Source organism: Squalius cephalus (assembly GCF_949319135.1).
Source record: "Squalius cephalus genome assembly, chromosome: 11".
NCBI classification, from domain to species: Eukaryota; Metazoa; Chordata; class Actinopteri; order Cypriniformes; family Leuciscidae; genus Squalius; species Squalius cephalus.
Window position 1 is genome coordinate 17,291,890 of NC_137132.1, and position 144,179 is coordinate 17,436,068.

Genomic DNA, 144,179 nt, shown 5'->3' on the forward strand with positions numbered 1-144,179 from the left:
GGGGTGCAGGTATATAAATATGGAGCCCTGTAGTGTAGCCTACATGCTATAAATGACACTGACAGCCTTACATTCCATGTGATTTTTTTTTTTACTAAGCAATTTTTTTTTTCTTCCTGGCTATAAGACCGAACAGTCACCATGAATCACCCTCAAGTCTCTTGAGGCCATTGTACAGTACTGAATTACACATTGTGTCGCTTGCCAGTCAGACAGGTTACATGACACCCGCTGTGCAACAGGCAGACTGCGGTACATTGACCCGGTAATAGGAAAAAGGCACCGGCGTGCCACAAGCTTAAGGGCAAAGGCCAGGCAGGATTGCGGGATCCTGGAACAGTTTTGCGACACGGATGTTTCGTCAGGTGAATGATCTCCTGCTTGCCTGGAACTCAAGGTAATCTGGTTAAGCAGCTTTAACCCTGCGGACGGGGGGAATTTAGACTAGTTGTAAAACCCCTTTGCACCAAGTGTGGATCAGTTCTCCTGGCTCTGTGTCCAAGCCGTCCATGTGGAGATAAATGTTTCATCAGTCCACACAAACAGGCTTCTGTTTTGTGAACAGATTTGGTGTGAATGAGTGTGGAACATGGTGTGTAAAACATGGTGTACCAATGAATCTTAGAAATTCATGTTCATTCCAATTTAAATTGAGTTAAAATCAACCCAACAAGTTGTTCCAGATGCAACTGCGTACCCTCTACAAAAATAAACTAACCATAAGACAAAAAAATGAATAATAACAACTTCATTTGTAAAACACATGTACACTCAGGTTTGATCCTAAATTCCCTGGATTTTAACTTCTGTTAAAAGTAAGGAACAAACCAGGATTTATAAAGACAGAAACTGCTGTGAAAACGTTCTTACACCAACTGAAGAGCATTTGTGATCAAACTTTTTGCCTCTCATTTACCAGTAATTCAATTATAAAAACGTAAAGATGTCTAGGCAATCACATTATGCTGTGATATAATTATATCTGCAAATGAACAACATTTTAATGGCTTTGTGATAATAACATCCCTGATTTTAAAATGGCCTGCAATTTAAAAAAAAAAAGGGATGCATTTTTTTTGCAAACACACATTATATAATCATTCAACATTCTGGAAACCGGTCGTACATTCACATTTGGGATCATTATACGCAAGTCTTTATAAATGAATCCCTATATTGTCCCATGTGCTTTTTGGCTTGATGAACCTATTCGGTTTGAACATTATCTGAAGTGAGGAAAGTTCATTGACGATCCCTGACGGGTGACCCGAGCACCCTTCACCCTGGTGCAAAGGAACTGTGAGGTATCTGACCTTTGCCATTTGGGATTATTTTGCACTTGTGGGGCCCTTTCAAGCTCAAGCTAATTCAACAAAAAAGGGCCCTGTGACCCATCTCACATTCAAGGAATGTTCCAGTTCAACACGAGCGCTCTAGAAAAAATATTTCTACTTGTCCCTCATATGAGAGCCAACAACCAAACAAAAAAAACAAAAAACACACAGCATATCTAGTAACAACCTCTACTTACAAGTCTATAGAGAATAGTAGTATGCAACCGATGTTGCCAACAGGCCTGTTCCTTTAAAGAACACTTTGAGAGGCACTAATCAATGGTAAATAATACACAGAGAAATTATATTTGTTTCACAATTAGCAGTTAAATCAATTAGTACCACTTAAGTGGTGGGACAAAGGCTCGAAAGTGACCTTTCCGAAGACAAGGTCATCAGCCTTGCTGTAAAACGGCTCCAACATAAGAAGATTATCCCTAACCTACCACACTAAATTGAATCTTGGCCTTGCAAAGTTCTCAAAAAAAGCTAGGATGTATAAATCGTGTTCACATTCATAGAGAATTTAGAACCACAACAAAATATAAATCACATATTTCATTGAGATAAACAAGATAAACAAGGCATGTTTTCCCAATTTTTTATTTCTTTACTTGAGCAGCACATCATTGAAATCACATTTTGATCATACTGAAAGCCTGTTCATTTGATATTCATAGTAATCTAATCTAAATGTAGCTGGTAACTTCACCGTCTGACTCTAAAGAGGGTTAGTGCGGGAGGTTCTGCCACAAGCGCACCTGCAACACAGCCTGGCCGAGCTTCTTATGTGTGTGCCGTTTCTTTAAGAGCAGATGAGACGACGACCCTCAACAATCTTTTAATGCACTTGTGGGGAGATTGGCATTAGACTAGAGCGGATCACGTAGGCAATCTTTGTCCATGACCTGAAGAAGCCCTTGGGTAGGGGGAGGTCAGAACTATAGGTACGGTTACATGTGCAAAACAGTGTGACGTATAAGAGCTTGATGAGAGAGTGGCATGTTCTTGTACACTTCGGAGGGAGAAAAACAGAGAGCACTTTTCTGGCATGTGGCATCTGGTTCTGCTAAATGCCGAGAATTTTCTCAGTTTTCATCTGGCTGGGAGGATTTAGAGGGACGAATTTTCATATCCTGTTTTCTGTCCTGAAGAAGTTGGCCTTGAGGAGTTTACGGCTTGCGTAAGGTCAGTTGACGTGACAAGGGTGTGTATATATGTCGACCTGTGCTCGTGACCAAGGTCAGATTTGTACATGGTGTGCACAAGCACATAAACACACACTCAAATTTACGCCATAGAATGACCTCGGAAAGAAAAGAGGAAGTTACATACACTCTGCAGTCTTTCATCAGTCATTCCCTAGAGGATCTCTGAGCCTTTCAACGCGTCAAAAGGCTGGGCACGTCTCCAGAATACACGAAAACATCTATAAGAACCCTGGAACTCGTCTGTCAGTGGTACTCAAGGTTGCCACCACTACACACCACCATTTGCTACAGCAGAAGAGCAAGATGGCCACCTCTGTCAGCTCTGTAGAGAGTACAGAATGCCCACTCCCTGCCTGCTCCACACCCAAATAAGGGCAAGGGGACCTCACCGGCCCAGGAATGTGGCTGAGTCAGCATGGACCCGTACGGTAGCTTTTGTTTATGCCTGAGAAGTACGAATAGCCAAGCTCAGGCAGTTCACGTGAGCAGGCTGCTGGAGGGACAAAAATGGGATCCGTCTGGTGCAAGATTGGTTGAGACGGCCTCATCAACTGTCTAGAAGAACTAAAGACCTGAACCTTGACGCTGTTACCTCCACATCGGCATCTCTCTGTGCTGACGTGCCAGGAAAGAGCCAACCACAACAGTTCTTCAGCTGGCAGCTTTAGTTGGTACACAAGGACATAAAGCTTGCCAGTGAAGAACTGCTGCAGGTCAGCCAGTAGGCTTCCCGGAATCGGTTCCTGATTCTCCTCAGAAAATGTGGGAACAGGGCGTGGCAGGATCTGTAGGGATGAAGAAAGAAAGGCATGTTTGAGATGAATCAAGATGGGCAATAAGACTTAAGTTTAATGTTAGTTATTATAATAGTAATAAATGTCACAGCATAACATTTCAGTTCATTAAAATTCATCATTAGGTCGATAAGGTAAAATTCAGCCATCAATACCAAAAACCAGTGAAACTTAACGAGTCTCGATACCAATTTTGATACCAAAGCAAAAAACGAATATGCTATTGAACACACACACCTTCCTAAATGTTGATTTAAACATTTATCTAAAAATTTTTTTTTAAATGTTATAAATCAAATTAATTAAATGATTAAAAATATTGTTAAAACAAATATTATTTTTTATATTATCAGTTAATCAAGCAAAAAATAATAAACTTAATTATTAAAAAAAAAAGTATTCATTCAATAAGCAAAGAAATAATTCAGCAGCTTAAATAAAGATCAGCTGGCATTCTGTTTTATAGTTCTATTTTCTCTATTTGTAGTTTGATAAATATTAATGACAAGACATTATTATCAAAAAGGTCATATGATCATTCACATGCACAGCCGCAACACCACAAGCCACAGCAATCTTTACAGGGTACACACGAAAATAGACATATTGGCACTAGGAATACTGTAGAAAGAGAGGAATATCCTTACATTCTGTAACATTAGAATATTTATGGGACATGACAACGAGAGATGTCAAAAGTAGTAGGGGGGGGGGGGGGGGAGTTATAGTTTAAACAATGGATTTCTTCTATTTTCACTGCCACAGCCATGCAAGAAAGAGAAAGAGAAAACGCGAGAGGCCAAGTCATGTGCTCTTTGCCTCAGAGGTATTCCAGGCCTGATACTGCTTCAGCATTCATTCACTCTGATCAACTCCTGCCTTTAATTGAGTACAGATAGATCCGCTGCCTGTGCGTTTGATCAAACTGTTCTGCAGGGAGAGCATCAACCACTCAACACCGCATTAAAAGTTTCTCTTTATCCAATTGACTTAGAGGTTTAGTTTCATTTCCAAACACGTCTGCTTCATTTAACCAAAGAATCTCCTGTATGCAGCCAAAAATCAGGCCATTCATTCTTCTCTCATGAAGTATGGTTTCATTTCCTGATTAAGTTTTTTTTCTCTCACAGACAGACTGTCTCTGGGCCTCACTATCCCATTGATCTGCACAGCATTAAAGGTGGCTGTAAAGCTCTGCGCTTTTGCTGCAGTTCAAGGACGAGCGCTGGACGGGTATGGCCTCTATGAACCCATTGACCTCGCTGAACCACGGAAAAAGGTCCAGTTTGCAGAGCAACGACTCGCCCTGGACTGGCACCCCCACACACATTCAGCTTTGCTCCCTCTGTCTCTTTCACACACACACACACTCTCTCACCCACGACTCGGAAATGCCAGCTCCTGCCAAATAGCACGGATGATCTGCCCATACTCATTGAGCTGCCCAGTGGAGAAACAAACACAGTGGAGTGACAAAGACGGAGTTCAAACTGCACACAAATATTTTTTTGTGTTGAGACATTTCGTGCGCATTTTATTCATTTCATGTGTCCAAATCAGCTGTCTTGTTCACTCTTTCACTATATACTGTGTAGAGAATGTGACAATTCACTATATGAGGAAAGAGTGAGTAAAATTTTATGTATTCAGACAACATTTCAAAAACTACCAATCGCATTCAAAATAAATAAAAGTAATAATAAAATAATTTGTCATATATAATAATATAATACAATATGAATATAATCATAATAACTAGGGCTGTCAATTTTTCATTGCGATTAATCGCATACTTTATCAAAATTAGGCATACACCATTTATCTTGTTTAACGCGTGTTTTTTCCCATTTGCTTTATCCATCAAAGTAAACAATCAGATTGAACAATATCAGTCATTTCCTTTGATTTCCAAAACTAAGACACAACACAACTTATTCTGAAGTGTATAGTCAGCTTACTTTCCTATTAAACATTTAACCAGCTGCTAAGGCATGCAAGTTTGTTAACATTTTCAGGTGACAGAGCAGCCCTCTTCTTGCGCACACTGTGTCCAGTGAGTGAAAATATTCTCTCACACGCCAAGCTAATTCTGTGCTAGAGATGACAAGGTATGAAAATTTCATATCACGATTATAGTGACCAAAATGATCACCGTTATCAAAATTATCAAGATATTGTTAGAATGTGCTGAAAATGTTCACAAAGTACTGACAGGCTAAATGAAAATGTAAATCCACTCTCTGACAGTAGGTGGCGCTTATGCCGTTTCCCTGGTAAACGCTGGACATAAAGCAGCGCTGCACTTACAAAAATGACTTTATTAGTCATTACACAGATGTAAGATAAAGAAAATGCCATCGAAATTCCCTTCAGAGATACATTCATATTCATATAGTAAATTCATATTCATATAATTCCCCTCAGCACTTGATTGTAAAGGTTGTAAAACCTCTCGCTGCTTTTTGCCAAGTTTTCAACTGTTGCTAACTTTGTTTAATGCTGGACAGTATTTAGCTTTTCAGATCCCAGTAATCAAATAAATATTAAATTGAAAATAGTTTTAAATTATAAGATGTTGTGTGTTAGATGATGGCAAAGATAATCTAAATGTAAAAGTAGAGGAAATGTTCATGCTCATTAAAATATCCAATATCGACTGATACAATACTTACAATTAAAAAAAAGAAGATCAGATAAACAAAAAGCTATAGATATATTGCGCATCAACAGATGCAAGAAAAAACGTATTGTCTGAACAAAGCCAGAGAAGAAATGGATGCTCACTGCATCTGTGCTGTTTTCAGTGAAGGAAAATCACATTTGGTTGTAGCTTCCCCCTTCTGCGGAGTCTTTAGCCTGTTGTTATCAGACACCAGGGCGGTTGAATCGTCCTTTGTCTAAAGGCGGAGATAAGATCCTTCTATGTCCAGGACACTGCAGGCAGGGAGGGCTGACAGCTTCGGTTACAAGACTTAAAAACAATCACACACCACTGTCCAGTATCATACTATAATGTGCTCTCTAAAGTTGTAACACCCATGGATTTACCCAAAGAATGGGTGGCACAGACAAAACGGAGCTGAATAACATGCGGTTATGGAAAAGCCAGAGACTTCTCTTCAACCCACTCTCAGAAAAAAAGAAAAAAATTCACTAGTCCGTCGCATGGTGTTTGATGTCTCCACCCAGTCAAGCCGCTCAGAGAGCCACAGGCTAACAAGTGGTCAGCACCGGACACAATGGAGCATGTTTAAACTCTTGCTGTCTCTCTCATACACATACTCTGACTCACCGACATATACAAACACACAATTCCAACGAATCCTGTCGCATAGAACACAGTGTTCCCAAGGAGTGATTTATTGTAAAGTCGTGGAAGCTTCCCAAACAATTACAGTCAGGCTGCTCCACAAGGCAAAGGGAAATGGTAAAGTATGTGTCTGCTCACATTTTCCACCCTAAAGCTCTTCCTACCTCCCAGAAACCATTTCAAATGAACCAATTAATCAATAGCCCAAAGATGACTCAAGATGGGAGTCTGGGTGGTGTCAAAAACACCTTTTTACCTCCATTTATATTGCACCCAAACTGTTGCATCAGCTGTCTAGTGACGCTGTCCAAGAGTGACAGCTTGCTCACATCACCAGGAGACACCGAACAGCTTGAGCGGCAGGTGAAAGACAAAGGTGCGCTTCAGTCCAACTGGCAAAAAGGGTGGTTTTAGGTTTAACAGGCTTGCCCAACATCTGGAAGACAGTGGGAAGAGATCACAAGTCAGATTTTCAAAGCAAGCACTGCTACACCCTCTGTCTAAACAGATATGTTCACCGACATTTGTTACATCATTCAAAGCCCCACATTAATTGTGAGTTACGGATCAATGCATTAGTTATTCCCTTCAGCTTTCAGATTAATAATCGGGAAGTGACCAAATGGGTTGGGTGAAAGGGGGATTTTTAATTAAAGTGACATTTTGTGAATCTGAACAAAAGAAGAGCATGGCCATTCCTGAGCCGAGATAAAGATTATTAAGGAAAATCGGTTTTAAAAGGTGAAAGCTCACCCCTCAGAGACATGGCCAACGGTGGGGATGTTACATTCCTGTCATGCTTGTCAGGGACTTTCAGAGGGAGTACAGTACAGAAAATGAGAAATGAGAGCGTGCAAGAGAGAGAGAGAGCGAGGGAGAGCCACACCCAGAGGTTGAAAGTCTCTTGTCTTTCTGCTACTGTGGAAAAATGCGAGGTTGGAGCCATAAACTGGCAGAATGCAGTAAGAATCTCTGGAAGGAAACCACTAAATCCCTGAGGGATATGAGAATCCATTTTGGTTATGAAATGCCACATGACACAGCATGCAAGCAAATCATCTGCATGCGGGGGGAAAAACAGCCGTTTCTTTACAACCGGAAGTCGGTGGCGACAGAACTTTTGAAACAAATGCCTCCACATTTTACAGATGCCAGTTTGCCACATTAAGCCACTTCTTGAGACATTCTGAAAGAGAAAAATCCAGAGTGTCCAAAGATATTTTTTTATGTGACTTTAGGGCAGATGCCTGAGTCTGAGCTTGTCCCGTCCACTCCATTACCCATTCTCCTCCGTGTCACGCAGGTCCTGTGCATTATTCACCATCCTTTACATATGCACAGAGTGGCATGTACACTTGCATCTCGACTTCATGCTTAATCAAGCATCGTTGTGCCTGCATCGGGCCCTCTAAAGAGTCCAGGCAATCACCATTCCTACAGCTATGCTTCAAATGCTGAGGCGGCTCCAGTAATTCTGCCATGAATCACAGCATGAGTCAACCGGCGGGCAGGCAACAGTGAGAAATGGAGAAGTGCAGACATTGAGAAATGGATGCCATTCACAAATGCACAGATGAAAAGAATAAAAAACCGGCAGATGCCAGGAAGGGGAAGAGATCGTAACAAACCGTTATAAAGAAAAACGCACCTGTACCCAAAGAGCTTTTTAATGACGTTCATTTGTTTGTGACGACGACGAGGTAAACAGGAAGACTTACCAAGGGCTCGTCCGGGACACAGACGTCACGCATACATCCTGCTCCCTTCTTTTGGCTCCCAGACTTTGTCTTGGTTCAGGCGTGCTCGCCCTGCTGACCAAAAATTGATGAAATGAGGATGGTAGTGCATGTGCCGTACAGGGCAGGACACATGAATGTCTATATAAAGCTCAGATGAACACAAATCCAAACATGTCACAGCCAAGTCATGGCCACAGAATGTTTAACAAGCTCAAGGAAAGTAATCTTAGCCTTAATCTGAAATGTCTAGCCAAAGCCTGAGCTTAGCAGGAAGACCAAGTGAATTTTTCAGAGGAACCGAGAAGGAAAGGAAAAGGGGTGCAGCGTATTAGCATCCCAGCACCCCATCACTGCTTCACCAGAACTAAGATGACAGTTGCGAAAGGTCTCTGAAACTAACAAGAACCACCACTTATTTGTCTAAACCGCTATTCTACTTCCTCCAGCCACTTGACAAACAGAAAAACATGCAGGCAAAACAGTTTGATATAAAAGAGGAAATTCCAGCTGGGTTATACAATGGAAATGACTGTGGGGCAACGCGGAAGAAGCAAAGTCATTTCAGGAATTCATGTAATCTCCTGCTAATATCAGGGCTGAGGATTCTATAAATCTCAAACGAGAGCTCCAGGGACACACACATAGCCAGAGGAAGCGGTTGGAGCCTTTAAGAGTGTGATGAGCATACCACTCATTTACACTGCTGTTGGTTGGTTGGGGAACGAGCCCACTTATACAGCACAAAGATCACAGACGCATGCATACGTGAACTGCAATGAATGCTGCAGGGTCCTGCCTTGAGAAAAATAGGGAAGTTTAGTACTTGGAGGTAATTTTGCGTTCTTGAGCTCGTTCTTCTGAAATGCAGTTTGCAGCACCAAAGAATGCAGAACATCTGGCCAAGATTAAAAACAAGGCTTCAGCTTCTTCTCGTTATTTTTTAAAACACAGCTTGTGGCAAAGCCAAAGACCCATTTAAACCCTGTACTGTGAACCTGACGAATCAGGCATATTTCTGGTATATCATTGCTTTAAGGAGTGCTACAGCCATGCTGCTAGTATACGTGTGTGCACTGTGCATGAGTATATAGCTTTAGCAAGTCCATACCTCCTCCCTGCTCTTCTCCAATGCAGTTACACTGGACTACATTTTGTATTAGCAGCAAATGCAAAAGGAAGCTGATGCAGCTGGAAAACCATGAATAAGCAAGTAAATCAAATGAATCTTCTTTCATAATGTTGGTTGTTATAATGACAAAGCATGGCCTGTTCTCCCCTTCCCCACCCGTCGAACTCTGAATCATTGCTCGCAATGTTAGCAGCGATCAGAGTGGCAGCTGCCTCTCCCAGCACAGCAAAGGAAGCAAAAGCTTTGATTTGACTCAATCATGCTTTTAATACTATGCCATGGGCAAATCGGAATGAATCGGAATCTCTCGGTTCAATTAAATTCAGTTTCATTAAAATAATGAAATATCTACACTGCAATTATTCTGACACAGCAAACGACTCAACCAAAATTAGTAACTTATTGACTGAGTGCAACTGATCTGGCAAGACTCTGTAACATTGCAACTAAAAAAATTAATATATATATATATATATATATATATATTATTAAAAATGTCATTTATTCCTGTGATGTCAAAGCCGAATTTTCAACGAAATGTCACCATGACCTAGACATTCACATGTCCCAATAATTGTTAAAATCAATTATGCTTTTCAGCAGACACCACTCCATCACACAATCTAGTTAATAAAGCAGGGGTTCTCAACTCTGGCCTTTGAGGTCCACTACTTTCCAATAGCAAAGTCCAAACCATAACTACAACGATAACTGCACAGAGAAACAATATTGCTGGGATCACTTTCAGAATGTTTTTTTCCAACTGATTAATGCTAAAAACATTGACAGCCAATCATAATCCATTCTGCTTTTAAGAGCACAAGTGTTTAAAGTGGCAGACGACATATTACAAGCACCCGTTTATAATAAACAGAACGATATCATCCGCTGATGTAAATGCTAATAAAGTTATCGTTATAGATAAGGTTCTTAGTATGAACGGGCCTTAAGGCGCACCTTGTCTTCCTTTACATTCAATTTATTCTATTCTTCTTTAAATTTCATCTACTGAGAAAGAAATACTATCAATAGTCTCACATCAGAGTACCTTGGACAAATATGTTCTTGTTTTATTTCAACACTTATTTATTCTCAATACTTTTATTTGATTCTTTTATCATTCTTTATAGATTGTTAGACATTGCAATACATTTATCTTTTACTTATTAATCTTTGTTATTCCTTATAGTTGAATTCTGTTTGGACATCATTTTTCATCTGCCTGGATTACACTGAATCATGCTAATTAATATTTTTGTGGAAATCGTGATATGTCTTATTTTTTAGGATACTTCCAGACCAGCTTTTATTTGAAATAGAAATCTTTTGAAACCTTATAAAAATGTCTTTACTGTCACTTTTGATCAATTTAATGCATCCTGGCACAAATGGGGTTTTTTTCTACTGTATATTTCATAGTTAAATGTTTTATATATATATATATATATATATATATATATATATATATATATATATATATATATATATATATATATACTTTAATTTCACTATACGAAATCTAATCCATCAGCACTTTCTTAAAGACTAAATATTTCTTTAGAAAACTGATGGAATTATACTCAACAGGTTCATTTCTGCACCCTCTCCCTCTCTCTCTCTCTCTCTCTCTCTCTCTCTCACCCTTTCCACTGCGCTTTCTACAGTTCTTTCCGTTGGTCAAGTCTCTGTGCCATGCATTCTTGGGATGCCTGGTACATATGGTATAAATTCCATTCTGTCTGCAGAGGCCCTTCATGCTGTCTGAGATACGCCGAGCTGGACTGACTCCACCCTCCCACCGAGCTGGGCCAGCTCACAGTCTGTACTGTTGAGGTGAACTAGCTTGGCTGCCTTAAAAGAGAGAAAGAGACAGAAAAAGTCCACGACTGAAGTCAACAGAATTTTAACAAGCCCATTTTCTTCGTATAGAATGAATGAGCTCGTTATTTAAGAGTTTGGGGCATCTCTGCGACGTACATGCGCCGCCTTGTATGTCGAGGACAGAAATTCAATGAAGAACAATAGCACAAAACCCTAAACTGGGTCACTTACATGGCGGTGTGGAGCACAAAGCCTGCAGCCCATTTAATCAAAGGGAGATTATACAGGTCCCTCTGGGTAGACAGCAAAGGCAAACTCACTCTAAAAGTCTAAGTCACAGACAGTGCCGAATCATCTCCTTACTAAGACAATGAAACGCTATTGCTAGGAAGTTAACTTAATGTTACTGTGGGTGAAAATGTGGACAGAAGCTCCGCAGGCTCACTTCTTGAGACCTCGTGGCACAAACCGCCCGAGCGGCCAGCATTTGGTCCCACAGGACTGCACAGACGGGAAGCTCCACTGTCCTTGAGACAACAGCAGACCTTCTTCTGAGATCCTCCCCTCCCACACTCAAGACAACCACAGCCACCTGCCAAACAGGCAAATCACTGTCACAGCCGAGCTTCATCTGCAAAAAAAAAGCCCACTCACAGTCTGTGCGGCACGATACCGCACCAATTACTGAGGCAATGGAGGAATGTATGCCAAGACTTCAGAAAAACCACTTAAAACTCTAAAAACTCCACAAATGTAGGAGTGTAAAAAAAAATCTAAATGTCAAAGAGTCCTGCAGAAACAGCGAAACTGTGTAACGCTAAGGGTGTGGCTCCAAAAGTCTCCATGCTATGACATTTCTCCTCATCTGTCCACGCATGCAGATGTCTGAGCTCCATGCTGTGGTCCATTCGTCCGCACAGATCTACTCGCGCAACGCAAAGCTTAAAGTAAATTTTGAAAATTTCAATGTTTCATAAAGGTCTCACAGTAAAGCCAATAAATGTCAAAAACTAAACAGAAAAAGTATTTAAACAGCAGAGACCTCGAATAGTAATCAAACAACCTGTGACTTCAACTACATTGATATATTTTGGTATCTTTCCAGCCACGCATGAATGAAGAATAAACTAATGTAGAAGCGAACGCAACTGCAAGGTCATACAATGGATTCACAAAACAAACATTTCCCTGAAAAAAATAATAAAACGCTGCCGCCTTTAGATGCTCAGACACTGGAATCAGGAAATAAGAGTCGCTCTTACTAAATTCACTGAATTTAAAAGATAGCAAGAAAATTAGACCTTCACGCATTGAGTCAAGATGGCTAACTTTCCTACGGATGGCGATTACCCTGGGCAGGAGAACAGATGTTCCTTTTTTCCCCCATAAACTACACTGTGCTGCTTCTTTAATGAGCTACTTCAATCTGAACTTGCTTATTTAAAGGTGTATACGACTGACATGTAGTACATCATTTTACAGCCCTTAGGCTACTTAATTTATTCAGGCATTTTGACATTCATTCAAGGTAGACGGCATTTCATTTTTTGCAAATTTACAGATTTATAAAAATGACATTTTAAAATGCCAATGCCAAATTCCATTGAAGTTTAAATGTAGTTCAACTAATGTATTAAAAACCTGATGCAGAAAAGCAAAGATCATGTTCAGTCATGTGACAATTTCCTGCTTATCAATAAGATCTCAAAATCAACTCTTAGCACAAAAGCAACAAAAACAAGGAAAAAAATATTCTTAACCTAACATTAAAAAGCCAAAGACATTCTTTGACATTTTTTTCTAAATACTTCTTCATTCGGTTAATTATGTTAATTATGTAGATTAAAGATGATTAATACATGAAAAATGGCTTCAACTCGACAACTTTAATCATTAGCATAATTCTGGTAAGAGTAATACAGAGATAAAATGGTAGGTCATAGCTTAAAATGTTGCATTTTACTCGAAACTATTACTGGAGCTATGAAACCCATTAAAGCAGTTGCGTAAACTTGAGTTAAGGATGTTTGTCAACACTTATTTGCGTAATCCCATCCACAAATTCAAAAAGTGCAAAAGAAGAATCATCTGGTGATATGATGGTACTGATTTGGAAAATACCTAGCTTGCTTAGTCACTCATTTGATTTATAATGGCCTGCATGACTGTGTAAAAAAAATGCACAACATCTTAATAGTCAATTACATTTTATCAGTTAATTTATAATAAAATTGTAGAAGCTGAAAAGATGATTTGCTATTAGTTGCTATCAGTTCTGACACATCACCCTCACCACTTGTCACCTCTAGAAGTCATATTTCATAACTTACCTTCAACAGGCGGACGTCATTTCAGACTTAAGAAGAAATCCATTTAATGACATAGTGTTGACACTGGTATTAAACTGAGGTCTTCACTCCAGATGTTAGGCTGTGTGTGAAAAGAGAAAAGTGAGAGAAAGCAGACACAAAAAAATTAAACAAGTAACCTAGAGGGGGAAAAAAAGAGGACAAAACTCGTATATATCGCACCGTAAAGGGTGGGGTCTTGAGGAATTTGCCATGCTCTCGCCTCACAGGAATCAATGTAGGATAGGCGTTCTTTCATTACCAAATCCATGTTTTATGTACTACTATCCAACTACACAAACTAATATTTTGATATTCGCCATTTGTCGTATAGCACAATATCATGGTGCTCCTGTGACCTAGTCATATTTAAAGAGACGTAGACTAAAAACACTGAGCTTTATCTTAAAGTGACAGTTCATTCAAAAATAAAATAAAAATTGTCCTTTCTTACACTGTTTTTCCTTCAGTAAAACACAAAAGGAGGCGTTAGGCAGAATTTGAGGGTCTGACAGCCTCAGTCACCATTTACTTTTATTCCATCTTTTTCCATTCAATGAAAGTGAAATCTCTTGAATATGTACGGGTTTAAAACCATCATGACGGTGAGTAAACAATTACTAAATATTAATTTAGGTTAACTGTCCCTAAGGCCTATTCAATGTCATCTGACGTAAGTTAAAACGAAGCATAAATATAATACAACTAAGAAAAACAAGTAAGCAAAATAAAAATCATGAAAGAAAATAGGCCTACGTCAGGCGATACGAGTTTAAGATATTATAAGTGAAAGCAGATCAACGCCCACTGTTATATCAGTACGTTAGTTCGTCTTAACATTGTGTTAATTTTTAGCGCCTTCTCTGACATATGTAAATTTACTGGAGTTGATAATAAATAGCGTCAAATCGATATCGGTGCAGTATTGAGTTTTTCGACAAACACCCTCTGAGCGAAAACTTCTGAATGAGGAATGTTTAACACCTACCTACTTCAACTGGTAGAATTCTCGATCTCTGTCGTCGATCGATTCGTATGTCAGGCTGGTAAACTGTTCGACTCCCAGATATAACATATTATTAGATATCAATATTCGCTCAACATCCTTTAATTTCGCAATGGTTTTCCCCTCATACAGTCTACTAGCGGACGGCTCACGCCCTGTACGGCTCAACTCTGAACCGAGAGCGCTCTCGCGATCTCCTCCAATGGAATGTAACAGATTCCATTCGTTCTGAAGTGGTTTCACATACTTCCGAAAAGTTATATAGAGAATGTTGCAACGGTCATTGAACGATTAGACTCCGTTCTGTAATCGAATGCTTCCTGGATTTTAAATAGCTCACCAGTGACACGCGCATCAAATTCTCGCGAAATCCTCATGATTCAATTCAGCCGAAGCTCTGGCGTACAAAGGTAGCGCACATTCGACATTTAAAAGCGGTTGGCTCACTGGGAACCCAAGTTAGAATCGACCAGGGTCATGTCCTGATCCCATTTCCCGTCTCTCTCGCCCACTTTAATGCCTTACTCTAACTGTAAACCAAGGCAAAAAATCCAAGAAATAAATGCAAGTTCTGATACAGTTTAAATAGCCTAATTCGCCCTTTTGCTGAAAGCCACACCTTAATCTCAAATCACTCTTGAATCAAAGAGCTAAAGCGCGATCTCAGCTAAAATATCGAATCCTAACCCACTCAGACAGCAAGAGTGCTATAGAAATCATTTACAATATAATTACTCAACTTCAACACGACACCATTTGTCTACCGTCCCAAATTTCACAATCTAGCCCACATATCGCTGCGTCCTGAGTCTCCGCTTCAACTCCCCTCATACCGGCTTCTCCTCCCGATCAGCTGGCAGCGCAGTGACGCCAAGAGCAACAGCTGACCAATCAAACACTAACGTCAAAGACCAGAAGTAACGCCCACTTTATGACCGAACATGAATGTCAGGCCTGCACACCAATGCCATGCTCTGAGTCAGAAGGGTGTAAAGCACACTGACCAATGACGCTATCTCTCTCCGACAGGCGTTTCACGGTTCTTCTAAAGAGCAAATGACTGAGCACCTCTGTGAGCAGGACTGGATAACTGTTTTCAGACTCCTATTAAATCTTACTTCACTTTGATACATTTCAGACTCCTTCGTAATGTCTTCAACATTTCCACAGACGTTGTTTTATTCTTGTTTTTGGGACTCAAGCTGTGAGCAAATGCCTTTTATAGGTTCATATTCACATCCACATTATTTTCTGGCTTATTAAGGGTGCACTGCACTCAGTAATCTTTCCTCATTAAAAGGGTTTTACATAAAGAAACAAACAGTACTTGTGCAAAATATCTTTAAGATGATGTACACTTACATAAGATGAATAGGCCTTATATCAGTATAGCTGTTTTAATTTAAATGGAGGGTCCATTCATGGTGGCCGCCATGTTGAGGTCACATGACCAGCAAAAACCCACTTTATTTCTGTAATCCTCCTATTATTGGATACTTGCACTTGAAATGAATTCAACATGAATATATGGCAGGTGTGCATTTCTAATGGTATTAGAGTAGACTGAATAGAATGAATCAGAATTAATTCAGGTTATGCAGAACTGGCAACTGGAGTCAGGTGAAAAACTCAGCAAGGAAAAATGCTGCATTTCATTTTCTATAAAAATGATTCTTGAGGTTTCTGGGGAAATATAAAGCTGACTGCCATTTATGCTATTGCTCATTTTGTGGACGGAAACCTTAATTGGTGGCTTGCTGAGTCTAGAGGGAATTTTGAACAAAAATGCAAATTCCTGCCACTGAAGGAGAGAAAACCATTGAAAAATACAGGCTTTTATTCAACAATCAGAATTTTAGACCTTGCCATTCTTTGTCTTTGGCTCCAAAAATGGCCAAATAGAGAAGAACATTGTGTTGAATGGAATTCAGGAGGAGGATCATTAATCTTATTATTTAGTGTTATTGTAGATGTAAAGAATAAAGAAATACTTAAAAATAACTTTACTGTATCCTCAGTAAATTATTACAGCAAGTGAACTTAGATGATTGCTTGTGTGTAGCCAAAAATGTTGTTTCTTCGTGTGCAAATGTCATTCCATTCATATTTCTTCATGTACTGCACAGTCAGGTCAATAAATGCTAATAAGTGCATGTCTTTTAATCAAACTGATATACTCCATAACTGAAGGCTGCAAGAGAGTGTCTTTTGGTCTTTTCCTGCATGACAACAGGCCAACTGCCTGGTCACAGTTGAAAGGACAGCATTTCCTTCAACTTCTTTCCACATTCCCACGCCACCAACTCTGGAACTGTCAAGTCCAGCAACAACATTTTATATCACATAAATTTAAAGGCATTAATATATATGATTAACTGAATGAACACAGGGAGCTATAACTGTAGAGGATACCAGTAGTTGTAGTGAAGTTAATGCTTTCAGATCTAATTGGAGACGCCCTGGTTGGATACTGAGCTGGAGGTGGTGAAGCAGTTGACGAAGCAGTTTCCTGTCCTGTTCCCACGTGGATAACATTTCCTTAAAATCTAGGCTATTGGTTATTTATATAAACAAAGTGTTACCAGCTTTGGGAAAAAAGGTCATTACAACCCAGTCACTACATTCCAAATTTAAATGTCATACAAATTTGCTTCATCTCCACGAGTGGTATCTGTGAGACATCCTACATCCTGTTACTTAAAAAAAAGACTGCAGACATTAAGACTATCTGGTGTAAGTCCTGGAGGGCACTTTCTCTGTCTGATCCTGATTAAGTCAAATACACTAATGCGAGGTCCGGCCCACTGTCTGGGCATGTTCTCAGACACATCACATTGTTAAGAGACTTAAAACAAACCTCTTCAATTTAGTTATTAAATGTCACTCAGTTTGTCCCCATGTGAACACAAACAGTTTGAGAACATGTTATGGTTATGGTTAATGTTGTGTTTATATACCTGATGCACAGAACCGGTCCCTCCTAGGACATTAATCCAGCGCTTAAATGGATTCCAGGAATCTATCGGCCCACTCCCAGGCAAGTGCCTTCCTGCATGAGTACAGCAATACACGTCCATGATAGAACATTTTATGTAAATGATCTCCTCTTGAAGAGGATCTTATTTCTCTCAGTGAGGCATAATTTTTTTTTTCATATAATATCAGTTTGTCAAATTCAATCTAATAATAGGAATGTGGCAGTACGTTTCCTATGAAAATGTTTTAATTGTGCATTGATCATGAGACCATTTTAACAATAATTCAGACTTTACATGTAGCTCTTATATTATTCCCCGTACTGTTGTAAAATGAACCCTGTAATGTACCCATTAATTGGCTTCCCATTGGTGTGATTGACTTGTAAAATGCTATGATCAAACCGTTCCCACTAACACATCAAACTTGCATTTCTCCATCCATAATACTCGTATAATCAACTACAATCCAATATTTGCTGTATTTCTTGGCTATATTTGAACCTTTTTGAATTATTTGCCAGTGTCATGTTTTACTGTTATCTTACCCCAACTTTTGACTAACCCCACCCTGTCTTCTGTGAAACAGCATCCAGAAGAATCAGAGTGAAGCCGCTGTAACTTTAAGAGCTGCCTTTTGCAAAAGAGAACTGATTAGTGGTCCTGGCAGCCAACCACACAAGCGGCTGAGTGAAGACTCAAGCCAATGAGAAGTCCTGCTGGGCGGAGGTTACAAAACCAGCCTGAACCCAATGACTCAGCACAGGCAAGTGCGTGCGAGATGACACTTAACAGCAATTTAAAGAGCCAGTGCTCACCATGCAAAAGTAGGTAAGGGTAAAATACGCACTCATGAATCTCAGCAGCTGTTCCCCTCCCTGCGAGGAGGACTGTGAATGTTGTTCAAAGTGACACGGCTGAGCACAACATTCAGTTTTTGGCCATTTTCTCAAAGGACCACACCTACACACTCATGGTAGACGCAGCATGACTCAGCATTGGCCATCGTGTCACATAACCGTACATGACTGACAATGATGAACGCTGGCTAAACAAAAATAATGGTTTGTGACAGAGCCGCACAAAGATGACAGTTATGCGTCACTAAGCAAAATATAAATCCTGTTTGTTTTACATCAACATAAATATTCAAACAATCACAGGATATGCATACGAAAATGCTCTGTAATTTCAGATGAGTGAATATGTGGGGATCTGAGCCACATCCTGGATGTTGTTCTAAACTGGATAGCTGCAACAAGCCAGAAAGGCAATACCTCAGTGACAAGGCACTAGCTATATTTACATCATGTGCTGTTAACTTCAGAGTACATATTTCTCAAGCTGACGGCAGGGGTTCTAGAACAGCCTCTTTGTTTAATGTAGGTAGGGCTGGACTTTACAGGTTCCTGAAACCGTAGGATGTTATGAAAAGACATTAAAAGCGCTATTCAAGTTAGTTATTTGTATGACCCACACATTGCACCATCTATTATGAAGAGATTCAACAAGCTCATATTAGTTTACAGTGTGAAATATGTAGGCTATTCATTTAACATCCAAGCATGAAAAGCAGGACCATTAATAAGATCCTTGTGTAATGCAAACTTGCATTATCATGTTTTACACGGTAAAATTATGTTTACAGAAAACCTCTTTAACAGCAGGGAACTGTAAGAGTGAAAATTCTTCGGGATGGGAGGTCTGATGAATCATGAAAGCATTTTACAGTGGTAGTTTTGGTATGTGAGCTTATGATTGAGCCACAGCTAAAGAAATGAACAGTGTGACCTGATTAAGTTTAAACTGAATTATTCAGCATTCTGTCAGTCGCCCTTACCGTGAAACACAGCAAGACCTATAGCGCAGCGCAGGGTCAGAACTACACGGGAGAGAAAATATCAAGAGGAATGTTGACCCACCGCATTCAAAGGGCAAACTGTATTAGTCTCTAGGGTTTGCAGAGAACCAAACTGAAATCATCATAAAAATGATTCGTTAATCAAAAGGATTATGTACGCAGCGTTAATTCCATTACACATTTTCATACAACTGCTTGCTAAAAATAATTCATTCTAAAAGCATTTTTTAATGCATACATCTAATAATGAAAGTATCTAATGTCTTGTGATGTATAAACATATCCCTACAAATGGGTCAATGACATATAAGAGTGTACACATTTTTAAAAAAAAACTTAAAATGCATTTATGCTTAGGTTGGACCACATAAAAAAAATAATGGGTAATTTTATATATATATATATATATATATATGTTACTGGTTAGTGTAGTGTTTTACTCTCTTTGACCCCTTAAACATGTTGTCTGTGTCTCTGATATTATCAAATATTATCGTATTTGCCCCACTTATGTTCCATTGACCATGCCTTGTGGACTCTGGTCTTGTGCATGTTAACAGGCCTGTGAAAGTTTGAGAGGAATTTATCTCCCTTTCCACATGCAAGGCCAAGGCCTACTTACAGATATGATTAGCCTTGTTCATACAACGTAACTTGCTCTCCTTGACCAGATTCAAAGCAGCCAAACTCCGTTTGAGTTAGCAAATGTATATACTCCCAAACCTTTTGCCTTGATCTCTTTATCAGAGTATGTTCAGGCTTAATGTTAACTAATCAAGACAACCCAGACAACAAAGGAATGTAACCAACACAAAATCTGACAACACGCAGTAGAAACCGGGGTGCAGCCTTGCAAGAGAGGAGTCGAATTTGACGTGCCAAGCCAGGCGAAGTTAAAGCCCGCCATTGCATCACTAGTCTACCGAGTACAGTGATTAATCTATCCTGAATAAAAATATACAGTATATGAATGCATAGCAACACACTTAGAGATTAGAGTCTGTTGAAAGAGCTGTGATCATTTTATAACTTGGACCCTTGGAGTTGTTGCATCACTGCAGTGCTGGTAATTAGTGTTTTCGAGAGTACCATGGAATCAGCAGCAGGTTATGTAATGGCCCTGATGGCTGGAGGTGCGATATGAGCTAGTTAAGCATGTGACAGTGATTTGGGTGTGCGTGACCCACATTCACATCCCAGCAGCCTTTGCCCATTAGGTCACCCATGTCATGCTGTGCACAATGTTTCTCCTTCTGAACTTCAAAACAAATTGTCCTTAATAATCCTCGTTATTTAACGTGAGCAAAAAAAACATCGCTTACGACAGACTCTAAGATCCTAGATGACCTTGGAAACACGTCACAAGCGATTGTGTCAACTGACAACACTGTTTTTGTTGTCTCGAGTGAGGTCAGTCTATATTCAAGTAAGGCTTCCCTCCCAGAAGGGTAAAGAGCTCAGCCTGTCCCTATAACACACACAAGCACCTGTCTAAAAAAGCAGCCGTCCTCCCACCACACCTGCCAATCTTACAGTCTGACACAGATCCAGAAGTTCGCCCAGCTGATTTTCCACAAATAGAGCCCGGTGTTCCAACTATAGCACAGCTCTCCGCTTAGCACCACACATTTACATAACCTGGCAGGCTGGGAGGGAAGTGCCACATCGCCAAGCGGTGACACTGCACCGCCCCACTGTACCCGGAGCGGCTACACCCTCATCCTGAAAACAGCACAGACACCTGAGAATATCCATGTGCCCCGTCAGCCAAGTGCAATCCTTTTAATCTTCATAGTAGTAACCTGTGATATCTGCTGCAGTGCACCTCTGTTGTAAGGGTGGGTGTAATACACCTCTTCCTGGATGGTGTGGGATTATCATTGCTGGTCTCATTTGAACTGTCGTGAGTGTCACATCCTGTTCTTTCCATTTTTGTCTTGCATGACTATTTGCTTAGTCATGTCATGTGAGTTAGTTGAAACACATTATACTGACTGGTTTAATCTGTAACACTGCGGTCAGGATTGGAGAATAGACCTCAAGGAATGTCATTGAGACATATTTGGTTCCAGGCCCTCTCAAAGATGAATGCAGGCTTTTACATGAACGCATCTGGCCCGGCTAAGATTCTGTATGGAATATAGGAATGAAATTCGCTCTCGTGTGTGTATGAATGGAACTAATTTTATGAAAGCAATGGCTCAGTTGTTTCATCGAAAGTGTTTACTTCAAAAGCTTACTTCACTCTCATATGGACATGAATGGAAGTACTGTTTTTATATATGTAGATGAAAGGGTCCACTAATGCTTGTAAGTAGTGTGTGAATTACAGTAGGTCAAAGGTCAATATTCTATTAGCTACAGTTATCCATTGGTTATCTGATGAGGTTAATCTCTAGGGCCCTCTTTACACCTGCTATTAATGCGTTTTGGTAGATCGGATCACAAGTAGACGAGGGAGACACATTCCCGTTTACATCTGGTCTTTTAATTTGTCTCTTTTCATCACTTTCAACAACTTTTGTCCAGATTTTTTCAAGGAGAGGGTCTATGGGTGGGTAAATGTATGCTTTTTCAGATAATTCGATCTAATGGACGAAACATATGAACAGTGAACACAACAGGAGAAAATAGAAAAACATACCGAGAGCATTAGCTTTCGTCTCTGCTCTGACAGCCTCAAGAACGCTGAGAGTGCGTTTTAGAATTCAGGAATGGTGAGAGAACACTTTTACACTACGAAAGCAGTCAAGTCAAATGCGTTTTCGAATTATTTAATGCATTATTTTATTATTAACATTTTAAACTTTTATTATTATTATTATTATTAACATTTTAAACTATAATTTTATTATTAACATTATTTTAAATAATATAAATTAATTTTAAATATTTTACATAAATAAATAATTTTAAATATAATTTTTTTTCATTGTCTATTTATTCGTCAAAAAAAAAGTATACGTGATTTATTAATGTATTTCATGTGTTCCAATTCACTGCATTTTTAAAATAAGCATCTTTAATATGTCTACTTATTTTTCTAACAAAAAAGTGATTTCTTTATTTGAATGAATGCATAGGAAACTGATTCCCTAATTTTATTTTTAAGTGGCACTTGTCCTCCATACATCTCAGAAACCCAAATTTACCATACTCAAGATTTTACTTAAAGAGATAAATAATAACAAATCACCCACCAACTTTCTGCCTTCAACTCCTAAAGGTTCAGGCGCCTTAAAACATCTCTGTAATTCACATCATATTTCCCTCTTCTTTCTACATATAGTATAGGCTGATATACAGGCTAAAAATATATATATTAGCCTGATAAAATAAAAAATAAATTGCAAGGGCATCTTCTAACCTCTGTGCCAAAAGCATCTTTTTTTTCTGAAGGATTCTTGGTTGCACTTTATTTTACAGTACGTGCACTTACATGAACTTACAGTGCACTAAGAAAGTACTGGGTAATTTAAGGCGAGGTTACACTTTATTTTAAGGTGTTATCAAGTTGTTACACTGTAATTATACATTTAAGTACTGAGTAATAAATTCCATTTAAGTACTGAGTAATAAATTCCACTAGAAACAAACCTTGTTGTATTATTTTAATTTAATACTGTGAAGCTGCTTTGATACAATCTGTATTGTGAAAAGCGCTATACAAATATACTTGACTTGACTTGACTACTGAGTAAAATTAATTAACTATATGTACTTACGATAGGGTTAGGATTAGGGTTTGGTTTGGTTTAGGGTTAGTTGCATGTAATTATGCAAAATTTATAATTACTATAGTAAGTACATGTAACATATGTAACAATGACACTGTAAAATAAAGTGTTACCGCGACTACATGGGTTAAGGTTAGGTTTAGGGGTAGGTTCAGGGTTGGTAGTTATTACCCTGTTATTAGGTGGACAGTAACAAAGTACATTTACTTGAGTACTGTACTTAAATACACTTTTTGAGCATTATGTACTTTACTTGAGTATTATTTTTCCTATAGAAACGTTTTACGTTACCTTCACTACATTTGAAAGACAAATATCGTACTTTTCTGTCAAGGTCCTTGAGTGGAAAGTAGTAACTTTTGGTTGCAGGGGGTGCATTCTGGTTGGAAATGAAAGTCGGCTTGACGTCAACATCTGACGTTGGACAGACGTTGTATTGTGGTTGGATATGAAAGTTGTATTGATATGAGGGAAGGTAGGCAGGCATAGATTCAGAGGCATAAGGTACTGTATTACATACAACAATGTAACAATAATAAAACAATGCATTGACATTTGCTTTTTACTTTTGATACTTAAGTACTTTTAAAAACGAGTACTTCTGTACTTTTACTTAAGTAAAAATCGGTCTTCAGTAATATTTGACCAGTAGTCTTTGTACTTTTACTCAAGTAAGGAAGTTGTGTACTTTGTTCACCTCTGGTTATTGCAATTACTATAATAAGTTCATCGTATGTATGGGGAACCGGACTGTAAAATAAAGTGCAACCGGATTCTTCCTAAGATGTGAAAGAGTCAGGATTTGTACAGTGAGATATTCGGGCCAAGGCTATTTCATGTGGAGGTAATGAAATACAACATCCAATAAGCTGGGAGACAAGCGCTGTACTTTTCCAGGACCAATGCACCGATGTCCATGTGAGCGAGGGGCCAGGCCCACCCCAGCCCACTTCACCGCTTTGTTATGAGGAAGAGAAGCGGAAAGGTGCTGCCCTGCGGACAGAAGACACAGATGTCTGATGTACCCAGGGTACCCAGCCACCCTCCCCCATATCCTCTACTGCCAGAGGCTGACATCCCAAGGACGGGAGCCAGGAGCTGTGCAGTCCCTGCATGTTTCCAATAAATCAGACAGATTAATTACGGAGCCAGGCATGCGAGTGCTTCAGGTCCACATCTAAAAAGAGGACAGCACTATAATTGGCAGTGTGTGTTAACACGGTGCAATATCTTCCATTCAAAAGCATGATTTACATTCACTGAAGGATAAAGAAGGGATAATGTACAGGGATAATATCATCCCGTTTATTACAATGCTACTCACCAAACAAATAAATAGGCTAAATTTGAGATTTATTAAAAAACATAATTGAGTGCAAAAGAATCCATCATCCAATAATGTCTTTGTTTTATTCATATATCATAAAAGTTATGATAATTACATATTTTAGAGTTGTTGGGATGTATTTTGCGGGAAACTGCAAACATACGCCATGCGTTCCGGCTATGGGGGTAGTATGAAGATAATTGTCTTTTTGTCATAACGAAGGAGAAAAAATGACCATGGATCATTCAAAACACAAAAGTTATTTATTTGTTCAACCGCTGATAAGATGTTGCGTATCCATGCATGTGTAGCTACACCGATGCCTAGAACCATATTCATTTTCGGAGCCGAAGCGCAACCAAAACAATGTTCTTCCGCAAGACCATTCAGCTTTAACAACCGCTAGACGGCCAACAAAACAGCTTTACATTATTTTATCATTTTACTTGTATTGTCTTAAAGCTAAATACAGGCAACCCGGGGTGTCGAAACATTATTGGATAATTTGACAGTGGGCGGGATCACACAGACCAAAACAACAACAGATATTCTGACCTGGAACGTACATTTCAAAGTAGAATAACTGGCTGTAACAGCATTGTTTTTCAGAGAAACAAGTATGTGAACTTTGTATGTTTACTAAATATCTGCAAACATATTGTGGTATTTTTATGCTTTACTACAGTCAAAAAATTAAATATAATTAAATATTAATACTGATTGTTTTTTTAATACAATCAACTGAGACACTAGATGGCGTCTTGTTTGAATGAAATTAGAGTAATGGCTCTCAACTTTCTTTACTTCAAGGCCCCAATTATCAACAAAAGTTATCTTGAGGCCCCCTTGGAAATTTGTTGAGGCCCCCTAGTGGCCCCCAGCCCACTGGTTGAGAATCATTGAACTAGAGGGCGAGTTAGCGAATGATCCGTCAGCATCGAGGAAAGCCGTGTAAATAAGATGAAAAAGGGTTGAAATTTTGTTTGATTGCCTGATATGCGAAATGCATTAAATAACCATGCGTAATGCGTTTAAATCTGTTGTGTTTTAGTTATTTAATCCCTCCTCATTGCAACGACCCTTGACTGTAACAGTGGAAACTAATGTCCCTGCTCTTTTGGCCTGTGCCTGGTATATCTGATGGCAGTCAGCAGTTAAGTGCCCACAGATCATGCTACACAGACGTGAAGTTGCACAATGGAAAAAAAAAAGAAAAAAAAAAACCTGGTGCAAGTCTCCACCAGAGAGGGCAATACCACTGGTAAACGTGGCCAGCTTCTCCTTCCTTCTCAACCAGCCGTAAAGATTGCAAAGAATGCGATTCAACCGCGGTGAAATCAAAGTTGGAAGAATGCAAGGTTCTGATCTGGCCCTCTTCAGACAAGCCAGGCAACCTGTCACCTCACATTACTACATCTGCCATCAGTCCTCCTCATGTCTTTGCCCAGGGGACAGGCGTTAACCTGCTCTTCTCCGAGTCACAGCTATTCAGAGTGATTAAAGCAGATTTAGGTAGAGAGAAAGAGAGAGAGAGAGACATAATGTCTGTTAGAGAGAGATATCAACCCACCTAGTACATCTGCGTTATGCACATGCAAAGAATTTGCTGAAGGCTTTTACAAATATTTGCTGCTTGGGTTGGGAAATGGTCACACCTGGGTAGCAGCAACAAAGGTCAAGTCAAATAACACAGGTGTTGCACATCTGCAGAGTCCAGATTACATCAACAAAACACACAAAACATGCGGTCAAACTCTTTAGTTCAAACTTCAGTTTGAAGCTCATTGGGAAAAAATCTATCCAAAAACGTAAGGTATTCAATGCATTTCATTAATGCGGAACATGGTGTGCGGAAGTGGCCTTTCTTACATCTGCCAATGACGGGTCAATATATCCCACTGATGACCCACTAATGATGTGCATCCCGACCGCGCTGCTAATTCACCCCTGTAATGCTGTTGGAGAACTTTTCTGAACTATGACATTCCCATTTGGTGAAACCCTATCCTTTCATGCACAGCAGGACAAAGGCATTGATTGTATGAAATTCAAAGCGGAATTTATTTAGGCTACATGTGTCATGTTTCGGCTTAAAAATAGGTGCTAAATATAAACTCGCTTTCCGAGCCAAAATGAGAGAGCTCTGCGTCATGGTAACTGTCACTCATGGCTGCGCTGCTTTTCCATAGTCTCAGGCTGTTTCCCATACTGCCATCTGCTGCTGGAAAACACTTGTGCATGAGTATGCATAGATTTAGAACATGATCTACAGACATTACTAAAGGCGCAAAAAAAGGTTGTTAGATTAAGCCTTAATGCATATTAATAATGGATAAAACTGCAAACAGAGATAAATATTCACTCAAATTCACATTTTGAGATCATTACAACTGATGTGTTGATTAATGTGGCACTATCTAAATTTGACATGAGACTGTTAGCTAATTTATTGACATGCCAGTGGTTATTGTTAATTAAAAACTAAAACTATTAAAAGCTGTTTTCGTTAAATGAAATAAATCAGAAATAAATCAATGGAAAATGTAGACTTAAAAAACTAATGAAAATTAGGATTGTCTTGGCAACTAACTGAAATAAGTTTTAAGTTCTAAATGACTAAAACTAAAGTAAATTAAAGTAAAATAGAAAAAAAATCGAAATAAAGTTGAAACGACAAAAGCGCATAAACAAATTAAAATGAAAACTAAAAATATAAACATTTAAATAATTCAGAATAGATACTATAATAGTATCTAAATATACATCAAATAAATAGATAAAACTAAAATAACACTGTGACAAACACCACATGGCCAAAAGTATTTGGACACTCCCATCTAGCAGGTTTCAGCTACCCACATTACTAAGTGCATAAAATACACTTAGTGTGCATGTTAATATCTTAAAGGAATATATATCTTAAGGTACGAAGTACATTTTTTACACATTTTATATTCTGACATTGTATGGTCACATAATGTGCCTATGCATAAAGTGAGCTCCATAAAAAGTCACAAATATTCAGGATTGAAAAAAGGCCCTGTTGTAGTAGTTTAAGAACCTGCCAATAAACACCCATATTGATGGTGGACCACTAATGGAAATGCAGTCCTGGTTACAGACCTGTTCTCAACTATTATCCACTAGATGGCCCCATAAGGCAGTTCTGTAAGGATTCTTGAATTTATCAATCAATGCATTAAATAGAGCAGCAGATTTTGACTATCACTTTAGTAAACAACAATCTTGCTATTGTATGTAGCAAAATAGAGTTTGCAGTTTCAAACCATGGCAAAATTGACTGTTCTCAACATTGATAATATGAAGTGTTTCTTGAGCATCAAATCAGCATATTAGAATGATTTCTGAAGGATCATGTGACTGATTAATGATGCTGAAAAATCAGCTTTGCAGGAATAAATTATATTTTAAAATATATTCAAATAGAAAACAGTTATTTTAAATTGTAATAATATTTCACAATATTACGTATTTTGAAAAATCATGAAAAAAATCTAACCAACCCAAAACTTTAGAACAGTTCTGTAGATGCCCATAAATATCCACAGTCATATTACTATAATACACATTCATTAACAGAACATATACGAACAATGCATATTAAAATATTTCCAGGATGATACTAACTGAAAAATGTACATGTACAATGTAAATGTACAAAAAGATAGTCAAACCAAAAATCTTCAGAAACCAGATATCATTTCTAGTAGTGGGTGCAGGACACTATAGTTAATTTGTGTAAGTGAATCATTTTTGGTTTGACTGTATATAGGTTAATTATGAAGAGTAAAGCCATTTTAAACTGCCGTAGAGCTGGAGTCTGTAGAGACTGTCTCTTCTTATCATACCTCCTCTCTCTAAGCTCAGGCTCCAGGCTGAAGTTATATTTGGGGCTGCCCAGTAAAAGCCTGATCATGCATCCAATGAACTGTGTGATTCCAGGATCAGATAGCGTAGAGCTATGTGACTAAATGCATTAAATGCAAACAAATGCTTCAGTTTGGCATTCACTTTTCTGAGTCCGCTCTCAGGAACAGCTGTGGGAGTAAATTAAATCCCATTTCTGTTCCATGCAGTCTGTTGCATAACCTCTAATTGTGACGTACTGTTTACTAACAAAAACCTGATCCGCATACATAAACGTGTTTAGCTGAAACCCTTTAATGAAAGCTCCCATGTTCACAGATAATTTAAACAAGAGGTTTGACACCATAGACATTACACATTTTTTAAATGGAGACAGAAAAGGCAGAAAACAAAAACAGTGAGGAAAAAAAAAAAAAATCAGTGTCGGAGTTGTGAAAATCTGCAAAGCTAGCTCCACCCTTGTCAGCTTTCCCTGAAACCTCAGAATGACGTCATAAGAAACCCCAGCAGTGCCGACTGACATTTTACTCCGATTCCACAGGCTTCTCTAACGGCAGACTGTCAGTTTTCATTATTGTGTGCACAGAATGTGCTAATGCAAAACATTACTGACGTCAGGGAGAGGCCACCATGTAGATGGTTTTAATATTCTCTAAATTTTGTAATGAAGTACTGAAACATTCATTAGGGACAGAAAAATCCCTTTGAAAAAGAGAAACACAACTTCAAGGCTTATTTATATATACTGTCATTCAAAAAATATATATTAATAATAATAATAATAAATATATTAAATAAATTAATAATAATAGTATAGTTTTTAATGATAGTGAGATTATCATATAAACATCTTAGATAAATGGATATTACAGCTTGTTTTCAGAGAAAATATCTTGAATTAAGTTTATTTTCTGTTATTTTCATTTTTAATTTGGTTTGGCAAACTTCTTTTTAACCATCAATCCTTCCAAATTTAGTGAGCCAAAATGGAATAAGAAATGTATTTCAGGATATCTAACTAAGTCTTATTATCTAAAACAAAAAAATACCCTGTTATAAGGATGTTAAAACATTTTTTAGCAATTTTCTGGACAAAAATCGAATGTTTCAACACTCTCAAAGATTGTTCAACTGTTGACAATAATAGTCCAATTCTAAATAGTCCTGAATGTAAATGAGATATTTTGACTCGACTGCTGGTTTTCTTGGCTGTGATGAACAGCAAGTCAGACAAATGGTTCTATCTTTTTCTGGCAGTGTTCTTTGCTTTTTCAGTCTTTCCCAAATCCCAAACAAAGCAGGGGACCCTCTGAGCACATCATCATCTGGTGTAGGACCTCTGCCAGTTGTAAATGGCGTGAATGTTATGTGAGCAGACAGGCAGCCTTTTGCATGTGCTGACGCTGCGATGGCGGAAAGTCTTGCCAGCCCCGCTCACACCCCTCCGCCGGGCCGCCAGCTTGGCACGCTCCTCCGCGGCGAAGAAATCGGTGGTGGCGCGAAAGAACTCCAGTAAGGCCTGGTGGCTCCAGACGATCGGGCCCTCGTCTGATGTGGAGAAGCCGCAGTGGCCTCCGTGGGCAGTCAAAAGCAGGAAGAAATGTGGATTGCTCTCAAAAAGCTCTAATGGTAGCGTGGCCTGGTCATCCCCTCGGATGGGGTCGTCCTGGCTGCACACGCACAGCACAGGAATGGCTACTTCATCTATGTCCCTCAGAGGGTCGTTCCGCTCCCAGTACGCCTCCCAGCTACCTGCTCCCTCCGCCAGCGCCCCTTTTGAGCCAGAATGGCAGAACAGCGCCTCCTCCATCGCCTTCAAAGAGCAGCTGGAGAATAAGTTGTCCGTGTGGACAAGCTCCCCGAGCACAGTTTTATACCTGCAGTTTAATCATAATAGAGAAGAGCAGCAAAGGAAGAGTTTTGTTATCATCATCGATTCGAGCAGGCAAACCTATTTAGACAGATCACAGAAATCAATAGCACTGGATACGCATCGCCAGTCGTTATTATGGCAACAGCATTGTATTTTAATTTGGATCACCCTGAGCGGATTTATTTTAGAAATACCTAAGTGATTAATTTACTTAGTGCTTTCATTTATATACTGCCATTCAACGCTCCAAAAAGAAAATGGAATTGGTATTTTTATCATTAAACTGCCAAAACATATAAAGAATATATTTTTAATTACGTTTTCCTTTACTTCCTCTTTTTTTATATTTATATGTATTCTTATTTTCTCTTTTTCATAAATTTCTTTATCCCACTTTTTAACTGTTCTTGTTTTTTTTTAACCATAATTCATACGAAAGATTTTGTGAGCCAAAAAGGATGTGAATTTTTTTTTTAAACAAAAGTATTGCAGTGAAAAATTGCAGGCGACGTGACATTTTGAAAACAGGATTTTTTGGTATATTTGATAGTGTGTGTATTGTGTATTTTTGCTGTCTAAGCCACCGATGCCTTGAATTTCCTTCGGGATTAATAAAGTATAAATCAAATCAAATCTAATAAAAATCTTCTAAAATGTTTCAACATCCTTAAAGATAAGCTCAATTCTAAATAGTCTTGAATGTAAACTGAGATATTTTGTGGAAACAGAGGAGCAACCCTACCTGCTGAGGCAGATTTTTTGGTAAAGCAGGAGTGCCCAGTTGAACGGCCTGGCCGGCCCGCTCTCAAACCAGCTCTGGCAGCGGAAAACCGGAGACAGGCAGGCCGCGGCCGTCACATAGCTGGAGGAGCCGCACTCGCCCAAGTAGGACAGGAGGAGCCCTGAACCAGTGCTCTCACTCACGGCGTAGATCTGGCCCGCCGGCTGCCGGTACCGAATGTAGCGCACCGCTTCCCGCAGGTCGGTCGGGTCGCCGAACTGCTGCAGCTTGACGGTACAAAGCGGTGTCCCGTTCTGACTCCGACGGTTAAAGATCACAGGAAGGTAGCCGTGACTCAGAGCTGCCTCACAGAGCTGAGGAGAAAAAACAGAGACGGTCACAGGCCAGATACAGCCCACAGGGCTCATACATGTGCATATAAACAAAGATGTTTTGCTTGAGTCTTGTCCACACCTGTAATAAGTAGTCTTGGGTTAAATGAAAAATAAATATTCTAAACTATACACTTTTCAATTCATTTTGAAACAGAGCGTTGCCATAAACTGTCTGTTATAAAATACACAGTTATAAATGTTAGCAAATATACAGTATATGAGCATACTACTATAATATGGTCATTGCTACTCGGTTGCTGAATTGTTTTAACATCAGGGTTGTGTTAAATTCTGTTACTCAATGGAAGGACCAGGAACAATGACGCCAAATTCCTCAAGTTTCACAAGTCTGAAGAATCCTTATAAACAAACAATCCATCAGAGTGTAAAATATTTTCGCATTTTCATATAATCTTTGAGTGAGAAAAAGGTAAATATATTTAGCTTGAGCTCTAAATATCCCCCCCCCCACACACACACACACACACAATTCTATACCATATTTAATAAAAAATAAATAAAAAAACACTAAAAAATAAAATCAATCTTTTGAAATCCTTAGTTGAATTTAGGCATCACAACATTTGAATGTACAGTATGAAACCTTTTATATTAATTTTGAAATTTGTGGAAGATTACAATTAACTGGGTTATTAATTAAGTGTTTTTAAAACTAATTGAGCATTAAATGATGGTAAAAATAATTTAAATGTAAAAAATAAAGCAATTGAACATGCACAATTAAATACCCCACCTATACAAAAATGATAACAATATGTTGTGCATACTTTACCTAAAAATTAAGGATTCAAATCTAGCCAAGAGCAAGGGTTTTTCACAATGACTTGTAGTGCTCATATGCGACAAATCTGGACTTAAAAATCTCCATCCCATTCCTCTTTTTCCCTATTACCTCCTGTCATCCCGCCTTCTCTTACTTTGAGCAAAATTGCAAAAAGACTACAAACAAGCAACAGCAATTCCTCTATTCTATTCATGATGGCAAATTACGTATCGGGCCAAGATGCAAATGAATATGACTTAATGTAAAAACAGGATCTGCCCAAGTACACCACAGTATTTTCATGTCCCTTACTTGCGTCAATACCCTGAACAGCCAGGAAACACACTGCTTTGTGATGTGCAAACTTGGTCCAGCCTCTCGCCTAGTGTGCAATGATCACAGTGTATGTAACATTCCTCTGAATCACACGAAAACACACGAGGTGGACTACAATTCAACCCCAACCAAACCCTTCAAATGTTTCTATTTTAACATATAGACTTACATATAACCATAAAACAGACACTGCCATACCTATAAAACTAAAAAGGAACCATATGCATTACTTTATTGTTCTGTAAAAAAAGAAAGAAGCTGGGTCTGTACTAATTTAAATGTGGTTACTGTTTTCAGTTTTCAGTTTGTTTAAAGTGATTTATCCCACTGAGTACTGGCCATGCAGAAGTGCACTCTTAAAAATAAAGGTTTCAAAAGGTTTATTTGTGCAGGGATGCTATAGAACCATTTTTGGTTCCTTAAGAATGTTTCAGTGAGAACCTTTTTTTTTTTCGTAGTCTAAAAAAACATTTTAAAAATATAAAGAACCCTTTTCCACTATAAAGAACCTTTTGTGTAGAGGAAAGTTTCAATGGATGTTAAAGGAACCATTGATGCCAATAAAAAAACCATTATTTTTAAGAATGCAGCTATTTGACTTTTATATGGCTCTTATCTCTCTACAAAGATATCTTTACCATGACTGCTCTCAGTCATGCCCTACACAAAAAGGAGAAGTAGAAGAGCCTGCTAACACACTGATTATATTCACAATGCACAGCTAACAAAGTTCCGGTGAACACAGGGTACATTTCTCCAGGAATCATCCACGATGGAGTGTGAAATCTAATTAGTTTACTTTTAAGTTGCCTGGAGCTTTAGGTCTGGAACATGGAGTGAGCTCAAAATTGGCTGAGGAGGAATGACTCACTTCTGAATCTGCTACAAAGAGTCAGAGAGAAGCTCTATCATGCATGCTATAATTGCCATAAATAATGAAAAAGTCATGCAGCATCTTCACTTTAATGCAAAACAGTCAAGAGTATTCACGTCACCTTACTGTACCCCAGTTTCATACTGTATTCTCAAGACTAATTTGCTCCTTGCCTCTTTTATCGTTTCAAATTCAGACTGTGCATAATGCAGCCTCACTCAAAGTACATGTATTAACTCTTTCTGTACCGTATCAGTTTCACCTGTCCTGTTTGTTAAATATGACCCCACAGAATGCATTTATCCTGGACAATATGCAGATGATAATGGTTTCATATTGTTTAGCATCAAATGCACGTTAGCTGCCTGGAAAAGCCTGAGAAAAAATGTGTGTGTGTGTGTGTTTATAAGCACAATTTATAAAACCACTTTTCAGTCTTTCCCCATTCAAGTAGTCAGATAATTGGAATTTTCAAACTAAATAAGGACTACAACAAGAATGCGAGTTTACCATTTACCAGACATCCGGTAGTCTTTATGTAGCAACTTGATATAAACAATTTTGCACAACAAAAAATCTTCAAGTACTGTTAGCCACAGATTTGGAAAAAAGAAAAAGAAAAACATAGGCGAATTAGCCTTCTGGATTGGCCAACAAATCCACGTCACAACAGCAAAGATCTTTAAAAGTGTCTTTAGGAAACTGCTGCCAACATTTTTGTTGCCACATAGTGTGTTTTAGGTGAAAATTGCATCCAATGGGTCTTTAGCCTCATTATAATGGCAAAAATATAGAATACCCTTCAGCCATATTGGATTTAGGTATTCACTCAGCTGCATAGCACACTGAAAGGTCAAAGGTGAAAGAACATAATTGGTTCAATAACAATGGGCCAGAGTCAGAGAACACACACACACATAATATATATACATATATATATATATATATATACACACTCATTTGTGTTTTGCGATATTCTCAGAAATTGTTAGTCTGTTTTCAATATAAAATAATATAAAATTATCCAAAAAGGCAAGTAGCCTACCTTTAACACATTCCTGGTGATTTTCCCATAGGAGTTGGGAATGATAAGCAGAACGGGACTTGTGGAATTACTGGAAGTCCTGCGCCTTTTGTGATGTGCTGCACCAACAACAGCCCAGTCTAACGCCACGAGTCCATCATCACTCAACTGCAAATGATCTCGGATGAAATGCACGGGACAGTCAAACGGCCACAGAGCACCGTAGACAGTTTGTAAAGACGAACTCATTCGCCAGTTCCATTTTGGTATCGATAACGACTTGCAAAAAGTCATGCAGTGTTTGAGAAGGTAGTTTGCCAGTGCAGAGGGCTTGCATATCAAAGCGACTGTGGCTGATTCACCTTGTCCCTCGAGTTTCGAGTCGCATCTCTCCGCGGATCTTTTGCTCTCGCGCCGTGGAAGCAGCAGCGTGGAGTGACTCTCCGCTCCAAAACACTTCACCACTGGCCAGAGTATGGCCATTAAAATCATAAAACAAGCAGCACCAATCCATTCCAGCATTTGAACGGCTTTTGAGGCTGCACAAATAGCCTATACCTCGAAAAGCTTCCGATGTTGGCTTAAAAAAAAAACTATCAAATCACATAAGCTAGTCAGTTTACTGTTAATTGAGAGCACACTGCACAGGTAGCCTAAAAATGAATGCAACCTCTGGTAGCAAGAATTTAAACTTGAAAGTTTTGATGCAGGGTGTTTTTTATCCTCATACCCAACAATTCGCCGCTGTTCTCCAAGGTGGCACGTTTTCTCGTTATCAAAATTTATGTCAGAATAATGAGCTTTGTTGCCGCCATAGTTCAAAACGAAGCTCCCTCGCTGCCTCCTCTCTTTGTGCTCCGTCGGATTATGCAATAGATCCACTTTCGCAGTCAACTCTTCACCTGCATCCGCCTGTCAGACTCATGCAGCGCGTCTTCTGGCATTTTTTGTCCTCATTTCAGTGGTGTGCCACGGAACAACAGCTATTGTAATGAATGATTGTCAGATAGTTTTCTGTGCAGAGTCGCATCACACACTGGCTCGAATCCGTGAATCATCCCTGTTATAGAGAAGGAACGCCCTCTCCAGAAGATGTTATTCATCTGCAAGATACTTTTAGGCTGATGCTGTAATAAATGACTTACTTCTTTTAACCATGTTTCATGACATGTTGTCCTAAATGCTTGGATCAAACAAATTCAACTCTTCTAGGGTAGTTTAAAGTTTTACACATTAAAAAAAATGCTCTTTTTAAACATAAATATCAAAATTAAACTACTAAAACTAAAATATAACAACTTAAATTAATTGAAAACGAAATTTATAAGGTCTTCTAAAGTCGTTTTACTCTGCATGGAGTGGGTTGCCTCATGGCATGGGTGTCGCTTGACATCACATGATCAGCCGTTTCACGTAATTTAGTTAGGCTACTATTACTAATATAATGTTTATTTTATTTTTTAGCACTTTTAACCAATGTTAAAATGTTTTACAGAGCATACAAATTTTAAGAAAACAAGCTAATTTAACAATATAACAAACACGATATGCATACAGTCACAACACGGAGTGACAAAACAAACCGTCCACTTCACAAATCAAGGACAAAATGCTGTGACATCAAATGCTGAAAGCAAACGGTCACAGCCAGGTCACAGCTTAGCCAGTTAGTGAAAATGGGTCAAATTAATTACTAATTAACAAAAACATACAGAGTGTACCTTTAAAAAAATAACTGTTCCACTATGTTATCAGGAAAATCATAAACTGCACACAAGTTATCAGTACGCAGAAGAATACAGATATTTGAATTTTGTTACAACCATTGCTTACAGTTTTGCTAAGATGAAAATGCAGTAGTTTACGCTAGAGAGATAAAAAGGTTACACAAATTGAAAGAGGTGGTCAACTGCTCAAATGCATTTGATATCCACAGAAGCACCTTATATTCAAGCATATTAGCTTTATGTGACCCTTTAATGCATTTAAAGGTAGTCTGACTCTTAGTAGCAGAGAGTTCAGATTTTGTAACTGCATTATGGCTGAATGATTGGGGGGCACAACTCGCCTAGTCAGAGACTGCTGGCACCACTTGAGCTATTGTTCTCAGTTTATTCTTAATGCCTTCATAATAGACACTGAAATGGTCCATTAATGCAGCATGTTTTATATTTAGTGCTGCAAACCAAGCATCAAGATTACAGGGGGCATGTGACATTAAGCTTTGTTTCTTTGACATTAAGGCTTAAGCTGGATTTCTACATGCAACAAAATCTGTTTCCTCTCACATTTAACTTGGTCACTCCAGCGTGATTGCTGCTTTCATGTGGAACAGGATAAATATGGATTGGGGATTACACTGTATTGTGTGGTGAACTGTTATGAGATGGAGAGATTGGGTCAAGGTGCATATGTGGAGCTGTTTGCATTATTGTTGCCTAACATATCCTTCATTTTCATGCCTCTTCAAGGCCATATTATACCTTTTTAAAAGTCTTGATTGTGCTTTTGGGATCTAATAGAATAGATTTTGATGCTTGAATGTAGAAAACATTTTTTTTTCTCACGTTACATTGTTGCAGCACCTCTCTTCTCAGTCTGTCAGTAGCACTCTGTTTAGGTCTGGTCTCTTTGAAGCTCCTCCTTCTGAAAAGTGCAATGTGTTCCGATTGGTCGGCTGGACCAGTGTGTTGTGATTGGTCAACGGCTTTGAGCGTGTTTTGGAAATGTTATGCCTCTCATAACTGCTTTAGATCCAGGTTGGAAAAAAACAGCGTCTCTTGAACATGGAACAACACACTACTAACGCAACTTAACCAGGCCTCGCCCAGTATTTTTTGCATATGCTTTATTATTTAAATAGGGAATATTGTGACGTGTATGTTCCTGGAAGAAAACTTGAGACTAAAAGAGGTGTTTTAGGAAGTTAAGAGAATAACTCCGTGCTTTGTAACTTTGCAGATCTTTTTATGCGCAAACAGCAATATTACACACTAAAGAAAGTTGAAAATCAATGTATTGTTGTTGTCAAAGGCTGTGAGTCCAAACTAATTGTACTATTTTGGAATAAATTCCCCTGTCGCTTGGAAATATTTAACTCAGTGTTTGCTCCATCTGTACAAAATGTTTCAATTTTCAATTTCACGCTTATTTTGGACATGCACAATTCACAGTATTTCTAATAAATTCCACTGTTTGATTTTAAGGAAATTTGTATTAACCTTTTGTATAGTAACATTTTTTAATAGGGTGTATGTCCAATGTAAAAACTGGATCCAGAAGCAAAATTAGCCGAGAACCAATGGTGTAATATAGACCTCAAGGGAGTGTGGCAGGATGTATAAAAACATTGTATTTTGGGAATGCAGGTATATTATACAAGTTTTTCCACAAGTGTCACACCCACACAGGATTCAGTGACAATGAAAGTGTCCATTTGCTTGGCAGGAAGTTTCTCAGAATAATCTTTGAAAAAGAAAAGACCGCCTGTGATTGCCTTGGGTGGACAGTGAGGAAACAAAGGATCCAAATGACAAATGGGGGAAAGGTTTTTGAACAGCCATGACCTTCAGGGCACAAATCCAACAGTCTGATCCCTCTGCAGAGGCCTGACTGTATCACATTCTCCTTTGTGCCCGCTCGCCCTCCTTTATGATTCCGATCTCCCTTGTATGTGATTGCGATAACACACACCTGCACTCACTGGGCCATATAAATATGATGAAAGCCTTCTATACTAATGTTTTTCCACTGCCATTGCCCATTAAGGGAGCTGGGAAGGGCTCGTCTATAGTGCCTTGAGTGCTGATTCCAACTGAAATACTAAAATTGAATCTAAGCCTGCATAATGGCTTGAATTATAGAGAAAGTACAACCGCATTCATTATAAATGAGAAATGTCCTGCTCAGGCAGCTGATCGTTCAGCAAAGTCATGCAGATTTAATTCACACTGAGTTGAACCTGAACTGAAGAAGCATTTAATCTTTCCGCTTTAAAAAATGAAATTAAAACAAGCACTGAGTCAACAGAAATGTTTGCTTTAGTGCACAGAAATGAAAGAAGAGTGAAATAAAAAGGAAGGAATGAGGTTTAGTTTGGATTTAACCAAGCGGTGTACCAACTATTTGATTTGAGTTTATTATTTGATTTTAAAATCTATTGAAAATAAAGATACATTAGCAGATCAATTATTTATATATTTAATAAAACAGAATACAGTATAGGGTTAATTTAGAGGCAAGTAATATAAGTAATAAAAATAAGTAATAAATAGGCTGCTCATCACAGGTGGTGCATATTGACATTGTCATGTTTCCCTCTTGATCACTTTGGTAACTCAAACCTGACGTCACTATACAGTAAATGCACATGCCATAAATCAGTTTGCCAGCAAAAGTGTCTAAGCACCATCGTTACAGTAAACAATGAGTTATCTCCATTCCTCCACTCGTATATCACGCAGCCGGCGTGCTACACATGTTTATACATGTAATGAAGCGCTGAAGTAGCTCATAAATTAGAAGCAGAGGTAGCATATACATCTGCCGTCTTCATCTGGTTGCTCATACTCTAAACCCATCTGATCATAGACACTGTGACGTCAACCATCCGACGCACACTGCTGCTTTAGAGGAATGTACATAAACATCTCCAGTTGATAAGCAGAAACACTCATTCTGACCCACTGCTCTGTATAGGCCTTGCTCTGAGTGAAGGTTGCAGAAATGTTTAGAATGCAGCAGTGCTGCCAGATCTCTTTAAACTGTCTGTAAGAGCAAAGGTCTGGTTATGGCAGAGCAGTAGAGCATGCAGGAACAGGCCCTCTTTGCTGCGGTGTGTTTGCAGACATGTTGCAGTGTTAACCGGCTTTGGGTGAAGGTAAATTTGAGCATCTCACTGTGGTGTGTGAGGCATTTTAACACTTGACCACATCCTACTTGGTGCTCTTCCTCATACACTTCCTGTTTCAAAGGACCAGTCATATTCAGACAGGTGCACTGAAGTTTCGAAGGCTTTTTTGGTCCGCTTCTCTGTAATCTCATTGGGTGGGTGCGATGTCAAGAATGTGAACTTGTTCAAAGTAAAGTTGCCGCGCCTTAGTTTTTACAGTGGTTACTCATTAATGGAGTACTCCGATACAGATCAAAGTAAATGTCAGGATATTTTTGCAGGCCTCAGCATCATTCATTCCTCCAAATGCACTGATATTCTCACTTGTGACAGATAATGACCATGAGCTTCTGTACATGTTGCCTGGGCTTCAATAAGCAGACATAAAAAAAAAAAGCAGGATTAAATGGAGATTCATGTGTTTTCTTGTGTAAATAGCATGTGGTGTACAAGTTCTAAATAAGTTCCTATTGAAGGTGATATATCTGTCACTGTCTGACTCTGTACCTCTAGCAATCCTAGCTGAGGTACTGCAGGAGGCTGCTTAGTAAAGATATTGTGGTTCAGATCTCTGTGGAAACCAAAGACACTGAGCAACAGCAAAAAGCAGAGCGGATGTTTTCGCATGCTATTCATGGGGGATTTAAAGAGTCACAAAATGTCAGCTGTCATGCAGTCTGGTGTCAGACTGTAAAGTGAGTGATTAGCAGTGGTGGACGAAGTAATCCTGTACTTGTGTTTACTTAAGTGTTAAAAGTTAAGTACTCTTTTCATATTCAAGTTGAGTAAAAGTACATATACTTACATTAAATTAACTTGAGTATGAAAAGTCAAAGTACTAATCTACTAGGACAATGCTTGCAACTCAAGTGAATGTCTATCGACTGCAAATCACATCATTAAAACCTATGTTTTCTTTATGGAAAATGAAGATCTTAAAAGCTGATATTGTATGGGTAAGAGGATGTGTTCATTTAATTTAATTTAATTTAATTTAACTTGAAAAAGTGGTGAAAAGTGAATAACTGCAGTACAAATATATTATGTAAAATAATAAAATAATTTATATTAAATATAATGATTTTATTATTATTAATTGCATATTGAATACACATTTAATTTAATATATTGAATAATTTAGTATATTAAGTATATCTAATAATATATCTCATATTTAATCACTAAAAATAATGAATAATTAAAAAAATGATTGATTTATCTTAATTATTTTTAATTATTAAATATGAGATATATTGATTAATAAAAAATGATTGATTTATCTTATGTTACTGTACTCATTCACTTCAAGATAATTCAAAATCGATTAATATAAGATTAAATGAAATCCCAAAATACAGATTTTGAAAGTCAAAATGCTTTCTTAGTGTCCACCATTGGTGTTATTTCTTCACAAGTGTTATTTCTTTAGCCTGTCATGCATAAAAGTAATTTTTATTGGGAAATGTGTGAAAATGTGTTTTGACGATATGGCAACATTCAAGCCTCATGACGTACTCATTCTGGTTCTCTCTCTCTCTTTCTGAGTCTCTGTTCATGAAGAGAAGATTAATACACACCAGAGTGATGAATGCGTCTGATGAGCCATGGAGCAGCAAGCCACAGATCAGGTCTCATTACAGCTGCTCTCCTCCAGAGACCCAACACCCCTCACTGGGAAAGAGCTTCAAGAAAAAGATCGATGGATCACGTAAACCTCACAATCATCCATCACAAAACAAAACCTTGTTTGCTTTTGTTGCTATGGTTCATCTTTGAAAAACGTAGCTGTACTTCCTGTCAGTGGTCTTTGTGTGCTGTGAATGTGTGTTAAACAGAACACGACTCTGTGGGCAAGTACACACTGAATGAATGGGCTGAAAAGGGTACTGTTTGTTGTACGATTCTGGCCAAGTGAACCAAAAGACACAAAAGGAGAGAACGAGATACAAAAAACACATGAAGTGAGAGACAGAAGGTCGCCTCTGTTGATATGCACTAAAAACCAAAACTTTTTTTGATTAAAACTCTCAAATATAAAGGTAACTTGTGCACTGTATACACATCATGATCTAAAGAATCTTTAAAGTGACAATTTGTCAAAAGTCACTCTACCTATAGGCAACTCTCTGCTAAATCACTGGGCCTGGTGTCATCCTGAAGTACATGTTCCAGAAAACCATCCATTCCCTGCAGTGTTGTAGTGGATTGCATTTCACCAAAGCAGAATCATGAAGTGCTGCTTGATGGTTGTTTGTCTCAATTGTAGCACACGAGCAACCCAAAACCCATGTGCAACCGAAAGCACTTGGGCTCTCTTTGATCCTACTTTAAAGTCTCTTTGTGACTGCATTGTGGGATAGCTCAGATCAACCCCAGACTCTTTCATAAAAGCAGAAAAGATTAAAACAAAGTGCAACGAGAGCCAATTAAATGTGACATAACACAAGAGAATTTAAACTCAACCACTGCTTCTCTTTTCACTGTCTCAGAGTGTGTTTTGGAAACTAAGGGGTTAGTAAAAATCTCACAAATTCGGTTGTGGCAAGAGATCTATTTCTCTGTGGAAACTAGAACAAATCAGTCTGCGCTTCAACATCAGTTACAAAATGTGTGCAGACTGATAAAGGGAGCTGAAATGAGCTGTGACTGATTGTGTGTGCGTCTGTGTCCATAACCTCATAATCTCAAATAAATACTGCCATCCAGCTGGCTTGTGGAAACTCTCCTCTTTAAACAAGGCTTCATTCTTCATGACCTCCATGCTTCTTCTGAATTTATCAGTCGATCTGGTTACATAAGGTCTGTAGTGGAAGGTCAAAGTGGAAATAGTGTTTAAGAAATATTTGGCCCAATATTTGAATTATTTCTTCTCTTTAACATAAAGGCAGAATTTAATAATTTACCTTTTTAAAAAGTAAAAAAACAATAATTTATGTGTATATATTTCCAGTACAACTAGAATTATTTTTAATTTTATTTTTAATTTTATAGCGTTTTAATAGTAATGTATATTATCTAGTTATATATATATATATATATATATATATATATATATATATATATATATATATATTTGTGTTTTTTTTTTTTTTTTTACTTTTTATTATTTTGAAATTATAAAATATGAAAATATTTATTTAATTTATTTAAATTATTTTATGTTATGTTATGCAATTCAAAATAATATTTTTTTATGGAATGTAATGGAGTCAAAAGTAAAATTGAATCAAACAAAGTAATAATGCCAAGCTCCAAAATGACAAATATAAAATATAAAAATATAAAATATAAAAGTGACCCACACGACCCATGCATTATATTCCAAGTCGACATTTTTGCGAAACAGGCTGAAATTAAAGCCGTCTCCTCCACCGTAGTTCTCAAATCAAATGAGGTGTCAATGTATGTGTGACATCCTGGTGTTTAATCACAAGACACAATTGTGTTTGCGGTCATTGGTGTTGGTGTGCCGTTGTAGTCCATACAACTTTTGTAGTCCATTCAGTGAATACAAAATTAGAATTTTGGTCTTTTTACTCACACAAAGCTATCATATGATTTCAAAAGACTTGGAACCCAGTGCATAAGTCTTTTTAATACTTTATAAATAACCATGCATTTATGTTGTATGGAAAGGAGAAGCTTGGACAGTCATTTGTTACATTTTGCAAATGCATATGCAGGATCAAAAACCTCGATGTGAGCTGAATTGTGTTATCAAGTCCTTTGGGTCAGCTGTTCTCAGCAACAAAAAAAAAACTCTTTCTCTATTACAGTGGTGAAAATATCACAGGCACTGAAACTTCAGCAAATCAAAGCAACAAAAAAAGAAAAAAAAAGAAAGAAGGCATAAAAGCATTGGCTTTAAGGGATGATTCAGTATCAAGTGCTGCAGTCAGGGTGACAGAATGAATAACACATCCTCTCACCATTCTTTTCACAACACAATGAGCGAGATCAAATCATAACCACAAACAGAAAAAAACTTGCCATTTGTTTATCTCACTCATCTGAACGTGCCAGTGAACATGTCAGCTGTCTGCTCCCCAACTGAGTGCTTTCCTAAATGATTTCTTGGTGCAGTCATGCACTCACGTATATGTCCAGCGCACTCTCAACTCAACACCTCCTGACTCAGTGACGCACAAATGAAGGGAATGAAATGGCTCTCGCGGTTGATTTCAAACTGAGTCACATTTGCCTTTCACATCATTTCTTCTTCAATGCATTATACTATGCTGTCATGAAGTGATTAGTTTGTTTTCAAAATACTTTCTGTGGGATTTGACTTTTTGTGCTTTTCGTGCTGTATTTGACTTTCCCGTGTAACTGAGACAGTCTGTCCCTGAAGAGTCACATGCTGCATATCTGGTGACAAGCCAAGAGAAACACAGTCCCACAGGACACACATGATGATAAGGCTTTCCCTTGCTCTTCTACCTCAACACTCACAGACAAACATGATCAAGTGTGACAAGTGAATGTTGTTTTACTGCACTGGCATTTTTTTCACTTCATTTTAATTACTGTTTTTAGTATACAGTGGTGGTCAAAATTGATGGCACCCCTGGTAAATATGATAAAAAATGGCTGTAAAAAATAAATCTGCATTGTTTATCGTTTTGATCTTTCCTTCAAAAAATTCGCAAAAGTCTAACCTTTCATTGAAGTAAAAGAATTGAAATGGGGGGGTAAATCACATTATGAAATAAATATTTTTCTCCAAAACATGCTGGCCATAATTGTTGGCACCCCTAGAATTTTTTATGAGAAAAATATCTCTGAAGTATATTCCCATTAATATTTACCTTTTTTAGCACACCAGACTAGGAACATGAAACTGTCCAGCTATGACTTCTTGTTTCACAGGAGTTTAAATATGAGGAAACACAAAGGCCAAATTCCCTGAATCATCCATCACAATGAATAAAACCAAAGAATATAGTTCTGATGTGCAGCAAAAGATTGTTGAGCATCACAAAATAGAAAGTGGCTGTAAGAAAATATCTAAAGAATTGAAAATCCCCATTTTGACCATCAGGGCAATAATTAAGAAGTTATAATCAACTAAAGATGTTACGAATCTGCCAAGAAGAGGACGTGTGTCTATATTGTCTTAATGCATGGTGAGGAGGAAAGTTTGAGTGTCCAAAGACTCTTCAATAATCACAGATGGAGAATTGCAGAGATTAGTTGAGTCTTGGCGGTCAGAAAGCCTAAAAAAAAAACTTACATCCCCACATGTTGTTTGGGAGGGTTTCAAGAAAAATGCTCCTCGCTCCTCCAAAAATAAACTCCAGCATATTCAGTTGTCAGACACGACTGGATCTTCAAAAGGGACCGGATTCTATGGTCAGATGAAACAAAACAAAAAAGGGCTTTTTGGCAGCAAACCCACCAGATGTGTTTGGTGCAAACAGGGATGAAGAGTACCCCATGCCTATGGTTAAATATACTGCTGGATCTTATATGTTGTGGGCCTATTTATTTGCTGGAGGTCCTGGACTTCTTGTTCAGATACATGGTATTATGGATTCTAGCAAATACCAACAGATAAAAAATCAAAACCTGACAGCCTCTGCTAGAAATCTTATAATGGGCCGTGGTTGGATCTTCCATCAGGACAACGGTCCAAAACAAACATCAAAATCAACACAAAAATGGGTAACTGAGCACAAAATGAAGCTTCTGCCATGACCGTCCCAGTCCCCTGACCTGATGAGTGGAGTGAACTGAAGAGAAGAAGCACCAACATGGATCTGGGAATCTGAAGGATCTGGAGAGATTCTGCATGGAGGAATGGTCTCTGATCTCTTGTCAGTTATTCTCCAAACTCATCAGGCATTATAGGAGAAAACTCAGAGCTGTTATCTTGGGAAAAGGAGATTGCAAAAAGTATTTAATAACAGGGTGCCAACAATTATGGCCAGCGTGTTTAGGAGAAAAACATTTATTTTATAATGTGATTTTACCCCCACTTTCAATTCTTTTACTTCAATGAAAGGTTAGATTTTAGTGAATTTTTTGAATGGAAGATCAAAAGGATAAACAATGCAGATTTATTTTTGACAGCCATTTTTTATCATATTTATCAGGGGTGCCATCAATTTTGACCACCACTGTAAACAAGTGAAAAATACATTTATATTCAACATACAATACATAAAACAAATCTTAATATCATATGGCAGAGATTTTTCATTGATTATTTCTGCTTGACATTTATGAGTTAGTCACTGAATCACTTAGGCTATTCAAACTGTTCATTTAAAATACTGATTCATTTAGGAACGCAATAAGCCTTGAATCATTGAATCAATCAAGTGAATCATTTGTTCTTTTAAAAACACTGATTTTCTCATGAGGAAATATATTATATTATATTCCACTGTTGTGTGCTGCTCAGAGACGTGTGGTGGTTAATAATGTTGTTGCTTTGTGTGGAATTTTTGTTGGTGGAGCAAAAATAATGTAACTGGCAACATTGTGTCTAAGATGAGATATACACAACTGTTCAAAAGTTTGGGGTCAGTAAGAATAAAAAAGAAGAAGAAATTAATACTTTTATTCAGCAAGGATGCATTAAAGGGGACATATCATGCCAAATGCACTTTTTTAGCCCTTAAATGCATTTTGTTGTATATTTGGAGTGTTTAGAAGTACAGAAAATATGAAATTATTCTCTTCAGGTGCTTCGTTGATATCTTTATATTCTGTTTTGGTCATATTTTTCAACCTGTTCCGATTTTTCTGTTATCTATGACGTTTTTTGAACTATAACGTCACAGTATTTGCAGCGGAACTGCCAAATAAGGACATTGACTTCCAGCCCAACACTTCGAGCAATCCGCCATTTTTTTTTTCTCGCTGCAATTTTGTAGTCCAAGCTAAAAGATGCAGAAGTTCCGAGAGGGTAAGTCAAAATGTTCGGTTGTTGGATGTAGTAACCCACACGCTTCATTACACCGTCTAATGTAGATGAACTGCCGCGCTTGTGACAGGGCGCATGTTTAACTGAAAGAACGAGCAGAGTGAGAGAGACCCGGTCGCGCGCACTCTCTCTCTCTCTCTTCAGAGCCAGGCGAAAGTGTAAACAAGACACCGTCTCCAAACTAGACGCTGTCTTGCTCTCTCTCCCTCGCACATATTAATCAAAATAAATCGACACGGTGGTAAAAGGTCGGAAGACCAAAGTTTCATGTGTAAATACAGTAACACACCATTGCGATACATCCATATGAAGACGTTGTTCTGCAGGTTCGTCGTCTTCATTTTCATCTCGCTCCGGCTCCGACTCTGGCTCGAACATGTAAGGCTGGCTGGACAAGTCTTCCGTTGCTGACATTTTGTTAATAACGTGTGAATAAAAAGTTTCTGTGCCGCTAGATAATCGTATCTCTGCTATCAAACTACAAAAATGGCCGAACGGGGTGGAGTTGAACCTCTGCAACCTGGAGAGGGGGCGGGGTATGAAGTGTCTCAATTGTATTTAAAGAGACCGCACCAAAACGAGTTGCTCTCAGACGCACATCAGAAAAGGGGTAGAAAAGGGGCCTGTGGAGCTATAATAATGAGGAATTCAGACCCAAGCATTGCAGTTCCGCTTTATATAGACTACAAATGTATGATTTATATGTTAAAAGGAACAATTTAAAAGCATGATATGTCTCCTTTAAATTGACCAAAAGAGAGTGACAGTAATCCATGGTTATTGTTTTTCAAATAAATACGGTTCTTTTGCCTTGTCTATTCAACAAAGATGCCCGCAAAAAAATTATCATGGTTTCAACAAAAAACATTAGCAGCACTGATTTTCAACTGTGATATTAATAATAAGAAATGTTTCTTGAGCGCTATTTTAGCATTTAAGAATGATTTCTGAAGGATAATTATTAAAATAAAAAGATTATTTTAAATTGTAATAATATTTCATAATATGAATAATTTTTACTATATTTTTATTCAAATGCAGCCTTGGTGAGCCTAAAAGACTTCTTTAAAGTCCAACCAACCCCAAACTTCTGAATGTATATGTTGCATTTAATCATTTCAACAGATTATTCAAACACAATATGAATCATGTCAACCTTTACTAAAAAAAATTAAACTTTTCAACCTCAGTTTAACATTCTGCTTTCCCCGTCTTAAGAAGGAAACTACTGAACTCATGCTAAAGGGCATTGGGGCCTCCTAGAAAACGAATCTCCACGTCCATCTCCCTGGCCTTTTAAACAGAGAAATCAACGTCACTTGAAAGCTTCTCTCCCCTCATCTGACGGTGAGGAGGATTTCTAAAAATATCCCCGTGAACGCGTCCCCTGTGTACACGCCACTCTTTAACACCACTGCCTTATGTGTAGTAGGTCGTTCTTAAGATTGTCAGTACAGTACATCGCGCTCTCACTGTAACTCTAAACTCCCTGACACAATTCCCTTTGTCCTTGCAATCTGCTCATCTCAGACTGAGATGGTAAGCCTCTCCCTTTCATTTTGTATGGCTCGCACATAAACCCAGAGCCTTCCGGTAAGAGATGTTATAGGAAACTTTGCATGGCGTACTCTAAATTTAAAATAGGATGAGTGTATGACATCATAGGTGTTAAAGAACTCTCACCAGGCGGCTAATACCTTCTCCAACGGTCCCACCAATCAACACTCCGATACTAACAGGTGAATTGTGTTAGGACTCATTAGCACAGAACACCATCTGCTTTTCCTGTATATTCCTGTTCTGGGAACAAATAGCAAGCTCTAAACCCCCCACTGCTGGGACAAAGTGACGGACAAAGGCTGAGTCGTCACAGAAACATGCTACTTTAATTGAGAAAAACAAGCCGGTGATGTTTTTAGTTTTAATCACAACCGAAAAGAACATTATGTGTAATTAGTGTTACAGGACCCTTCTGCTAGACAGATGATAACTCGATATAGCTTGTTTTGTTCCACTCAGTGGGGCACTATGTGGCAAGAGGACAGTACATTCGATCATGGCAGTAATTGCATGAGTGCTGCTGGCAGTAACTCATGCTGTCATAATGGAAAGGAAGCGGCTCCTAATGCACTATAAAACCACATATAGGTCTGGCTGTTGACACGCAAGTTGAATGAACAAACGATGTGACAACAGCTCCCAATGCTTGTGTTCAAGGTATTTCATTGAGAAACATTAGTGTTCTGAGGAACACTGGTGTCTGAAGCACAAACACTGTTTAACTAAAATAATAGCTGCATTTTGGGGGACTGGGGAGGTTTTTATTTCTTCACTGTAAAAAATCTGTGATATTTAATGTCAAATAAATGGAGCAGTTCCAAGATGGCAGCTGTGGATGCTAGAACTTTACTGGAAAAAAGATATAGCTTTGTGTGAGGAAAACAAACTGGTTTCACAGACATGGTTTAGATTAAGCCAGGATTAGGCCTTAGTTCAGTTAGGGAATTTAAGTAGCTTTTAAAAATGTATCTTGGAAAAAAACATTACTGGTGTGCATCTTGAGACAAAAATGGCATTGACATAGTTAAAAGAGCTCAAACATGCATTTTAGTCTGGGCCTAGACTTAAAACCGGGGCAGAAAGTTGTTATTGACAGTGCTCACATTCAATTTCCATTTATGCAGTGAATATATGCATATTCAAACTTGGCATGTTTGCAGTTGAAGTTACAAGACCCATCATATGGCTATATATGACTTGGAATAGCATGCAAGTAATTTGGGCTATTATTAAGATGTTTTTTGTGATTATGGAGCTTGACAACTCACCATTGACTTTCATTGTATTTAAAGAGCAGTGTGGACATTCTGCTAAACATCTTTTGTGTTCCACTGAATTTGGAATTCACAGAATTTAATTAACAGAGTTTAAATTTGAACTATCCTTTAAAGTGCTTCAGCTAATCAACAGATCTGTCTAAATGAATGAATCGTGTGAGGACACATCTTTAATGTGCTCTATTTGTTCAACTACATATGCTTTTTTCTACATGATTTGCTAAATTTGTTCTCAGCTTGAATCGCCAAATGTCCTCTGCCTGGCCAAAGTGTGCAGACTCACTATATGAGCATGCTAAAAATAGCAAATGAATTCATATTTTCTCATCTTGCATGAATAAGCAAAATGTGTGTGTTGTGTGTGTGTGTTTGACCTAAGTGCAAATTGCCCTTGCACTACTGAAAAAGTCACTGGTCTAAAATATAAAAATGCAATAATAAGGAACATAACCTTTTTCTATCTTAAATGAGAGTGGCTGTTCATAAACTTTTAAAGATCATCAACAATTAAATAAGTTAATTTCCTCTATAAGGCAGTTCTGGAAAAAAATATGTCATCGTCCAGCTCAGAATTCTCACTCAGATCAATAAAATTGTTGAATATTAAGGATTCAACTATATTAAATATGTGAAAAATAAGGTTAGGGTTATTTTTCACATCTTACATTGTTGCAGCACCTCTCTTCTCAGTCTGTCAGTAACGCTCCGTTTAGTTCTGGTCTCTATGAAGCCCCTCCTTCCGGAAAAGTGCAATGTCCTCTAATTGGTCGGCTGGACCAGTGTGTTGTGATTGTCAACCTACACAGCATGTTTCGGAAATGTCACAACCCTAACCATTACCGCGAGTTTCAACACACTTTGGCTGCGTCCAAAATTGCATACTCTCTTGAGTAGGTATTTATTTTGAATAAGTAATTAGGGTTAGGGTTAGGGTTAGGGTTACTTCACAATCACTAAAAAAGTATGTTCTATATAGTATGAATGTGTGTTGGATGAATGTCATCTGGACGTACTACATTCGCCATGTTGTCATTATTATGTGACCTACCAGCGTCAGTTATGTTGCTTCACTGCCATTCACAAATCCTCTCCCGTCGCCTCATGGAAAAGTAAAGTGTCCATCGTATGCACACCTCAGAAACTCGCCCGAAGAAGTAGGTCATCTGGGTACTTTTTGCTGACTCTTTTAATGAAAACTGTGAATTCGGACATACTTCTTTTGTCACATACTGTTTTTCGCCTACTATATAGTAGGGTAGTATGCAATTTCGGATGCAGCATGTAAAGCAACTCAACCAGGCCTTGTCCCTTTTTTATGAGCATGTATTGGGCAGGAATTATTTAAATGAGGAATATTGTGATATGTATGTTCCCAGAAGAAAACTCAAGAGGCAATTGAGGCATTTCAGGGAGTTCAGAAATAGTGCTTACTGATGTGGAGAATACAGTAACTCCCTTTGGAGTGGACTTTGTGCTTAGTAACTTTGCAGACCTTTTTCATGCTCGAACAGCAACATTACACACTAAAGAAAAAAAGCATAATAGGACCCCTTTATTATTCCAGTTCTGTCCTGACTGTTCTTTAGAAAAGCATGTTATTCCCTTAGAACAGTAAGTTATCAAATTGACTTGTGACCTACATAATAAGCTGTTTCTTTCTGTGCCGTGTGACAGAGATAAAGCCCTGTTACAGGGCTTCCTGTGCAGCACAGTCACTGTCAACTGCCATTTCATTAACCCAGCACGTTTCTGAACAGCTCAATTAATCTCTCAAGTACACAAGCTTGCATCCTCATGCACAAAAGCACACTTGTGCCACTAATATGCAAACACTCACTCCAACAGTACTTCTGTCATGCCGCTTGAAAATGTGTTTGTTTCAGCAGTTCAGTGTGGTTTGTTTATCTTGTAACCATAGTAACTTAGTACTAGTGCATGTTGGGAAATAGGAAGTAAAATTGCCATGCGGTAATCAGCTACAGGAATGTGTGAGCTCTATCAGTCGTTCTGAGTCGATCGCTTTTCCTTCTTCCTTTTTGCTAAGGCAACGTCTGTAAGTATTTCTCATCGTGTAATATTTGGTTACTGCTTACTTTTAAGTTAGTAAGATTATTGAGACGGTTAAATTAGTTTGTTTATTGCTGCTGGTTGTTTCTACTAGCTTGATTGTGTTTATCATATAGGCTACACTGCTATGTTAGCTAAGTGGTGCTACTTACACTGTTATTGTGTATTTGAGTTTGATTAATAATATAGACATCTCATTGTACTGTATTGCAGTTTCACAAAATTCCCAGTAAACTTCATGGAAATGAATCAACTGTGTCCTGGAGTTTCTTGGGAGTGTTTAAGCTGAATGGAACATAGCCCATGACAGTGAAAAGACGGCATCACAGCTAATGAGGGACACAAGGATTGCCATCCTACAGAGCAACTCAATACCAAGAGATAAGCGGCTAACGCTACAGCTCCCTGTCAGCTACATACTAGCTTCCTTCTCCTGATATTGAAAACGCGGTGAGTCACAATGTCACAACGTAGCAACAATAAAAAAGGAAATGGAGATAACCAGACTGAGACTGTGCGCTCAAGAAGCAGTCGCTCATCTGGTACATCGTCCAGCTCGAAGATAAGCATGGCCGTCGCCATGGCAAAGGCAAAGGCCGAAGCAGCGCAAGCTAGAGCGGTACATGCGCTAAAGGAAATTGAACTTAAAGTGGAGCAGGCACGAGTTCAAGCTAATCTTGATGCATTAAATGACGAAAAAGAAAAGGATGCTGCCATTGCAGAGGCAAATGCTCTCGTGGCTGGTTTACAAGATATGGGCTTTGAAGTATGCAGTAAGGCTAACAGCCCAGTCCCCCAATCGGTCAAAGACCAGCTCGTCGCCGCCTATGTGTCGACACAAGCCAGCCTATGCAGCAGGGGTCTATCTGTCAGAAGAGGGAGTGACTATGCTTCGCCAACGCTTCATCCTCCACACCAACCAATCAATGTTATCCCTTCAACACACCACCCACTCAATGCAAGTCAAACCCAAGCTGCTGCTTCCGCTGACATTATGCCACACCAAGTTCCTCAGACCAGTGGGGCACTGCCACAACAAAGCTTCAAGCAGCCTCTCAACTCCTCTCCAGCTCCTCAGCTTGGTGGGAATCTTCCGCAACAGAACATCAAGAAGGATTCCTCATCTCCTGCACACCTGCCTGCTCACAGGACGCCTTATGGAGGTAGCTATGACCATTCTACGTCCACTGGAGACCTCATCAAATACCTTGCTCGCAGCCGCCTGGTGACTTCAGGCATCACCACATATGATGACCAGCCAATGAACTATTGGGCCTGGAAAACATCGTTCCTGAACGCTATCGCCGATCTAGACTTGTCTGCTGCAGGAGAACTCGACCTCCTCACCAAGTATCTGGGAAAAGAGTCAGCAGAACAAGTAAGAAGGATAAAAACAGTCAACATTAAGGATCCAGCGATTGGACTGAACATGGCATGGGGGCGCCTCGACGAAATATATGGCTCGCCAGAGGCCGTCGAGCAGGCTCTGTTCAACAAACTAGAAAACTTTCCAAAAGTCACAACAAAGGATCCACAGAGACTCAGGGATCTAGCCGACCTGTTGTCAGAGCTACAAGCTGCCAAGGAAGATGGCTACCTTGCAGGCTTGTCATACTTGGATACCTCCAGAGGAATTAAGCCTATCATTGAGAAACTCCCATACAACATGCAAGAAAAGTGGCTTTACTTTGGTACCAGATACAAACAGGAACATTTCGTTAGCTTCCCACCCTTCTCCGTGTTTGTAAACTTCATCGCCATGGAGGCAAGGGCTCGCACTGATCCAAGCTTTAACCTCTTCACGCAAGCTCCAGCAGAGAGAAAGAGTAAATGGGAGAGGCCCATAAAGACATCGGTTTATGTTCACAAGACGCAGGTCTCAGGAACTGCTAAGGCCGAGTGCAGAGAAAGTATGGAACGAATTGATCCAAATAAATACTGCCCTTTGCATAAAAAGCCCCACCCTCTGAGGAAATGCAGAGGCTTCCGTGAGAAGAGCATAAACGATCGCAAACAGCTTTTGAAAGAACATTACATCTGCTTTCGCTGTTGCTCCTCCACAGAGCATCTTGCAAAGAACTGCACTGCTGAGTTAAAATGTACAGAGTGTGAGAGCACTGCTCATGTGACAGCGCTCCACCCCTGCCCACCTACCTGGAAATCTAAGTCGTCCCCTTCCACTTCAGAGGACGGCGGCGAGGAGGACAGAGCAGACATCCAGGAGGTCAAGTCGACGTGCACTCAAGTATGTGGTGAAGGATTGAGTGCCAGAGCATGTGCTAAGATCTGTCTCGTCAGCGTGTTCCCAAATGGATGCAGGGAGGAGTCCAAGAGAATGTACGCCATACTGGACGAGCAGAGCAATCGCTCCCTGGCGCGGTCGGAGTTCTTCGAGGTTTTTAAGATCTCCGGAAGCTCCTACTCATATACTCTCAAGACCTGTGCGGGGCGTTCAGAGACAGCGGGGAGGAGAGCCAGCGGATACACTGTGGAGCCGGTGGACAAGAAATTGAGCATTCCTCTGCCTACACTCCTCGAGTGCAACCAAATCCCTAACGTTCGCTCCGAGATTCCTACGCCGGAAGCAGCCTACCATCATGCCCACCTGAAGCGCATCGCCGACAAGATTCCGCCTCTGGATCCAGACGCCAAAATACTCCTCTTACTGGGTAGAGACATCTTACAGGCACACAAGGTCCGAGAACAGATAAGTGGCCCAGGAGATGCACCGTTTGCTCAAAGGCTTGACCTAGGATGGGTTGTCGTCGGCGATGTGTGTCTTGGAGGTGCCCACAGACCACTTGAAGTGAGGAGTTACAAAACAGCCATCTTAGAGAACGGTCGTACGAGTTATCTTCAGCCATGCAACAACCAGATCAGAGTGAAAGAGGTATTTGGTCAAGTGCCTAAAACTCAGCATCATCCTGCACCAACCTCCACCTGTGGCTTAATGATGCTCAGTGGAGACTGCCTGGGGCAGACTGTCTTCGCTCGTACTCCCGACGACCACAGACTCGCTCCATCCATGGAGGATCTAGAGTTTCTGAAGATAATGGAAGCTGAGTGCTATCAGGACAGCTCCAAAAGTTGGGTTGCACCTTTACCCTTCCGGTCGCCAAGACAGCGGCTGCCTAACAACAGGAAACAGGCTTTCGACCGTCTTGTCTCACTCCGGCGCTCATTGGAAAAACGACCACAGATGAAAGCCGATTTCCTAGAGTTTATGGAGAGGATGCTTAAGAAGGCACATGCAGAAGTTGCCCCGCCAGTGCAGCCTGGACAAGAGTGCTGGTACCTGCCCCTGTTCGGTGTGTACCATCCTAGGAAGCCAGATAAAATCCGTGTGGTTTTCGACAGCAGCGCGTCATGTGAAGGAGTGTCACTCAACGATGTTTTGCTCACTGGGCCCGACCTTAATAATAGCCTTCTAGGTGTTCTTATGAGGTTCAGGAAGGAACAGGTGGCGATCACCGCCGACATCGAGCACATGTTCCACTGCTTTGTCGTTAAGGAGGACCACCGCGATTTTCTCCGCTTCCTGTGGTATAGAAACAACGACCCTACCTCCGACATAGTGGACTATAGAATGCGAGTTCACCTCTTTGGGAACAGTCCCTCGCCTGCCGTTGCAGTGTATGGTCTGCGACGGGCAGCTAAGGAAGCAGAAGCCGACTATGGCAGTGATGCAAGAAGATTCATCGACCGCGAGTTCTACGTTGACGACGCTTTAAAGTCCTTCGGCACAGAGGAAGAGGCCATCAGCGTCCTCGGGCGAGCACAGAAGATGCTTGCAGCTTCTAACCTCAGGCTGCACAAAATTGCTTCAAATCGACTGGCAGTCATCGAAGCATTTCCAACCGAAGATCGCACCAAGGACGTCAACAACCTAGATCTCTTTGTTGATGATCTGCCCATTCAACGTAGCCTTGGATTGTTCTGGAACATGCGCACAGACACCTTCATGTTTCAAATCAAAGATGATCAGAAGCCATTCACTCGCAGAGGGGTACTCTCAACCGTGAACAGCCTCTACGATCCTCTAGGGTTCCTTGCACCCATCACGGTTCATGGAAGACTGATACTCAGGGAACTCACCACGCAATCAGAGGACTGGGACTCACCTCTTCCCAAAGACATGGAGATTGAGTGGACTAGATGGAAACAGTCACTCCAAGATCTAGAGGGGCTCCAGATACCACGACCTTATACGTCCTTCTCCACCGCAGGTGCGCTAAGAAGAGAGCTTTGTGTCTTTGCAGACGCATCAGTCAAGGCTATAGCAGCCGTTGCCTACATAAAGGTGACAAGCCACCAAGAACAGACTGAGATTGGCTTCGTCTTCGGGAAGGCAAAGTTGGCCCCCCAACCTGGTTTAACTATCCCTAGACTTGAGCTCTGTGCGGCTGTACTCGCCATTGAGATCGCCGAGATGGTAGTCACAGAGATGGACACAACATTCGACAACATCACCTACTACACAGATAGCAAGGTTGTATTAGGGTACATCCAGAACCAGACAAGGAGATTCTATGTCTATGTACACAACAGGATCCAACGAATCCATCAATCACCTTGTTCTGGTCAGTGGAAGTACGTCCCAACGCACCTCAACCCAGCTGACATTGGGTCAAGAACTGTGACACCAGCTTTGCTTAGCAGCACAACTTGGCTCAAAGGACCAGCCTTTCTCCATGATGCATCTTCGTATTCACCTGAGCTTCAAGAGACTTATAACCTTATTGACCCTGACACTGACTCTGAAGTGCGTCCTCAGGTGGTGACAAGTCTCACACATGTTACCAGAGATGTGGTGCACCCACAACGCTTTGAACGCTTCTCCAAGTTCAGCACTCTCCTCACGGCCATAGCGCACCTCATCCACGTGGCTCGTTCCTTTGCCCACTCCACCCAGAATGAATGTCAGGGCTGGCACATCTGTCGCTCTACAGAGGAAGAGTTGCTAAGGGCCAAAGTGTGCATTGTGAAGAGTGTCCAGAATGAGTGCTATGCAGAGGAACTTAAGTGTATCAACTCAGGATCCAACATCCCATCTTCCAGCAGCCTGTGGAAATTGCACCCCATCATGGACCACGATCAACTTCTTAGAGTGGGAGGTCGGATTGGAAAGTCAGATATGAGCACGGACGAGGCTCATCCCATCATCATTCCTGGCCGACATCATCTCGCAACCCTGCTTGTGTCTCACTATCATGAAGCAGTGAAACACCAAGGAAGACATCTGACCGAAGGTGCCATTCGAGCGGCAGGGTTCTGGCTGGTAGGAGCTAAACGCTGCATCAGCAGTCTGCTTCACAGATGTGTCACTTGTAGAAGGCTGAGGGGGAAGACCGAACATCAGCAGATGGCAGCTCTGCCGGCAGAACGGCTACAAGTAGCACCTCCTTTCACCTACGTAGGTGTCGACGTCTTTGGACCATGGGACATTGTCTCACGCCGCACAAGAGGAGGAGTCTCCAACTCTAAACGATGGGCTGTGATGTTCTCATGCATGTGCTCAAGGGCAGTTCACATCGAGGTAATTGAAGCAATGAGTACCAGCAGCTTTATCAATGCCTTGAGGAGGTTCTTTGCAGTCAGGGGCCCTGCAAAGCAGATTCGCTCTGACTGCGGAACTAACTTCGTCGGCGCCTCTCGTGAGCTGGAGATGGACAAGACTAATCCAGGCTTCAACAGTGTGGAAGAGTACCTGGACACACAGAGCTGCACCTGGGTATTCAACCCGCCCCACGCGTCTCATATGGGTGGCGCCTGGGAACGCATGATTGGCATTGCCCGCCGTATTTTGGACTGCATGCTGCTTGAGCAGAGGAGGTCTCACCTTACACATGAAGTTCTGACCACACTTATGGCTGAGGTAGCTGCAATCATGAATGCTAGACCGCTCATCCCAGTATCATCGGATCCGGAATCGCCTGTCATCCTCACCCCAGCAATGCTCCTGACTCTCAAGACAGGATCTGCTCCTCCTCCTCCGTCAGGAAGCTTTGAGGAAGCGCATCTCATCAGAGAGGAATGGAAGCGGGTTCAGGGCCTAGCAGACATGTTTTGGAACAGGTGGAAACATGAATACCTCAAAACATTGCAGCTTCGGCACAAATGGCAAGGAAAAAGGCAGAACCTCCAGGAAGGAGACATAGTTCTCTTGAAAGACAATCAGGCAAAGAGAAATCAATGGCCTACGGGCATCATCACAAAAACCTTTCCAGGAGAAGATGGACTGGTCCGGAAGGTTCAAGTGGAAGTCGTCAAGGATGGAACCAGAAAGGCTTTTTCTCGGCCCATTAAAGAAGTGGTTCTGCTTCTCTCTCCAAAGACTGATTCTGTTAATTAATGTGGGCTCTTTAAAGACCCCAAGCGGGGAGTGTCATGCCGCTTGAAAATGTGTTTGTTTCAGCAGTTCAGTGTGGTTTGTTTATCTTGTAACCATAGTAACTTAGTACTAGTGCATGTTGGGAAATAGGAAGTAAAATTGCCATGCGGTAATCAGCTACAGGAATGTGTGAGCTCTATCAGTCGTTCTGAGTCGATCGCTTTTCCTTCTTCCTTTTTGCTAAGGCAACGTCTGTAAGTATTTCTCATCGTGTAATATTTGGTTACTGCTTACTTTTAAGTTAGTAAGATTATTGAGACGGTTAAATTAGTTTGTTTATTGCTGCTGGTTGTTTCTACTAGCTTGATTGTGTTTATCATATAGGCTACACTGCTATGTTAGCTAAGTGGTGCTACTTACACTGTTATTGTGTATTTGAGTTTGATTAATAATATAGACATCTCATTGTACTGTATTGCAGTTTCACAAAATTCCCAGTAAACTTCATGGAAATGAATCAACTGTGTCCTGGAGTTTCTTGGGAGTGTTTAAGCTGAATGGAACATAGCCCATGACAACTTCCCTTGCTGAAACAAACACACATAACTGCACTCACATTCTCTCCTATCTCAGCCCCTGGATCCTGTGTACTTTATTTTGTTTCACTTGGAGTTATTTGTGTCTTCACTAAAGGATCGCTAGTGGGCAATTACTCTATTAGGACAAAATGTGCATGCAACCAGATCTGTAGTTTTAACAGGGTTTGCATGAAGGCACTAATGGACTATAATGGGCCTTGTGCTCTGCCAAAAATGTAAAAGAGTGAATTAAGATGTCCTGTACAGCAAAACAAAGGGGCTGGTATCAAATGTCCTGAATGCATTCAAAACCACAAGAGCCCTCTGTGCATGAGCGAAACTGGGTGAAAAAAAGTTTTTCTTAAGCTGGGAGCACACTGTACGATTTATAATAGTCCTTTACGACTGTATGAGCATGTTCCCCGGTATAAGCCATGTGTCACAGACACTCACTCTTAGTTTAATTATCATGGACTTTTAGTTTGTTTTCACCAGCTCCGCCTCGGCCCTGTCGACCCTTTGGAGGTCCCCAGTCTATTAAACAGTCCGCCTTGGCTCCTCCCACACTTGGCTCCACCAGAGATCCTTGGCATTTCGGCTCCACCTGGCTCCCTCGTCCCTCCGGCTTTCACCTTGGTCAGCCATCACCGTGTCTGCGCTGCGGACTTATGAACCATTCGAGGGGCTCCGGCTCTCCACCCCTTTGGCTCCAGCGGGCTTCGCCTTCCCTCCGGCTCCACCTGGGTCCTCTGTCGCACCGGCTCAGCCTCGGTCCTCGGATATTCCGGTTACACCTCGAATGCTCGTCGTCGCACCTCGCCTTGGTCTTCAAAGCCAACGGTGTTACTCAGGCCCATCAGCTCTCCGTCTGCACCCTGGGATCCCCTAACATCGCATCTGTCTCCGTTGGCCGTCCAGCGGATGTCGTCTGCCATGTCAACACCTTGGCTCCTACCTCCATCGACTCCGCTATGGGCTGTCGTCATAACTCCGCTCTGGGTCTGCAACATCTGGCCACTCATCCTGTCACCACCTTGAATGCTCCCACCATCTGCTCCTCCGTGGGTTCTCTGCCATTCTATCTGCCTGTTATTACCAGCCCTTCGCCTACTCCTCGTCCTCCAAAGCCACCACCCTCCTTCCCTCATCCCCTGTTTGTCTCTGTTTTGGTTACGGCACAAGGTCGCGTCTTCTGGGGAGGGGCGTTATGTCACAGACACTCATTCTTAGTTTCATTATCATGGACTTTTAGTTTGTTTTCACCAGTTTCCTGTCTTCCTTTGTTCAGTTTTCCCACCACTCTTTAGTTGTCATGGTAACAGATATGATTAGTTTTCAGTTCAGCTGTGTGTCATTAATTACCCTCATTTGCCTTGCTATTGAAGTTGCTGTGTTTGTATCACCCATTGTCCGGTCACGTTTCCGCATAGCGGTTGGTTTCTTTTGCTCATCTTGTTTGTATTGCCTTCTGAGTGTATTATTAAAGATGGTATACCTGATCTTCATCTTCATCTTCGTCGTGTGTTGCTTGCAACCTTTGGTGACACCATGTCGTGTTTTACGTCATCAATCACGCACATTCGGTGAAGGAAGTTTGTTTTACACCACTGAATAAAAAAAAAAAAAGTTAATTGTGACCTTTTTTTCCCCTCAGAATTGTGAGTTTATATCCCACAATTCTGACTTTATAACTTGCAAGTGCAAGTTTATACACTGTCCGGCCAAAAAAAGGTTTTGTTTGGATTTAAATAGGCAAATGCTTAAGAGTCTATGAATTTTTGCATTTGCAGTCATTATTATGTTTCTAGCATGTTATATGTTTGGCAACAGTTCTTTTAACTCTAATTGATGAGTGTTCATTTCTTAAACAACCATCTAGGAAGACAGATCACGGACATATTCCAGGATGACAATGTCAAGATTCATCAGGCTCAAATTGCCAATACAACATCTTGACCAAAAATGCATGCACCTCTTGATGGAAAAACATCACAATATTTTGTTCCATCAAGAGATGCATACATTTTTTATCAAGATCTTGTACTGACAATCACTCTGTACAGTCTACTCCAGCACCAAAGACTTGAATGAATATAACTTGAAGTTCAATGAATATAAAGTCTGGACATGTGAAAATTCTTCATGCTCCCTCCCAACCATTCAATTTGAGCCTGATGAATCTGGAATATGGCCATGATACACGTTTTCCAACATGGTGGTTTAAGAAATGAAAAGCTATACACTCCCATCACTTAGAAAAACTGTTGCTAAACATATAAAATGCTAGAAACATAATAATCACTGCAATAATGGTCCAAAAATGAAGATGATGTGTGTGGAGCAAGTCCTGGTTTGTTGTTATCTCAGTAATTGCATCATCAGGTTCGGCACTCCTGTTGGTTTTTGATTTGATGGTCGTCAAAGGAGAAGTCACACGGCAGTACTGTGCCACAAATCTTCTTGATTGCAACAGACATTAATCGGCTGTCGGCGAACGTCAAACTAGCGATCCAAAGACTTCAGATTTTGGCCAAGAATCAGAGGAATCTTTTAGGATTGTCAACATTTGTCTCAGACGGCCAAATCGTGTCCAAAATCGTACAGTGTGAAGTGTGAACCCGGCTTTACTTTTTTTTATTGAGTTATTTGGGCATTTCATACTTATTTTGGCAGCAAAAAAGTCTACATTTGGTCACACCTAAAAATTCATCAAATTCATTGTTTTAGAATGCGAAATATAATATGCAAGACGTTTTTCTAAAAAAAATTACATATTACATTACATTACACTTACATTAACCAGTTGCATTACTCTGTTAATCTGTTATCACATATTTGCTAAAAAAAAAGACATTTACAAGAGTCTATGTTTGAGAACTGCACTGAAATAACACTTGCTTTTCTCGCAACCCCCTCAGCAGTACTCATATTTCATTATATTATCACAATGATGACGTCAGTGTTATTAGGCCCTTGTGCTCAGATTCTTAAATCACATGCAGCAGATTCCAGTTGAACCACAGTGTATGGCTGATCTCTGGGATTAAAGAGTCAGACATGGAGACGGAGGTGTTTTAGTCAGTTGACTAATGATGACAGTGAGATTGGGGTTGTGGACAGCTGCTGGTTGGGTCCAAAGACTTCCTCATGTTTTGCTTTAGCTTAAAGAAGCCTGTGGGTTTCAATTTCTCCAAACCGGGATCATTTGACCATGTGGGGATCTCCACACTGAGCAGGGTGGAGCTGAATTCTGGCTCGGTTACATTATTGCGGCAGCAGACCGCTGTCACTCTGTAATGAGATCTGCGTCACAGGCTTACACTTTTAATGGATTTTCTGTATAGTTTGTAGTCTATTCATCATGCATTATTTTAGTTTCTTATTTTTCCAGTTCCTTATAAGAAGATGTATCATGAGTACACTCAAGTAAACAACCTTAAGCATTTGTTTAGGTGAATAAGTTATCAAGTTAATAACAAGTCTGGGTCATACTTACTTAAATTAATACATTTACTCAGAAAGGGCGCAATAACTTGCAAAAAAATGCATCATCGTTTTCACAAAAATATTAAACACCACAACTGTTTTCAATAAGAAATGTTACTTGAGCACCAATTCTGCATATTAGAATGATTTCTGAAGGGTCATGTGACACTGAATGATGCTGAAAATTCAGCTTTGCCATCACAGGAATAAATTACATGTTAAAATATAAAACAATTATTTTTAATTATAATAATTTTTCACAATATTACACAATTTACTATATTTTTGATCAAATAAATGCAGTCTCGGTGCCCATAAGAGACATAATTTAAAACAATCTTACCGACCCCAAACTTTTGAATGGTATATAATTATTCTTTTAGAATATATTACATTTTAGACAATATTGAACTATGTGATATTGGTGAATTATGTAACCAATGTGATGACATTCATCAATGCAAGATATCACAATGCAAAACGAATGATTCCAAAGTCCTGACAAATTTATTCCTGCATTAGTTCCCATGCACTGCACACTCACATGAATATCAATTCAATCACCCCATGTGTTTGCACTTAGTTTTACACACCATTTAACCCTTTTCTAACATGATAGGAAAATCAAGAATGGAGCCTTTTAACTTCTTTTTGTCTGTGCCTTAATGCAATCATTCAGAGACCCTATGTTGGGCGTCCTATTGATCAGGGAAGGCAGGAATTGAGTTTGGTGCAAATCAGTGATCAAGACAAACAGAGCATGAACCATTGGGCCACATTAGTGTAGGGTGGCTCCTCTGTCTGCCAGGTGACAAGAGTTTACAAAGGCTGAAGTGAAGTGCTGAAGCACTTTACTAGAGACTGAGTGAGTGGGAGTGCTGTTAAGAGCCTTGAATGAGGGGTCATTAGCGCCTGAGTGACTTCATCAGACCAGACGGTACTGCAGGTTCCAATAGCCGCTGCGTTAAGGAAGATGGCATGCTTTAATGCAGACATGAGCAAACACAGAACAGGGTATGGCTCTTTTAGCCTGTTGACTAGCAGATTAGAACAGACCTCAACCAACACAATCTAATAGCGGCTGCTCTCAGCCTCTTGGCTGTTTGATGCATGCCCTGAGCATGTGCAATGCTGGGTAAAATCATTACTGCTATCAAATTAGAGCGCAGATTCTTCTCTATTAAGATTTGCAGTCAGTTGTGTGCTGATCATGAGATCAGCAATAAGGAAAAAGAGAGAGTCCATTAATTATTAAAATTAACAAGCCTCCAGAGACAATTACAACAACTTATGCGCCATGCAAAGGCACAGATCTTAACCACCAGCCTAGGAACAAACTCAAACATTTGTGCATTGAATTTAAAGACTGACTTAAGCATTTGTTTGTTGGTGTGTGATTTAGGTTCACATGGAAAGCACCCTGAGGAAGTGTGTGGCCTCTTTTAAATGCCAGATGTGTCATTCCTAGTCTGACAGTGTCATATTGAAAACAAGGACATGCTCCAAGCCCTGCGCTCAGTGACGACATGTGAAGAAAAGCAGTGCTGAGGTCAGTGCCAGTGCTGATGAAATTTCGTGCCCAAATAAACAAGCATCTCCGTATCAACACAAGTGTGTCATTGTGACATTATGAGAGATCTGCTAATCAAAATATGGCATTTCCAATCTTTGGCACACCGCATCACTGATTTCATATTAGCAATAACTGTCAAATACAAACTGATAATGTCATAGTTATCATATTATCATCTTACAGAAATGACTCAACATTCTAAACCTTTTTTTTGTTTTTTTTGTTTTAAGTTTTTTTAACCTAATTATTAATGGTAAAATAGCACCATCTAGTGGCACATATTCCATTGATGTTTTGAAAGTGACAAACATTATATAAATCATAATTTATTTAGTTAGGGATTACCATTATTAATTATTTAGCTATTAATAACTTATTAATACATAATGGCTAAGGTTAATGATGTACATCTTTGTTTTAAAACAAAATTACAGAACAATAGAAGTTCTATATAATTTGCTCACTTTAAATGCATTATATATTGATTATATTGGCCTCCCTTGACTGAAGCCATAAAAGTTCATTGAAGTTCATTGAAAAGCACATCTAAGTGGGCTAAAATGATTAATGTACACAAAGAAAGCTTTCAGCTTGCTTCCATTAAAGCCATTCTAATCCAAAAATTGCATTATGGATTAAATATTGCATTATGAATCCACAACGCATCACTCACAGTCATTATAGAGTTGCAGAATAACATTCACATCACATCATTTAAAAACTGAAATCGAACACATACGACAATTATAAAAGTATAAAACTTGAAAGCTAAAAATATGACAAAAGTCGCCACATATTGTACCAACTGTAAAATGCTAAATCATGAGCAAGAGCTAGCATGAGCTGCTTGTTGGTCAGATACTTGCAATCTATTCTTTTTCCAATCACAAGTCTGTTCATACAGGCATGATGTACATTTCCAGGCCTCCTCTATGTCCACCCCTTTGGGTTCCCTCTGGCCTGTCCAGTAGGCCAGATAACCCTGAAGCTCTGCCCGTAGTTGAGCTTCATTGAAAGGAGCGACTCTGGTCCCAATGGGTCCACTAGAGCCTTGGTGATAGTATTCAAGCTGAAGCAGGTCAATGCATGGAAGATCAGAACATGACACAGTTATTAGTAGGGCATCAACCAGTTCCTCAAAGGTAGTCACCTGAACCCCAATGCTTTTAGCATGGCCCAGGACTCCCGCTCCAAGCACTTGAGTTGGACGCAGTTTAAGGTGATTTAAAATATGGTCTTTCTTCACTTCCCCTCTCACCAGTCCATCAAATAGCAATTTATACATGCCCACCTAAATAACAGATAGACAGTTTAAGAAACAGATGCAAAGATCCAATATATATATATATATATATATATATGGTCAATGGTGCATTAGAGTGTGCATAATAAAGAAAAGAAGAAGGGAAGAAAAATCTGTGCCAAGTTATTAGAAATGCACTTTTTTATTCATGTTGGTTTCATATGATTTTGAGAAAAAAAATGATGCCATTTTCCTAATTTTAATGTATTTTTCATGGTATTTCTATAAATATCATCAACTATGAATTCAGTTTTGGGGAGTCAAACCACGTGATTTGGCTGGTTGCACATGACTTCGATTTAGCAGACATAATTTGTTCAAACATTTGTAACGGTTTTGTTCAAAGATACATTTTTATCAGTGTTGTAAACTGAAAATAAAACTGAAACTATTAAATATAATTTTTGGTAATTGAAATTAGGCTGAAATAAAATATGAAAAAGTATCACATGAAAATTAGAATCGGAGAAAATTAGAAACTGAAATAAATACATTTAAGATAAAGTACTAAAATTACATACTAAAACTGAAATAAAAATAAATTAAAGCTGATAGAAATAATTTAAATCGCATAACCAAATGAATTAAACTTAAAACAAAAAAATAAATGAGTGACTGACAATATAAAAATAAAGGCTAAAATATTAAGAAATACTATAATTGTATATACAATCATAATACTGCAATGAAACCGATTTTTTTTCTATTAAGAAATAATAATAAAAGATTACACCAAGCTACTTAATATTTCATCTCTAGAATTTCATTCTTTCATGAGGATTTTTTATTATTATTATGATATTAGGACAGTTGGGACAATTAGGACAATTTTCAACAACAAAAAATATCATGCTCTTTATAGAAAATAGAACAATTTGTATTCAGGTCATTTAATGTTGTTGTTGTTGTTTTTTTGTAAATAAATGAATAGATGTCACAAATAAGCGTCACATCATTGACCCTCACTATATGGCCAAATGTATATGGAAACACAATGAAGTCCAGGGAAAACAAGGCAGCTGTGCACAAAAGCACAGTGCAATCATTAACTGCTGCATCATGATGACCTGCAATAAATAACTCCAACTCACCTGTAAGCAGTTCACTTTATCTTGTGCAGAACTAGGCATGGAGTTGTATTTGCGTGTCTTAAGCTCATTTAGGACTAGCTCCCCCTTCTGGTTATACATCAGTTCATCAATGACCCCCATGAAAAAAACACCTTCCTGCACACCAAACACAGGAAACTCTCGCACACGCTCCCCTGAAATAAGATGTTTGAGAATTAAATGTTTATACTTCCAAAACAATACCTAAAATTATTTCTACACTGTCAACACACCTGCTTCTAACATTGAAATCATGTGTAACATGTTGAGAAGTTTGATGGCTTCTGCATCCTCTCTAGTCTTGATATCTATAGGGACAACGTTCTGTATCTCCAGTTCTGGAGATGAAAGGCATGGATGGAATTACTGAATATGCATGATACATTATGTTGCACAAAGTATTGAAAGCCAATGCAGTTTATTACATCACCTCTTGATAAATGTATTTTTGCTCCGATTTGCACCTCAGTCCGTTGCAGGTCTTTTCTTTTGAGATATGGCTTCAAAAGACCGTAGATGGCCTTTATCTCACACCAAGACTGGTCACAAAGGAGAGTCACACTCAGATGCCGCTTGAAGAAGCGTTGCATTGGGCTGAGGCTGTTTTCATGGAGGCTCTTTCTCTTTAAACCCCTCACATCATCAGTTTTTACTGCTTCTTGCCCCAAAGCCTCTTTGTTATGGCTGAAAAGCAGAAGAGCATCATGTTATTATATGACAACAGCAAAGAAACAACATATTGCAGAATGACGTGGGTTGCATGTCGGCACACAATATCTAGAAACATTTTTTCTCTAAGCATCACACAAAAGACTTACTTGTACACTGATGAAGTGGGCACCCTGGGAAGGTTGAAGTCCACTGAGTGTTCACAATCAGTTTCTCTACTGAGAGGACTCTGGGGATCTAAAGAGATAGAGAGAAAAATACTGTTTACGTGTATAAAACCTAACACATACCACATTCTTTCAGTGGAAAGAAAGAGATATTATACAAACAAATGAACAGAAAGAAAAAAAACGCATGACAATCACAACAAATTACCAAAATTACACAATCTTTTGGGGCTCCCAATAGACATTGAAAATTACACGATATTTTACCGATGCTTTGTTGCTCGCAAGGGATGTTGAGGAATTCGGAGTCGCTAATGTCATCCCAGTCATCGAGCAGTTGTTGTGATCCAGAAGCATCCATCTGAAAACGAAAATAAAGTAATTTTCAGCTCATTCTAATCTTCACACCAATATTGCAGGAACAGCTGTAAAATAAACACGCCATTAGTTCTTATATTTGTCATAGATGTTTTACATTATATTGCGTAGTTTGGATTAGTTACATACGACATTCTAGTAGGAAGTATGCCAAATTAACATCCCGCCCCGTCAACATCAACAAATGTATTCGATTGGCTACTGCTCCATATAGCCCCACCCACTTCTTTCGCTAGAAACGTATCCGATTGGATACCAGTGCCAAATGCTTCTAATAAAAACAGACGTTTTTGAGTCTCTTTAATGTAAGCAAAGAAGAACATTTCCTTGGATTTCTGTAACGTCGCGATATTTAAAAATTACACATTTGAACATGATATTAAATGAAAAATAAACCATTATAAAATCATATGCATTTACACTTCCAATAGGAAATACTGGATGGTTGCCATAAAGTATCGTATATTTAGCGTAAACAGTGAGCCACGGAAAGGAATGGCGTTTTTGACGTCCTGGAGCCAGTTGTAGTTGTTCTCACTATTTGAATAAAAACAAAAGATGGCAAACTGACACTCCAAATATACGACCAAAGTTATAATGAAAACAATTTATCAAGAAACATAACTGTGGATCATAACGTGTCAGGTCAGAACATCTCATTCGCATTCTAATGATACAGGAAAGACGGTGTATAGCCACTAGTTTTACACTGATTTAACATAATGATCTAAATCACAGGTCTCATGAAGTTGTAAGAGTTAAAAACTATAATAAAATATCAATTATTTTAAAATAACACTGGACATTGTTACCTTCACAGTTATCACATGAGGATTAAGTTAGCACTTCAATGGAAAACATAACTAGATGAATTACCTATGGACCAGAGCCAAAAGTCTAAAACAACACCTGAGACCATGAGAAAGCTGAAGAACAGTCCTGGAGATCATACATGCTCACAGAAGACCAGAAAAAAGCCCAATAAAGGGAGTCAACGACACAAAAATGTAATGGTATCCACAGCCAGGCCCAACCAACCTAAAAAGACATCCATGAGCCAGTCCCAGGAGAGTCTGAGATGGGTGGGAGAGCTGGCCGACCCTGTGGAGGAAGAAGAGAGGATTGAGATTTATAAAGCCAACAGAAGGAAGCGCTATTTGGACTCAAGAACATTTAATCAAGAGCTTGCCCTGCATTGACAGCCAGTAAAGTATTGTAGTTCTTGTATTTAAACTTAAAAAATAAATGCATGTTTTATACAAGCTATAGCCTACATTTTAAAATAGCTGCATTCATATTGTTTAGGAGTAAAAAATGCTTTTAAAGTGATAGTTCACCCCAAAAAAAACGAACATTTTGTCATCATTTACTCACCCTCAAGTTGTTCTAAACCAGTATGAGTTTCATTCTTATCTTGACCACAAAAGAAGATATTTTGAAAAGTGTTGGCAACCACAGTTGACAGCACCCATTGACTTCCATGGAAGTGGAAACTATGGAAGTCATAGCTTGGAAGTCAACTATTTCCTACTATGGAAGTTAGTGGGTGCCATCAACTGTCAATTTGAGCGTGAGAGCAAGTAATTACAAAATTTTCATCTTTGTGGTAACTATCCCTTTAACATCTGACCTCTAATATTTACTTTCACCTCTAGGGGGCTCTCGAGTACAACAAATGAGAAGATCACTAGTTGCACTACTAACTTTGTATTTGAAGTAGGGTCTTGTTTTCTAGCATGATGCAAACATTAAGGAAAATGCACATTACATTACAATAAAAACCAACATGTCACTTTAAATAATGAATTTATTTCATTTTAATATCCATCTTAACGTAAACATTAATAGAATCAGAGTTAAAAGAATTAAAATAATTGTACACAGCACAACTACAGATTTTAAAAGCTAGCACATTTGTGTCACTCACTCAATCAATAACTGTGCACAGAATAAAAGGGAATTAAAACAAGAAGAAATAAATAGAGAATAAAACATTTTTAAACTGAAGTGCTGTTATTTACATTATAATTTATTTCAAACGCTGGTCTTCATATACCTCAGTCTGCAGTATCAAGCATGATTGAGCTCATTTCTAATGTGACCCCACTTGTAATTTTTCCTTCATGAGTAAAAATACAGAGAACAACTTACTAAAACCAAGCCAAGCTGTGGAAGTTAGCTAGCCTTTACATAGAGAAAATATGGTTAACGACTTAAGTGTGACTACAGTAGTTAAAATATGCAGGTTAGTTGATTTTCTGATGGATTTAATGTTTCAGCCCAGATATAACCCTTGTGCAAAGAGACCCTAAAATACCCTGTTTTTTGTTTTGTTTTGTTTTTTAGGCCCTAATATATACATTTTTCCCTTCTTGATATCAGTGAAATGTGAATCACATGAAACATATGGTATGTGTCAGCTCTAACTTTGTAACCCAACCCTAAAATACACTATTTTGTTATTCTAATGCACAATTAATGATGTGGAAAATCTAGTTTGCAATCTAGTACATCCCATATTTCTCTATGGTCAACTCCGTGTCCTAGTTGAACATCAAATCTAACCTTTCAAACCAGTGATGGTCCAATATCACAAGATCTTAAACTTTAATCTCACTATTAAATAAATCAACCACATTTCTACATACAATTAAACCCATTGGTGTACACTACCACTAAACACTGATGGAGAAAACCATCCAAACCTTCATATGCTGCTTCTAACCAAACCTTAAAAACTACGGTTAAAAACACTTTGCTTTCCCTCCTCCAGCCTTGAACTCACTAACTGCACTTCTGTCTTGGGAACCCCTTTCCAACTGGCAACAATTTCAGTCAGAGTTTCCTTTTTCCCCCCTCTTGGGACTCAGTGAATGCAGGCGGTGGTTTATAATTGGTACATATGGGCGTAATGTCAGGCACATATGCCAGTGTGTCTTTCAAAGACCAGCCTTGCAATCAGAAGCCTGCAGCTCAACAGCAGAGAAGAAGCGCTTGGTCAACTTGTGCCCATCATAATTGAGCTGGGTGGTGTAGAAGGTCCGGGTGTGTTTGGGGTACACTATGGTGGTGCTCTGGTAGCGCTGCACACGCTGACGGGGCTGGAACTCCAGCTGGGTCTTGTAATGTCTCCAGGTGCTCTGAGGCAGGGCCAACACTGTCTGGCTGCACATCTCCAGACCCAAGCCCTTGGGCTGCAGGGTCACGTCCTGGATGAAGTGCCGATCTGAATCATAACGCACAGACGATGTGTATCTGTAAAAACACATGTAACAAGTTAGTGCTGCATATGAATTGCACCTGTCCTGCCCAGAGCAAATTGCCCAAATCCCCCAAATCATGCGATGGGGTTACAGTAAAAAAATAAATATAAAATACAGAAAAAGAAAAGAAAAGAAAAACACATCACCTTATTTCTTTCAGTGGCAGAGGATCAAGTTCAATTCCTTCTCCATAGGACAACGCATGCAATTGGCGATTATTAGGAACCTGTATAAAAAGAATAATTTTTTTTTTAAATATTACCGTACTTTGGGTCAGGTAAATAATATATGCATACATACTGTACATACATAATTAACAATCTCTATAACTTTAGTAAATATACATTTTTACTCGCACATAAAAAAGCATGTTTGTTAATCGAAATGAAGCTGAAATATAGGCTACATTTTAGATAAAAACTATTATAAGTACTATTAAATGTCTTGGCTTATCATACCACAGCTGTCCCTCTGCTCTCGTCTTCAGTAATCGGGGTTCCAGCCCCGGTGCCCTGCAGTAACCAGACGCTCGGGCTCGGACTCGGAGGCAGACCGGAGTCAGGACTGTCCAGCGGCCGATCAGCTTTAAAATTCATATCCAGCGGATCGTCGTCAGACACATTCCGCAAGTTCAGTCTTCCCACCATTGCTTTTTAAAGTTGCTCAACACTTGCGGGCAAGTTCCACAAGCTCTTCTAACAATGCAATTAAATCGAATTATGTGCAAAATTGTTTTTCTCTGTAGATCTTGCGGGCAACCCGGTCTAAAAGAGATCCGAGCGGTTCGTATAAAGTAAACCAGCTGTGCGATGCCGTGGACGATCGTCGATAATCCGTTTCGTGGCTCTGGCTCACTGCTCCCGTTTCCTCCGAGACTTTGAAACGCAGATCTGAAGGAGCTGCAAATGTGTTTGTTGTCGCCAAGTTCACATGGGTTTATAAAACCCTGACCAAACTTCCCTGACTTCGCTCCTGAGCGCATGCAGTCAGGGGGTCATCGCCGGGGAAGGGAACGCAAGTTTACCCGCTTGTCAGCCTGCCTGCATTCAAAATTGTCCACACTCAAAGAAGTTCATTGTTTTACAAGCGCCTGCAAGAGAGGAGACGCCTTCAAAACTGCCTCCCACTGATGATTGGAGTGACAATTAGAGAGTCAGGAGGAGGCCCTTGCTTTTAACAGAGGCCAACTTCACATCAAGCTTAACTAGTCAAGTTTATCTATCTATCTATCTATCTATCTATCTATCTATCTATCTATCTATCTATCTATCTATCTATCTATGTATCTATCTATCTATCTATCTATCTATCTCTCTGTCTGTATGTATGTCCGTCCGTCCGTCCGCCCATATCTGTCCGTCTATCTATCTATCTATCTATCTATCTATCTATCTATCTATCTATCTGTCTGTCTGTCTGTCTGTCTGTCTGTCTGTCTGTCTGTCTGTCTGTCCGTCCATCTATTGGTCTATCCATCTATCTATCTATCTATCTATCTATCTATCTATCTATCTATCTATCTATCTATCTATCTATCTATCTATTGATCTATCTATCTATCTGTCTGTCTGTCTGTCTGTCCATTCATCTATCTATCTATCTATCTATCTATCTATCTATCTATCTATCTATCTATCTATCTATCTATCTATCTATCTATCTGTCTGTTTGTTTGTCCATTCATCCATCTATCTATCTATCTATCTATCTATCTATCTATCTATCTATCTATCTATCTATATATCTATCTATCTATCTATCTATCTGTTTGTCTGTCCATCTATCTATCTATCTATCTATCTATCTATCTATCTATCTATCTATCTATCTCTCTGTCTGTATGTATGTCCGTCCGTCCGTCCGTCCGTCCGCCCATATCTGTCTGTCTATCTATCTATCTATCTATCTATCTATCTATCTATCTATCTATCTATCTATCTATCTATCTATCTATCTATCTATCTATCTGTCTGTCTGTCTGTCTGTCTGTCTGTCTGTCTGTCTGTCTGTCTGTCTGTCTGTCCGTCCATCCATCTATTGGTCTATCTATCTATCTATCTATCTATCTATCTATCTATCTATCTATCTATCTATCTATCTATCTATCTATCTATCTATCTATCTATCTATCTATCTATCTATCTATCTGTCTGTCTGTTTGTCTGTCCATTCATCTATCTATCTATCTATCTATCTATCTATCTATCTATCTATCTATCTATCTATCTATCTGTTTGTCTGTCCATCTATCTATCTATCTATCTATCTATCTATCTATCTATCTATCTATCTATCTATCTATCTCTCTGTCTGTATGTATGTCCGTCCGTCCGTCCGCCCATATCTGTCCGTCTATCTATCTATCTATCTATCTATCTATCTATCTATCTATCTATCTATCTATCTATCTATCTATCTATCTATCTGTCTGTCTGTCTGTCTGTCTGTCTGTCTGTCCGTCCATCCATCTATTGGTCTATCTATCTATCTATCTATCTATCTATCTATCTATCTATCTATCTATCTATCTATCTATCTCTCTGTCTGTATGTATGTCCGTCCGTCCGTCCGCCCATATCTGTCCGTCTATCTATCTATCTATCTATCTATCTATCTATCTATCTATCTATCTATCTATCTATCTATCTATCTATCTATCACACTCACACACACATACATAAAATGACAAAGACAATTATCAGTTCATCCATTCATCCATCTTTCTTGCATACAATATCCTCCTGGGCAAAAAAAAAAAAAAAAGCCCAAAATGTCTAAACACTAGGCTTTTAATTGTCTTAACCACAAATGATTGGTCAGGAAATTAGCTACATTTAAGCAAATGCACTACTTAAAAAGCCATTGCTGTCTGTGAAAAACATAGACAGATTTTTGGCAGAATATAGGAAGTTGTGTGTGGAGTAATGAATCACAATGAAACACCAGTTGCGTGGTTATGCTCCCGAGCGGTGTCTTCAAAAATCTGGTGAGAAATATAGTAATAAATACTTCTCTACCACAGACAGTGAAGCATGGAGGAAGAGCTGTCATTGTGTGGGGAGCCTTTTCAGCTGCTGGTGTTGGTGAGCTGCTTCACTGTGAAAAGTCATTTAATGCTTTGGAGTACAGGAGAATATGGCAGAAAGGGTTGCTTAAGTTATCTAAAGTGGAATGATTAGATGTTATTTCTCAACAAGACAATGCCCCTGTCAAAATTGCAAACAACCAAGAGGTGGCTTGGGAAAAAGTTCATCGGGCTCATGTTTTGGCCTGGTCAGAGTCCAGATTTGCACCTTATAGTGAATACTTGATCTCACATTAAACAAACTAAGTAGGAAACATTTTTCAACTACTCATGAACTGTATGAACATTAACATTGAATGGAACGACACTGACACTTCCTGTAAAAAGCTGTTTGCAAGTTGGGAAAAGCTATTCCATGCCAAGTTACTTTATCTACAGTATTTGTGCAGTCGTTGCTAATTTCCTGCCCAGTGATTAGTGAATAAATTGCTTAAGACCATTAAAAGACCACTAAATATTTTGCCATTTTTGGCTTGGCCCACTTTTTCTTTTTTGGCCATGTGCGTGTGCGTGTGCGTGTGTGTGTGTATATATATATATATATATATGTTGCAAACACACACACCTCTCAGTTCATCCATCCATCGATCATACATACAGAAAATATCAGACAACTATTGGCTCATCCATCTATTCTTTTAATTTCATACTATCAATTCATCATACATAAAATGACAAAGACAAGTTGGTCAAAGCCAATAATCAACAGATTTTTATTGACAAGAATTTATATCTGCAGTTGACATTAAAAAGAGGTTGTCATATTCACAGAAGGCAGGAATGTTTTCATTAGAAGCAATCAACAGTATAAATCATAGCAGAAATAGTTGCAAATAATATTGCAATAAACTCACAAATCACAATAGCCCATCCAACACATAAATCATACATTCATTGCACACATTTTAGCTTTGATATACACTGCTGCTGAGGTCTTTTAACAAATGCAAAGCCATGTGCAGAGAAAAAATTTAATTATGAAGGAGAGCGTGATGATGAAAAGTACAGTAAACCGATTCCAGAGTTCATATAATCTTCTATTAAAAGAACTATAAAATAAGTTATGTCAAACAATGGACAAAAACAAATATGATCTTTACAAAAGTGAACAGTAGATGAAGTAAAGTAAAAGAATGTATCCAAATTTCTGCATTCCAATAATCTCCCATGAACTAGTTCTTGTTCGCAGAGAAAATATCTCTAGCATGGGAAAACACAAGTGGTAAATATTTCTTCCTTACAGCTCCTGCAGGGTAAAAACATCTACAATGTGAGCGTTTCTTTCTTTTCACCCCAACCTGGGAAATTATTTTAAAAGCCAAAACAACTGGTTTGTCATTTCAGAGGAGACAGGAAATCCTAAGCTCCTCTGTTGTGGAGTACCTGAGACCTGAAATCTCACTCTTCTCCACAGGCACCTTTACCCAGAGCAAAAGCCAAATTCCACACAGCCATTTACTCTTATAGTGAGGGGACAATTATAAAAACGTTGGCTTTAAATCATTTTGATGTTGGAAATCCCAGGGCAGAAGACTTTGTGCCAGAATAGCAGCAGGTTTCTTTTCTGGGCCACATTGCCCTCTGTTTTGCTTTAAGTGCAAGCATATTTCAGAGAAATGTGCAAAGTAAATGACACTGTGGGTTTTAGTGTTGTAAATTGGAGCCAAAAAAAAGAGGGATGGGGGGGTGGGGGGCTTGTTGGGGGGGAATGTGGCAAAATGACTCATTCATGCCAGTAATGTGTTGAGGTTCAGGAAAAGAATTGAATCATAAGGCTTATAGTAATGCAAGTCATGAAAGCCTCAAAGTTAAACAGTGATCTGTAACCGAACATAAATACATACAAAAAAAAAAATAGCAGTACTATTTACATCCCATTTTAAGCATGATAAAACTCGAGCGGAGACTTGTCAGGCCATGCACAAAAGAGAGCGCTCACATTAGTATATTGATGGGAATAAAGTTCCTGCTAATTTACTGAATTCTCTTTTTAATGAGCTTTTCCAGTTTGCGGATACGGGAAGATTCTTGTTCAGGGGTGGGGGCACTGAAGGACAATGACGGACCACCGTCTGGTCCTGAGGGCGGAGTGGGCAACCTCTGTCTGAAAAGCTCCAGCATGGTGCTCTGCTCACTCCTTTTCAGACCCTATAGATTTAGAGATTTAGAGGTAAAAGAGGCCAATCAATTTCAAAGATCTTTTCAATCATTTGTGTTTACTAATATATATATATATATATATATATATATATATATATATATTTTTTTTTTTATTATTACTAATATTTTTTACAGTTTGACTTATTCTCTAATGAATCAATTATAGATGTTTGTGAACCAGTTGAACTAATTCTTTCAAAAGATCTGACTCAATACTAATAGATTGATTCGCTCACAAATTGGAAATTAACTACATGAGAAATTACCCGCAAAGGAACATTTAAAGTCATTATTGTGTTAAATGAGAAAATCATTAAATAGTCATGACAAAAAATGTATTTTGATTCAACATGGAATTTATTACACAAACTTGAATGAATTACACTGCAATTACAATTGCATAAATAATGGAATAATATTAATGGGTATTTCACATTTGCACTCGTTACTCCTGTGATATTCCTTAACTATATCATATTATATAAATATGAGAATAACTCATACAAGGGCATTTTTGTCCCAAAATCTAGGATTTTAGGGACAAAAATTTTATATATAATATATATAAAATTCTTTTTTTTACAGTTTTATGTGGGTCTGCTGTTCTACTAGTGGTCAGATTTTATGAAATATGAGGAAGTTTTCCCTGAAGCAAATAAAACAGACTCACCTTCATATCTAGTATCTTCTGGAAAGTCTCAGGGTTGCTGTCAGCAAGGAGCTTGATGTAGTTGTCCACAAAGACCACGGATGGTTCGTGAGGGGCCATGACCACCTGAGAGGTGGAAGAAAAAAAGAAAAGTCAGCTAAACCACAACTGGGTTCTCTGAACACATGACACTCTAGGAGCAGGAGACAACATAATACAGCGAGCTGATAGATAACGCGCTAAACAAAGACAAAAACTTGAAGTGTCTATTTAAGGCTCATTTTAACAGCATAATAACTCTATGCTTGAACGAAGCTGAATTAGCCTCACCGGTAATTTTTTTGTGGGGTATAATGAGAGAGTCTCAATTGAGCAATAAAAAAAATAGGTTGAATGGGGTACAGGCCTGCATTGTGAATCTGTTTCTTTTCCCTCCAAGGTTGGGAGAAAAAAAAATGTTTAATTGGATATCTTGTGACCATTTAGATTTGTAACAGGGCAGAAAAACACATGGCTGACAGATACAACTGGGGGTGGGGGGCATCTTAATCAGCATCCTGTGCAACATTTCCCTTTATACAATACCCATTATTCTTTCTTTTCTTTTTACTCTCAGTACCTGAAGGGATACACCAGGATATGCGGATAAGGGTCAAAACAAAGCGGGACACGGAACACTTCAGATCATCTTGAATTCTTAACGTTCCTTCCTTACCACAGAGTGATTTACTTAGCAACCATCCTGGAGACAGGCCAAGGATAAGCCTCGAGAAGGCTTGTTGTAGTTACCTCGTAAATGAGAAAGAATAGAGAGAGCACGAAAAGGAAAACGCGAGGAGGGGGAGAAAGTCTGCCTTTCCATTAATTTCCAAAAAGAGCCACAATGGGGGGTGGGGGGTGAGACAGGCAAGAAAAAAAAAAAAGAAAAAAGAAAAAGGAGAAGACTGTGGAAAACAGCCACGTCTCACAGGCAGCAGCAGCAGCATGCTTGGCTTGCGCTACCTCCTTCAGCTTCACATCTCTCTGAGGTTTGGGCCCTAGGATGGGCAGGAACTCATTCCCAGCCAAGGAAAGAGAGAAAAAGTGAAGACATCTTTAACAGATTACTCTCCACGTTTACCCTGTAATGAGCATCACGTGGACAGCCAAGCCACCACCAGCAATGAAGGTCCTGTTTCACCCATAAACCGCTTAACCGGTGTCACACTTCACTGATGTAATTCATCAACGATTAAGAAATAACAATGACAAAGCAAGACTGAGGTGGCAAACGATTGTGCCATTGTTTCACTAAGCACAAAGCAAACAATACCAGCCGCTGATTCGCCTGGCCAAATGGCAGCAGAGCCCCTTATGCTATGGAGCATACTGAAGTATGAATGACTCTTCCAAGAACCGCAGAGCTAAATGCTGATGAAGATGGAAGTAATTACCTGAGAGGCACCTGGGGCCCAACAAAGCCAATCATTAAACGCCAACCAGACTTTGAAGACCCACTGTATGCAAGTCAAGATCAAGGCCAGGTTTCTTACACAGACCTTTGAATTTCAATTAATGAAGGGCATGTGTTCATCAATATTTATTCAGTGTATTGTCTAATCTGGCTTATATAGAGATGGAAAAATACAAACTCGGCTGTTGCAGGGATAGTTCACCCGAAAATGAAAATTCTGTCATCAATTACTCACCATTGTCATTTCAAACCCATAAGACTTTCGTTAATGTTCGAAACACAATTGACTATATTTTTAATGAAACCTGACAGATTTGGGTTCCTCCATTGAAAGTTAATTCCTCCAAAAATTTCTAAATTCAAAAATTTCTTAAAACCATTGAAAAAAAAACCAAGCGGTTTAATCCAAGTCTTCTGAAGAGACAAGATCGCTTTATGATGAACAGATTTAACTAGGGCTTTTATTCAAATATAAATATTGATCAACGCACATACATAGAGCTCGTCAAATATGATGAACGGAAGCTGAAACGTACTTGCTTGACGCACGAGAACCGATGTGGTTTGTTCTTGTGTCAAGAAAGAATGGGTCAGCTTTTTTTATCCATTTATTTAATTGAAAATATCTTTGAGTTTTGAAGTCTTAAAGGTTTGAAACAACATGAGGGTGTGTAAATGACATAATTTTCATTTTTGGGTGAACTGTCCCTTTTTATGTAGCCCATGTTTTCTTATAGCATTTTTCCTCTTTTGTAAATGCTCTTTGCATGATTTTGCACAAATAGAGCTGAACCCAGTATAAACATTAGGTGGATAAAGGCTGAATTCCAGGCAGTTAAAAGACCAGGAGCAGGAAAGCCCCGAAGAACCTCATAAAAGCCTGAGGAGCATGTGTGGGGCTGAAGATAAGGGTCATGGAGAGGAAGGTGGGTCTGGATATCAGGGAGAGGAAGATTCACTAAGGCACACGCTATCCTCTCCTCCTGTTGCATTTCATAGTACAACACAGAGCTCATCCGCCCAACCAGAACATCTGTCTACACATGTTAAAGGGAAACACGATTTTCCTTACACTTCTCAGTATCCGTTGACACTCTAATGTTTGCAACTAAATCGGTCAACCCTCTTAGACCATTTATGAAAACTAAGGTGCATGGATGGGTCAGAAATCATTGTGCCTCCCAATCTTTAAAAATGACTATATTCATCCCTCCACTTTCTGGGAGATAATCATTAGATCTTTAAGAGGTTTAAGGCCTGTTCACATTAAGACGAACATTCAGAACGAAAGTTTTTTCCGATAAAACATTTTAATTTGACGGCTGTTTGCATCTGGTCATCCGTCAATGTGACAGATTTTTACAGCAGGGTGTTATGAAATCTTTTCCATTCCATTGAAAACTGGCCAACCAATAGGATTTGTGCTTCTGGTCATGTGCCTGGAGTGTGCATAAAACTACAACGTGGTCATAGCAACTATTGTGCTAATTGACAGTGATTAGCAGAAGAAGAACTGTCAGATAACTACCTACTGTCAGATGGTGAAATTTTCATTTAGAAAATCAGACCAAATTTTTAAACCGAACATTTTGGTGTGAACAGGCTTTAATGCTGCTGTCACTAAAGCAAAATAGGGACAACCAACGAGTTTGTTCTGATCACGTCAAATTCACTTTAAAATCCATGTTTCTCTCTTAATAATTTTAACATAAGTTGTAAAGGGGAAAAGAAGTTTGAACCCCACTGTATGTTACAAGTCTATATGTAAATATAAGTAGAGATCTATGAATGAGGAATATTAAACTGTGGACTGCTAAGGCTGCAGGCAGAAAAGCCAAGGCATGTGAGCACTTCCTGTCTCTCAGAGAGAGCTCATTAAACCAGACGTGCACAGCTTAGTAAATAACTCCAACCGAGCGCTGCACCACACAGAGCTTTATGAGCAGCTGATCATTAAAGACTTTCCTGTATTGAGCTTCTCATCAGGGAGGCCCATTTAAAAAAGAATTGGGTGAAAGCTGAGCGATTTCTAAAATGTTTAAGGGTCGTGAATGAACATAAGGTTCCCACCTTGAGGATCATCTCCGCTCGAGTCATTCCTTTAACCACTATTTTGGTGTAGCTGGCCGGGGCTTTACGGACCACCTGAGAGCCAATGGAAGGGAGGTCTAGAAGAACGGTCTTGAGGGAATGTGTGTCCAGGAGTAGCTGTTAAGGAGAAGAAGAAAAACAAAACAAAAAGAACGCATTTGAACTTAGTCAGGTCTATGAAACCCAAACATCCCAGTGTCTGAATCTCCACCTACCTGCTCTGCTCCAACCATGCTGATTGGCTTACACCTGAACAGGTGGTTGATGAACTTCGGAATGAAGGAGCTGAAACGAATGGATAGAAAGTACAGTTAGCAGAGGTTTAGCAAACCCTGTGTTATGAAAGAGTCTTTGTTGCAGTACTGACTTGGTGAACTTAATGCAGAACTGCGTGAAGTATTTCCGGGTGGAGGCCAGGTTGTCTCTAATGATGGGCACATTTTGTTTGATGTGCATGATTACAGAGGTCACATACGGGCTTTGGTCTCCCACATGTTCCACACTCTGCCACGGCATCTGTACAAACATAGACAAAATCAACTTCAAGTCTAGTATAAATATCCTAAAGACACTCTTAAACAATGTTGTTATTGTTAATTAAAACTTAAAGATGGAAATAAAGTAAAATAATAAAATAAATATTAGATGAAAAGCCTAAAAATTACTGAAATAAAAATGAAAGTTGAGTAGAAAAAAAATACATAGGACAAAAGCACAAACCAAATTTAAGAAATCTAAAAAATATGAATAAATGCTATGATAGTATATAAATACTTAATAAATACTAAATTAACACTAAAATACTAAATATTTGTGTTTTTACAGTTTAATTTTAAATGAGTGTTAGATAAAGGTCAAGGTAAAAATAGGGGAAATAAGCATTACAATTAAACACCCAATATTGCCTGGTATGATAAATAGGGGGGAGGGGATTTAATATCAGCCGATAACTGCTATGATACCCGTATAGTACCTTGCTCATAGCTGTAAGGGCTGGATCACATGCAGCATCCAGGTCCTGAACCAAGAGCTGGATACTGTTTGAGATAACCCTGCCAAACAGAGAGATTCATGGGAACATTACTTAACAACTATTAATTAATTTCCTTGGGCAGATATGTTTTTATTTAGTGTTGAGGGTAAAGTCAGTGTGACTGGTAATTACGTGCTAAAGGTGTCCATCTCCCCAGTTAAGTTGATTCTCTCCATCAATGACTTGTCCACCTTTTCCTTAAGCTTCTCCTCCAGCTGTGGACATGATATAAGACATTTGCATCATAAAAAAAAAAACCCATCCACTTATGATATGTTAATTGATGCATGCGTGTTGGCCACCTGCTGTGTGGTAGCCAGGCAGTATTCGGCTGTGCTTAGGATGCTGCAAATGAGACACAGCTCTTCCATTGTGAACTTGGCCGCTTCTGATCCCTCTTTCTCCTTCAGCAGGCTGCTGATGGTCAGACCACCACTATTGGTGCTGGTCCTGCATGCAAACAAGCACAAACATGGTTACCAAAGAACACGAACTCAACCCTCCAGCCCTCCCCGCTGAAAGAAACAGAAGAAAGACTGCATGGAAACCACAAGACAGCTTCTCAAAAACAAAGATCCCTTTTGAAACTCCCAAAGACAATACGGGGTAAACCACACAAGGCGACGGGTGGGGATTTTTCTTCTTTTGAAAAGCGGCAACAAGAAACCCCACAAATGCGACCACACAGAAACGTCCACTCGCTCTCCTCTCAAGCATCACCGCAGCATAAACACCCCCGAATAAAAGCCTCAGCAACTGGGAGGATCAAAATTCTACCATAACAAGGGAGAAGGACCAAATAAAAAGTAATGTGAGAAAGTCAGGTGGCTCAACTCACTTGGGAAGGTTTCCAGAGAGGATCTTCCAGGCATACTCGCGCAGATACTTCTGGAAGATGGTGCTCAGAGCAATCATGGGTTCTCCGGTGCTCAGTTGCGAGCATTGCACCATACACTTCTTGTAGTACACGAAGAGATCTGCACAGCTGGGAAGTACAGCACCTCCCTCATCTGTCCCTGATTTAGGGGGACCCTGTGCCCGGAAATCAGCAACAAAACGGTCGATCAGCTCTCCGAGATTTCTAAGACAGAAAACAAAAACATTAATGGCAGTAGGCCTAGACATTATCTACATTTCCTCCACTGCATAAATCTGTGGAATGGATTTAAACATTGCAACATATGTTAAACAGAATTAAAAAAAATAAATACTAATTAAAATCTTGCATATTTTGTATTTTATTAATTCATTTATACATCTGTGGTTATGCATTTATTTATTTTATTAAAGATACCAGGATGGGTGAAGTTCTAGATGTTTTGAATGTTTTCAGTACTGCTTAGTTTCAATATCAAAAAGCAAATTAAATAAAATATATGCAAGGTGAATTTTTTGGGGGTATTGGGGTGACCAATCTGATCTCTGTGTTTTGTTGGGAAAAATACTAAATATTAAAAATGAAATAAAATAAAATATTTGCAAGGTGGATCTTTTTTGGGAGAGCTATCTGGTGGACACTGTTTTGTTGGAAAAACTACACAACGAAATATTTAAAATAAAGTATTTGCCAAATATTTGCTTTTTTTGGGACAAAGTATATGATGGATGCTTTGAGTTGGAAAAAAATTAAATAAAAACTTGGTAACTGAAAACAGTTAAATTAGCAAAAACATTTAATATAGTTAAAAAAAACAAAAACAGATTGCACCACATATCTGACTATGACAGAAATCCTAATGTGTTAAACTTGCTTTGAACAGCGATGTATTGTAAGGTCAGTAAATAGGCCATCTCTCTCAGCACTGAGTAATCAGATAGATGCTGACCCCAAGAGAAGAATGTGGACACTCTCATGCCAGACAGGTCAGTGTGAACTGGTATAATGCAAGCCATTGTTAACAGAAAGGTCATTCTGCTTTAGGCAGTGCCAGCGGAGTGTTTCATGGGCCAGAGAAGGGCCTGTACAAGAAGCCCTTTTCTTGGGAGCCCCGTGAGTGAGAGAGAGGTAAAGAACGAGACCAGACGAATAGAGAAAGAAATCAGCTGCCGTTTTCAGGTTGTCTGCAGCATCTGTGGTTACCAGCTAATGGGAACCATTTTTGCCTCAGTGGTGAGGCGGAGAGAGTCAGACAAGAGAACTACTGAAAAGGGGTGTACAAGAGAGAAACGATCACAAACCAAATGAATGGGCTTATTCCCATTTGGCTTGTCTGACATGATTGTGCACAACGTTCCAGCACATTTCACTCACTTATCCTGCGACTCGATGTAAACGTAGAGATGAGGCTCAAAGCACTTGGACACAATGCCGTGGAAGGGGTTGTCTGGAGCCTTGGGCTTCTTTGGCTGTGAACAGCAAAACATTACTCAATCAGAAATGTCTTAAGAGGTTCCTTTACGTGTGCCAGTGTTATTTTATTATCATTAGCCGCGTTTCCATTACCCTTCAAATTGCGCAATTTGAAATTGCGAATTGAAAATACGCCCAATGGAAACACGTCAATTTCTCAAAAACTCCCATTTATCTCAAAAAAGTTTTTACACTCGCATGAGGTGGTTTTTCAGGCAATTCGAACAAGAAATATTCTGCAAAACTGCAATGGAAACAGTTTTTGCACATTTACAGGTCACCTGACGTAGATGACGTGGTGTGTTTGGACAGAATACGACAGAGTTCTTTATTAAATTCATATAACACAAAAGAATTACAGAAATAATGGATTCTAAACCTCAAATAAAAGCCACAATCAAGACCTCGAAGCAGATATGAGTGAGAAACACCCAGAAACACCTCATATGTGCCGCTATAGTATAATAAGGGTCGTTCCTTACCATTAATGCTTGGAAAACACACATACATCTCCTTACATTAATAATAATGGCTAGTGCAGTGGCTGGAATATAGTACAGAAACCTACCAACGTCCGTTGCCATGTTTTTTGGAATGATTTTACTTATCGCGAGAGGAAAAAAATGAAGTTTTAGTCGCATAACATCGGTTAACGCCGTCATTTCGCAATAGTTTTTTGTCGACATTTAGAAAAGAAAAAAAAAAACGCAAAAGTTTTGCGCAAATCTGTAATGGAAACGCGCCTATTTATATGCTATTACAGTTGAATTAGATTTTATTTTTTATATTTTCATGTTTTCAATTTTTTTATTAGTTTTAGTTTTTTTTACATAAATCTATATAGTTTTTATTCATTTGTATTAAATAGTTGTTATTTTAGTGCTTCAATTTAAACAGAAACAAATGCTGCCTTGGAAACTAGCTGAAAAAAAAAAAAGTTTACTTTTTTATATTTTATTTTCAGTTGATGTTTAATTTAATTCAAGTAACAATTTGTTTTATGGCTTAAGTTAAAGACAATAACCCTGGCATGTGCTACAGTTTGACAGGAAGGTGAAAGGAAATTCTGTTGCAAAAACACCACAGTGATAACGGTGAACTTTTGAGGAACCCAAATCATCAGAAATGTTCTTACAACAGCTAAAACTGAGAACATCATTGCCAATTTAAAGATAAAAGGAAATAAGTGTGCAATAAATATAGGACCTGAGCCAAAGTCAAGCAGTTGTTATATTAAAGTACACGTTAAGTGTTTGATAAATACATAGCAAATAAAGACTTCTAAACACACAGCGTCTTGAATGTTTTCATAACACGTCAATTACAGAGAATAAGCGCCTGATCTAGGCTAGAGTTCAGATGCAAGTCAAATCAAACTACATTAGAAAGAAATGTAAATTGCTGGAATGGTACCAAATGCGGTATCAGAAGATGGGTGGAGTATAGATTGGATATGGTGCAAATAGGGTCATTGCTGCATGATAGAGAGAAAAAAAAGATAAGCAGCCTCACTCTATCCAGATCTTCCTCCTTTTCTGATACATTGTCCTCTCCTGACTCATCTTCCAGAAAGGGGTTTGTTGGCTCTAGAGGCGTCTCAGGTTTTTTCTGCTGAAGAGAGCAAAGGAGAAGAAACATCACACAACAGCCAGATTACCAGCATGTTCACGCCTCTCAGTAAAGCCCTTTGCCCGCAAACAGGCATGGTCCAAAACAAAATGCAAGTGTGGGATTTCCTCACCCCGGGCCCGTCGTTCAAGGTGCAGCCTGAGAAGCGCTTAGCCAGGAGTCCCTCGAAATTGGTGGTCCTCTGAATAGCGAAGAGCAAAAGCTTGACCTCGATCTCCCTGGCACGGGTTCGCATCAGCTTGGCTAGCTCGATTCTGATGAGCAAATGAAACACAGACATAGTCCTTCTTGGCACGTTAGGTTTTGCTTACAACCCTGTGTCTAAAGCTTCAGGTCAGTGCTTTTATAGGTCAGCGTGTGCAGATGCCTGGTTTGGCTGTTAAAAGGAACCACAGTGGATCAGTGTTGTATTCAAAAGGAAAGATTTAGTTACCATCAGCTTGAAAAATAACCTTTTTGAGAGCCTCCATAGGGAGAAGATGGTGGTGTGGTGTATCCATTCTTATATAAAGTTTTGTCAAAAAATGAGAAATATATTAGATTGGATTACAGTGGACCTCAAACGTTCTTTCCAGGCATTGAGGGTTTTGTTATGACTCTTTTGAGAGGAATTCGACTATAGGCAACACACATACACACACATAGCCTACTTTAGACTTTATCCCAGACATGTAACCAGTTCCTTTCCATCTAATCATTCATGTCGTACTGTGCACAATTATGTCTTTTGCTAAATCATGCCATAGTGGTGTGCTGTATAATGTCTAGTCTTCTAAGCTAACCACTAAATGCACATGTAATTCTCCAGGTATATTTTCTCTATGGGGTTATGGAGATAATGAGGATTTATGCTGTGCTGATATCATGTCGGAATTACCGTAATTACAATTCTACTCAGACTCTTCAGACTCAATTAATAGTTTCTATGGCAACACTCATTATGCCAAAATGTACCCATGTCTGGCTTTGTCATTGAAGACAGCAAAATATATAATCACTATAAATGCCTTCCTTTATATTCTCTTTTCTTCCCCCAAAACACAAAATATGCAGAGGTACCTACATACACTACAGTTCAAAGGTTTGGTGGTGTTTTTTTTATGTTTTCATAAGTGTCTTATGCTCACCAAGACGAATATTGTGAAATATAAAAATAACTGGAATGGTACTAGAAATTGAGTTTTTCTATTATTATACAGTCACATGACTTGTTGAGATATGTGCACATGACTTTTTGGATGTGCATGCAGGAATTTATTAGATCGTAGTTTATGTGAATGTCTTGACAAAAAAGAAAATCCTCTAAAGAGCTAATATTATGTGAATGCATAATATTATGTGAATGCAGTGTTAGTGCGAGGTGTTCAGTCGGTACCTGGTGATATGACAGAACTCTACAGCGATGCGCTCGGTCATCCACCACTCCTCAGGGAACATTCGTCCATACTTCTCTTCATAGTCCACGAGCTGACGCTTGATCCACGCATAGCGCCGGTCTATTTTGTCGAGCCACGCCACCTGTACTCAGGACAAACAGCAGAACAGATCGTAAGATATATGGTTTAGCACAATTTCTGCATGTACAGGATGCACAAGGACACACTCACATCCTGGTTCTCTTGGAAGAGTACTAGGTATTCTGACAGGTGCTGCCTGATGAACTTTTTGATGATCTCCTGCTTAATCCGAGGATCCAGGACATTCGCCACCAAGCAGGCATCTCTGAGAACAATGCTAGGACCTCCAGATTTCTGTAAATAACAAACTAAAAGTTTTTTATCTGTCACAAGAATGATACAGAGACTAGCTATGCATTAATACTAAAAGTTGATTATTTGTAATCTTTTCATTAGAATGCAATATCTGTACCTTTGACCCCTGGGCAGGAAAAGTCTCCTCGAAGTCAGCCAGTATCTGTGTACCAAGCTCACTCTGTGCGGCTTTAACTCTGAGGAGGGGGGCAAAACAAATGGGTTAGTGTTTACAAGACACCTGGTAGTTTCAGGATTCCCTGGTGTCTAGTGAGATTATCAAAGCAATAAAGTCAAGACACCAAATGTTAAAATCTAGAGCAAAACAAGCTACATTTTACAATTCTTCATAACAACTGAATTTAAAGGGGTTTATGACATGGATTTTTTTAAATATGTTCCTTCTAATGCACACTTCTAATGTTAATAAAGTTTTCCACAAAAAAAAAATTAATACATTATATATATACGTGCGGAAAAACAATTATTTTCAACCTTCATTCTGACCCTCTATTTGAAACTCCATTTTCTAAGGGGCGGCTCCTTTAAGGCTTGTAAATGCCACTGTTATGATTGGCTAACGTCATCTTTGCAAATGAAACGGTATTAACACCCACTCATTATTGCACGCAAGTAAGTGTTTTGAAAACGTTATCTATACAAAACTGTAATTTACAGAAAAAGCATTATGAAAAAATTTACTTGCGGTTTGTGATGCAGCTGCAGTCAGATCCAATACAGCTGACTGCTTCATCTTTCAACAAAAGACTGTGCTGCATCATAAAATGTCAGAAACTGAATGCTGTATCTAGTTTATAATGGGTTTTATTTGCTTTTGATATGTCTATGTTAAGCGACTGAATAACAGTGGGTGGGGCCTATGGTGTGACGATGTATAACTATTCTTCGATGTCTTGCTCTGGAGGCAGTCATATGCAAATGTATTTTCCGGTGCGACATCACAGATCCCAGTATATCAAAGCGAGACATTTTTGGAGCTTGATTAAAAAGGTAGGATAGGCAATTTCGGAGAGGCTAGCAATAACAAGCTAGCTTTGAAAGCATAAGATCCCGTCTCTAAAGCCACACCTCCTTTAAATCACATGAACGCACACAGCCAGAGCAGAGTGTCACAAGAAACAGCGTTAAATTTACCTCATGTACCAAAGCACATAACAATAATAATGGACGTAAACGGATTCATTTCGCCATTGATAGGGTTGCCACAGAAACGCATAATTTCAAGCAGCTCCAAGTGCGAATGTCACAGGTTATCATCTGAAGAGAGTTTCAACCAGTATAACAAAAATTGTTTCTGAAAAACATTGCCATCCCTACCTTTAATTAAATGCTTTGTTTATAATGAGGTGAAACATGATGGATGTTTTAATGGCACAAAGACCTCTTATATGTCATAAGATCCAGGAAATCAATTTTATTTATGTCATGACTCACTTTTATATAAAGTATTATATATCATAAAGTATTTTCTAATATGTTTTTTCTAAGTAAACAGTCATTCAAAACTATGTGCTAATCTCTATTAGAGCAATGTGTATAGCTGGTACCTAGATCCCTCCTAAAATAATGGCTTGAATTATTACTATTGGCAATTGGGGAAACAAATGGAACAGAGACTGAAATATCAGCTACTTGCATGAAAAGAGACGTAAATTTAAATTCTATTAAACAATAAGGTCAAACTGTACTTTGGACTAAAAATCTCAGAGACAGTGTAACATAAGCCCAATTCCATGAAAGGGTCTGGAAGAACCATAACTTGATGATTAGAAGATGCTCTTTTCATTTTTGAATCAGTTGCTGGCACAAGTGTCTTCCAAAATAAACATCAAGATACTCAGAGGGAGAGAGAGTGAGTGAGAAAGAGAGACGGAGACACATGCACTTGCCAGTCAGACACCAGTCTACAACGTGGCACATGGCTGCCAATTTGCTCTCTCACCAGCTCCATTAAGACCTCCACACTGTCTGAACCACAGCACATCCCTCAGCTGCCGCCCCTGATCTCTGAAACATCTCTGCCACACCTTATAACCAACCAGACATCTCCATTTAGGGACAGTCGGGCTCGGAAAGAAAGCATCTCAGTTTCTCCATATTTGGCATGTACTAATATTAAACATCACAAAGATCCAATTAGACATCACAAGAATTCTCTCAAGACTTTTTTTGTCCTGTAATATGTGTTAAGCTTGTGTAGTTCAAAACAACATCACTAAAATCATTATTTACATTGTAAATTCCTAGGCACAGTCCCCACCCTCATCAAATATAATCTCTTTCTACACCACAAAAGAAGCGGACGAGAAAAAAAATGAGTCACGCAGCGGTCAGAAAGCGCTGATGTACTTTGGCACACTTAAATGCTGTTTTAACGAAAACACTGGATTCGCTTGATGTACAAATGCACGGTCAACCAAACAAACTCTCATCATCACTCAAGGACGCCTGTGAAAGTTCTTATGAACCGAATGGGTAAACTTGACAACAGGGGCACTGAAAAGGAACTGCGGATACATGCTTTTCCAGAGAAACATTTAGAACCTGGAACAATCAGGGGAATCATATTTCCACATCAAACACCCTTCCTTGCCATCTGCTTATGAAACAACAGCTTTATCAGAGCATCCAACATAAACAAGCAATGGGAAGTGCAGAATCATAGGGACCGGAGCCTCATTTCTTTCCGAACAAAAGGCTCAGTCTCCGAGCCTGCAGGGGACGTGGACAGCACCACCCAAACCAGAGAAAGCACCTCCACTGGGAAAGGCCTGAAACAAAGAGATGCTTTCCGCTCTGGGAAAAGTCCAAAGTGGGGGGAAAGGTAAATAATGAGACACTGTGAAGCAGATTTCCTTCCTGTGCTCATCTTCAGTAAACATAAACAGGATCTTCAGACTCTCAGCACCATGATTTAGTCAAATAAACAGTGTTGAGAGAGTCTTGTGCTTGTATCCTTACCTCTCTGAGAGCTGGCGTATCTGGGGGATGCCCATGTACTTCTGGAAGTGCTCAAGCACGTTGACTACACCCTGAAGGAGATTGGCCACCTCTCCATACTGCCTCTTTCGAGTCATAGCTCTGCAAGGGTACAACGAGACAAGTTTTTAGCACACTACTATGAATGAGCAAACATACTGATCTTGGGAAAAGGTATCTTGAATAAACGTACTCAAGAGAGTCCACACCGCCAGCCAGCATGTGCAGGTGATTGAGGGTGGTTATAGAAGTCGTCAGGTGACGCTTTGCATGGTCCAACTGCTTGATGTCCCGTGTGATCTCTTTCACCTGAAGGATTTTTTATTTTTTGGATATATTAGGTATGCACTGATATTTAAATTCTTGCTGATAATTATTATAATATTATTACTGTATGTATAATATTATATTTAGTGTTTTCAAATAGATTAATCATGATTAATCGCATCTAACAAAAAAGTTGTTTACATGTGTATATATATATATATATATATATATATATATATATATATATATATATATATATATATATATATATGATAATATTTATATATATATACCGTATACACTATATACATGTCTGTGTGTGTATACATACTGTATATACACAGACATGCACACACAAAAATATATAAATATGATATTATATACAAACTCATATTATGTAAACAAAAACTTACGTTATATGCGATTAATCACGATTAATCTATTTGAAAGCACTAATATTATATTATAGCACAATATCATACGGAAATGATTCTATGATGCTGATTTGGTGCTCAAGGAACATTTCTTAGCAATGTTGAAAAGATTAAATTTTTCAGGATTCTTTGATGAATAGAAAGGTCAAAAGAATAACGTTTCTTAGTTTTCGTTTGTTTGAAACAAACCTATGAATGGGATTATATTATATTACGTTATTTATATTATAAATTAGCAATAAATATAACTTTACTGCTAAAGATGTAAAAAAAAAAAAGTCTATGCAACTTGGTCAACTCTAAAACTAAAATTAATCAAACTAACAAGTGAATTTAGGAATCACATCAATATTATATATATATATATATATATATATATATATATATTCAAGATTTGCTCAAGATTATTTTTAAAAGTGTTATTAAATTATTAGTGTTGAGTATGTGAGCATTAAATGATGGCAAAGGTAATCTATTTGTAAAAATAGACAAAATGAACATGCACAATTCAATTACTATTGATCCAATACTAAAGATGATTTATCCTTATTATTTATTCAATACTAAAAACACTCCAATATTGGCTAATAACCTATATGGTACCGATATTTCATCCACCCTTCTTTATATTGCTGGGGACACAGGAACAGAGCTTTGCTATTGTTCTCCTGCCTTCCTCCCCTTGCCCTTCCTCTGTTCTGCACTGCATAACATTCACAGATGGCCAGTGCATTACCTTAGGCTCAAAAAGAGTGCTGTGGACAAAACCACAGGATGTCACAGTTTCTTGTGCCTTGGTTACCCAGCCTGTTGGGGTGGGTGGGTGGTGAATGGCTATTTACTCTGGGTCGACTTTCAGGCCTTAAATGACTAGGTTCCTGTCTAGAGGGCTTATTTTTACTCACCATTTGCTCCGATTTCTCCGCTTTGTCTTTGATGTCTTTGATTTTGCCAAAGAGTTGCTGGATGGCTTTCTGGGCCTCCTCCAATGCCTGGAAGAGGAGACAAAAGATCTAAGATGACCCAAACAGCACCGCGGTAGCGTTTTCTTACAGCTCTCTGTCAGTTCGATGTTTTCTGTGAAACAGCAACCTGAAGTTCACTGGCTTGAGTTCAGTTTGTGTTGGGCTGGTTTCATCGCTTTCAAACTAGGCGATTAGAAAAACAGACACTCAATCTAAATCTTACTGCCACATCAAAAGCAATTAATAATGAACCCATATTTAATATGAAAATACAGGCTGAATGACATTTTAATGAACTTGCTTCCTGAGCCTGCCCTCCTAACCCTTCAGCTACTATATTATTTTTAGTGGGAAGATTTCTGTGCTTCAACAGGGTGGGGAACAAACCGCACGGCCTGATGAAACCAGTTTTTACTTGACATTCTTGTATGCGAAGACTGCAGCAGCTGCAGTTTTGGCCCTTCCACATGTTGCCCCACCTGATGCCACCACATCACAAGGCTCCCAGTTTGGCCCTGAAGGGATTCAACCTTACTGGCCACTCAAATGCAGAGTCACGGCAAGTGGCACACCTCCCACTGCAGCCACACTGGCAGTGTTTGGACTCTGACAATGCATAATTACTACTTCCTTTAAAAGCAGCTGCAGCACTGGATGAGTGGGAACACTGGCTGCTGCCAATGTATTTAGAGATGTGCATGGGCTGAGAGTGGAGAAAGTTTGGCCGTTCCCTTTGCCTTGCTTCTTCACAGGCAAATGGAATGCTAACAGCCGGCACCAGCTGCCCCCTGGAATTTACCACTTTTACAAGCCTCCTGAAAAACACAGAGATGCTTTGAGCCACACCGTGTTAACAGCAATGCATCCTCCTTTCAAAGAAAGGATTCTTCAAATTGCAGTATTGCAAGGTCATGCCAAGACATTTTTTAGGGCTTTGAACAAAAAGCAGAACTAGAGTCCAGGTGTTAATTGGGATGCATCTAGTTTAAAGTGGCCATGTTGTAGTTGTGCATAAGAAGAAGCTATCCAGAGTCGATTTTCTGAGGTTAGAAAAATTCTTGTTGGAGGACAGTCTCTGGATCTCCTTCTTATACTGCTGATCAGAAGAAAGAGAAAGAGAGAGGTTTATTTGGATCTGGCAGGAAGGAGAGCAGCTGCTATGCATGTGGACTCTATTTGCAGTTTCAGGATGTTTCCCCCCACCCACAGATGGTTTAGGCAGCCCACAGACTACAGGACGACATGGATGCTGGGATGCCTGCTACATTTCCCTGTAGTGTTGTGACTCGACTAAAGAATATGTAGGAGCACTGAGAAAGAAAATGTTGATTATTAGGACAGTTTAACAGCTGCTGACAGGCATGAATGAGACTGTGTGGTTATTTCCTCTGTGATTATGTGGTCAATCATTTACAGCATTCCACTAATGATGATTATCCTACTAATTATCCGACATGTAATTATTTTCTAAACTGCTGAAGAGATTATGAACAGCCTGGTTGAACAGCTCTGTTTACTCTATTAAATGTCATTACCTTCGGGTTACAATTTTCTTTGTTCTGCAAGATATCAAATATGTTGGGTGATACTAAAATGGTCATTTTAAATGTCTACGGTCATTTTAATATCTTCTTCTGCCACGGTGGACTTTGATTTACAGAATTGTCTTGAGATTTGCCTTCGAATTTCACCCATCAAACTATGATTCACATTTGTTAGTGAGTAGCTTTCATATAAAACATTGAGATATACAAGTTATTTTTATGTTATGAGAAATTGCTTAAATATTGCCTAAAAGCAACATTGCGCAACAGTGGAATGGATGTCCACTACTGTTCAAAAGTCAGGGGTCAGTAAGAGTTATTATTTTTTTAATTAATACTTTTATTTAGCAAGGTGCATTAAACTGATCAAAAGTGACAGTAAAGACTTTTACATTGCTACCAAAATATATATTATAAATGCATGCTGTTCTTTTGAACTTTCTATTTATTAAAGAATCTTGAAAAAATGCATCTCTGTTTCCACAAAAATATGAAGCGGTACAACTGATGATGCTGCAAATTCAGCTTTACCATCACGGGATTAAAAAATACATTTTAAATGACATTTAAAAAAACGTTTTAAATTGTAATATTTACACAATACTGTATTTTCAATCAAATATTGCAGCCTTTGTGAGCATAAGAGACTTTTGTCAAAAACATTTAAAAAAAATCTTACCAACCCCCAACTTCTGAACGGTTGTGTAGCTCTACTTTGCAGTTATCATGCTTCTTATTTGAATTTTTTTTTTGTATTGTCCATTTTAATGTCTCATTGTATTAGTGAAAGTAAAATTTCATTTAAAAGTCAGTAAAAACCTGATTACATTAGACTGTCATGTAAAAGCCCATCTATTCTGTATTCAACAATTCTGTTAAACTATTTAGCTAAACTAAATTGTTGACATGACAGTTTTATGACATCAGCTAAATGTACAGTGGCTCAATTTCGGCACAAATACTTAATTTTAACATACTCAAATACCATACAAGAAAAGAAATAACAAACAAACAAACAAAAAAGGGTTAAAGAGGGTTAAAACCTAGGCATTAAGTCGATAAAACCTCTGTTAACAAAGCCTGCGATGACTAAAACAACTCCAAAGGGACAATCAGGGATCGGTCTATAACGACTGATAGAAAACCACACATGCAGCAAACTTTCCATCCTGTGTTTAGATTAAATATTTATACTACATTCTTGGGGAGGCTCCTTCTTGGCATTCCTAATAAGCAACTCCAGATGCCAAAAACTACATGAGACATCCTGATCCCAACTGGCTCCCTGACAGCTATAAACCTCTCATCTGAATGCTCCATCTGGGAACAACAACATGGCAAACTTTTTATATGGAACTTTCTGCAGCACTGAGGAAAATAATGTATATTAGCGCAAACCCTGCGTGAGACAAATGTGAGGGACTCCTCAAATAATTCACACCAAATGTTTTGGCCCACTGTTGACTTTCCTTTATGAATGATATCACAAATCCCCACATTGTCAAATGCTTTTCCAAATCAGAAAATATTTCCAGGTTGCTGTCCGTTAACAATGATATAAAATAGTACTTTCCTCACACTGTAAATGTCCTGATAACAACCACAAAAATGTTTAGAAAAGTCAGGGAAAGACTCCCCACCCCCCTGCAACTCCCCACGTAATCCACATAAGAGTTATTATAGTTGAAACCATATAAAAATGTCATTTCATTTCAGCTAAACATTTCTCAATTTCATTTAGTTTGACTTGATATACTAAAATAGCTTCAACTAAAATCAATACAAATTTATGTACATATAAAAAAAAACTAAAATAAATAAACACGAAAAAAATAAAAAAATAATAGATTACTAAAAATAAAATAGAAAAATATCAAATTGAAAACCAGTTCAGAATAGTAAAAAAAAAAAAACATAGCATCTCAATTATTCTAAAACAACACTGACCCAAACAGCAGGCAGACGATAACAAAACCAGAGAGGAGTCTGGGTCTTTAAACAGGGTGAAACATCTGTGGCGTGACTGCCTCAAATACTATTTGTCAAGCCCTCAGCTTCATCCAAACTTCAAAGAGACTCGGTCACAAATAAGATGCCCGACGCCCAATTCTAACTTTAGCATTTTCTTTACCACTGGGGAGAAGGTGAAAATACTCAGCTAAGACAAACACATCCGTCCACCTCCTCCACATAGCTAGAAATGTCATCAAGCAGACCCCTGGGATCCCGTTCCAGACACGGATGTCTCCATCTCACTGATAAATACTGCACAGACTAAACAAAAAAAAAAGCTTCAGCGGGTCTTTCCAGTCCTCTCCCTCTGTCTCCACCATCACTCCCAGCCTCGAGTTGGGATGTGTAATCCACACTTCCCGCCGTTCCATCTGCTGAAAGGATTTTTCCTTTGCTCTGTGGAAACAACTCAGAAGGCTACGGGCCGTGAGACTCGTGGCCCCGCGTTAACAGCGATCCGTTCAGACACAACCAGTGCACAAAAGCGGTGCATGCTGGGTAATTCAATCTCAGCTGACCCCACTCGTAGGTCTCAGCCACACTGGCTTTTAACAACCCAATCGCATTTCACCTCAGCATGCTGCTCTGATTAAGAACGGATCTGTGTTGAATCAACATTTTCAGCCTGGTCCAAGAAATAGTAGGACACTAAACCACAATGTGGAATGGAACTGTTGCGGAGAACAGGAAAATTCGGGGTAAAGTGTGCCTTCCTTTCCAGGAAGACACAGCATCTGGGACTTTCAAGAACCTCGGTCACCTCCAGAGACGAGAGATGGAAGAGATGCAAAAGACATCCATAATGTCGAGAGCTGTTGTGAAGCAGGCAGAGAGGTTTACCGCGTACAGAATAACATTCTAGAGCTGCTTTAACCACTACAATGGTTTGATTAGAGTACAAAAACACGTATTTAGTTCGCCCAAACATGAAGACTCTGTCATCATTTACTCACTCTCATGCAGAAGAAAGTTGTACAGGTTTAGAAGATATTTTTAAAAATGTGGGGCTTTTTGTCCACACAATTAAAGTCAGTGGGGATGTTGTTTTGGACCCCATTGACCTTCATTTTATAGACAAAAACAGTTCAATATATCTTCTTTTGTGTTCTACAGAAGTAAGTCAGTCATACATTTTTTTATCTTACAGCCTGGAACAAGATGTGGCATAATGTTGATGAACCCAGATCATTACTTTCATGCTATTTATTTGCCATTTATTCCTATAACCTGAAAACTATGGAGGTATGAAGGGGAGAAAGCTTTATATTTATTATTTTGATCTTAAATTATTCAAAGTCATAATCATCACAACAGAACATACGGCATTGATCAGACATTATGTATGTGGAACCAAAATACTCACTTGTCTGCCATCTTGGCCCACATTAGTCTGTCCCCTCACCACTGTCCTGATGTTGTCATCCAACCGTCTGATTAAAGGAATTATAAACAATATCAATTTAATAAGAATCAATAACCTCCACATATAAATGCAGACCATGTCAGGGTCTAAATATTGAAAACTCACCTGATTTTAAGTCGTATGTTATTCACCACATCGTCTATGTTCGCCAATGACTACAAAATGATTTGGAATGGGGGGAATACATAAACACTACTGAAAATACATCAGCTATCCTTTAATTTCATTTATCTCTTTTAAAAGTCAACATCTCATAAGTCAGTTTTTCATGTTCAGAGAGAGTAGCGCTATCTAGTGGCAAAGAATATGAACATTCAATAGGCCGTAATGTAAAAAAGCATAAATATTAGTAGTATTATTGGTCACTGGCCTCAATATGGGTGACCTAAACACAGATAGACAGGCATTCAATTTGATTCATTAATTATTTGTATTATCAATGCTAATAGCAAACAATAGTATATTGCTCAGAACTAAAAGTTGACCATTTATGCAAGTTTTCTAATTCAGACTCACCTGCTCTGTTGGAAACAAGGTATTAATGTATTCAACAGCATTGAAGTCCGCTCGATCCAAAGGGTCTTGGCTGGGGAAAACCTAAATATTGAACAGATGTCATATGACAAGGCCAAGCCCAGAAAAGCAGACTCAGCTGATTGAGGACCACAATGTTGCTAAAGATGTTCTGTGAGTCTGAAGTGAACAACAAGCTTTACTACACTGCAGTCCATTCAGGTGGCACCAAAAACCTTAACAAATAGATCTAAAGAGCCAGTTGTATTACTGATCTTATGCTGGACTCAACTAGAGCCAGTGGAAGAGAATTATTATTGCTCAATTAACCATTATAAACAATTCTGCACATCATTCCTCTCCAATGATGCTTCTTTAGTCCAGGTCTTTTTCTTTCTCACTGTGAGTTGGAAAACATTAATAAACATTCTGTTAAGAACATAGACTAAAACTACTAGTTAATTTTACGCTCACCAAGAGATAATTAAATATAATTAGATAGAAATTGCAGTGCAATTTAAGTTCTTCATTTTGTGTCCATTCTAAACGGTCTCCCTTGTTTAAACCCTTGAATGTGTCAATCTCTTTTTTCCTGTCTTGACACCTCCCATCAAATAGCAAAGCTAGCAATGATAAATTTACGTTTGCCGGTCCGTTGTGTTAAAAAACGAAGTCGGGTTTGACAACAGTTATCTACGTAAACAAAAAAGTAAAATGATAAATAAAACAGACAAGACCAAAACTGTGAGCTTCAATGGAGAAGTATCAAACTGGCTATTAGCATCTCATGAGAAGACACTCTCTGACACTACAATAAAAACAGACTCAACCCGAATTGATCTCTTACCTGCTCAATGGCCAGCTGCACTTCTGGAGTAAGGTGTAATATCGCCTCCAAATCTTCCACAAACTCTAATTCTTCATCCTCCATCATTGTAAACAGTAAACAGACGTTTTATTTCCTGTGCTGACGTTAATGCTTCTTTACCGTTGTCGATGATCAGGGGAAATATGATTCATTAGCGCCATCTTTCGAGATGGAGACTCAACGCGAGACTATTATCATAGTATTTCAAATAATTCGAAAATCCGAAATCTTGTTATTATCTATTAATTTTAAAACGATGACAATACATTTTTGTATATTTCTGTTTTTAATTGTTGTGTGTCTCTTATATCATAATTAGGCCTACTTATTATACTGTTTGTGTGTCAAACGTAACTGGTTTTAAAACAATTCATCAATCACACTATGAAAAACAGTAAATAGAAGCCTATCCTTTGCAAACAGATCGAAAGAGTAGGCTATTATAACAAAAACACATAAAAACAAAAATATTTAAATATTTTTTAAAACATAAATCATAAATGTCCAAATGACTTCCTTGGAACGACCCTTCGAGTATCGTCATCAGAAAAAAAAGGATTTTTTATTTATTTTTACAGTCTATGGTTTATCATCTATGACGTCACAATGTTGTTTCTATTGACGAGCGTGCGCTTCAGTTCAGTGTGAATCTTCATGTCTACAAGTGCGCTTGAGCGTGAGGCTTTCGACATTACCTCCAGACTCGGATATTTAATGCTGTGAAGATGATGGAGGAGGAACCAGAAGCTTCAGAAGAGCAACAGGCTTCTTATATAGCAGCCACTCTGGAGAAAAACACAATAGGCAATCTATCCAATAACATCTATATAAAAATAACATAAAAGCCTAAAATCATAACAAATAATCTTGTTTTAACTATTGAAATAATCTTGTTTTAACTAGGCCTATTTGCCCTGTTTCACAGACAAAATTTAAAGCTAGTCCTGGACTAAAATGCACTTTTGAGTTTTAACTGAAAGCAACTGACATAGATAGGCCTACATTAAAATATGTCAGTGCTATATTGTTTTTTCTCAAAATGCACACAAGTAATGTTTTGTTTTAATGCACTTTTATAAATCTACTTAAATAATGGCCTAATCCTGGCTTAATCTAAACCTAATCTGTGAAACCACAGCGGCCAGTTTAGCCACTAAATTAAGATTTGAAGTTGTTAGGCCTAAAGACCTTTATTTTGTGCTTTTAATTTTTAGTCATAATTTTGTTTCCTGCAACAATGAAGTCTAGGCTCTGTGTTTGAATTCTATTTCTAACCCATTTATTTATTCAGAAAAACAAACAAAAGTAAAGAAGAAGAAAGGCATCTGTTCATTCTTCCAGAGAATACATAACAGAGACAACAGAGTGGCTCATCTTCCACCACAGCCCGCCACAGATACAGCAGATCCCCAGCCAGGTCCATCCGGTGTCACGTCCATGCCTGACATAGGTCTCATTGCCCTATTATTAGTACTCTGGTTCATGTGAATTCTGTCTTTATTTTCAGTTTTATTATTGCTTGACAGATGTCCCTAGGTAAGATAGTACTGTACGAGTTGTTAATATCCACATTCTTCAGATGAATATTTATTCTGCCCATAAAGTCACAACCATCTATGCTATGAGTTCATGTACGACTATCAAAAAAACAAGCATTCTAATATATGAATATACTTTGTGTATGTTTTTTTTTTTCCAGTTCTATTTGACTCCCTTTATAGAGTGGGAGAGAAACTAGGAGAAGGAACCTCTGGCAGTGTGTATGAGGGGACTCGCAAATCTGATGGCAAGAAGGTAGACACTCAACCATCCTTTTATCTGTCTATTATATTTTGTGAACTTCGAAGTTATATATCAGTATCCAGTTTTGTTCAAAACTGGTGTAAAACCTTTACATTGAAGATTGTAATTACATTTTAAATAAAAGTATTACATTTCAAAACAAGAAGATTTGCTTCCATATTTTTTTCTCATTTTCAGGTCGCTATCAAATGTTTCCGTAAGAGTAGAGTGGACCGTTATATTTTGATTGTAAGTTGGTGACTCTATATCTAACGACACGTAATATATCTAATTTCATGTTTACTCTTTATTAAATAGTGAGAGAAATCAAGCATACACATAGTCAGCTAATCTTTTGAGGAATATTTCTCTAGCCTGGGTATTCCCAGCCTCTGGTTCAGGAAGTGGCTCTAAATCTGCTGGTGAAAGAACCTCCAATAAGCCCCAACATTGTCCAGATGCTGGACTGGTTTGAAGAGGGAGGTCGACACATCCTCGTCATGGAATATCCACATCCTTGTATGACCTTGTACGAATTCTTGATTCACAACAGATATCAACTGACGGAAAAAGTGACAAGTGGCTTGATGCTTCAAGCATTGCTCGCAGCAATTCAATGTATTAACCGAGGAGTTTTCCACCGTGACATCCATTCTAGTAACATACTGGTCAACACAAAGACACTGGATATCAAATTAATAGACTTTGGCATTGGTCTGCATATTCCAAATCCAGGTAAGTTGTTTTTTTTGTCTTGTGTATAGTGACTTATTAATCATATGATGGTTTTATAAAATTGTCTCTTAGTTCTAAAAAAAAAAAACAATCTTTTGCTTTTTTGGGATAGAGAACAAAACCGAAGCTATCTCAGAAACACTCAGGTCTCTGGGCGTCATGCTGTTCGAGTTAGTGAATGGCGATCCCAGTATATCCAAAGGTAAGACTACGGCAAAAACAAACACACAATGCCAAAAGCAATTGCATTGTTAAACACAAATATAAAGCACAATCTGCTCACCAAATGCAACTAAAAAAAGTGACAGAACTGAAAATGATTGATGTATAAGTAAAATTCAAATGAGCTTATGTAAAACATAGAAGAGCGCCTCTATGTTCACAGAGTTTTACATACAACAAACTTTAATGTGTTGCATGGTCATAATGAATGTGCACGACTAACCAGGTCTCTCATGATAACATGTACAGAATGCCAGGATTTCATGAATCAGTGTCTTGGTACGCCAGGGGAGACACCAACGATGGAACAGCTTTTACAACATAAATGGTTTAAGCAGGAAAAATGGTGAGGAAAATTGTTCAGGAGGTAGTGTAACATACTATTTGAGGGAAGACAGATAAAAAGAAAACTACATTGAAATCTGGTGTAGTGGGTCTTTAAAATATGTACTTGTATTTTTAAACATTGCAAGTAATTTTTGCATTCAGCAGATCATCCAAATTCTCCAGTGAGGAAGAGCAGAATACAAGCCATTCATCAGACAGTCTGAAGTGGAGATGTGGAGACCAGAGCCCGGAGGAGCACATTTTTTTGTAAAATAGGGCAGAGTGAAACTCTGATTATTCTCAAGGGTAGCATGATTCGCAAAATAATTACTCTTATGAGCCAGTTCTTTTTAAATTAATGGAAAACATACAGCGCAACCAGTACAGTCTGATTCTGGAAAGAATGACTCTTTTGAGCCAGTTCTTTTTAATTGAACGAAAAACATACATAGACAGACCAGTGTAGTCAAATTCATGCATTCATGACCTCAAGGCTAGATTATAGCACTGCATTACTTGGTGGTTGCCCTGAAAATGTATTATACAAAGTCTAGTTGAACCAAAAAGTTTTGCTCTGTCAACACTGCACTGGGTTCGTATTAAAGGGGTCATATAATGCCATTTTTGTACAAGCTAATATGATTCTTTAGGGTCTAAATTAAAAGTTTGTAATATACTTTAATTAAAAATTCTCATTAGTATTGTAAGAAAACACTCATTTTACCTGGTCAAAAACAGCTCTGTTTTCAGCACGCCGTTTAAGTGCATGTGTCTTTAAATGATAATGAGCTTTGCTCACCCCGCCCCTCTGTTCTGTGGGGCGTTTTGACACAACAACACACGTGGAGTGTTGCCTTGACAACAGTTGAGGGTATATTTTGAAGAATGGCAGCGGGAGTCTCTGAGGACACTGTGCAACCGTATCAATTTGAACCGGAGTCGGAAAACAGGACATTTCTGAATGGTTGGTTAACGTAATGTCACTTTGATCTTTGTATGTACTGGCAGGGTAGAGTAGTGAGATACGAACGCTATGTGTTTACTGATGTATATGTTAGTTCATTGACAGATTGATGTCACAGCTAATGGTCATGAAAAACTTTTTTTCTGTAAATGTAGGCTTGTCCGTGATGCGTAACGTTATCTATGCAGTGTTAGGTACAACTGTCAGGGCTGAAGCACTAAAATTGTATTGATCTGTTTAAAAAATAACCAGTCTGTGAGACTATGACAGTTATTAGGCACATAAACAACACATAAGTTACTCAGACAGGAGCTAATACCTTTTTCAATGTTCTTGTTTATAAAGCAGTCTGGTGAAATGATTCGCGCAAACATGAAAGCATTGACGTTGATCGTGGGGAATATTCCCTTCGAAAACAAAACTCAGCCACTGTGTCTTCAGCGGTTCGGATTTAGGAACATCAAAATGACTGCTGTGTTCGTTATTGCACCCAAGAACAGAACACCACAATCGCTTAGACGCCATTCTGCTCCAGCGTATCAACAATGCGGACTATGATTGACAGCTCGCTCACGAGCGTGGGCGGGTCTGTGTTGAAACGCTGCTGTCAATCAACAATCGTGGGAGGGGCGTCTGACCGTGTGACGTCACTAGGTCGAACAGCTTGATTTGAGACAGGGGAAAACATATAAGGAGATTTTAAAAAAAACACTGGATGGATTTTTATCATTTTATGATGGTTGTGTACAGGCACTGCCAACACACATTTCAGTACAATCAACTTGTAAAAGTGCATGTACCATTATATGACCCCTTTAAGCATCGTACATTTTAAAATCTTGCTGATTAGCCTATTTTCTCCAGATGTTTTAGCTCCTCAGTACTCCTCAGTGAGTAGATTGTCCTCACTCAAAGGCTGGTTGTCTAAGTGGTGTCCGCAAAATAATATAGAATTCATAGACAATTGGAAAAGTTTTTGGGGCAGACCTGACCTGTTGAAAAGAGATGGTATTCATCCCTCCTGGGATGGTGCTGCTCTTCTCTCTAGTAATATGGCACATAGTCTTAGAGCTCAAACATGACAATCTGGGGCTCAGGTCAGGAAGCAGACAGACTGGCTAAACCGACCATCTGCTAGCTCTCTCTCGTCACCAAGGTCAGATAAATCCCATCACATAGAGCCTCTTTCACCTAGATATCATCATATAGAGCAGGGTTCACCAATCTCGGTCCTGGAGGGCCGCTGTCCTGCAGAGTTTAGCTCCAACCCCAATTAAACACACCTGAACCAGCTAATCAAGGTCTCATTAGGCATACTAGAAACTTTCAAACAGGTGTGTTGGAGCTGGTTGGAGCTAAACTCTGCAGGACAGCGGCCCTCCAGGACCGAGACTGGTGAACCCTGATATAGAGACTGTGTCTGTTCCCCGAATTAGGACATACAAAAATCTTCCAAACCCATCTAAGGGTAAAAATTTAATTGATGTTCAACAAATAAAAAACAGATATAATACAAATGAGCAAATGATAAAGCTTGGGTTGCTGAATATTAGATCCCTTACTTCAAAAGCACTTATTGTTAATGATATGATTACAGACTATAATCTAGATGTGCTGTGTTTGACAGAAACCTGGCTAAAATCAAACGATTACATTACTTTAAATGAGACCACCCCGCAAGATTACTGTTATAAACATGAACCTCGTCGGAAAGGCAAAGGGGGAGGTGTTGCTGTAATTTATAGTAATATTTTTAGAATTACTAAGAAGTCTAGTTTCAAATATAATTCTTTTGAAGTGCTTAATATAGCAATATATAGTGTAAATGATAAATCACGTTTGAGATTTGTGCTGGCTGCTGTACACAGGCCACCAGGGCACCATACAGACTTTATCAAAGAATTTGCTGACTTTCTATCAGAGTTAGTACTGGTTGCAGATAAAGTCATAATTGTTGGTGATTTTAATATACATGTAGATAACGATGCATTGGGATTGGCATTTAAAGACATTCTTAACTCTATTGGAGTTAGAGAACATGTGTCAGGACCTACTCATTGTCGTAATCATACCCTAGATCTAATATTATCACACAGAATCAATGTTGATGCCGTTGAAATTCTGCAGCAGAGCGATGATATCTCAGATCATTATCTGGTCTCGTGTAAACTTCATTTAGCCAAGGCTGGAAAGCCGACTCTGTGTTACAAATATATTAGACCTATCACTTCTGCCACTAAAGATTGCTTTATTAATAATCTTCCTGATCAGTTTCATCATCTCAGCATCCCAGATAGCTTAGAAGAACTCGATACTGCGACAGAAACTTTTAACTCTCTCTTTTCCAGCACTTTATACACAGTTGCTCCGTTGCCCTTAAGAGAGCAGCCAGAAAAATAGAGCGCAACTGGAAGAAAACAAAACTAGAGGTATTTCGCATTTCATGGAAAGAGAGCTCGATTGCATACAGAGAGGCCTTAAAAGCTGCTAGATCTGCTTATTTTTCAACCCTATTAGAAGAAAATAAACAAAACCCTAGGTATTTATTTGAAACAGTGGCTAAACTAACGAAAAATAAAGCTTCAAGCCCAGAAGTTTCCAAGCAGCACAGCAGTAATGACTTTATGAACTTCTTCACTTACAAGATTGATAATATCAGGGAGAAAATTGTAACTATGCAACCGTCTACTACAGTATCGCATCAGGCAGTGCATTGTAGTGTCCTTAAGGAAAAATTTGACTCATTCATTGCTATAGAAGAGGAAGAATTTGTTAAACTTGTTAAATCATCTAAATCGACAACATGTATGTTAGACCCTACACCGACTAAGCTACTGAAAGAGATGCTTCCAGAGGTCATAGATCCTCTTCTTAATATCATTAATTCATCTTTGTCACTGTCATGGAGCTGCACGAGGAAACAGACAGAGGAGATCCAAATGCAGGCTTTAATGAAGGATGAACCAGATAACACAACGAATACTCAGGCAGAGGGTCAAAGTCCAGGTAAGCAGTCCAATACAGCAGAAGTACAATACAGGGACAAGGCAAACGGGTAAACTAGATACAGGCGAGGTGTCCAGGAAAACAAGGATACTCGGACTAGAACAGGATACAAGGTAATTGCTCAGACTTGCAGCGTGACAGTCTAACAAGACTTCGCAATGAGACAAAGGAAAACCAAGGCTTAAATCAGAGAAGCTAACAAGCATAATCTAAAACAGGTGAATGACATAAGGCATAATCAGTCCAGGTAAAGCCATAAGATGAAATGATAAATAGAGAAGGAGTGCCCCCCAGTGGTTTACGCGGGCACTCCAGCCACTGATTGTCACATAACCCCCCCTCTAAGGAGCGGCTTCCAGACTCTCCTAAGAGCTCCGGGGGGAGGTCAACGGGGAATGGGATGGAGGGCCAGGCCCGTGGAGAGGCAGGAGACCTGGAGACAGAAGCAAGACACGGGACCACGGAGAAGCACGCTCCGCAGGTGGCCAAGGTGGGGCATGCTTGGCAGGGAACCAGGCCGGAGCATAACAGACAGGAGAACAAGGCAGACTACACTTAACTGGGCTAGCCGGGACCAGTAATATAGGAAGCTCGGGCATAGGCAGTAGAGCAAAGGTCCATGTAGACGCCGCCCCCATTGCCCTCTCAGGGTACCTACTGCCCCCCCCAAAAAAGTTCTTGGGGAAATTTAAGGCTAAAGCCTCCGAGCTGGAAACGGCCCCTGGAAAAGGCTCCCGGAGATTGATAGGCGAGGTGAGGCGCAGAGGCAGAGCCGGCAGGGCGAGGCGGAGAGGCGGGGCCGGCAGGGCGAGGCGCAGAGGCGGGACCGGCAGGGCAAGGCGCAGAGGCGGGGCCGGCAGCGCGAGGAGTCCAGAAGCGCCCACCGGAGCCTGGCGAGGCGAGCGAGTCTTCTTCCTCCTCTTCCTCCGCCCACGTGAGCAAGGGGGCGGTGTAGTGTATGGCGGCTCCAGGTCGACGGGGTTTGCGTGAAACGCTGCATCGGCAGAACTCTCCTTCAGCACTGGCTCGACAGGGCTGACATGACGCACTGAATCGGCAGAATTGACTAGATGCGTGGGCTTGGTTGGGCTGACGTGACGAGTATACTTGAGAGCCCCTCTGACGGACATTAGGGAGGCATCGAACAATTTAGAGGCCAGATCGGCACTATTAGAAACAAGTTTACGTGCTATGGGCTGGAAGATCCTAGCGTCTGGTCCAGGGCGATTACGGGGCTCCAGTTCAGTGGGTTTGACTTGGCTGACTAGATGAGCGGTTACATCCTCACCCACTGGGAGAGGAGAGCCACACAACAGCAGGACGGAGTCAATGTATTGCGCCAGGATCCAGCCGGGACCTCCCTCCAGCATCAACTCGGCAATGTCGTCGTCCAGCCCGGCTCAGAAACACTCAATCATATGAGTATCATCCCAAGGAACCTGGTGGCTAAGAGCCAAAAACTCCTCCACGTAGATCTCTATGGGTCGGCCTTTCTGGAAGGTGGAACAGAGGACAGCTATAACTTCTTGATCCAATAGTGGTTTTGGGTCAGCGAAGCTGAATTCAGTCAACTTAACAAGGTTGGGTTCACTCAAACTGGCAGGGCTAGATTCACTCCACTTAACTTGGCAGGATTCATTCGGCTTGACTGAACGTGATTCATTCGAGTCGGCTGGGCATGATTCATTCGAGTCAGCTGGGTGTGATTCGCTTGACTTGGCGGGACTCGACTCACTTGACTCGGCGGGACTCGACTCACTTGAATCAGCTCTTAACTCACTTGACTCAGCAGGACTCACGTGGATAGCAGGTACAACAGGACCAGTGCGGAGAACGGGCTCGACTGGGCAGGAGCGATGAGCGAGCTTGTCTGTGCAGACGCGATGAATGGACTCGGTTGTGCGGATGTGACGAGCGGGCTTCTTCAATGCTCAGTTAGGAATCCTCTTATGTGATCTGGGCTTGGGATTACTTGGTACGGTCTTGGCGGAATGCACTAGTTTGGGACCACAGCTGATTTCTTCGGTGACGCCCACTGTGAGTGACGAACCGCACACCCACAACGCTCGGTCCAGGAACTGCACAAAAGAGAATTGCTCCGCATCTAACAGAAGCATCGCGCCGAGCGTGTCATCCATCCCACTCCAGAAATAATATTTGAGTGTCTCCTCACTCAAGTTAGACTCGTGATAAAGCTCCAGGTTAGCCTCCACGTACTTTTCAAGCGACCGTCCATTCTGGTAGAATCCATCCTCCATCTTAATACCTTCTGCTTCTTGGTCGGTTGTTCCGGGTCCTTCTCAGCCGCTGGATCAAGAGTTGCGAAGTGTTCTGTCATGGAGCTGCACGAGGAAACAGACAGAGGAGATCCAAATGCAGGCTTTAATGAAGGATGAACCAGATAACACAACGAATACTCAGGCAGAGGGTCAAAGTCCAGGTAAGCAGTCCAATACAGCAGAAGTACAATACAGGGACAAGGCAAACGGGTAAACTAGATACAGGCGAGGTGTCCAGGAAAACAAGGATACTCGGACTAGAACAGGATACAAGGTAATTGCTCAGACTTGCAGCGTGACAGTCAAACAACACTTCGCAATGAGACAAAGGAAAACCAAGGCTTAAATCAGAGAAGCTAACAAGCATAATCTAAAACAGGTGAATGACATAAGGCATAATCAGTCCAGGTAAAGCCATAAGATGAAATGATAAATAGAGAAGGAGTGCACCCCAGTGGTTCACGCGGGCACTCCAGGCGCTGATTGTCACAGTCATTAGGATACGTACCAAAAACTTTTAAGCTGGCTATGATTAAACCGATTGTTAAAAAAACGCAACTTGATCGTACAGAATTAGTCAATTACAGGCCGATCTTGAATCTATCTTTTCTGTCAAAGATACTAGAAAAGGCGGTATCCTCACAACTATGTTCCTTTTTAGAAAGAAATGAGATCTGCGAGGATTTTCAGTCAGGATTTAGACCGTACCATAGTACTGAGACTGCTCTCATTAGAGTTACAAATGATTTGCTCTTATCATCCGATCGTGGTTGTATCTCTCTATTAGTGTTACTCGATCTTAGTGCTGCATTTGATACTATTGACCACAACATTCTTTTAAATAGACTCGAACATTATGTTGGCATTAGTGGAATTGCATTAGCATGGTTTAAATCATACTTATCTGACCGTTATCAGTTTGTAGCAGTAAATGAAGAGATGTCTCATCGATCAAGTTCAGTATGGCGTACCACAAGGCTCAGTACTAGGACCGTTGCTTTTCACTCTGTACATGCTACCCTTGGGAGATATCATTAGGAAGCAATTAGTTTTCACTGTTATGCTGATGATACTCAGCTCTATATTTCTTCACGCCCTGACGAAACTTACCAATTCACAAAATTAACGGAATGCATAGGTGATATAAAAAATTGGATGACTAGTAATTTCCTACTATTTAATTCTGAAAAAACAGATTCTAATTATTGGACAAAAAACTTCCTCACGTAATAATCTAGAATACTGTCTAACGTGTCTAATATCTGTAAAACCGCATTTTTCCATCTTAGAAATATATCTAAATTACGTCATATGCTCTCATTAGCAAATGCGGAACAATTAGTCCATGCGTCCATGACATCAAGGCTAGATTATTGTAATGCTATTATGGGTGGTTGCCCTGCATGCTTAATAAATAAATTACAGCTTGTCCAAAACGCAGCAGCTAGAGTTCTTACCAAAACCAGGAAGTATGACCATATTAGCCCCGCTCTGTCAACACTGCACTGGCTCCCTATTAAACATCGTATAAATTTTAAAATACTTACAAAGCACTAAATGGTTTAGCTCCGCAGTACTTGAGCGAGCTCTTAACGCATTATAGTCCTTCACGTCTATTGTGATCTCAAAATTCCGGCCAGTTGATAATACCTAGAATATCAAATTGACTGCTGGCGGTAGATCCTTTTCCTATTTAGCACCAAAACTCTGGAACAGTCTTCCTAACATTGTCCGGGAAGCAGACACACTCTGTCAGTTCAAAGCTAGACTAACACACGACAACACAGTCCTGAAATGTCAACTAGGGTCTTCCCTGTGAAGGCCTCCCTCCCCTCCCTTTACCTATCTACAGATAAAACGTTGTCGGGATAATTCTGGTTCGCGTGGCTATGTGGAAGCGATAAAAATTCTGTATTATTAATTTTAAGGCCAGACAAGTTGTATGTTGAGGGTTGATTTGTAGGGAAGAACTACATGCCTGCGCACATATATTCAAATGCTCACACCTATAGACTGAACTCATAAGACGCATGTGCACGCCATCGACGTTCTCACTGGTTCACGTTTTTGAAGTTTGCGCAGAAAGAACTTGTCATGTTAGCGGCCCCTAAGTTAATAACTAATGATCGTTGCGACGGAAGTGAATCAATCAAACTAACTTTAGCTGGACAATAACTTTATTCTAGAGCTGCTATAAAGCCAAAACACTTTACTTTAATTTCCTATTATCAATGTAAAGCTGCTTTGGAACAATCTACATTGTTAAAAGCGCTATATAAATGAAGATGACTTGACTTGACTCGACTCAAGTGAGTTCCTATTGCATTACAGTGCTTCATATTTATTACAGTTTTATAATTCTGGCCTGTTAATAATACCTAGAATATATAAAATCGACCATGGGCAGTACTTCTTTTCCTATTTAGTGCCCGAACTCTGGTATTCCTAGCAGATACACTTTGTCTTGTTAAACCGAAAGTGGAATGGCATCTATGCGTATCAGTCTTGTCTGTCTGTCTCTTCTTTATCCCGAGGTTACCTTAGTCATCCAGATCTGGTCCGTATCCAGAACAGATGGTGGACCACGACACAAACCTGAATGTCAAGGAAGACCACAACTAGACAAGTCCTCGGCACAGTTCATCAGCAAAGGACCTACATGCCAGGACCTACTTAGGACCATAACACAGTTTTGTCATGCTTACAATCATTTATATGACTTTCCATAATTTGACTTCTGATGCAGCCTGGAATCATAATCACACCATGTTTTTAATTTGGCCAGAGGAGAACTGGCCCCCTGACTGAGCCTGGTTTCTCCCAAGGTTTTTGTTTTCTCCATTTCTGTCACCTGATGGAGTTTGGGTTCCTTGCCACTGTCGCCTCTGGCTTGCTTTGTTGGGGACAATTAATATCCAGGAATATTATTGATTTGACTGCACTGACACTATTGAATTGACTACTGTCTAATTCCCCATTAATGACTCTTGTTTAGTGTTTCTTTCAGTAAATTATAAAAAAGTGGAGTGGTTACTGAATCAAGAGGTGCTCAGCAGAGGTGGACAGTAACAAAGACACTGTACTTAAGTACACTATTTGAGTATCTGTACTTTACTTGAGAATTATTTTTTCTGGAAACTTTTTACTTTAACTTCACTACATTTTAAAAGACAAATATTGTACTTTTTACTCCACCACATTTCTGTCAAGTAACTCCAGTCAGTGGATGATTTTGTTGTCATTTTGGTTGGAAATGTCAGAACCCGACGTCGGGTTGACATCAACATCCAACGTCGGACAGACGTTGGATTTTTGTTGGAAATGAAAGTCGGGTTGACGTCAGAACCCGACTGATGTTCTTAATGTTTAGACTCTTGATGTTTAGAATCAGAGTCTAAACTGATAAACTGACTTTACTTTTTACTTTTGATACTTAAGTACTTTTAAAAACAACTACTTCTGTACTTTTACTTAAGTAAAAATAGGTCTTTACAACTTTTACTTGGAGTAATATTTGACCAGTAGTATCTACTGTCACTCAAGTAAGGAAGTTGTGTACTTTGTCCACCTCTGGTGCTCAGCGACAGCTATTAAACCTCTGCAGGTCACTTGTCCTACTCACTCCAGGGCAATTACCCTCAACGGGTGTCTCTGGAAGTTGATCAGAGTCTAAACAGGTTAACTGTTTGAAACGTGAACTCTTGCCCTCTAATTCTCTCCAGAACCTAAGCTTAAAGTTCAACATTAGCCCACAGTGAATTCAAGATCCCTACAGCTGTGTACTTTGTTTCCTAAACTGTAAATGATTGATCTTATTATTCACTGAGATTCTGTCTCAAAGCTCCAAAGAGGAGACACAAGATGCCTCAGGAACAGCTGGACACTCTCTGCTATAAAATAAGAGAAGGACTTCCTAAATGGAGGGATATTTTCACATGGTGAGTGGATGCAAGCTTACATTCAGTGGTGTGTGTATATACTGTAAGTCTGAGTCTAAACTTGAAAATCTTTTTTGTTTGAGATCATTCTCAAGTCATGCTGTATAAAATGATAATCAGGGTTTAGTGTTATTTTAGTATTATTTATATATTGTTATAATATTTATTAATATTTTGAATGAGTATGTGTATGTGATCATTAGCATGCCAGATGGTTCAAAGGATTTATTAATAGTGCATGATTGACCGGTCTCAAAACCTTAATCAAATGGTGAACAGTTATTCAAGCAAATGTTCATTGCAGGCAACTGTTCAAAACTCTGCTGATGGGTCAAGGCCTCTCAGCACTGATCTGTGGGACTGCTGTAACATCTCAGTATCTGGCGTCCATTTATTACCTTGATACACCCATGCTGCAGAGCTTTATTAATTACAGCCTCCTAGGCATCACTTACACCATGGCACTGATCTTCAGAAGAGGTATTTGATCACGAATCCATTCTTGATCAACCATTAAACATTTTTCAGAATAACTACTACTGTTTTTTGGACATGTAATATTCAGGATGCCTCTCTTTTAATGTAGGTGATGGCAATATTTTGCAGATATTGAAGACAAAATGGTGGAAGTATCTATTGTTGGGACTGATAGATGTGGAGGCAAATTACGCAGTGGTGAAAGCATACCAGTACACCACATTAACTAGCATACAGGTGACAACTTTTTATGAATGTGTTGATATACGGTGTGTTTACATAAACTACCATTCAAAAGTCTGGGGTCAGTAAACACTTTTTTTTTAAGTCTCTTATGCTCACCAAGACTGCATTAGTTTGATGAAAAATACTGTAAAAACAGTTATGTTGACAAATATGATTCCAATTATTCTATTTTAATGCATTTTAAAATGTAATTTATTCCTGACAGCAAACCTGAATTTAAATGTCACATGATCATTCAGAAATTATTCTAATATGCTGATTTGGTGCTTTTTTGATAAATCCTATTTATTTTTATTTGAAATAAAAATGCCTATACTCTTTTTTTTTTTTATCAATTCTATGCTCAATAAAAGTATTAATTTCTTCCTCAAAAACCTCTAAACATTTAAATGGTTGCGTTGGTTCTTCATTTACCGAATTCAAGATGTGTCACTTGTAACACATTGCAAAAGCAGAATCTGATTAAAATTCTTAACCCTTTAAGTGTCACCCCCCTTTTTTTAAATATACATGAAAATGCACATTTCGACTATAAATGGTTGTAATTAAAGAATTCTTTGGAGTATAGACGTAAAATTGGTCTTGTTTTAAAGAAGACATTTTGCAGATTTTTGTTGAAGTGAAATAAATTAAGAAAGTGAAACAAAAAAAAAGTTATAGAAGTTTGAGTTTATGAAAATGTACAATGTAAAAAAATTAATTATTCATATTTTATATAAAATATATATTTTTAAAACCTGGCCGACTCTAAAACTGATAGAAAATCAAAGCCAAAAATCTGAATAAGTTGTGTTTCAAATTTTAGGTTGATATCTCAAAAAATGAGCTTTCAGTGAGATTTTGTTTGGGCGCAGTACCAAACATTTTCACTAGGTGACAACCAGATTCCATTACTGCCCATATAAGGGCGCCTCCATTTCCATATGTGTTATTAAAAATATTTTAATATCTTTTTTTCTAAAATAATTTAATGGATGATACCTTTTGAACTCTTGGCATGAAAACAAACTGAGGTTTCAACCATTCTTTCATGATTTTTCATGTTCATTGCTATTTCAAAATAAAGGTCTGAACACGCCTTAGGAATATGAAAATATTCTTGTTGCAAATTAATAAATTACAGCTCCTCTCTAATTTATTTTGAAAACCGGTGGGCCGGTGACACTTAAGAGGTTAAAGCAAGTTGTTGTTTGACTAACTGGCCTTACTGACTGCATTTCAGCTGCTGGACTGCTTTATTATCCCGGTTTTGATGATCTTGTCCTGGTTCTTCCTGAAGACCCGCTATAGGGTCATTCACTATGTAGCCGTATGTATATGTCTGGCTGGGGTTGGAGCCATGGTGGGAGCGGACATCCTCGCTGGCCAGGACCTGGGATCTAGTGAGGGGCAAGCTGCTTCTCCACAACATAATTTAGCATAGAACCTAACATAAGTCAAACCGTGGCCATTATTTATTCCTGTGTCAACAGCCAGTGACATTCTCCTCGGTGATGGTCTGGTTCTAGTCAGTGCCACTCTCTATGCCATCTCTAATGTGTGCCAGGAATACACGGTGAAGAATCTTAGCAGGGTGGAATTTCTGGGGATGGTCGGCCTCTTCGGGTCAATCATCAGTGGAATACAACTGTAAGATGTGTTGATGAACTTCAAGAAAACAGTAGACCTGTTTCTAAAAATCAGAGCTACATCATCTGCACTGTTGTGTTTTGTCACTTGCAGAGGGATTCTCGAACATAACGAAGTGTCTAAAATTCAGTGGACATGGGAAATTGGTAAAGTACTGCAATGTGAAATTAAAATATGTCGATGACCTCATCTGAGGTTTGATTTTTGTGTTCTCTCCTCAGCTCTGCTCTTGGCCGGATATGCACTCTGCATGTACGGCTTCTATAGCTTCATGCCTGTGGTCATAAAGATGTCCAGTGCCACAGCGGTTAATCTGTCCTTACTCACTGGAGACATCTTCAGCCTGTTTTGTGGGCTCTTTTTGTTCCAATACACTGTGAGTGAAATATTTATTTTACACACACCACACACTGTCTGCAGGAAATCACTTTTGGCCACTATAGAGTTAGTTACCGGTAATTCAAAATCATAAAGTTCAAATAATATTTTTTATTTTACTATGTTATTACTTTATGGATGATATTTGGCTGCTATAGGAGAAGCGTGTGTAAATCATATTTTCAAATGTATTGTATTCCTGTGACGCAAAGCTGAATCATTACTCCAGTCTTCAGTGTCACATGATCCTTCAGAAATCATTCTAATAGGACGATTTGCTGCTTAATAAACATTTCTTATTATAATCAGCTCAGTTGTGCAGCTTAATGTTTTTGAGGAAACGATACACTTTTGCCCATGGATTTTTTAATGAATAGAAAGTTCATAACAACAGCATTTATTTGTAAGTGTAATAAAAGTAATAATCGGCAGTGGTATGTTTATTACACATTTTTCTGGCCACCTTTTAGAAAACGTTATATCAAATAAATGCTGAATAGAAATGACAAGAAATGAAAGTAAAAAAATGTAGGTCTTATTTTGCTGATGGTCTCTTTAATCCTGACATCAGCACAAGTGGCAGAATCTAGATGTGTCCTTGTATTCTTATCTCAAATATTCCAGGTCATTGTGACATGGAGCTTTGTATTTCTTTAATGTGTGAAGGTTTTAAGTGCCCTATGTCCCCTGCTTATGCTTTGACCTTCCTCATTTAAAAAAAAAAAAATGGATCTTGGTAATTCACAGTACTTTTTTTGCATTCCTTTCAATATTTTATTTTCTACAACCAGTCCATCAATGTTGAATAAAAATAAATACATTTTATGACTGTGCTAACTTTTTTCAGTCCCTTCTCACCTCACCTGTTCTTCCTCAGTTCTCAGGACTGTATATCGTGTCACTGGTGGTGATCCTCATTGGTTTCATCCTGTTTAACACCGTCCCCACACTGAACCGAACTCTCGCCCCAGCGTCTGAAGAGGAAGGTTGTGACAATCACGCCGCGGAGTTTGATAACAGCAGCATTCAAGGCTGTGTGGATGAGATAAGCCGTGCACAAGCAGAGCAAGATCAAATCAAGAGCCGGCTGGATGAAAGACAGTCAGCATGTGTTGTCATAAACAGTGTTCAAATGTAGTTTTGATAATTCCATGGTAAAACACAATAGAACTTTTTATATTTTATAGTCATTATATTTTAATAGTGGTTTATGATGATAGATCAAACGTGACAATGAATAAACTGCATATGACGTAAATGTTATCTCATGACGTGTTAAAACAGATAAATTATCTCATTGTCCCAGTGTATTTGTTGTTGATATTTATTGTACTGAGAAATGCTTTATGAAATGTAAGCCTCAATAAAACAAAACTTTGTCGGATGGGTTTATGTTGATTACTCAAATGACGTGAAATGCAGTAATATCTTACAGCTTAGATGTGGGAATTTAAAACAGACATTTTGATTGCCGCAATGATAATAAATATTATGGTATCATAACTAAATTATATTTTTACAAGCACCAGATCTGTGTTTATGCAAATAGATAGTTATCTCATTTAATGTTCCTATATTGTAAATTTAGCATGTCTCATAATTAATACTTTTTAAGTGTTTGAGACGTATAAAGTATTAACATAATACTTGCAGAGAAAGAGGTGTTTAATTTAATTAGTGATTTGCCCTGGACTTTCCCACTACAATATTCTCCACATGGTTTGGTTAAGGTAGGCAGACTCCACCCTAAGATATGAATTGAAGTCCTGTCCAAACATTAAAACCAAGGTGCATAAATCAATACTCGTTTTTCAAATGCAATGTATCACATATTGACTAATTCAGACAGATATGAATAATTTTTGTGACCTGATATTTATCTTGATTTCAGCCAAACCCTCTTTGCTGGATGATCACCAGGGGTGAAAAATAATGATTTGGTTTCGCTTTGTCATATCAATTATTCTAAATGCCAGAAATCATTCCATTCACAGATGCTGACGCTCCTCATCTTGCTCACCACAAAACTCCTGTTTGTTTTTTACTTGTGTAATTGGAGTAATGTGTATAAAAATATGAGTTAATAGTGTTAATCAGAACTATTTAATGTAAGGCACGCAAAGACCATTTGGAAGACCATTTCCACCTCAGCGTAATTCTGAAATGAAATTGTGAGTCACACTCAGATATAAAGTCATATTCTGGAGATATAGTCACACTTAGCCTACCTTTTTATTTTTTCTACTCTGAGCCACCATATTAGAGGGCTATATTCATTGTGCATACAATTCGACAGTCTGATTAGAACTGATGCACGTGAACAGAACAAGGGAAAGTTCACCCTAAACTTTCATTATTTACTCGTCTCACACTCGCATCATTCCAAACTTGTATGGCGTTCTTTCATCTATATGAGGAGATATAGCAGGATGTCGGAGTTGCTCCCCTCTATACAATGAAAGTGGATGGTGACCAACGGCTGAGTTCAGTTCTAAGCCTGCTGATTATTTACACGCAGTCCTGAACACCTTGTTTAGTTGGTTGGTTCAGGTGTGTTTAATTAGGGTTGGAGCTAAATATTCATTTTTCTATACAAACATGACTCCCAAAATTTGTTGGGTTTAATTGTTTAATACTGAACAAAAATAGTTTTGTAAAAACTATATGGCTTTACTCAAACTGTCAAATGTAGTTAGTTAAAAGTGGAGGTTTAAGAAATATTGTACACATTTAAAGGGATAGTTAAACAAAACTGAAAATTCTGTCATCATTTACTCACCCTCATGTTGTTACAAACCTGGTATGACTTTCTTTTGTCTGTTTTGTATTTTGTGAAATGTCTCAAAGTTGTTTGGCTCTTAATGTACTTCAAAATATCTTTCCACAAAACAGAACATCATGCAGGAGGGTGAGTAATTGACTTATCTAATTTTTTGGGTAAACTATCCCTTTAAATTCTCTATTTGACTGTCAAATTATTTTGAAGTGTCCACAAAACAAGTAAATGCATTTTTATTTAACATTTGTTCTTGTTTATTTTTTGCTCCTCTTATAACATAATGGACAGTTAGGTCTATACTCAGCCCCAAATTTACAGGCTATATACACAACTTAAACTTTCTCCATAGGGAAAACACACTATATATATGCGCATATATATATAATATCAGTGTGGAAAGAGGTCTGAAAAGTTGCCCCAACATATATATAACTGTCATGGTCCCAGAAATTTAAAAGAACATATTTTAAAAAGTTAGCACTGAATCATCCATCTACATGCGAAAACAGCCACGTCAATTCGTCTATGAATGTGGGCACAAAACATTCACAAAAACTGACAGCCAAAATAAAAAAGCGTCTCTCACACGCTTACAGAAGCGAAACAAATGCAGGGACTCTTGCACAAAATAACGCTAGTGTGATTTGTAAACCTGGTTTGCTCTTATTGGGATAACTGTCAGGGATCACAGTGTTAGTTTTAAATCAAAATCTCTTTGTGCACACAGGCTATTGCTCTACCTGTGTGGCGGTCAGTGCGACTCAATACAGACATCTTCCCGTCCACGCATCCTTCCTCTCTCAGACTCTTAAAACTGTCCTGAAGCATAAAGATGCTCATTTAAGGAACACGAGGTGACAGCCATCCACCTTCCAATTGCACCGGAACATTATTAGTCACAAAAACACACACATAAAGCCTCTGTGACGTGCATTCGACACACACACACACACACACACACACACACACACACACACACACACACACACACACACACACAAAATTAATGAATGCATGAAATTTTAACACTCGTGACATCTGCTACATACACAAATAACCATGTACCACCTTTACATATGGCCTAATAACCAACATTTATCACCAGTGGCAAGATGAAGGCATTGAGTATGTTGGAATACATTCGCAAACATTGTTTGCACTGTTGCAAACTGATGGCTATCTCATAAGTTAGTTACCACTCAGCGAATGGGGAGCACAAGCAGAATTCATACAAGTTGGTGGCTTTGTTAGTGAATAACTTAAGAGTGCAGTTGCAACAAGAGAACAACAGGGGGCGTCTGTGCAGCATTGAACAGGACTCCAGATTGACAATGTTAAAGGCACTGCTGTCAGATTCCCAATGACTCACGTGATAGTCACAGAACAAGAGTGTCTACGCCAGCTAGAGCACCATAGATAGGCTACATCATGTAAACTCTGTCAAAAGATATTTTCTTTTAGAAATATCTCACATTCGCTCCAGGTGTCTAAATCTCTAAGTGACATTGTAGACTGCAAAAAAATAATTTCTTACTCAGTATTTTGTCTTGTTTTCCAGCACAAATATCTAAACATTGAGGAACATTTACTTGAGAAGAAAAATTTATCAAAATTAAACGTCTTAAAACAAGAAAATATAAGAAATATCAATTTAATTCTATAGGAAAAGAAGTTTGTTTTTGTTTTTTTACATTTCAATTTTTTCTTGTTTTAAACACTTCATTTTGATATATTTTTCAGAAAACAAGACTTAATATCTTGAGTCCTTTTCCTTCTCAAGTAAATGTATCTTGATTTAAGAATTTATAGATAATTGATAGATATTTGTAAAGGAAAACAAGACAAAAACAACAAGTAAGAAAAGCATTTTTTGCAGTGTAATGATGTTACATCACGCATCGACTATAGTGGTAAAATATGACACCAAACTGACCAGGTAAGTTGATTTTAAAATGTCAGTACACCCAAAAAAAAAAAAAAAAGACGACATTATTTACTTATCCTCATGCCATTCCAAACTTGTATGGCTTTCTTTATTCTATCGATATTTTGAAAAATGTCTTAGTGGTTTTTAGTCCATGCAATGAAAGTCAACAGGGTTTAACGTTTTGAACCTCATTGACTTTCATTGTATGGACAAAACAGTTCTTCATGTGTATGTTTCGGAAAGAAAGACATAGAAAGAAAGCCATACAGGTTGGAACAACATGAGGGTGAATAAATTGTCTTTTATCTCTGTAGAGACTTCAAGAACTGGTTTGGGAATTACGTCAGACACAACACAGTACGTTAAACCTGGTCTAATGGGAGCCGAGAAGAGTATTCGCATGAGGTGTGCTGTTAGTTGAGGAGTTAGTATGAGGTATTATGGGGGGGGGCGTCCTTTTAAATAAGTCATTAAAACCAGTAGTTAGACGTAATAGGCTGGCTAAGAGTCAGTTTAGGCTGGGACTGGACCACAGTTTCATCATAATATACTCTACTAGAGCCTAAAACACTGAGCAACACACAAGTACTCTAGACTTTGCCTTTACCCACACATAAAGATAAAACATCTCTTTTTGTCTTTTATTATATATCATTATATAGTATTAGACATTCAATAAATTTCTTTGTATCACTTTTTGAGTCTTTATATACTTTCTTTTCATTTGGAATGTACTGAGTCCTGTAGCTTTATAGTTCGTTTAGATGCAGTGCTGCGTGTGGCTGCAGTCTCAAACGGGGCAGATGTGGTCTAAGTGTCTATACTCGATCTAGGGGTCTGACTGTCAGCGCTTCAGGCCAGCTTTAGCGTGCTGACTGGGAAGGAGGGCATTGTCACCATAGTGACTGGGTTGAGGACGGTCTGACCCACCAGCTGAGGGTGATGGGTAACCACTTGAGGACCCACAGCCGTCTGCTTCCCAACCATGGCGGCTTGTGCGGCAGATACCGAAGTGCCGTTCATCTGGGCGTGAGAGAGTGTGTGCGCGATGTGGCTCATAACCGCCGGCTGTGTGACCGTAACGGGCTGAGGGTAGATTGCAGGAAGGTGGGCGACAGTGATATGGCTAATGGATTGAGGTCCGGGAGCCAGCTGCACCGAGCTCGAGGAGGAAGGGGAGATGTGGGCCATGTGCTTGGAGCCTGGATGGATGACGTGGTTGATGGTTTGGATGACAGAGGCGTGCGACGCCGATCCCGCGTGAGCAATGACGGTAGGCTGCAGGCTGGCTGTGGTCACTATGTGGGTCTGGGCCGGAGGTAGGGTCTGCAGGGCCGGAGCAGACGCTGGGCCATTAGGAGCTTGTGCTGGCATTGAGGACATAGCCGGAGTTGTGAACAAGGCGGCGGCGGCCACAGGGGACAGTTGAGCTGAGGGACTCGGGGACAAAGTTTTAGACTGTTTGTGTGGGATGGAGATGTGCTGTGTTATGAGGGACAGGGACTTCTTTAACTCTGGCTGAAGCGCAGCAGGCACTTTGAGTAAGGCGTTGGCCGTGGGGGATAAGCTCTCATCTTCGATATCTTCATCGATGTTGTCTTCACCTTCTGTAGAGACAACAACAAAATAGAAAGGGTCAGAAACCATTAATAGACTGTTAAAAACAAGTTAAAGAATGAAATTGAAGTAGGAACTTTTAGCAGATATACAGTACTGTATCTCAACTGTATCGTTCCGTGGTAATTGACAGATATAGACAAGCCCTTCTGCAAGACTAACCTGAGGCAGTGGAGGTAGAGGCCTGGTCATCATCTGGTTGCACAGTCTGTCGAAGAACACGGTCGATCTCGATCACATCCAATCGCTGACTCAGCTCGTTCTTCAGCTCAGCCAGTCTCTGCTGCAAGGCGATCTTCTCCCGCGCCAGACGTTCCATCTCATGCTCGTAGTCTTTCTCCTTCCTCTTCAGAGTCTACAAGGGGAAAATGAAGAAATAAACAACTGAGCATTTATCCTATGCATTAAGAGCTGGCAGGGTACACTGAAAATCTATAGCTGCAACAATTAAATGTCACCTTGCTGTGCAACAAAAAGAATACAAGACCAGCATTTCCATGCACTTAAGAGTTGGTGGCTATTTCCTTAACCCCTCTATTATTAAATAAGACCTGCTAAAGCAAAAGTAAAACCTCACACAGAGAAAAAAAAGGGAACCAATAACAGACATAAACAACTGGATGTGTGAGAGCTTAAAATACAGGAAGAAATGTTGCATTGTAGGTACACATGTTTGCAAATTACTCCATAAATGCAGAATAATACTATAAATCCAGTGATAGCTTATAGATGTGGGTAAAATAAGAAAATATAATTTATATCTCATATATGTGTGTGTGTGTGTGTGTGTGTGTGTGTGTGTGTGTGTGTGTGTGTGTGTGTGTGTGTGTGTGTATATATATATATATATATATATATATATATATATATATACATATACACACACACATATATATATATATATATATATTATTCTGCTATTCAGAATAGCAGCTCAGCTGAAAGGTTTGTTCGAGCTGCGCCCTCTACTGTACAGGTGTGAATTCGAATTTCCTTCTGCCTGAGGCTTAGACATTTCACTTTTGATGTGAAAAGTCCTTTACATTTGCCAAAAATAGAACTTTATATATAAACTTTACTATATGTATAACCTCTCATTATATATGCATTTGTGTCATTTATTTCCCTCTCTACATAAAATGATGTCATTTTTACATTATTTCAAATATAAAGATAAAATACTCTGGTCATTCTGGTAAGGGATTATTTTGCAATGACAACCGATAATATCTCTTACTCATATCCTAATAGAGCACAACCAAGGCTGCTGTAATGAATGTCATTTCTTATAAGGAAGCATATGGGAATTTCTTAGGCTTGTTGTAGGTAAAACAGACGTCACATGCTTCTCTGTAAGTGTGCCTGTAATCATCTATAGGCGTGGAGGTTAAGTTCCTGGTCCTTCCTGGATGTCCAAACACACACCTCCCCCACCGTCTGTTTTTGCTTTCATCAGAGTCCTGCCACGGCCACTCTCTCATACTCACACAAACACGTGGATTACCCAAAGCATGACAGCACCTCCCACTTCTGGGAAGGCATTCACTTGGTGTGCAAGAGTGCACACGCTGAGTAACATCAGTGGGTGGAGCTCATGATGCAGGAGCTCGGCCAATCATAAGTGGACATCTGGGTAGTGCGAGCGTGCCAAACAAGAGTACATTTCTACCTACCCACATAAACACATAGATACTGATCCAACTTCACAAACATGAGGTAAACTGTAGATCAGAGAAACATGAAGCTCCAAACACACGCAGAGATAGAGTGAGAGAGCAGGGACAGAGGACGAGACACTGCACACACTGGGCAGGGCCCAAGTGACCCAGTTTCCCTGCACGGTCAGCTGACGCATGAGAAACAAACAGGCAACGAGGACACAGCAGTAGCTAAAGACCTTAAGAGGATGGAGAGCAAGAGATTAAGGGGTCTGTGCACAAACAAGGGGAAATACACTCGCTAATAAAACCATGCTGTTCAGTGATCTGACGTGTGAACAGAATGAAATATGAAGTTACTTAAAACATAAATATATATATATATATATATATATATATATATATATATATATATAAAAAATATTTAAATGGAAAATATGTAGTTAATATATTCACAAAATATTGTACAATATATAAATATTTTATATATAATAATAATAAAGTTAATGGTGCTCTGCGATTTGTCTAATGGGTGAACAGAATGGACTTTTAAATGTTATATACATTTTTGGTAACATAGTATGGGGAAGACATTAACTATTAACTACAACTTTTGCCTCAAACTCCTAATTTACTGCTTATTATTTGTTAGCGAGGTAGTTTTTGTAGTGTTTAAGTTTAGGTATTGGGTAGGATTAAGGGATGTAGAATAAGGGATTGTGCTTTATAAGTACTAATAAACAGCCAATAGCCTAGTAATATGCATAAATAGGCAACTAGTTAAAAGTGAGAATTGAACTCTAAAATAAAGTGTTACCTTTTTTATTTAAAATAATTATAGTGTCAATATATTCACAAAATATTGTACAAATATATATATATATTTAAAAAAGTTAGAATTGATATATTTTTATATATATTATATATATATATATATATATATATATATATATATATATATATATATAAAAAAAATAAAATAAAAATAAAATATCAATTCAAACTTTTTTAAATATACATTTTAAAATAATATAGTAGTAGTAATATCAGTCATACTCAATAATATAATATTTAAAAATATATTTTATGCATTATATTTTTTATATTGTATTAAACAAATTAATATAATAATATTATTATTAATAATAATAATTTATTTTATTAACAAACCTGAACTCTGAAAGGTTTATAATAAATCTCTCTGTGGACATTGTGTTAAATGATTGTGAAGCTTGTCTAATGACAATCTCTTTAGGAAACTCAAAGAGCACATTCAAATTGTGGTATGTGCCAGAAAAATCGTAGCATAGAAAATATAATGCATTTAAAGACACACTAACCCTCAAACACTGAGCAATGACAGTGATGGAGGACGCACATATTACACAGCTCATCCTTCTCCTACACCACGTGCGCTGAACAAGCATGGCATTGCAGAAACAACAACAGCGTGGAAACACGATCCAGGCCAGTCATTTGATATGGGTACAGGTGTCTGTAGATCGCAAGACAGAAGATAAAGAGGGGCTTCCAGCTCGACTCGGGGTCGATAAGGTCTATTCTTCTGCACTCTCGTGAATAATGACAGGTCAGTGGGCCAATCGATACACCCCACTTCCTTTCCAAAGCTCAGAGTGCCCTTTTGCCTCCCAGAGGCGTTAACGTCTTTAACTGTGTCTCATTTCGAAGGCTGCGTCCTCCGGAGGTCACGTTTGTTGGCCGCATACGTCATTGTGGGCTGCTTCATTTCAGTAAACTGAGCACTACTTTCCAAAGTCAAAGAAATTACAACAATTCATGCTTCACTAGGAATAATTTTATAATGGTTTCTTTTCTGAAATAAGACATCCTTTATGACGTATGGGGCCCTTCGGAGGACACAGCCTTCGAAATGAGAGACAGCTTTTGTCTCAGCAAATTAAATGGGAGTACTGGACTGTTGTCAAGGCAACAGCTGAAAACCGTCCCAGTTGCCGTGGTAACAGGTATGGTGAGCGGGCAGCAGAGTGTGACAGCATGAGCATGTGCTGTCTGCACTGGGCAGTGGTATAAAAAGCCTGTTTGATTGAGCACCTCTCAGTGGCTCCATATATAGGTCTAGTGTGCAGGACAGAAGCTTAACGTAACAACATTAACAGAAGGAATCAGAGCAGCAGAACTTAAAATAGTAGCGATATGTGTGACCTCAACTGATCCAGCACTTATCCCCACGTTAAAAACATTGCTGACCTATTCTACCTCAGCGACTTTTGTTGTCTGCCATTTTCTCAGACAAGCTTTTGCTCTTTTAATATACACTATCTTTTAAAAGGTTGGTGTAAGATTTGATGTTTTTGAAAGAAGTCTCTTATGCTCACCAAGGCCAAAATTTGATCAAAATTATGAAATATCATTACAATTTAAAAACCATGACTTCTGCATGCTGATTGGTCGATACAGCATTCCAATCATGCTAATATACATGGATATAGTAAATAAAATGATGTGAAACACTTCTCATTATGCCAAGTTCAAGGCTAACTATATAGATAAAGCTAATAGCACTTTTACGCCCACGTCAGCTCAACCGGACTACATTTCTACCAGAAAACAAATCTAATACTGAATCTCAGTGCAAGCATTTACAAACAATATCTTCACATTCGTCATAAGAGCCGACTCTGGTCTTTTTTTACAAGTGCGCCCTCCTTTCCCTGGGGGGCCAGCACATTCCTTGCTAGCTGTCTCCACCAGGCCCTCATGGACCCTTCCTCCCACCGCTGATGAGGCATGCTGACAGCTCTCTGGTCTGCGTACTACATCAGGCGCAGCTCCAGCTCACAGCTGTGCATGCCTGCCTCTGTTAGTCTCACACACACACACACACACACACACCGGTCTGATCTACAAACACCCAAACCCACTGAACTCCTGATCTGTGGACTGGGGCCCCATTCCTTCCCTCCTGCTCCAGCCCAGGACAGCTAAACCGTCTCCTGACTCAATATGAGTGAGATGTTATCATCTCCTGCATAGGAATAACAACATCTGGATGGTGTTTGAGGAGGAGATAAATGTGAATCATTGTTGTATTTATATCCTGGAGGACATGGAGGTAAAATCAGGTCAGTGCCTAGTCTAGCCTAGTGCCTATCATCAAGGCCGATATATTGGACAATACTTGGCATTCTTTAATACTCACAACATTGGTCGATACGTTTTTCTGCTTGTCTGATGTGGGGGAAGCGGACTCAGTATCTTTTACTGCGCTGAGAACACCAGCGCCTGAGGGTCGGAGCTAACATTCTCCATCGTAATTGGTTTACTGCTTCTGTTTAACAGTTCCGTCTAATAAATCATTAAAAAGTAAAAGGTAATAGTGTTTTATTCAAATTTATGTGAAAAATGCAATGTAGTGGTTCTCAAATTATTGCGCCTGCCGGGGGGTGGCTCACACAGGTACTTCAGCTGAAAAAAGAAAGAAAAAGAAAACAGCTGTGGCAACAGCATTCGAGTGTGTGATTGGTGGTTGGCTCTCTGCCTTAAAAGTGGCACCGAACAACAATTCCTCTAAAACTTCCTTCTTCAGACAGTTAACTTTGCACTGTCTAAATAACTCCAACATAGAAGATCCACGCCACAGAAAAGCACCTCAATCAGCAGACGGCACCACAAGCCGCTGTTGTGAACTCGCCGTTCAACCTTCAACAGCAGACCAAACGTCTACACCGGACGCAACCGTTGTCACGTTCACACGCTGCAACAGCTAAAAGCTGTCTACACTGGACACGACCGTTGCAAATCCATTTGTCCTTTTTGTTAAGTAGTGCGAGCACTTGGAGTACGGCATATATTGAACAGGGCATCAGTTTACTTTTGGGGATTTGTTGTGTCGCGCCACATCCAGTGTAGACAGAATCACTGATTATAATGGTTTTATTGACTTTTGTCGCGTCACACCGCTAGCATCTGGTGTAGAAATGGTGAAAGTGAAGAGTTTTTCATTGCAGGGTTTTCAATATTAAAAAAAAAAGTGCATTTTTTTGGTATTGAGGTGGGATCGGGGGTGCCAGTTTTTAAAATGTTTATGATTGGCCAAAAAAAAAAACGCTGCTGTTATCGGTATCTAAGGTATAAATCTGTTTATTTTAGGCTTTATCGGTTACCCTGCACTCTAAAGGCCTATTCACACCGCATGGACAAACACCAACAAACAAGCTGGCCGTTGGATTTCGAATTTTGTGAAAAATCATCATGTTCTCACTGCCCCAACAGACACAGACAAACACTGATTGAACAAGTTCAGTCGGGTGAAAACAAACCCAGACCAACGCCATCAGGGGTAACACACTGATCCGACAAAACCCAACAAACGTGTTTGTTAGTGTTTGTCTGTGCGGTGTGAATAGGCTATAAGATATCGAAATTAGGCATAAAAAAACCCCAAGCTGAGCACATGACCTCCCCATCCCCCATCGGTTTGCTATCTTCAGTTACTCACTTAAGCTCCGCCCCCATGACTATGCACATGCAAGTGTGCATTTGCGTCGTCACGTTTATGTATATACAAGTGTGCGTGCAATGTGCATATGATGGATTTGTATGAGGTAAAAATTGACCTGATGTTGTCACATGCAGTGTTAGATGGGGAAGGGGGGGTCCTGTGTTTGCAGACTCCGTTCTGCAGAACAAAAGAAGGGAGAGAGAGAGAGCATATGAGCCACGTTGCAGCCACGCTCTTCCTCATAAACAAGCCTGCAGTGAAAGATATTCCGTGACTCCAGTTTGAGGCATTTGGTAACTCTGCCTATTCAAGCACAGCTGTAAATCTCACTGGGTCTCTGGTTTGACGTGGTGCTGAAAAAGAGGAAGTCTTGTACTGCAGTTTATATTTGTGTGGAGACAGAAAGCTCAACCTACAGCTAATATATCCTTTGACTGCCACTGCTTGTTAATAGTTTGGGCTTGATTAAACCCATCCTGGGATGTCATCAAAGTCAAATGTAAACTTTTTTCACTTAGGAGGCTGTCAGATAGATTTTTAAAAAGAACATTGACCCTGGCTCACTTAATTCCCTAGTGTAAATTAAACACCAAAAAGACTAATGATTATTTATATTACAAATACAAACACACACAGTTCAAAAGTTTGAGGTCAGTAACATTTTATTTAGAAAGGGAGCATTAAATTGAACAAAACTGCCAGTAAAGACATTTATTATGTTACAAAAGATTTCTATTCATCAAAGAATCCGGAGAAAAAAGTAAAAATTTTCAAAATTGTAATAATATTTGCCAGTTTTAACTGTATTTTTGATCAAAGAAATGCAGCCTTGGTGAGCATAAGAGACTTCTTAAAACATTAAAAACTCTTTCCAACCCCAGACTTTTGAATAACAGTGTATAAAAAAAACTATATTTGCCAATCTTTAAATTAAAACAGAATGAATTAGGTTGGAATTAGCATTTTATAATTGCAACTGAGCAAGATAGCCAGTAAGAGGAGCTTTTTCATGTTGCTAATAACTCTTTTTGTCCTAATAGATTTGAGCGACACGAGGATGAATAGATGACAGGATTTTCCATTTAAAGCAAATGATCTGCAGATGGTGCTGACATTTACCAAAGAAGACTTGTTGAATCAGCTACATTGAAATTGCAGTGGTTTGTACAAAAACAAATGAGTCTTTTAGCATACGTAGTAGGAATCATGTGATCCTGCCCACAAGCCACTAGTTTCTGCAAAGCATGATATAGATGACCAAGTGACCCACGTCGGCCTTACTCTACAAACTGCTACACAAAGGCAGGAAATGAATCAGGTGGATTTCACAGGATTCCTTCTGGTTTTGCAAATCCTGATGACGTGTCCAATCACAATCCTGCTGATCGTGACACATCAGGGTTCACGCAAACATAAATCTGCGTCATAAAGCTCACTGATATTTACAACTGACCTTGTAGATTTCACAATACATGCAAAAATAAGAACAAAAAAAATTCTCAATATTATTATCAGGTTGAAACAATACATCAGTTGAACAGTCAGCACTGAAACACAATGCACTGCAAACTGCTAGGCAAAAACAGGTCCTGCAAGGTTGCTTAAATAAAAGGCAGCACCTAATGCGGGGGTTTCAGGGATGTGGCTAAACTAAGATGGAGCTCTACGAGTGTGCCGTGCTGCGGCAGGAACAGCGGCTGGAGGGGTGACGTCACGAGGCTCTGTCTAGCCATGTGCTCGCTACTCATGTGGCCGTGGCAGGGAACATGAAGGAGAGACTGGGGGAAGGAGGAAAAAAAAAGCACAGAAGGAGGGAGAAATGGAGGAGGAGCTCTGAGCTACATGACATGGAGAGAACGGCAGGGAAACTCCTGAGACTTATCAGGACTGTAGGATAACATTTAAAGAAACAGTCACCAGAAACTGTTCACTTTCTGGACTATGTTATTATGAGATATAAAATGAGACTAGTGTAGCATGGAAAATGAATATATAGCTGCACATTGCAAAACAACAATATGAAGAATGAGTCAAAACCACAAGGACTGCTGAGTGACTACTTCCTCAAGACTTTCCATGACAAACAAATTTCTCTGAATATTCAGAGAAATGAAACAAACTTTTTTCACACTTTTTTTCAAACTTTTTTCACCCGCCACACATTCGTTTTTTTATTCCTATATAGCTTTAATTATGTCAGTTTTAGTAAATTTAGTACTAGTTAGCCAAGGCAACATTTCTAATTTTTATAAGTTTTTCATGTAATATTTATATTTTATTTCATCTCTATTTCAATTACCAAAAGCAATTGTAATAGTTTTAGAGCGATACGGTTCCATTTGTTAACATTAACTTAAAATTGCAAAATACTAGTTAATTTTTCAACATTTACTATTACTAAAAACTAAAGTTGTATCTGTTAATATTATTTAAAGGATATAGTATAGCTTTTATTTTAATATTTTCATCCTTCATTTAATTATTAGCAATTTTGCTGTTTTTTTTGTCATTTTATTTTAATATTTCTATATAGCTTTAATTATTTTTTATTTCAGTTTTAGTGAGTTTAGTATGTTTGCCAAGGTAACATTTCTAATTTTCATACGTTTTTCATGTAATATTTATATTTATATTTTATCTTTATTTAAATGACCAAAAACAATTGTAATAGTTTTAGTGCAATACTGTTCTATTTGTTAACAATAGTTAACAACATTAGTTAACATTGATAAATGCTTTAGAAGTATTTTGCAATGTTAATTTCAACAATTACTAGCACATTACTAAAATCTAAAGTAGTATCTGTTAATATTATTTAAAGTATCTGAGTTAACATGAACTAACAATTCACAGTTGTGTTTTTATTAACAACAATTGATTAATACTGTAACAATCATATTGCTCATTGTTAGTTAATGGATTATATAAAGTTAACTAATGGTACCTTATTTTAAAGTGTTAATATTTACACTTACGATAACAATAACGGCACTGGTACGTTGCCGTCTGGCCTAAACACATAGTTATTGTCGCAATTTGTCCCGCGAATAATGAATCACTATCAATTACTTCACTTTGAACGTCAAAAACCAGATTTGACCGACCTGGACACACACTGTGCCACCGCCACCTCCAGAGACCAACGCAAAACACACTTACACGCAAACACAACACTAATCATTAAAAGAGAAGCCCCGTGACCTGCAGGCACACACTAATCTTTTAGCAGGAACACAGGACAAAACAGAAAGGGAGATGGAGAGATACTGGCTGGGAAACAGCTCATATCACTGACTGACTAGCTAAAAAATAGACATGAACTTCTCACAAGCCTGTTGTCCATTAAAACATTCAAAGACAGTAATTATTCAGAGTCACCAGTAATAAAACATCCAGAATGACTAACTAAACAAAATGTTACGTTGCTGTTTTTGTCACACTGTATCAGCGAGCTTTGAAAATACTGACAACACACTCCTGAAAGGTCCTCTCAAATAGAAAATTGGGAAGTCTAATTCATTTATGTTAATTGGTTTGTTCAGAGTCAGACAGTAAATGGACTGTGAATGTAAACAAACTAGCTTCAATGTAGTTAACTGTTTTATAAGTAACATATGGTGTAAGCTAGGACTTCTTTATCCAGTAGCATGTAAATCTACAGTTTCAAACTAGATCTCAAGATTCATTACATTTAATCACAAAATATGATTTTCCAAATACAATGTATTGTACAATATACCATATATTCAAAAAACTTCAACCTCCCAGAATACTGAACACATCCTGTAGAAATCCTAGCAAATGGCTGGTTGTTTTCAACAGGCCATGTGCTTTAAATAAATACACTTTAAGCCTGGTTGAGCAACAGGCAGCAGAAAGCGGGAAAAGCGATAATGGTTCGGCTGGTCGGTCTGTCAAATCTACCAATGGCCAGAAGCGAGCGGCTTAAGGGAGGATCCAGTGACACGACTTCTGTTTCCACACTGCCCTAAGTCTCCTGCACGTCTTGTGCCTCGGCTAAATCAAATCCTTTGATTTGATTGGATTTCTTCTTCCTCAAAAGGGTCTGCCTGTAGCCGAGCACATGTGTGAATGAGGCGCTGGTTTAATCAGATAGAGCAAAGCTTATGATCTCGGTTTACATGAACCAAATGAAGCGATGGTTAAGGGAAGGTGCTCTGCTCACACAGCAGGAGGGAAGCAATCCTGCTAATCTCGAGCTTAAGATCAATCAAAGAAGCACTGGAAATATCTCATTTTCAATCTTCAGACAAAACCACTGCAACTAACAAACTCAAGAATGCCTCATCGGGTGGTATTCCCTTCTGCTCGAGCATTGTTTACACGTGTAAATATACACCTCAAGATGACGTGAGAAGAGATGTAGACGTACAGCAGACAGTGAAGATCTATAACCAGAGACGGCGTTGAACTTACCTGAATGTATCTCAAAGCACTTCTCAGAACGCTCAGATTGGAGGTCTTCTTCTCATCAACATTAGGGATGTTCTTCTTCAGAGTCTCAAAGCACTCCTTCAAGTGTGCACGTCTGAAAAAAGAAGATCATTTATAATTAGAGAAGTTATAATCGACAAGGGTTATTCCTAGTGTCAGCATTCACTTATTATTTATGATTTTAATATTTTTGTATAACTATAAAAAGGCCAATAGCAAAATCAGTTTTTGATTAATTTGTATATCAATCAATGGCAGACTTGTTTTGAAACATCTTTATTTTTGGCACAGGAATTATACTAGCGTACAAAGCTTTGGGGTCAGTTTTTGCGTTTTGTTTTTTTAAAGAAAAGTATTCTTTAATTCAGCAAGGACACATTAAATTGATCAAAAGTGAAAGAAAAGTAATTTAAGGACTATTTCAAATAAATGCTGTGCTTTGAAAGTTTCTATTAATCAAAAAATCCTGAAAAAAAAAACACATCACGGTTTCCACAAAAATATTAAGCTGCACAACTGTATTCAAATGATAATAATATTAACAACAATATCAGCATATTGTCACTGCATATTGACACTGAAGACTGGACTAATGATGCTGAAAATTCACCTTTGCAGCACATGAATAAATTACATTTTAAAATAGAAAACAGTTATTTGAAATTATAATAATATTTCACAACATTGCAGTTTTTACTGTGTTTTTGATTAAATAAATGCAGCCTTGAGCACAAGAGACTTCTTCAAAAGCATTTAAAAATCTTACCCTCCCAAAAATTTGAATGGTAGTGTACACCTTCCATCACCTTCTATGTAGAAAAGCATTGGGTGAAAGTCATTTAATAGAGGTAAACCAACAGCAAACAAAGATGGCCTTACCTGTTTTTTTCGAGCTTATTGTGCACTTCTCTCGTTCCTGCCCTGTAAACACGTCATACAGTCTTTAATAGTTAGCTCCCAAACATAACACAAACTCACAGCCATAAAACCCGCTATAAAGTTCTCATGTGATTCAGTCTTAAACACTGGTCAACATGGTCATAAATGACAGCTTCACGCCCTCACTCACCCGCCAGGTCTTTTCTTGCCATCCAAACTACGGTGGTCGTCGGACGGGCTGAGTTGTGCTGAAGAAGGTCCGGGCTGGGGGAGAAGTGCATGCTGGGAGGACGCGATGATGGAGTCCGGGAAGGTTTGGAGCTGCTGGGCCAGTTTGGTGCTATTGAACGGAGACAGTGATGTGGTTTCTGCCTTCACCTGAGACGGGATGAGGGTGCGCTGGTGCAGTGCCTGCTGGTGTGACAGCGAGTGGGCATCTTTTCTGGGTGGCGTAAGGTGGGGTGCTGCCGACGGGCTGAGTGCTGTGGTGGGGGGTGGCGGGAGGGCGGGAGGAGTGGAGGCTACCACCGGGATAGGGATGACTGTGATGGGCATGGTGGGGGGAGGGGGTGGGGGTGGTGGAAGAGGCTGGGCCGGGGCAGGTATGTGGCGATGCTCAGGTCCGGACTCCTCCACCCAGGTCACATGGTTCATTCGAATGGGCTGAGTATAAGAGTTGACTTCTGCTCTCCGCTTCTCCGCCTCCTGTTCACGGCGCCGCCTTTCCTGAAGCTCATTCTCTTCTGTTGAAAGAAAAGAAAATCTTTAATTATACACATTCAGAACCTATTGGTTCTTCAATGGCACAAAAAAAATACTTACATAATACATATTTATAAGGAATGTATCGATATTACATTTTTGGACGATACTTTTTATGAACCAATTATTTTCATGTTACGGCTGTTAATTAACTAATGAAAGACCAGATTTAAAAAAAAAAAAAAAAAAATCAAACACTAAAAATGTATTAGAATTTTCATTTAGGCAGCACAGCATTAGTATTCACAGTATTTTTCATTGTTATTTTAGTATTATATATTATATAGGGCTGTCAAACGATTAATCGCGATTAATCGCATCCAAAATAAAAGTTTGTGTTTACATAATATATGTGTGTGTATGGAATATAATTATTTTCTATATATAAATACACACACATGCATATATATTTAAGAAAAATGTGTTATTTATATATAAAATATTTATATATATTATAAATTATATATAATATAAATATATATACACAGTATATACATGCAAATATTTCTTAAATATATACATGCATGTGTGTGTATTTATATATAGAAAATAATTATACACCGTACACACACATATATTATGTAAAAACAAACTTTTATTTTGGATGCGATTAATCACGATTAATCGTTTGACAGCCCTAATATTATATCATATTATTATATGGCTTGGTTGAATTCTAATGTAGAATGCGGTCTGTTATTTCTTGATAACAGAGCGCTGCTAAGTATAACACACAGTTGCCATGAAAAACAGAGCGTTGCTATGGACGCAGGATTCTAACCGTAGAGACGGAACGGACTATTTTCTTTAGCGGAAGCAATACAATCGTTTTTAAATCGATAAACTCCTTTTTAAATCAATATTTTGTGTCAAATTATTGATTTATTTGGTAGGTATCCATGTAATAAGCGGGATAATGTAAAGCGAGGCGGTTGTTATAGCGAATACTGATCAGCCTGTCGGGGTTGTATTCGCTATAACAACCGCCTCGCTCTACATTATCCCTTACATATTTATTCATATTTTGAATTAGCTTTTATTTTTATACTTTCAGTTTAATTTTAAAACTAAGTTTTAATTGTTTTGTTATGTAGGTTTTGTAATTTTCTATTTAGCTTTCATTTATTTTATTTCAATAATAATTTTTTTAGAAGTTTTAATAATTTTAGTACTTCAACGTAAACAAGTATTTCAGTTAGTTGCCAAGGCAACATTTCTAATTTTCGTCTGTTATTTAGGTTGTTTGTCTAACATTTACATTTTATTTCAGCCCTATTTTTAAATAGTTTTAATTAACGACAACAACACTGCTTTTAATAACAGTTTATACAAATAAATAAAAAGTCAAAAACTGATACATGATTGTAAATTATTTTTCTAAAATTAAATTAACACTTATTCAGCGTTTACTCAAAAATGCATTACAAATCTGTAAACATCCATCCATTATATCAGTCTATAAACATTCAGGTAACGTCTATAACAAAAATACAAGATAATAAATAATCAAAATGGATGTCCTCTCTGTCTGCAGTCTCTCTCAGTATGACCCAGTAAACAGTGTTCAAGGAAATGTAAGAGACTAAACTGTATGTTGCACTGCAGTAACCTCTGACCTCACACATATGATGTAATAACATCTAAACTAGGGCATATAATGGAGACAAGGCAGCTACAAATCAGTATAGGTCAATAAAGCAGCCTGAGATTATATCTGTCTCCTTTAAAGGAGCTTTTGTGTGTGTACAGACAAATAAGTGTTACTTGTTAACAATGGGGGATAGAGACTACACTGTTAGAGCACATTGTGTACAGGCTTCAGGCTAAAGTTTCTCTGGCCTAAATGGAAACACGATTCTTGCCCCCCTTCTACCACAATCCCTTCGTCAGCAGGGCTACTCCAAAACACCACAGGACGGCCTTCTGAACCTTCGCCAAACCTTCAGTATCAATTATACATGCCGTTGCACCCTACTTGACACCGTTTATGAAAAGAAGAGACATTGGAGAGACAGAAAAACTATTTTTTCACTTATAGAGGAGAACTAGAACTACATATGATGCACTAAAGGACTTCCACTGCTGTTCACCAGTAAAGAAATTAAGGAAGTTATGTCTATTTTAGGTGAAAAGATTGCCCCCAGACTGAACATTCAAATCACTTTGTTTTTTCCCCCAGTTAAATGTGTATCCGTTTAATGTGCAAACCCAGGTAACTAAAAGTAAACCATTCGTAGGTTGATTTTCCTGAAAAGTATGTACACACACAGTAAAATTAAGTTTTTTGAAAGATATCACTTATGCTCACCAAGTTTACATTTATTTGATAGAAGATACAGTAAAAGTTATTGTGAAATATTATTACAGTTTAAAAAATAACAGTTTTCTATTTTAATATATTTTATTCCTGTGATGGCAAAGCTAAATTTACAGCAGCCATTACTCCGCATTAACACTGAACTCAACTGATAAACGTATAGGTTTTGCTCAGCTAAAGTACATTTAGATATTAGCTCACTGTTGTGGGGCTGAAGGAGAATTATCCTGGTCAGTGGTTTTATGGTTAATCCAAGTCAATTTTCATTCCAAAAGTTCTCTATACAAGGGGCGTTTCCTCCAAGGAGGCAAGGGAGGCAGTGCCTCCTCACAAAATTGGATGAGAAAATAAATAATCCATGTAACAAAAATAAAACAACGCAAATAATACAAAATGTGACATTTAAAACGTCTGCAAATCACCCGTTTCTAATGTAACACTGTCCAACAGCGACACCCGCAGGTAAAGTTACAGTGGGAGTCCGTGTCTCTCTTGCCTCCCCTGAGCCCATTGAGTTTTAACAGACCCCCTAAAGCATGTGGTGGGTTTGGTGGGGGGGAAATTGAGAATGAACGGGGAAAAGTCAGTGAGAGGAGGCAATGCCTCCATCATGCTATGACTGGTTTGTGCGATAAATCCCGCCTCTTGTTTTTGTGTGTGTTCCGCGTTTCAGTCGGAATGAACATTAATGGGAAGAATAATTTTAAAACTAAGTAAACATCTCACCCACTTAGATATCACCTTTTTATGTCAGGTCAAAATCAAACTTGACATGGCCTGAAAACAGAATGACTGAAAATATGTAAATATATTGTTTAAATTATTATTGTCGTGAGTTATTATTAAATATAACATTAATAACATTGTACAACTGTATTTGGTTTCTTTTTTTTAAATGTAACGTAATGTATATTTAACCAGAAAAATGTGACAATGTTAAGTCTACCTGGGACATCAATTTACATTTGGACTTTACCTCATTTCAGAACACCAGTGACTGCAAGCCACTGCCCTATATGCATGTCCCTAACCTATCAGCCAATTAATGCCAATTAAAACATTAAAAAATGTCTAATTGTGCAATCTAATGCTACTTGTTTTAAAAAAATCCTCTTAGCGCCCAGGGTAGTAAAGAGGTCACAGGCATATGAGGTGCCCTAGATAAAATGAAAAAGACACAGGTGTGTGTGTGTGTGCCTGGAACGTCATGAATCTCATTAGGGTGAAAAGCAGGACAGCATCAAATCATGTGCACTCAGAAGATAATGAGACTTAAGACAGTCATTCTTATCGTGTGTGTCAGCAAAGGGGGTGGTGAAAAGTGCTCCAACCTAATCTCAGCCAATCACAGCGCAGCAATCCACCCCCAACCAGTCACCACTATGCTATTTGAACAGCGCACGCTTCCTACTCTGAAGAGAGATGTGGAGTTAGGAGGGGGGGTGTGGTGGATGTCTAGTTCCTATGGAACCAAACAACCAATTACCAGAATACACAAGGAAGCACAATACACACGAAAAAACAAGTCTTTCAAGTCAACTTAAATTAAATGTGACTGTTTGGTCCCTCCCTTATCTGACATTACGAGTAATGTGACATATATCTCTATACAAACACACACTTAATAATAAAACTAATATATATATATATATATATATATATATATATATATATATATATATATATATAGTTGTCAAATCGATTAATCGTATCTAACATAAAAGTTTTTGTTTGCAAAATATGTGTGTGTGTGTATATATATATATATATATATATATATATATATATATATATATATATATATATATATATGTGTGTGTGTGTGTGTGTGTGTGTGTGTGTGCGTGTCTATGTATATATACATTAACACAAATATATATTTATATAAAGTGTGTGTGTGTGTGCATGTATAAAGAATACACACACACAGACATACACACATACATACATACATATACATATACATATTATATATATATATATATATATATATACACACACACACACACACACACACACACACGCATATTCAAACACATATTATGTAAACAAAAACTTTTATGTTAGATGTGATTAATCGATTTGACAGCACTGTATATCTTGTCAGACAAGGAAGAGAAGCCCTCGGGTGTTTCTTTACATAATTTCCATGGACAACACCTGACTGTCCAAAGTATTTTGGTATACTTATTTAACACCTACAGAGGGCAAAGGGTAACTGCACAAAGGAAATGACTGTACACCAGTTTGCAATGCAATTTACAGCCCAGCTTAAACTGCTATCTGAATGCTTTTACCAAGTCACATGCTGAGTAGAATTCCAGTCAGCTGTGGTGAAATACAGAAGTGAAACTGACTGAGAAGATTTCACACCACGCGCGTAGACTGGAGTAAAATACATGCATGTTAGTAAAAAATAGAACATTTAGACACCTATGGGAAGCCATTTGCAGCACTTAATAAGCATTTAAGAAAATGAAATATCAAATGAGAAATAGAAAATCAGCTGAAAAATCAATTAAGCAAAACGTTTTTATAATTTGTTTGTTTCAAGTTTGTTTTACTATATAGCACATTAAAAAAAAAAAAGCAAACACAGCTGACCAAAGTGCTGAACAAAACATAAAACAAAGAAACACATGTCAAACCACACATTCATGACAGAAGCTCACAGTGAATTGAAAGAATGGTTTTAAGAGATGATTTAAAAACAGTTAAAGACTGTGCCGGCAATAGCAAAGGCTCTATCTCCTCTATAATTTTTATAATTTGGATAAGTGAATAATAATAGTATTCAATATGAAAGTGCAAAAAGAAAATATAATATTCATCCATGTTCATGTCAACTTCATGCAGCATGAAAAATAGTATTATATATATATATCAATTATCAAATCACTTTGTAATAACATTCTAAATTGTTCTTCATTATTAAAAATCAAACTAAACATTATTATAAATCAATATTTTAATAGTATCAATTGCTAAACTGAATGTATTTTATCTATACATGTTCAATTATCTGACATTATATCAATATCTAAAATGATTTAATGGGTTTCTCAATTGATTGCGTGATCCTAAAGCCAACAAGCTTGTCATTCTTTCAGTACTTTGCTAAGAGCAACACGATTATCCCAAAAAATACAGGAGTGCGTTATATAACTGCAGTAGCCTACATTTCGGAAAGGCAAGCATGGGGTTACTGTCCTACTTCGCCTCTGGTTGTAAACCCCCTCCCTACACAGAGGAGCGCCTGGCGCGCACATGGAGGAAAGGGGGAGGGCTCTGTCCACGCGGTTCTTAAAAAGGGCGTGGCTACGGCAGACACGTCACCCGGTCACTTAAGGGGCGTGGCTACGGCTGACACGTCACCCGAGGAGCTTCAGATTCAGAAAGCGCCAGAGGACTCATGCAGCGCGGGAGAGAAAACAATAGTGAGATAAATAAGCCGTACACTATTGCGCTGCAGAACACCATAAGAAAATTAAATAACACATTACGCCCAAACCTTCCTACAGAAAGGATGCAGATAAGAGCTGCGTAATGTGATACTTGAGACATTATGTAAAGAGCAACTGGCACTCGCGCACGTACTTGTAAGCCACCGCCCTTAAAAGCAAGCAGGTATGTTTTCCTACATCGACACTGCAATAAAGTGTTCAATCACTAACTACCCCAACAGTCAAAGCAGATAAACTTACATTCTCTGCATTTTAATGCATGGCTGTCACTATGCGAAACACATCAGTTTACTACACTAGAAAGTAAGCGTAAGGATATTATACTGCAGTTTTGCAGAGTCTTGTTATTATCGGATTATTCACAACAAAAATCTTGGATGTCACGCACTACACCGAATCCTGTAATCACAGCCTGTGACATCACATGCAACAATGTCTCAAATTAACCGGCTACTCCATTAGAGAACAACACTGATTCAGTAAAGTGACCCTCTGCCTGTTATAGAGGACTGCATTCCCATAATTTTCCTTTCTTACCACGTGCTTTCTGTTGTTGCAGGGCTTGCAATTCCAAAAACTTCGCCGCCTCTAAAAGCGTCTCGATACTCATCTCTTTTTCGTGTTATGGTCCAGAAAACGATTGGAGAACTGAATTAAAATGCTAACTAGTTAGATTCGAAAGCTTCTGCTCGGGATCCAATCTTGTCGTCTATAAAAAAAAATTATAAAAAAAGGAAAGACGTGACTGGATCCCCCTTGAAGTCACTCTTCCACACGCACGTAGAGGAGTCACAACAAGATGGCGGGTTATTCAGTCAACACATCGGGCCATTGTACAGACAGTTAGGCTCCGCCCCCTGATTCGATGACCACGCCCCCGCACGCGCTGGTTTTCAAAACACGGAGATGGCCGTTCTTCATAATAGTCGCATATTTTCGTCAAATTACGACAGAACGCCAAATATTATAAGGTCTGTAATACACGTGTACTGCAACGTTTCTTGTCTATTGGTAAAAAGGCCAACACAGAGCGCTTAAAATGTGAATGTCAAATCCAGGTTTTACGCAATACTCCTACACATACCACGGCTCAACTTGATTAATAAAACATGAGATTACAGCAGCCAATAGGAAAGTAGACACACAAGGCATGGTATCTGCTCACATGGGTGTCATTCTGCGCGGATTGCTCGCCAACTAAAAACGAAAACGCAACCTGCAGACAGACCCATTACAACAGGCAACGAGTATCGATAAACAAAAACATGATTTGCCTGTGACCAAAACGCAATTTCTGTTTGAAAGAACAAAGATCCACTACAGTTCTGAACACAATATAAGGACTTAAAGGGATAGTTCACCCCCCCCAAAAAAGAAAATTCTGTCATCATTTACTCACCCTTATATTGTTCCAAACCTGTATTGTGTTTCTTTCTTCTGTTGAACTAAAAAGAAGATATTTTGACAGTTGATGGCACCCACTGATTCCCATAGTAGGAAAAAAGTACTATGGAAGTCAATGGGGTCCATCAACTGTCTGGTTACCAACATTCTTCAAAATATCTTCTTTTGTGTTCAGAAGAAAGAAATTCATACAGGTTTGGAACAACACGAGGAAGAATAAATGATGACAGAATTTTCTTTTTCGGCTTAAGAAAAAAAATCACCACATCTATCAACATTTTATGCCAATAAATAAATAAAGTCCACCTCATGCTGCTGTCCTTTTTCACTGGAGATCCTATCAAAGTACCAGAGAATCTTTTTCTTTGCTGCCATGAAACATGCACTGACTGAATAAAGGGCCAGTCATGTGACTGTATCTATGGTAACTGTTGAGGCAGTGTACTGCAGGACAGTAGGAGTCTTGAAGAGAGAGAGAGAGAGGACAGAAAATTATGAATGTTGCAAATGCAATGCATTAATTATATATTATATATATTACAAAAGGGGGAAGGGTCTATAAATGCACTCTGTTACTGACAACACCAACGAGTTAATAAGAACATCTAGACATTTCCAGCAATAACTAAAAGTAAAACATTTCTAAGCTCCTCGCCACTTAATCTGAACTCTCTTAAACTTTCTCTGCAGTTTCCAACATTACTTTTTAAATAGCTATTTGCATACGTATTCAAACCCCAAAATATAACATTATAAAATCAGCGGAAGACTTCCACTTAAGATTCAAAATCCTCTGCTTAGTGTTTGACTGCTTTGCACGTCAAGTCATTCTTCCTTTTAATCACTTGAAAAGGTCAAAGCAAAGGGTATGCGAACATGCTCATGTAAAGCTGCCCCACCTTTATACGTTCATATGACTCTCACATGCATGGCTAACGGTGAATAAATTCCTGTTTCAACTCAAGCAGCGGCCCCTGGAGCTTGTTTACCCTGGGAAGCCTTCACGTGACAATGAGTGCACGTTATGTGCTCGTGGTCCTGTCGCGACTGTTGCTGCTGCTTCCTGTTAGGAAGCCCTGCTCCTCTCGGGACATTTGTACTGACTCAAAGCTTCCTGTGATACAACCCAAAAGGCATTCCAGGGACAGGAAATGCTGAGGAACACCACCTACTATTGGATTATTTGGGTTCGTCAAAGGAATCAACGAGGCCGTATTTGTCAAACCCAGGTTCAAGTGTTACTATTAATAAACTAAAAAATGTATTTAAAAAAATATATTTTAATTATTAAAAAATGGCAAAGCATTCAAGAAAGTCAACATTTTTTATATTCATTTTCATCATATTTTTGTATTTTATATTTGATTTAAAAACTTCTGAGGAATGCTAAATGTTTTGAAAAAAATCATCATTTTTCATCAGTAGACATTTATGCAAAATACATTCACATTTCTTTAAAGTCGGCATGAAATGAAAACTCACTCTAATGCATATTATAGATCTCAGTGAGAACAATTCATTTGTGAATACGTTTCATTTTTTAATTGAATTTTTTTGACTTAAGACATCTTAAAATTCAACCAACAACTGACAGATAGAACCCCAAGTCCCTGCCCTACATACATAAGGATGTTCATCACAATATGGAAGAATATGTCTGTCACTAAAATTGTGATATTATTATTATTATAGATTATAATATAATAGCCAAGCATTAAAGGGATTGTTCACCCAAAATTTCTGTCATCATTTACTCACCCTCAAGTTGTTCTAAACCTGTATGAGTTTCTTTCTTCTACTGAACACAAAGGAAGATATTCTGAAGAATGTTGGTAGCCAAACAGTTGATAGACATTGACTTCCATAGCATGAAAAAAAAAAATACTATGGAAGTCAATGGGGTCCATGTCGATCTCTTTTGTGTTCAGCAGACGAAAGAAATTCATACAGGTTCAGAACAACTGCAATAAGTGTTTTGCACTTTTTCTCTGAAAAAATATATTTTTCATTAAAAAAAATATTTAAAATATAAACATAGCAACATGCATAAAATAAATTACTGAGTGCACCTTTAAAGGGGGGGTGAAATGCTATTTCATGCATACTGAGTTTTTTACACTGGTAAAGAGTTGGATTCCCATGCTAAACATGGACAAAGTTTCAAAAACTAAGTTGTACGTTTGAAGGAGTATTTTTGTTCCAAAAATACTCCTTCCGGTTTGTCACAAGTTTCGGAAAGTTTTTTTCGAGTATGGCTCTGTCTTACGTAAGATAGGGCGGAATTTCCTTATATGGGTCCTAAGGGCACTTCTCCGGTAAGATCGCGGCCGCGCGCGCACTCGTAGACCAGAGCAAGAGAGTGAAAGCAGTTCGCCATCAAAGCGCCCTGCCCGGCTTTTGGGAAGTCAATGTCACCAAAGAAGTGTGTTTTTGGTTGCCAGGGCAAGACAACCCTGCACAGATTCCCAAAGAACCCAGCGTTAAGGAACCCGTGGATGGAGTTTGTTTTCCTGAGCATAAACGGAGTTGTGTAAGACATTTCGACGATGATTGTTTTATAAACAAAGCCCAGATCTACGGATTTGCAGATCGTCTAATGCTTAAGGATCGAGCAGTCACAATGATAAAGGTTCGCGGACGTGCGTTGGAACCAGACGGTGAGTAAAACTGTTTGTTGAACAAATGTCTCTGTGTGTTGTCACTAGCTTGGCGCGTTAGCACAGCTAAGCTTCGCCCACAGGGCCCGCCTCCAGCCGCTCGTTTTTTTCCGGAAAGACTCGGTACAGCCTATCTTTCTGTTAAAAATTTAATAAAACAAAAGACTTTTTGGAGATATGAAGGATGCAATATTACTCTATAGGTACTCAAGATTAACAGGAGATTGAGTGAAAATGAGCATTTCACCCCCCCTTTAACCAAAATCACAAAGACACAAACAACAAAAATATTTAAAATATTTTTTTTATTACAAACAATAAAACTTAGTTCAAACGGGTCTGATCACAACATTGATCAGTGGAACATCTGGTAGTGGAGTTTTGTTTCATTTGGAGTTTGGAAATTGAGTTTAATTTGCTGCTTTAGCAGTGGCTCACAGCATGATGGTCTGTGTTACGTGTTGAATCTGTGTCTGAAGAGGGGAGAGAGCGCTAAGTGGTTTTGGCAACCTGTCGGAAGAGAGAGTTCTTCAAACAAGTGCAGAGCTGGTTCATCAGATCTTTATTTTGCCCCTCCACCCAATGCATCTCCACCACCACATCATCCTCTTCTTCCTTCACGTTCACCAGGCACTTGAAGAGAAAGTGCTGTACCGTCTCAGGGTTTTGAGGACCGCCGACAGCCACTTCATTGGGTTCGGTGGGGGATTCCATTGGGACGTCGGCACCTGTCTCCGGGTTGTGCTGCTTCCCGTTGCTGCCCTCTGCTGTGGTTTCCTCTGGTGCTGGAACAGATGGAGCGGAGGTATCTGTGGCGGAGGCCGGTTGTGCTCTGGGGAGCTCGCGTAGATGTCGTCCCTGTTCTCGTCTCTTCTGCCGTGCGTGAACCCAGGTGTTCTCCACTGCGGTCAGGAAGAGGCTGAGCTCCGCCTCTCCACAAGGAACTCGCCTGTGAAGTATCTGAAGATGGGAAGTTCAGTGTTAAACAATTGTGTCAACCACTGTCCATCTGGAAAACCTACAGCGAGTTGATTTGGAAAAAAAGGGACTGCTAAATAATTTCACTAATGATAAATAAAACTACTAATTATTATTTTACATTAATTATTTAATAATAATAATTATTGCTTTATATTAGTTATTTAACAATATGGTAACACTTTACAATAAGGTCTCATTTATTAACATTAGTTAATGTATTAACAAACAAACTAACAATGAGCAATACATTTGTTACACTGCTTATTAATCTTTGTCTATGTTAGTTAATAACAATGCAGTTGTTCATTGTTTGTTCATGTTACTTCACAGTGCATTAATGTTAACAAATACAACTTTTGATTTTAACAATGTATTAGTAAATGTTGAAATGAACATTAACTAAGATTAATAAATACAGTAGAAGTATTGTTCATTCTTATTTCATGTTAATTAATGAAATCTTACTATAAAGTGTCCAATAATAACCAATAATAATAATAACTGCAATTATTTAATAATAGCATTATTTAATTTCATTATTATTTTATGTAAATTATTTATTAATAATAGCATAACAGAATTTTTTGTGCTTAACTTGCCACTAATCCCTGATAAAATAAATGAAAACACAGCGATGTTTGAAATTGACTCTCTGTTTACCCTCAGGTCTGTGAGGATGTTCTCCAGCCAGGCACACACACTCTCTGTGGGGCTTATGTCAGTGCAGCCGATGCTGGGCGCCTGCGCCTGTAGCTCCGCCACGGAGGGCTTCAGTACAGTGAAGATGAGGGGCTTACGGGCCTTGTCCAGCTTACGCTTCTTACAGGGGGGCGACTGAGAGAGAGTTAGAAAGAAAATTCGTTTTTGTTTGTTAACCTAAGAGTGTTTACACCTCATGTAAGAGGTCTGAAGCCTAAGAAATACAACACAAAAAAGATGCAGTTTTACTTCAAGAATAGCTGGCTGTCAATAGAGGGCAGCAAAACACAAAGTTCACCTTGGCCTTGAGTTCAATGACCAATGCTGTAGCTATCTGGAGTCCTTGTGGCACTCGCGTTTGTTTGCTGCTGTCAGATGAATAGCACACAGTTTCACGACAAACCCATCAACCCCCCACAATGACAACCCGTCAACCCAAACTTGTTTGTGTTTTTTATATTAGTGTTACTGCTACCGGTAATTAAAAACCCTCTCCAATAATTGAAATAAAGCTAAAATAAAATAAGTATATTAGATGAAAAACTGAAATTACAAAAATCTCACCTTGGCAATTAAATGAAATAAATTAAGTTGAAGTACTAAAATTAGAACTGAAATAGATAAAAATTAAAGATAAATAGAGAAAAACCCCTCTAAACCGTATAGTTATAAAAATCACAAAAAGTACATAAAAAATACTAAAACAAAAATATAAAAATACATATAAATAATACTTAAATAACACTATTTTATATAAGTTTGAGATTAGTGTAAAACATTCATTTCTTAGTAATTCATTAAAGATTACAATATGAT

General features: G+C 38.8%; 8 protein-coding genes and 1 long non-coding RNA gene across 14 annotated transcripts in view; 2 read left to right on the forward strand and 7 right to left on the reverse strand.

The window, feature by feature from the left end:
• Positions 1-2,173: 2,173 nt before the first annotated feature.
• LOC307167324 lies at positions 2,174-15,543 on the reverse strand. Its single transcript, XR_013822754.1, has 3 exons — positions 14,675-15,543; positions 13,669-13,768; positions 2,174-3,330 (listed from the first exon to the last, which is right to left on the reverse strand). It is a non-coding gene; the product is annotated as an uncharacterized lncRNA (long non-coding RNA).
• Positions 15,544-29,282: 13,739 nt separating this feature from the next.
• abhd15a (abhydrolase domain containing 15a) lies at positions 29,283-35,649 on the reverse strand. The gene is made up of 3 exons (XM_079886310.1): positions 34,509-35,649; positions 31,096-31,448; positions 29,283-30,357 (listed from the first exon to the last, which is right to left on the reverse strand). The coding sequence occupies exons 1-3, from the start codon at positions 35,007-35,009 to the stop codon at positions 29,802-29,804; spliced, it is 1,410 nt and encodes a 469-aa protein (XP_079742436.1). The 5' UTR covers positions 35,010-35,649; the 3' UTR covers positions 29,283-29,801.
• A 15,471-nt stretch (positions 35,650-51,120) lies between these two features.
• LOC307166599 (uncharacterized protein) lies at positions 51,121-59,626 on the forward strand. The gene is made up of 2 exons (XM_079885059.1): positions 51,121-51,199; positions 51,427-59,626. Exon 2 carries the CDS (start codon positions 51,674-51,676, stop codon positions 57,563-57,565), a length of 5,892 nt encoding a protein of 1,963 aa, XP_079741185.1. The 5' UTR covers positions 51,121-51,199; positions 51,427-51,673; the 3' UTR covers positions 57,566-59,626.
• Positions 59,627-62,096: 2,470 nt separating this feature from the next.
• Positions 62,097-67,916, reverse strand: exo5 (exonuclease 5). 3 transcript variants are annotated; one of them, XM_079886313.1, is made up of 7 exons: positions 67,846-67,916; positions 66,697-66,790; positions 66,412-66,499; positions 66,024-66,277; positions 65,827-65,931; positions 65,576-65,748; positions 62,097-64,472 (listed from the first exon to the last, which is right to left on the reverse strand). In XM_079886313.1, exons 2-7 carry the CDS (start codon positions 66,788-66,790, stop codon positions 64,002-64,004), a joined length of 1,185 nt encoding a protein of 394 aa, XP_079742439.1. In that variant the 5' UTR covers positions 67,846-67,916; the 3' UTR covers positions 62,097-64,001. The 3 variants fall into 3 exon arrangements, with proteins under 3 accessions (XP_079742439.1, XP_079742437.1, XP_079742438.1); XM_079886311.1 differs by lacking the exon at positions 67,846-67,916 and adding an exon at positions 66,905-67,007; XM_079886312.1 differs by lacking the exon at positions 67,846-67,916 and adding an exon at positions 66,937-66,986.
• Positions 67,917-68,597: 681 nt separating this feature from the next.
• rflnb (refilin B) lies at positions 68,598-71,154 on the reverse strand. The gene is made up of 3 exons (XM_079886314.1): positions 70,529-71,154; positions 70,217-70,296; positions 68,598-70,062 (listed from the first exon to the last, which is right to left on the reverse strand). The coding sequence occupies exons 1-3, from the start codon at positions 70,715-70,717 to the stop codon at positions 69,747-69,749; spliced, it is 585 nt and encodes a 194-aa protein (XP_079742440.1). The 5' UTR covers positions 70,718-71,154; the 3' UTR covers positions 68,598-69,746.
• Positions 71,155-73,844: 2,690 nt separating this feature from the next.
• On the reverse strand, positions 73,845-97,420 carry vps53 (VPS53 subunit of GARP complex). Of its 2 annotated transcripts, none has more exons than XM_079885151.1 (22): positions 97,278-97,420; positions 96,434-96,514; positions 96,023-96,072; positions 95,858-95,924; positions 90,878-90,964; positions 89,465-89,580; positions 89,254-89,373; positions 86,390-86,468; positions 86,128-86,271; positions 85,896-86,038; positions 84,633-84,774; positions 84,404-84,499; positions 82,793-82,887; positions 81,380-81,622; positions 80,844-80,991; positions 80,674-80,756; positions 80,482-80,560; positions 79,876-80,024; positions 79,724-79,793; positions 79,488-79,625; positions 75,986-76,090; positions 73,845-75,303 (listed from the first exon to the last, which is right to left on the reverse strand). In XM_079885151.1, exons 1-22 carry the CDS (start codon positions 97,362-97,364, stop codon positions 75,130-75,132), a joined length of 2,496 nt encoding a protein of 831 aa, XP_079741277.1. In that variant the 5' UTR covers positions 97,365-97,420; the 3' UTR covers positions 73,845-75,129. The 2 variants fall into 2 exon arrangements, with proteins under 2 accessions (XP_079741277.1, XP_079741276.1); XM_079885150.1 differs by having other exon boundaries at positions 84,404-84,502.
• A 2,258-nt stretch (positions 97,421-99,678) lies between these two features.
• On the forward strand, positions 99,679-114,671 carry slc35f2l (info solute carrier family 35 member F2, like). Its single transcript, XM_079887068.1, has 11 exons — positions 99,679-99,815; positions 99,928-100,017; positions 100,287-100,383; positions 109,158-110,551; positions 110,856-111,031; positions 111,138-111,265; positions 112,497-112,656; positions 112,747-112,903; positions 112,997-113,049; positions 113,125-113,279; positions 114,159-114,671. The coding sequence occupies exons 4-11, from the start codon at positions 110,475-110,477 to the stop codon at positions 114,417-114,419; spliced, it is 1,167 nt and encodes a 388-aa protein (XP_079743194.1). The 5' UTR covers positions 99,679-99,815; positions 99,928-100,017; positions 100,287-100,383; positions 109,158-110,474; the 3' UTR covers positions 114,420-114,671.
• Positions 114,672-117,475: 2,804 nt separating this feature from the next.
• On the reverse strand, positions 117,476-138,426 carry mnta (MAX network transcriptional repressor a). The gene is made up of 6 exons (XM_079885970.1): positions 138,160-138,426; positions 131,270-131,822; positions 131,080-131,121; positions 130,183-130,294; positions 119,767-119,959; positions 117,476-119,594 (listed from the first exon to the last, which is right to left on the reverse strand). The coding sequence occupies exons 1-6, from the start codon at positions 138,230-138,232 to the stop codon at positions 118,840-118,842; spliced, it is 1,728 nt and encodes a 575-aa protein (XP_079742096.1). The 5' UTR covers positions 138,233-138,426; the 3' UTR covers positions 117,476-118,839.
• A 3,546-nt stretch (positions 138,427-141,972) lies between these two features.
• mettl16 (methyltransferase 16, N6-methyladenosine) overlaps positions 141,973-144,179 on the reverse strand; it is a 35,153-nt gene continuing 32,946 nt past the window's right edge. For all 3 annotated transcript variants that reach the window (XM_079885218.1, XM_079885217.1, XM_079885216.1), the window contains exons 9-10: positions 143,325-143,498; positions 141,973-142,643 (exon numbers count right to left, since the gene is read on the reverse strand). In XM_079885218.1, coding sequence (XP_079741344.1) covers positions 142,176-142,643; positions 143,325-143,498 — 642 coding nt within the window. In that variant the 3' untranslated portion in view covers positions 141,973-142,175. The remainder of the gene's footprint in view (positions 142,644-143,324; positions 143,499-144,179) is intronic.

What these genes read in the sequence shown, in the direction of transcription:
- abhd15a (XM_079886310.1), bottom strand. Translation starts at nt 35,009, where the DNA reads ATGCTGGAATGGATTGGTGCTGCTTGTTTTATGATTTTAATGGCCATA. An exon ending in TCACCAGGAATGTGTTAAAG is followed by an intron (nt 31,449 to 34,508) that starts GTAGGCTACTTG and finishes TTTTCTCCTCAG; the next exon opens with CTCTGTGAGGCAGCTCTGAG. An exon ending in CAAAAAATCTGCCTCAGCAG is followed by an intron (nt 30,358 to 31,095) that starts GTAGGGTTGCTC and finishes ATTAAACTGCAG; the next exon opens with GTATAAAACTGTGCTCGGGG.
- LOC307166599 (XM_079885059.1), top strand. Translation starts at nt 51,674, where the DNA reads ATGTCACAACGTAGCAACAATAAAAAAGGAAATGGAGATAACCAGACT.
- exo5 (XM_079886313.1), bottom strand. Translation starts at nt 66,790, where the DNA reads ATGGATGCTTCTGGATCACAACAACTGCTCGATGACTGGGATGACATT. An exon ending in GATTTCAATGTTAGAAGCAG is followed by an intron (nt 65,749 to 65,826) that starts GTGTGTTGACAG and finishes ATCTTATTTCAG; the next exon opens with GGGAGCGTGTGCGAGAGTTT. An exon ending in ATAAAGTGAACTGCTTACAG is followed by an intron (nt 64,473 to 65,575) that starts GTGAGTTGGAGT and finishes TCTGTTATTTAG; the next exon opens with GTGGGCATGTATAAATTGCT.
- rflnb (XM_079886314.1), bottom strand. Translation starts at nt 70,717, where the DNA reads ATGGTGGGAAGACTGAACTTGCGGAATGTGTCTGACGACGATCCGCTG. An exon ending in AGAGCAGAGGGACAGCTGTG is followed by an intron (nt 70,297 to 70,528) that starts GTATGATAAGCC and finishes CTTTTTATACAG; the next exon opens with GTTCCTAATAATCGCCAATT. An exon ending in CTGCCACTGAAAGAAATAAG is followed by an intron (nt 70,063 to 70,216) that starts GTGATGTGTTTT and finishes GTGTTTTTACAG; the next exon opens with ATACACATCGTCTGTGCGTT.
- vps53 (XM_079885150.1), bottom strand. Translation starts at nt 97,364, where the DNA reads ATGATGGAGGATGAAGAATTAGAGTTTGTGGAAGATTTGGAGGCGATA. An exon ending in ATACGCCAGCTCTCAGAGAG is followed by an intron (nt 86,469 to 89,253) that starts GTAAGGATACAA and finishes CCCCCTCCTCAG; the next exon opens with AGTTAAAGCCGCACAGAGTG. An exon ending in GAGCGGAGATGATCCTCAAG is followed by an intron (nt 76,091 to 79,487) that starts GTGGGAACCTTA and finishes TCCACCTCTCAG; the next exon opens with GTGGTCATGGCCCCTCACGA.
- slc35f2l (XM_079887068.1), top strand. Translation starts at nt 110,475, where the DNA reads ATGCCTCAGGAACAGCTGGACACTCTCTGCTATAAAATAAGAGAAGGA. An exon ending in TGGAGGGATATTTTCACATG is followed by an intron (nt 110,552 to 110,855) that starts GTGAGTGGATGC and finishes TGTTCATTGCAG; the next exon opens with GCAACTGTTCAAAACTCTGC. An exon ending in TCAGTGGACATGGGAAATTG is followed by an intron (nt 113,050 to 113,124) that starts GTAAAGTACTGC and finishes TTCTCTCCTCAG; the next exon opens with CTCTGCTCTTGGCCGGATAT.
- mnta (XM_079885970.1), bottom strand. Translation starts at nt 138,232, where the DNA reads ATGAGTATCGAGACGCTTTTAGAGGCGGCGAAGTTTTTGGAATTGCAA. An exon ending in GGCAAGAAAAGACCTGGCGG is followed by an intron (nt 131,122 to 131,269) that starts GTGAGTGAGGGC and finishes ACGTGTTTACAG; the next exon opens with GGCAGGAACGAGAGAAGTGC. An exon ending in CTCTACCTCCACTGCCTCAG is followed by an intron (nt 119,595 to 119,766) that starts GTTAGTCTTGCA and finishes TTGTCTCTACAG; the next exon opens with AAGGTGAAGACAACATCGAT.